The 112,991-nt window shown below is 42.0% G+C and overlaps 5 protein-coding genes across 17 annotated transcripts in view; 1 reads left to right on the forward strand and 4 right to left on the reverse strand.

Moving 5' to 3' along the window:
- Nucleotides 1–278: 278 nt before the first annotated feature.
- ankle2 (ankyrin repeat and LEM domain containing 2) lies at nt 279–14,304 on the reverse strand. 4 transcript variants are annotated; one of them, XM_087171621.1, is made up of 13 exons: nt 14,228–14,304; nt 11,458–11,964; nt 10,214–10,408; nt 9,808–9,992; nt 8,835–9,023; nt 8,617–8,739; nt 8,191–8,254; nt 7,321–7,500; nt 7,087–7,189; nt 3,133–3,323; nt 2,011–2,872; nt 1,562–1,693; nt 279–1,228 (listed from the first exon to the last, which is right to left on the reverse strand). In XM_087171621.1, the coding sequence occupies exons 2-13, from the start codon at nt 11,951–11,953 to the stop codon at nt 1,018–1,020; spliced, it is 2,931 nt and encodes a 976-aa protein (XP_087027747.1). In that variant the 5' UTR covers nt 11,954–11,964; nt 14,228–14,304; the 3' UTR covers nt 279–1,017. The 4 variants fall into 4 exon arrangements, with proteins under 4 accessions (XP_087027747.1, XP_087027749.1, XP_087027748.1 ...); XM_087171623.1 differs by lacking the exon at nt 14,228–14,304 and adding an exon at nt 14,115–14,130; XM_087171622.1 differs by lacking the exon at nt 14,228–14,304 and adding an exon at nt 13,930–14,070.
- A 102-nt stretch (nt 14,305–14,406) lies between these two features.
- Nucleotides 14,407–31,559, reverse strand: golga3 (golgin A3). 2 transcript variants are annotated; one of them, XM_023397718.2, is made up of 24 exons: nt 31,417–31,559; nt 29,901–30,201; nt 28,384–28,539; nt 27,139–27,251; nt 25,917–26,632; nt 25,612–25,720; nt 24,175–24,481; nt 23,877–24,079; nt 23,632–23,769; nt 23,234–23,395; nt 22,762–23,130; nt 22,511–22,588; nt 21,233–21,496; nt 21,009–21,103; nt 20,494–20,710; nt 19,385–19,528; nt 18,981–19,178; nt 18,725–18,841; nt 18,265–18,404; nt 17,979–18,111; nt 17,523–17,645; nt 17,080–17,244; nt 16,458–16,624; nt 14,407–16,329 (listed from the first exon to the last, which is right to left on the reverse strand). In XM_023397718.2, the coding sequence occupies exons 2-24, from the start codon at nt 30,070–30,072 to the stop codon at nt 16,137–16,139; spliced, it is 4,479 nt and encodes a 1,492-aa protein (XP_023253486.1). In that variant the 5' UTR covers nt 30,073–30,201; nt 31,417–31,559; the 3' UTR covers nt 14,407–16,136. The 2 variants fall into 2 exon arrangements, with proteins under 2 accessions (XP_023253486.1, XP_023253485.1); XM_023397717.2 differs by having other exon boundaries at nt 28,258–28,539.
- Nucleotides 31,560–33,697: 2,138 nt separating this feature from the next.
- LOC111647898 (uncharacterized) lies at nt 33,698–55,589 on the forward strand. 2 transcript variants are annotated; one of them, XM_023397588.2, is made up of 7 exons: nt 33,698–33,848; nt 42,396–43,372; nt 46,242–46,293; nt 48,584–48,707; nt 50,644–50,786; nt 53,523–53,765; nt 54,145–55,589. In XM_023397588.2, exons 1-7 carry the CDS (start codon nt 33,768–33,770, stop codon nt 54,850–54,852), a joined length of 2,328 nt encoding a protein of 775 aa, XP_023253356.1. In that variant the 5' UTR covers nt 33,698–33,767; the 3' UTR covers nt 54,853–55,589. The 2 variants fall into 2 exon arrangements, with proteins under 2 accessions (XP_023253356.1, XP_023253357.1); XM_023397589.2 differs by having other exon boundaries at nt 53,526–53,765.
- Nucleotides 55,590–55,940: 351 nt separating this feature from the next.
- On the reverse strand, nt 55,941–66,560 carry chfr (checkpoint with forkhead and ring finger domains, E3 ubiquitin protein ligase). The gene is made up of 18 exons (XM_023397770.2): nt 66,445–66,560; nt 65,357–65,477; nt 64,559–64,658; nt 64,180–64,289; nt 64,025–64,084; nt 63,727–63,915; nt 63,071–63,133; nt 62,714–62,888; nt 62,439–62,593; nt 62,023–62,185; nt 61,507–61,706; nt 61,168–61,284; nt 60,829–60,912; nt 60,616–60,686; nt 60,190–60,277; nt 59,985–60,092; nt 59,787–59,859; nt 55,941–59,010 (listed from the first exon to the last, which is right to left on the reverse strand). Exons 2-18 carry the CDS (start codon nt 65,460–65,462, stop codon nt 58,968–58,970), a joined length of 1,905 nt encoding a protein of 634 aa, XP_023253538.1. The 5' UTR covers nt 65,463–65,477; nt 66,445–66,560; the 3' UTR covers nt 55,941–58,967.
- A 15,497-nt stretch (nt 66,561–82,057) lies between these two features.
- fbrsl1 (fibrosin-like 1) overlaps nt 82,058–112,991 on the reverse strand; it is a 153,724-nt gene continuing 122,790 nt past the window's right edge. For 2 of the 8 annotated variants that reach the window (XM_023397607.1, XM_087171587.1), the window contains 13 exons: nt 99,098–99,518; nt 97,805–98,064; nt 95,574–95,824; nt 92,045–92,095; nt 91,748–91,843; nt 90,057–90,128; nt 89,782–89,811; nt 89,413–89,484; nt 88,509–88,641; nt 87,632–87,715; nt 86,276–86,359; nt 85,209–85,479; nt 82,058–84,552 (listed from right to left, as the gene is read on the reverse strand). In XM_023397607.1, the coding sequence (XP_023253375.1) occupies nt 83,253–84,552; nt 85,209–85,479; nt 86,276–86,359; nt 87,632–87,715; nt 88,509–88,641; nt 89,413–89,484; nt 89,782–89,811; nt 90,057–90,128; nt 91,748–91,843; nt 92,045–92,095; nt 95,574–95,824; nt 97,805–97,898 (2,538 nt within the window). In that variant the 5' untranslated portion in view covers nt 97,899–98,064; nt 99,098–99,518 and the 3' untranslated portion in view covers nt 82,058–83,252. Of the gene's footprint in view, nt 84,553–85,208; nt 85,480–86,275; nt 86,360–87,631; nt 87,716–88,508; nt 88,642–89,412; nt 89,485–89,781; nt 89,812–90,056; nt 90,129–91,747; nt 91,844–92,044; nt 92,096–95,573; nt 95,825–96,020; nt 96,182–97,804; nt 98,065–99,097; nt 99,519–112,991 lie in introns of all 8 variants that reach the window. The other 6 variants (XM_087171589.1, XM_087171588.1, XM_087171592.1 and 3 more) reach the window with 6 other exon arrangements.

The following is a 112,991-nucleotide window of genomic DNA, read 5'->3' on the forward strand; positions in this document are numbered from 1 at the left end:
TTTCTGTCTTTCTGTCCTGTAGTGGTTAAAAATCTCTTAATACAGCTTTAAGGTGGTCTCAGACTGAGCAATTTGAAGGTTTAGCCCAGACAAGACAAACTTGAAAATATGTTTTACTGATGGGTGTGTTTTGTCACTCATACTCACACTGTGCGAGATGTTTGTGATTGAAAGATATTAAAGAGAAAACATGAAAATAAAAATTGCACAGTCTAAGGCCGCCGTTAGTGGCTGAAAGGAAAAGTCAAGACATGTCCAGGAACCACCGAGAAAAGATAGAAAATGTATGCATTTATTGAAGAACAAAATAAAAACATGGAAGATCTCAGTCTTATCAGTTTTTCCCATGTTTGCCATAATCATCTGTGACCGATGAAAACTGACAGAGGACTAGTCCATCACTTCAGAAAATTAAGGCAATTCCTGAACTGAGGAAAAACATAGGAAATGGCAGTCGGTTTTAACACCATTAATAAAAACATTTAAATTTTGTGCTACTGACCAACATACAAAAAATAATTTTTAAAATATTGACATTTTACTTTTTTTTTTAAGAACATCTTCAGTGACAGAATCCTGTTGAGGATTCCACACTAAGGTTTTAGTGACCAACTAACTTTGGGGAGTGCGGCTTGAATTCACGATATTCAAAAAAGTTGACTACAGGTGCTTCACACTTGCCACAATTAACATTACCGTCAATTCAACATGGTCCACACCCATACAGTACATAAATTACCAAGGTTTCTTTTTTTTTCTTTTTTCTTTTTTTAAAGTCTTGAGTGTACATCACAACCCAACGTGATGAGAATTCCTGTATTACATAGGAGTAGTACCATACATCATTAATACAAATCTTCCAGACAATTGTGCATATTTCTGTTAGGTATGTGGTTTCTGAGCTCTGGTGTAGCCACCTTGGTGCAGCTGGGTTTGTGGTGGGGAGGGAAGGGCGGAGTTAGGGTTAGGGTTTGGAGAGGGTATGGCCGCAGTGGTAAGAGGCAGGGGGAGGGGCATTTAGACTGGTGGCTCGTTCAAGTGCTTGAGGCGAATGCGCTGGATGTAGCTAGCATTGGCAGGGCTGTAACGGCTGGGGCTGAAGTCTGGTGAGGCAGCGTGCCGGGCAGGACTGAAGCGGCCGGTGGGAGAGATCAGGCCGCTGACCGGGGAGCCGGGAGTCTGATGCTGCATCCTGAGTCGTGGTTTTACCACCGCAGGGCTGGGCCAGCTAGAAGACACACATCAACACCAGTCAGTGGTTACATTTACAATATTGTTGCTTTGCTATTAATACTGAAAGGTAAAGTCGTACAGATTTACAGTCTCGCAGCTGAAAGTCTTTTACTTATTCTCTGGAAAGAAAACACTTCTTCGTTCACTGGCATTTCACTTTACTACTAACCCATTGCATGAATGTAACTGCAAAACATTCTAGTAGCAAACCTCTGCACTAGACTTTTTTGTGTAATTTCTGCTTTAATTATCATCCTTACTCTTTTTTTGTGAAAATATGTGAAAACTCATCTACTTTATTACAGTATTTAGCTCATAATATACTAACCTCTGCATTTCTGATGCAGAGTATGACGTCATTGTGCTCTTCCACTTATGAATGCTGGGATACTTCTGGGAATCGACGTCTATGCCGTCTATTGCTGACAAGACCTGTCTGTCCAACTTGCTTGGTGAATCTCTGTGAAAACATGGAAAACTTATCACACATGCAGACATTGACTCATTGTCATCACAACTTTTAAGTTAAGGGGATCATGAAACCTTTTATAACTGGCTACTTGATAATCAATGATAGTTAAGAGTTAGCTGGTATTTCAGAGTAAATGCCTAGACTAGAATAAGAAACCATAATGACCCAGAAAAACAGACAGGGTTAGCTACAAAGTTCCAATATCAGTCTAAAGTTACATTATAACGGGCAATTCCTAAAACTGGTGGGGGTGTAACTTCCACCTGTATCTACTCTCCCATCATGCAGAAAAAACAGTGACTCACCCATCGATGAAAAATCCTCTTCTTATGTGCGGTGGAGTCCTCGGTAGGAACTCATGGGAGTTATCTAAGGACTTATAGGAAGAACCTGAGGATCCTGAGCTGCTCAGGTCTCTACCCCCATGGTCCCATGACTTGGACCTAGCACAGAAGTTGCGCCCCCCTGTTACTGACCCCCTAGTCCTGCCCAGTAACTCAAGGCTCTCCTCTGCGTCAAAGTACTCCTGTGAACTGCCGCTGCTGCGCCTCTCCTCTGTCTCCCCTCCCTCTGTTCTCCAGCTTGGACCTTCCAATGCCTCGCCGTCCTGACTGCTGTGGCCGAGAGACAGGCGGTTCAGCCCAGAACTCAGGTCTGTGGCGGAGGAGGAGCCGTAGGTGTCCCTGTGCCGACTCCCTCCACTGCTCCTTCTCTCCCTGCAGCTGGTGGGGCTGTCCAGCGGTTCTTGCAGTGACATGCGCTCAAACTCCACCATGAGGTTGGAGATGGGCGACAGCAGGCAGGAGGAGGACGGGGATGTGCGAGGGGACACCTTGTCTCCATTGTGAGTCCTATCTCTGGAGGAGGAACACACCCCATTTTTGCAGACGACGCCTGGTGACAGGAGGCCGTCATCGCAGCAGCACAGCAGGTCCTGCTCAGCGGCTGTCTCGATCAGGTCGGCCCCACGGTGGTGCAGCGCAATGGGCAGGATGTGGAATTCGCGGCCGCCCACTGCTCCCTTCAGGCCATCCTTGGATGCAGCAGAGGAGGTGATGCTGGTGAGTGCTGCGTTCTGACGGTTCTTCATTTCCTCAAGGCTGATGTCATCACCCTCGTCCAGGAAGGCACCAACAGAGATGGAGTTGCAGAACTTTTTGGGCTTGCCTGCAACCAGGGATGATGAATCACCAAAACAGAAACGGTGTAATTTTAGCTACAATTCTTCATGGCAGCAGATTAGCTGCTTTGCAAAATGCTTTGTCTCTTTCATACCTAACAAGAGGCTATAGTTGAGAACATACAGTTCAATGCCAATTAACACATTCAGTCACGGAGGATGATCTGAAATGTCCCATTTCTTATTTCAGTAATTCATACTTTTTTCAGACCTTGTAGCTTGCCTGACACAGAGCAGGTGAGTATACCTGGAGACGGGCTTTTGAACCTGTTGCTGGTCTCGTTTTCCCCAGCCTCCTCATGAGCCCGTGGGCTGAAATCCTTCTTGTTCAGGTAATCTTCCAGCTTTCTTAGCCCCTCAATCGATGACAGATCCACAAAACTGTCCAGGAAGTCCCAATACTCGGCCCAAGGGTGGCCCATCTCATGAGCCAGGTCTCTGTAAATAAAGGACCCAATTATTACACATACAAATAAGCCATATCTCTGTATTTATTAGTCACAAATAGTGGTGTTCTCGTAGTTGCTGGAGCATGAATCTAACTTTCACTGACCAACTCAAAACTACAAATAAGATTTAATTACTCTGCAATTATAGAAATTTATGTGTGCGAATAACTTGCTGTTACATTGGCAGTGGAGCATTTATCAGATTCTTTCAGATATCAGATTTAATATAGAATATTTGCTAATGCAACACATACCTCCCGACAACACAGGATGTTGTTTCTCTATGTTGTTTGTGTTTTCCAGATGTTGTACAGCACTTTGGCCAGCTGTTTGCTATATTTAAATGTGCCTTATAAAAAAATTTGATTTGATATCTGTAGCATACATACATACTGTTAATAATACTACAGACACACATCCAAACAAACTTATGTGCTTTTGAGTCATTTCCAGTACTAATTTGATGCTTTCAATTACTTTTTTTATTCATCAAATTAAATTTACTGTTCAGTTACATACAGTGAAAACGGAAAATAATTATGAGAAACTTAGTGGTGATGACATGGAACAAATGATGAACCAGATTTGAACCTAGGGTGTGTTACACATGGCCCAAATTGTTCATAATCCCCAAAGACACACTCACCGTGCTGTACATTCTTCACAATAATGGGCGTAGGTTTTGTCTGAACATTACTTTCAAATATTTCCCTGTAAGGTCTCTTACAGATCTCATACTGAAAAAAACGATTCCATTCTTCTTGCTTTTGAAAGTAAACCAATACTCACTAACGGTTTGTGTGAAATCACACCGATTTTGTAAGTCCGATTTTGTAAAACAAAATTTTTCTTTGCCTCTCTGTTTCCCAGCCCTCTACAAAGCCAGGCCATGGGGCATTTAAAATGATCGAAAGGCAACTGGTGTGTCTGGGACATGCATGTCTGCTCCAACACAGAGGAGCTTTGGTGGTTTCTGGAAACAAGATAACAGAATTCCCCTAATATCCACGGAAGTCACAATTTCCTCTGCCATTGCAAACAGCTTTTTGCATGGTCTCTCATCCTGTTTCATTTGGAGTGTGGCTCTTACAGTCTACTGCTGTTTATGTTCTCATGTCCTCATGCAATCCAGCTCTCCCCTTACGTCTGACCCAAGGAGAAGACCCAGCTTTTGTTCCTACACTAAACCTGTCCCAACATCCCATTTGCCTTGTTTTGATGTATCTGCTGTACCTAAGGCCATCTCCTCTGGACTGTGCAGCACAGAAGCATACTGGTCAGTGACTGAGTCAATGACCTTGTGCCTTGCCATCCTTGTTGGGCACAAAGGCTTGACAGTTTTGTATTGTGCACTTTTTGATGATTTTACATTGTTTTCAAACACTGTCTTGAATTTCCCTGACAAGGCGATGACCAGCAGGCAGCTTCAGTTGCCAAGTTAACACAATGTGCCCCACAGTGTACGTACAAAGCCAGTTACTGTTGCTTCTTGAGAAGTGCTTGTGCCCCCAAGTTCTTGCCTGCTATATATGCGGCCCCATCCTATGCCCTTCGTCTCAAACACGACACTGGCAAATTCATCCTTTTGAGTCCTCTAAATCAATGGCACAAATGTTTTCTCCAGTTGTTGATGTTGCTTGACACCAACAAATTCTTTACATGGGACCAAATCACGCTCTAATCTAATCCAACCTCCATCATTTATTAGAGAGAACCGCACTAATTGTTGAGTGTTAAAAGCTGCAATGTCTCTTTCAACTGTATTGCCAAGGAGTTTGTGGCTGTGCTTCTCAAGCCAATTACAGAGAATGGAGTGAGTTTCTAATCGATTCTTTAACATTTGGAGATTACCCTCTTCTTTCTTGTGTCCGCTGAAGGCTTATCTTCTGCCTAGCCAAGAGTTTAACTGCATCAACTACTTCATACAGACAGTGTCTGTCGTCCTCCTGTTGCTTTTGCAATGCACGCAAGAACTTTGTCTCTGTGGACTTCGCTTGATAGAGACTTACCAAGACTGAGTGGCATGGGCATGTGAAGATGCATGGCCTTTGGACTTTTCTATCACCTTCTTTTAGAAGTCCTACACTAACAAATGCAGGACCTTTGAATTAAAGTCTGCATTTTTGTCATTAAAGGTGTTCACACGATGGAAACACAAACCCCTCTAAGCACTGGAGCATAATGCAACCACAGAAAGTCCTTAAACCCCTTCTCATGAAATTTTAAGACTGTTGGACAGAGTTTATGGCTCCATCTCCCTCAGATTTGGCTGGTAAGGCTCCTTTGGATCTTCACTCAAGGTTCTTTCCCTGCCCGTGCACACTATCTTCTCAAACAAACAACAAAAAATTTAGCTTTAAAATAATTAAAATATCTATAAAATGTACCTACAGAGGGTGGAAAGAACATCGGAAACACCCCAAAAATGTCTTAAAAAATTAGAGCTACAAAAAGAAAATAATTCCTCTTAATTCTTATTAATTTAGTGCCAATTAAGAGCATGTTAAAAGAGGTCCAGCCTGCAGCCTATTCCATTGCTGTAGACCTAACTCACAAACTTTCCTTAATAACCTAAAAACATTTTCTAATCTCAGATTGCACCAAAATACGGGGATTCATCTCATGTTTCTAAAAAGCAATTGCTTCTGAAAATTACTTTTTTATCCTGAGTTAATCCAATATGAACATGTATGTCCTTTTCCATTTTCACTGTCCCCTGACCTGGAAAACACTTTTTAAAATGTCAAGCTGTCTATAATATATGACCTCTTATGTGTTTGTCTGTCTCTGCCTCCCTCTCTCGCCCTCTCTCTGTCTGAGTGAGTGGTGCTTCCAGCATGCAACTACCATTATTCATATGGTCATTATATCCAAGAGCAGTTTAACAAAACCTATGCAAAAATCAAATGAAAGAGACTTTCTGTTAATTGCTTCACACACTTCAACTGCACCTTCCCTGAAGGAAGGAATTAACAAAATAACTGCAATTAGGTGACTATTGTTTTGTCACTGCTTGTGGTCAGAGAGACTAGATGTCGATCCAACTCATGAACTTCCCCTAATAGCATCAAAATCTTGTTGAAAATATCTCACATTCATAATGAAAACATTTTTTATTTAAACTTTTGTTTGAATTTATAATATGTAAATACATTCCAATTGATAAAATTCACATTCAAATGTCCCAAACTGTCAACAAATCACATGCTGCAGTTTGTATGACTGTCTTTGGACAACTGCTGTGCTGGATTAGCTGGTTTGCTGCTATTTTAGCTAGCTAGCAAGCTTTTATGGGCAGGCAACAATAAGATAAGGTAAGTAATTCTGGCTCATCAACCTGCCAGCGTACACACAGCACCAAAAGAGAGGAGGAGAACCTGTGCCACTGCTGACTAAGATCACAACACTGTGTGTGTGTGTGTGTGTGTGTGTGTGTGTGTGTGTGTGTGTGTGTGTGTGTGTGTGTGTGTGTGGCATTGTTGCGTCTATGAGTAATGTTATAGGGGTTTTTCTAAATAAGTCATCTGCTCCTTCATGTTTCTGTTGGGGGGGACAAGTGCTTGTGTCCCAAACAGAGGGGGAAGTATCCCTTCTCTGAAATCTACACTGCAATCTGCAATGAACCCAGTAGCATCATCATATATTTGAAACCTCTCATGTTATTTCGTTTACCTCTCACTACCAGAGAGGCGGACGACAGACATAAACTCATAGATATCATAAAAGCAGTGAGGTTACTATGTGGGACTAACCTGCCCACTCTCTCTGCCCCACGGTCAGGATCAGACTTGAGGATGTTGTGGAAAAGGTCGGCTCGGTCTCTGGGTGGCGTCTTCCAGGACCGACGAAAGTCATCTGCCTACAAGAGAAGGATATATTTTCTAGGCAAGATATGTTTCAAATGATGAAAATTATTCTAGTTTTGGTCTCAAAACTTCCCGACTTCATGACATGAGAAGACAAACATAACGAGACAGGTAAAGAACTTGCTTTAGATGGGCTCAGGGGTCCAGCAAAGGCTGTGACGGTCATCAATGGATCCATGGGGCTTCTTGTGTGCCGCTGGATCAGCGAGAGACTTTCTGAGGACTCAGGTGACCACAGAGCACCTATGATGGGCTGAGAGGTGTTGTCGGTTGCCCTCAACAAAGGGATATAGCAGCGGTCTGAGAGACAACAGACAATTACAATTTTAAACACTGTTCGATGGACAAGACTTTTATTCACAGCACTTAACACAACAATGGCTACACCAGTGGGAACCAAAGCTCAAGCTGCCAGTCTACTTCACAACAAAATCTAATTTTGTGTGTTGTGAAATATCTGTTGCATATGGTGCTGTCAGTCTCTGCCCAGGACAGTGAGAGAGATACTGCGAGCAGAGCTTGATGCCAAGTGCCATGCTCACACATCAAATTTAGTACAGTTCTAGTCTTACACTGCAATTATCAGATTTACCCTTTTTTTCACACCCCAGACTGACTCTCTGAAGACTGAACAACATCACACAACTGCAGCTGTGAAGTGATTTGTAATACAAACTTGTCAGTAGCCCATTCACTAGTATTCACAGTCAGCCACAAGCCCAAAGCACCACAACCTGCTAATGATGTTTTCTGCCTATATCCTACTATCAGCCAACATTGTTACCACCATCACAAACTGAACAGATTAAAAAATAATAACGTTTAAAATAAAAAACAGAGCAGAATTCAAACTACATAACATGTTTTTTTCTTATTTAACAATGACATGTGCATGTACACTAAATGGCACTAGACTGTGTCCTTCAGGAAACAGAGAGATCATAGGGACAAAAACTGTTCATGTTTTAGGAAATATGAGTGTGTCCTTACCCTCCAAATAGTCACTTATCTTCTGCTTCACTTCTTGGGTTTTATTTTTTCTGCTACAAATAAGCTGTGGAAAAGAAAAAAAACATACAGCTGTTGTTGAATCAATTGAGGAAAGAATTTGCTCATCTAAGTTTAGCTTACAATGTTGCACTGAGTGACTGTTGCCAAACGATTTGAAAAGCAAGCTGAAAGGTCACAGCTTCAAAACCTGAGCGAGCATAACTGTATCTCCCTCAGCTACTGCCAGGTCTTCAGAGGTCAGCAGTACGGTGCAAGGCTGAGTAACTTCAAGACAGCTATTGTATGTATGTGCACACATTCATGAAAACTTTCTATGTATTAACCCCCAGTAATGACAGCCCAGGCTATGTCAAATAGGTGTGCATGTTATCTTAAAAATTTGTTAAGTTAAATAAACCTTCTTACATCACAAGGCTTCAGGCCATCCTTGTTCTTACAGTTCTTATCGATGTCAGGATGCGAACACAGAACATTGACCACATCCGGACACCCAAACTTACAGGCAAAGTGGAGCGGCGTTTCAAACCCCTGAAACACAGCAAAGTACAATGTGAACACAGCACATTTACTACCTTTGGAAAGAATCTAATCTAATCTAGTTTAGCTGGTATGAAAAAACTTACAGCCTTATCTGGGGTGTTGAGGTAAAGATCTACAATGTAGCGGATACGTTTCTGCAGCATGACTTCCTGGTCATCTGGGTACATGAGGCGCATGAACTCTGGGTTCTCCAAGGTGTCCAGCAGCAGCTGGGCAATTCCCGCCTGGTTCTCCTTGGCTGCCACGTGCATGACATTGTACCGACAGCCCTCCTAACCAGACAAAACAGTGGAACAACTATATGGATGAGGACATAATCCTCTTTAATCTCCTGTCAACAGGAAAGGATGTTTAATTCTGTCAAAAAGCAGCATCTGACCCTAACTTCACCTGCTGAAGTTGGGGATTTATCACTCATCATTATTTTATTTTTTAATGACTCGATCTTAAGAAACAGCGGTTAGTATTTATAATATAGCATAAAATCTGCAGATTTAAACTTCTAAAAACTGATTCAATATGTAAAATGCAATTTATTTTCAGTTAAATGTAGTTGAAACTATAAATTGACAGGATAAGAAAACTAATGAAAACCTCTGTTAATAGTCTTGAATCATCAGCCAGCAATACAGTCTTCTACCTTATCGGCATCGTTCTTCTTCACTCTTCTGCACATTAAATGTGTTTTTTTTATTTTTTATTACTTAGCTCCAAAAGTAGAGTTTGAATTGTACATTGTTGAGGAGTCTCAGCACTAAGTGACGAAAGAAGGTTCTTTTTTAAATGAACTCATTGGATACACATAGTTCTGTTTTCTGTCACATTAGCGACTTTAGTCTTCAGAAAAGAATTAGCTGGAAAGGTTGGCACCGATGTGGAAAATACATTTATGTATCAACAAATGACAATATTCAAGTCAGGATATGCATCTCTATAAACAGCAAAGAGTTTGAATACCCAGAACAGTAGGCTACTACTGCAACAAGCTCAAACAATGCTGCATCTTAATTTAACTACAAAATGTATTAATTCTTCAGGAAAACTGACAGCACACACCTGCACAATAGTGGGATTATCCCCTGAGCCAATGAGATAGCGCGGGTTGCTCAGGACCAGCTCGCTGAAGGCCAACTCGTCGCCCTTCTCCACAGCTTTCCGCAGTTTGGCGGTCAGGTCCTGGGTCCGTGGGCTCTTGAAACTGTTGGCCCGCTCCCGGTTGATGGTATCAACCTCCATGTTGTCTAGCATGAAGAGGGAGAAGAGAGTGAAGGATGAGCATGGCAGTTGAAAACTCCAATTATTGTTCAAGGCTGGTGTGCTCCATGGTCAAACTGTGACAGGGTTTATCTTTCAAAAGATTTCCAATAAAATACATAAACAGATCCACTGTTATATATTTTATTAGAAATTGGTTGGCTATGGCCATTTCTACAAATACGTCTCATACATCTTATCTGCTTACCTTTACTAATGACCAGGCCTGGTTTGACAGGAGATACACAGGGTGTTGATTTGTTGGGAGAGGGGAAATAGTCGCAGATCCCCTTGGCGAACTTCTCCGCATCCTCACGGTTGGGAAAAGCTTTGAAGCGGGCTCCCTTCATCATCTTTACAGCCTGAAGGGCATCCTTCTTATCTGTGTATACATGTGCTCTCTCTAAAAAAAACAAAACAAAAAAAGTAGCCATTTTATTCTCTTGTCAATTTTCCTTTGAATTGAAACTATATTTAGATGTATGTTTCCATAACTGCTGAAAATATATTGTTGTACTATGGCTATAGTTTTTGTTTACACTACATAAAAGCATTGCAGCATTCAGCACTATCAATAAATATGAGTGAAAGAAAAGTAAAAAATGGTGAAAACAAACATTTGAAACTTCTGTTTGAACAAACATGGAAATAATTTGTTACTGAGAGGAGAAAAATTTTACTAATTACAGCTGTTTCTCGCCTTAATCTCATTACAACATAATTGTTATGTAGCACTAAATTCAACATAAAAGGTTCTGGGTGTAGAACATTTATTTGTGCATGAAAAAAAATATCTTTCTTACCAACCTCACTGTTATTGATTATTTATATTTTTTAAGTTGTAAAATCTTTTTTTCATTTAAATTAGATTTTTAGTGACACAATTAGGTGATTAATCAATTAGTAGATCAAAAGGAAACTTTGTCAACAACTATTTTGCAAAAATGCAAAACATTTGATGGTTCCAGCTTCTGAAATGTGGGCATTTGATGCTTTCCTTTGTGTATAGTGAACTATATATAATATGGGTTAGAGTCTCATTGGGCTTTGTATAGTCATAATGGGCATAGACAAAAATGATTAATCAAGGAAAATAGTCTGCATATTATTCCATATTGAGATGAATAGTAAGTTGCAGCTATCATCTTTAACTGTATTTTTTTATATTGTAAATATACTTTGGTAGGAAATATTAATCACACTTCCATCCCCTTATCAAAGTCAAAGTCAGACTGGATGAAATGATGATGGACTCACAAATACATAAGAGATGTAGTTGTGTTTGGAAAGTATTTTTTCCCATACTTGCAGAGCCTTTTTACTGCAGTTCCCGAAAATTTAAGACAACACGGTAGGTAATGCTGAACACTGCTGCAACTTTTGTTAACTCTCTATATGTAACAATCACATCTGTATAACACCACATAAAGTAACAAGCTCAGCCTCTCTTACCATTTCTAGCCAAAACATCCTCCCACAGTGGACATACTCCATAAAAAAAGGTTGGGGACACTTGTGCAGGCTTTGAAGGGGTTTCTGTTTTTGACTGAAAGTTACTGCCTTCAGCAGAGCTGTTTGAGGTTGTCTTTACTGAGATCTCCTCTTCTTCTGGAGGGTTGAGACCCAGACCGTAGCCAAAGTCCAACTCTTCACTGGCAGCCTCAGATGGGCTCCTACTTGGTGCAGCATTGGTGGGAGCTGAGGTGGCACACAGCACAGGGTTGGCATGATCAGCAACAGAGGCTGCACTGACCAAATTTCCTGCTGAAGAGCTGTTGTCCGATTCAGTGGCACTGTTCTCTGGCCCGGCCAGGACTCGGGCTAATTTCCTCTCAAAGGTGGCTCGGGTGGTAGCTGTGATGGGACCGCACTTAAGGTCCGCTCGGGCAAACTCCTCGCGCAGTTCATCGGCACTTAGCCCCCTCAGCCTGCTCAGAACCGCCTCCATGCTTCAGCTCCCTGCAGCACATCACACAATACACGTCAGCAATCGTGACCAGCTGTTGTTATTAAACTGAACAACCACAAGAAATATGATAATTAGCACTAATCTCTTTAGTATTCCATACTTTTTTAAACTAAATATCAAGAATCTAACATAAATTTTGTTGACTCAATTAACACTGCACCACAGTTGCACATTTCAAATTCAGTCATATTTCTCCCGGATATTTGTGAATACCAATAAAGTAGAATATAGGAAGTGTCATTTAGGCAAGATGAGATTTTTTAGAGCTAAATGGATATTGTGACATCCCCTGATTTTCCTTTTTTATTTACAGATCTATTGCCAGCACTGCCAAATAATAACCATCCATTCAGAAACACATTTATTTGTATTGTCTGCCTTTTAACAGTCTGAACACAAAATTTATTTAGTTTTGTATAATTTAGTGTACACTATAACTTGGCCTTTACTCGTTAAGATCATATCTGTGTATTAACCAAAAACTTTGTGAAACAAAATTAAATCCAGAGTGAGTTTAGTAAGTTTTTACCTTCCTCTGTATTACTGTATTACCACAACAAGCAGTCACACGTTGAAAAATAGCATACACAGTGATTTTACCAACAAGTACTCTTCAGTTATAAGTATTTCCATGTAGACTACACAACTCCATTACATGTAGCTAATGTGTTTGCTCAACAGCTACACAGTCTTTTACAAATATTAGTACACGTAATGCAATAATAAAGCAGGCACTACTGAAGTTCTATATTCCTATAATATTAACCCAACATATTATATCTTTTCGGAACCAACCACACTAATGTGGGACTAGCATCTGCTAGCTAGCCCGCTAACTAACAAGTAAGCTTTAGCAGAGGGGGCTGTGCCTGGCATAGCTAGCACAAGGGAAACTGCTCAGATGAAAATCTTGACAGACAGAATAAAGTAGGTAATTTGGACTGGAGTGTTAACGATTACAAATATATAGAAAATTAGATAAATTATAACAATATTAGTCGGTTCATTCGCACACTGTCACGCCCAAGTATGTCATTCGAGGTGGGTTTTCGGGCTGCAACGTAACAAATTTGATACGTCTTCGTTGGTGATGATACCGATGAAAATCAAAGTGTACGTGATGACATCTAGTAACAAATGTGTCCCTATACTTACCAAGGAACATTTTTTATTTAATATGCGCAGAGATAAGGGAAACCGCTGTTAGTTTTGCACAGATAAACTGTAGGATAGACACAAAGCTGGAGACGGTCTGGAATAGTCTCATTGTTTACAACATGTTCTGCGCATGCTCAGTTGCAAGGGAGGGCGCACGCTGCATTCCAGACCTGTGGGAAAACTCAAACCTGAGCGACATACTGACAGGCGCCAAACAAAGTTAATTGCCACGTTTCTCTCTAAAGCACTGCACAACGATAAACAATATAATTTGAACGATACCTTACGCCGACTTGTGGCACTACACTTAAGAACGCCACTGCTTAACTCCCTCTATACTACACCATTTTTTATATCATGGCTACTTATTTTCGGCACTTACATCATCAAAAAACATAACTCAAGATGATTAGTTGGACACTGGTCCACTATCAAAACCACCTAATGCTGCTCAAAGCAGTATTTTGAGTACGTCTCTATCATGTACACACTTTCCCCAATGTGTGAATATAGCATCATGCTCTCCCATTGCAGACGTGACCAATCCAAGGAAACGGTAACCTAGCACCCTCGGTCTTTCTGGTTGACAACACGTATTACTATTTAAAATAGATGGCAACGACGAATGAGTGGAAATGTAATGTCATGTTGGTATAAACATCATACTCAAGAATATTCGTGTTGGCACAATCCCATGTATGCAGCCCAACTTGGTCAGGCATACATCAGGCAAGCCAAAAGCAAGACATGACGATTCTCAAGATACTTATACAAGTACTAAGGCAAACAGCAGTTACCTTTACAGATCACTGTCCATAAAAGGTGGATGCAAAGAAAATTCTAGTGACGTTAGCTACACGATCCATTTTAGGAGCTGAGCTGAGCTTCACAGGCATGCTAACAGTCATTAGCCGCTTAGCAAGGAAAGAAGCTAATCACTCAAGCCGCCGGTTAGCATAGCATGCGTTAGGTTCATACGTACGGTAAGAACAGTTCTTGTAACCTTACCATACACATAACCACAAACATGTACCACAGTTAAATGTAGTGAACCGCTAGTTGAAAATATTCTCGTTTTAATAGAACCATGCCCACCTCCTCCTCTCTCCCCGGCTACTGTTGCTAGGTGTCCGCGACGGTTTCAAAATGCAGAGGGCGAGGACCCGCTTCCGTCTAACATAGTGCCTGAACAAAAAAAACAGCTTAAACGTGGGGACACGATAGAACCTGGAAGTCACTGAAGAACACACACTGAATGAGCACAAACTGCGATGACAGATGAATAGTGCAATTTTATGATAAATACAATCACATCTCCCAACACAAATGTTAAAACCGGAATGAATCGATTCTAATCTTTGAAGAAAAAAAAAACAGCAGATACAGCAAGCTTTATGCATACAGCGCAGGTGCCCCAGCAAATGTTATTACATACCGCCAAACGTTACAGTGAAAGGTAGATACAGTCCAAAATGTTTTTTCAGAATACAATATACCAACATTTTTGTTATTATTTGTCTCAATAAGCATTCTCCTCAAAATATTTATTGTCCCTTTGGAAATTTATGAGCATACAGAGGTGCTTCAAAAAGTTCAAGTGTGGGAATGAGCACTGACAGCGGCTGCAGCACAGTTGCATGCAGAAAGCTATACCCTCCATGACCCCTCAACACTGAAATTTTAGTGCAGCTGTACCAAAATTATTATCAGCTTTGATTTATGGTTTGCATTTGATATCTTGTTTTTCATCTTTACACTATTAAACAATTGTGATGACTGTACAATCATACAAAAAAGGAAGTGTATTTATATATTAACCTCTGGAAACAATTAACTTATGCCCTATCCCATGAAACAGCCATAAAACAAGTATAACATCTGATTCAAGGATAGTCATTATTTGTAAATACAGTATGTACCAAATGTAACATCAGAAAAGGAACACATCTGATTGCACCTGCTGTTAGAAGTAACATTTCTGCTTCATTTTACAACTTTCTCTCTCACTCAGTTTAGTTTTAATTATCTAGTGTGCAATGTCAGTTGTGACCCACTTCCAATAAACCATTCTTCAGTAAGCATTTCCACACAAACAATAGAACATATAACATCTTGCACACACACCCTCAGCAGAAATACGTTTATCCAAACCGACTTAGACCTTTACATCGTATTAAAGATTGCTTAAGGCTTTTTTGCGTGCGAATTACTGCAGTCCATGCTTGACAAAACACCTCCATACATAACTGAGATTAATATTTTTAGAGTTTAAGAACTCAAGGTGATATGGTAACAACAAATTTAAGAGACACTGCATTTTAACAACATACCATACAAAAAACTGACCACAATTGTAAATGACTTTTAACTTCAAGAAAATGAGTGATGATGTTTCATCACAAGCTGCTTAGAAACCATGTGGAAGTGTAAGCATGTCAGTTAAATCATAGATGAGTGACTTCACTCATACACAGGCACAAAGAAATGGAAGAACAGTTTGTTGCCAGTCTGGTGGCAGACTCAGAGTTGTTTCTGTCACAAAAAACACTTTTTAAAATAATGTCAGCCATCATTAAGCAGCATCAAAGCTGCTGAATTAATATTATAAGGAGGATGATGACTAAATACCTTTCAGTGAGTAAAACTGCTGATTCAACAGGGGAAAACTGGCCCAACAGATCAGTTTAATAAGTAGTCCCTATTTTGTATCTAAGAAAACAAAACTGAAGATGAAGATCTGTCAAATAAAAATCTGTAATTCCTTAACTCTAAATAAATAAATGTGACAATAGCATAACAAAAATATAAACAACCATCAAATCAGAGGAAAGAATAAAGCTATGGTATATAAAGTATTACTCTGCGAAAGCACTTCTGTGCTGATGGGAGAATGCCAAATGTTGGCAGCAATTGTTAAGAAAAGAGAAAGGGATTATGGGGCTAAAAAGTGCCTTTGTGGATAAAACTCCACTCTCCCTCTATTGGCCTGAGAAAAGTTCTTCTGTTATGATTGCTGCTGTTCTGCTTCGTTGTTATTTTTTACCACCGTGTTGTTCAGCGGTGTCGATGATTTGGAGATGTTGTTTTGAAGCCCCAGTTGAGCCAGTCCCTCCTCTGTGTTTGTCCATGAGCTCACTGACTCATGTACTGTTACTGTGTGTTCCTCCATCTGCCTTTGGAGGCTATCCATCTCCTCTCTGAGAAAAAAAAAACATTACATGTATTCTGGCATTTGGATAACTTCTCAACAATACACAACAAAAGGCTTCAAGAAGGTATGTTGACAATGTTTAACCCAGTCATTCAGTCACAACAATAGGCTTACTTGAGCTGCCGTAGACAGTTGTGCAGGTTGTTGAGGGGCTCCTTATTGACAGAAGTTGATGGTTTCAGCAACTCATCCAGTAGTGAAGCAGGCACTGGGCAGTCTGGGATCTTAACTGGTGTCACTGGGCTGGATGGGTTCCCCTCAGTCTTTAGCTCCATCCGCTGCTGCTCCAACATCATTACAAGGGTGTATTTAGTCATTTATCAGTAGGCAATTCTTATTTGGCATTATACTTACAACATTGGCCTTTAAATCTCTCTAAAGAGAGGGCGCTGGCTTTGTAAAAGAATGACTCATACTGTGGAAATTAAGGGGTACACCCAGTTGGGTAACAGCACAACAGCAAGTGGTTACTGCTGTCCATGTGAATGATACTTTTAATTCAGTTGTAATGTCTGATGACAATGGACAATTTCCACTCATATTCAAAGTATCTGAAAGTCATCATGACAAGACAAGTAAAGAGCAACATAACACTAGAGATTTTCAAATGATGTCATGTTACTTTGTAGCTTATTAGTCAATCACTACAAAGGTTTAGTGGTTTGCCCCAAATCAAAAGGTGCCAATGAAAAGCACTAAAACTATCTTGGGACACAACAACAAAGACATGCATTACCTTCCTTAGGCGGCTCTGTTTGAGGTCCTGTTTGAGTTGCTGGTTCTGCAGTAGGACCGTCTTCATGCTGTTCCTCAGCTCACCCACTTTAGCCTGCAGCATAAACTTGTCCTTCCTGGTGCTGCTCAGCTCCTCCTGCACCGACTCCAGCTCCACCTTGATGTTCTGAGCCCGACACAAAATTTTCTCAGTTTTAAACCATTTTCAAAATAGGGTAGATGATGGTAATCATTAATGCTGTATAGAAGTAACTACAGTGCCTCACTCCATCCTTTGTTTCCCTTCAGACATTACCCGTTTACTGGGCTATCATTTACTATAGCAAATGTAATTCTGTGCATTCCTAAACACAACAATATTTAATTTCTTTTTAACATCTAGTTAAGTAGCAATCAATACTTGGCAACTTTGCACCCATATTTTACAATCAAGTGAATACTTGCCTGCAGAGCTGTCTGTAGGCTGTCCAGCTCCCTGTGATGGCACTGCTCCATCATCTCTACCTGCTGCTTCTGAGCTTCAATCTCCCTCTGCTTTTGCTCCACCTCCCACTTCAGGTCCTCAACCTGAACAAACAGTCAATGTTATATGTTATGTTATGTTATGTTATATGTATGTTCTAAGTTGTTATTCCATAACAACAAATGGTGGGTCAAACTAAGGCTGGAACAGATTTTAGAAATGCAGGATCCTAAAATGAATCACCAGGGCAATCATAAAATAGTGCATTGTCAAAATATTGTATTAGAATCACTTCAGGCTAATCAATATTAAACTATAAAAAAATACAATAATAAAACAAACTGCATTGTGTCAATCATATCATCATAATATTTAAACAATCATCATCATCATCATCAGCCAGATATTCCAGTCTGACTGTTGTTAAGAATCCCTACCTCTTGGTGAGTGAGGGGCTGCTTGGCCAGTTCATCGTCCAGTTGTTTCTGGAGGATCTGGAGCTGTGAGTGAGCCTCAGCCAGCTCCTCTTGGAACCTGGAAACCTCCTGAGTGTGCTGCTCATCCTGAGCCCTGCAGAGGATGATATGTTCACTGATAAACGACTTTTAAGATTTAAGATTTTGCAACACAATATTAAATTAAAAAAAGTTATCTTCCAAAAGTCACTGTATTCTTTCATCAAAAAAAAAAAAAAAAAAAAAAAAAAAAAAAAAATCCACATACTGTAGTTTCTGTGCTTCACTATGCAGAGCTTTGACCAGGTCCTCTTTGGCCTGCAGGTCCTTCTTGATCTCCGACAGCTCCAGCATGGCCGCCCTGTAGTGCCGTCTATTGTGGGCTGCTTCAGCCTTAGCTGCTGCCACCTAAAGGACACATCACATTATTACTACCCAAAAGACTGCAGTACAGCCAAATGCTCCAAACCTAAAACAATTAACAAAAAGTCAAAAGCTACAGACTTACTGTAGATGCATGTAACAATTCAGCTTCCTAATACTTGTATTTCCAAGAAGCTTCTTACTGTGCCATGTGTAAAGCAAATGCTCTCAACATAAAGATTCAAATATATTTAAATTATAGACTCCTTAGAATCATTTGAAAGGCAAAATAATCTGCAGTTGGCACTTTAACTCACAGAAAAGGAGAAAATACTACATCCTGATGTATGGCATAGAGCTCTTACCTGTTCCTTCAGGTCCTTGACTTTGGTTTTCTCTTTTTCCAAGGCAAGCTGTAGAGTTTGTACCACCTGCTTCATTTGCTGGTCCTCCTCCTCTTTACGCTTCAGGACAGCTTGAACCTGTGAAAAAGGATGAATGTGAAGACAATGTTCTGTTAAATAATTCAAAAGTGCGTAATTTCTCAAGCTAAATTTTCTCTTTTGTGGTAATTAAATAAGTATAACAGTATTACAAGATGCAAACATTGGAATTTTTCACCTGTAAGTTGAGTTGGACAAGATCTGCTTCTCTCTTAGCTAGGGCGGACTCCAAAATGTTGGTATGCTCCTTCAGTGTATTGTGGGACTGTGCCAATCCAACCAATTTCCCTTTTTCATGCTCCAGCTCAAGAGCTAGCTTCTTGTTGGCATCTTCCAACTTTCTGATCCGCTTCTTGAAGCATCGTGACTCTTGAAGCTGTGAAATCAATCAATTCATGTCATTATGACAGAATAACAGACATGAACTGAGTGCTTCCAGAAGTGTGAAAATACAGCTCATACAGGGGTGTCATCAGTATCATACAATAGGAAATTATATATTTACCCATTAGAACAGAGAGCAGTTTTGTGTTACAAAAACCTGAACAGATTACAACAACTGATAAAATAATCACAGTTCACCTCATCTTCAAGCTCCATGACTTTCTCCTGGTACTCCTCCAGCTCTGTGGAGGTGAGGGTGATCACTTCCTGCAGCTCCTTCTCTAGCATAGTCTTGCTGTTGGTCACAGCCTGCAGTTCAGCTTGCAGAGCTTTAATCTTCTCCTGGATGACAAATAAAACCACTGCACTTAAATATGTTTCTGATACTAAACAGGTGTATCCATTATTATTCACAATGAAATGACATATCTTTTTGATGAAGGAACATGAGTCGAGGACACGGGTAGACTGGAGTCCATTATTCTATTTATCAACGATTAAAGCAGTATTCTAGTATCTATGCAAAGTACGGTAACTAGAATTCCCCCCTTATGGTTGTATGCCTGACATTTGTGTCGTAATTTGTGTTTGAATTTGTGAGTTGTGGCCAAAAAGGTTATTTGTGAGATCACTGTGACCTTTGAACTTTCAGCACCAAATTCTAATCATTTCATCCTTGAGTCCAAGTGAACAGTAGGGAGCCAGGCACTGGGCAGTCTGGGATCTTAACTGGTGTCACTGAGTTGGATGGGTTCCCCTCAGTCTTTAGCTCCATCCGCTGCTGCTCCAACATCATTACAAGGGCGTATTTAGTCATTTATCAGTAGGCATTTCTTATTTGGCATTATACTTACAACATTGGCCTTTAAATCTCTCTAAAGAGAGGGCGCTGGCCTTGGAAAAGAATGACTCATACTGTGGAAATTAAGGGGTACACCCAGTTGGGTAACAACACAACAGCAAGTGGTTACTGCTGTCCATGTGAAATGATATACTTTTACTTCAGTCGTAATGTCTGATGACAATGGACAATTTTCGCTCATATTCAAAGTATCTGAAAGTCATTATGACAAGACAAGTAAATAGCAACTTAACACTAGAGAATATTTGTACCAAATTTGAAGAAAGTGCCTCAAGGTGTTACTAAGATATCATGTTCACGAGAATGAGACAGACAGACAAGGTGAAAACATTATGCGTCCGGCATAAAAACAAATGGCTACAATATACTACACTCTGTACCACACTTTTGTTGGAACTATAAATTTTTCAGGGAACTGCAAAAGTCTGGAAGGCTTATACAGTACCTGTAAGGCCGGGCTGTTCCCCTCATCTGACACTTGGGCCTTGAGTTTGACCAGCTCTGCCTCAGCCGCCTCCTTGTCGGTCAGGGCCTCTTGCAGCCTCCTGCTCAAGATGCCCACAGCATTCTCGTAGGCCTTGTGTTTGGCCTTCATCTCCTTCTGAGCACTAGTCAAATCTGTCCCCAGCCGCTTCATGCGCACCTTCTGCTCTGAGATGGCCCTATTTGATGAATATAAGAAATTAAGTTAAAGATAACCATAGAGATATCAGTAGGTATGAATACAGTGTAGCTTAAAAATCATATATTATTTACAAATATAGATAAAGGATGGATGGATCTACTTTTCAAACCACATGTACTGACTAATGTGTCCATGTGGAGATCAAGAATTGTATAATCAACATCCCATATTTGTGTTTATAAATAGCCCCTGACAACAGAGATATGAATCATGGTCCAAGTCATTACTGTAGGAACCATTCAAGCTCCACAAATCTGTATGAGCACATGACTCACTTTTTGGCTTCAGCCTCCATTTGCTCCACCTGTTTCCTAAGGCCTTCGTTCTCTTGTGTCACTGCTGCTAGCTGGCTCTGATCGAACTGTAGAGACTGAGGGAGGAAAACAAAAAAAAATAACATTACAATACAAACATGTCTGACACTTTTCCTTTTTCTTTAATTTTATTTTTCAAAATACTTTGCAAAGTTAATTAAGTAAGCAATATCAAATTACACTACCTGGATCTGGGTTTCTAGCTGATCCCTTTCTTTCTGAATGGTTTGCAGGTGAGCTTCCATGTTATTCATCTGCTCCTGGACTCTCACTACTTCCTTCTGCAGCCGGGCCTGCTCCAGCTCTGCCTTCTGTTTCTCCCCCTGAACGCCCAGCAGCTCCTGCTTCAGCTCCTTCACCTCCGCCAACAGACGCTTCTTGGTGGACTTGAGCTCGCTGATCAACTGGTCTTTGGAGCTGGCGTCCCGGCGATATGCTTCCACCATCACCTGTGAAGTCAACGACATTGTGTGTCAAACGAAAGGTTTACATAAAACAAAACACTAATGAAGTATTTTCTCCTTTCATGGAGTGTGGGTAGGCTCGCTCATATTTGTCTCAGCTGAGGCGGCAGGCAAAATGACATTTCACAGCACACGGAGATACACTGCAGGAGAAAGTGCTGCGACAGCATTTGAATCCCACACTGCATCATCTCTAGGGTTGAGATATGTTTCACTGAAGAAAGAGAGTCTGTACACATGTGCTTTTTTTCAGCCCAAATAAATAATATAATTGTGTTTGTTCCCAACAGGAACAAATATTATACACAGTTGGACATTTTACAATATATTACAGGTATCCACCAAAGTAAAGCTGAGATGCAGGTTGTGTGTCATACAAAATAGATAAAAGTGTGATTATGTCAAACATTGCAAGAAAAAAGGAGTGAATCTATCGATGTAGAAATATAAGAAAAGAAGAATTCTGCTATATTCATGTAATTACTTTAGATATGAAGTGACGTTACTTTGTTGATAACACAGACAGCTTTTTCTTCTTTGGCATCAGAGGTACAGCAATTTGCTTTTCATGGATTTCTGATAGCAGTGTGATTTTGCAATAAAAATTTTTTAAAATGAATGATAATGCATGAGTCTGGGGATTGTCTACAAAAACCTTGTAAAAACAAAATACAATTCACATTTCTGTCATTCTGTCAATTAACTGCACCCTCTTTATGACAGCCTGTCAATGCCAAATGAGCAGCATCCTCCACTGCTCAATCCACTGGGGCGTGTCAACTAGTACTTTGGGCATTCTTCAGAGATGACAGCCATCTGGTTCTACAATACATCCTCCCACGAAAGCATCGGCCTTAGCCAGCTGGGAGATTTCTGACAAGTGTTTTATAAATGCATACAACGTCGTCTACACAGTTTACTGTTCTTTCTGGCTTCTACTAACTTTACACAATAGCAGAGAACTATACACAATCTCACATAGCAATGGAAATGACTTACCTTCTGTTGCTGGAACTGCTCCTTAAATTTCTGAGCTTGTTTCTTTAGGGTACTATTTTCTTGTTGTAGAGTTTCAATCTGTAACAAAGAAAAAACCCTTTATTATTCACTACATGGTGGTAGGAAAACTAAATTACGGAATTTCAGTGGATACTGATGGGAGGAAAACACACATATTCGTTCATGCGCACAAAAAGAAGGCTTGTGAGAATTGCAAGTCAATTGCTGCTCACTTCCCATCTGTCTCATACCTGATTGGCTTTGACCTGGACTTCCTGTCTGAGCTGATCTAAAACATCTGAGGCCACCAGGACATCCTCTCCAAGCCGCTCAGCTCCCTCGTCAAGTTGACTTTTGTCGGCCCGAGCTGCTTGCAGCGCTACCTCCAGGACAATCTTCTCGTTCTGGAGGTACTGGATGTTGTCATCCTTGGCATTGCTCTCTGTTTGTAGCTCGGCCAGCTGGGCCTCTAGCTCCAAGTAGCGGGCCTCTAGCTGGTTGATGGACTGCTCTTTGGTGTGCAGGTTCTCCTGAGTGGTGGTCAGCTGCCGCATCAGTTCCAGATGTTCTTTCTGGAGTGACTGCAGCTGCACGTCTTTCTGGGAAAGGGTTAACTTCACCTAAGAGAGAGAGTTTGAAAGGCAGATTAGAGCAGAGTACAGCAAGAGTTTTACTAACCATACAAGATGGAAAACAAGTTGCTGTTACATTTGACATGACTACCTGCTCTAGTTCCCTTTCCAGGGTGCTGGCTGTGTTAGCCAGTTTCACTAAACGGTCTCGCTCTTCCTCATACTCCTCCAGCTTGTGCTGCAGGTCGTCTTCCACCATGGTTTTTGCATCCTGGATCTGCTTGTAAGCTGCTTCCTGGGTCAGCATGTCAGCCTACATCACAGACAGGAAAAAGTTTATTTCAAAAAATAAAATAATAAAATAATAACAGATCGACTTATACCAAATTTTATTTGCAGTGTTAAAACCACTCCTGTATATTTAAAAACGCCCGATTATATACAGCCCGTGCCTGAATAATGACCCTCATGTATGGGTTGTTTCCTAAGTGGATATATAGACAAACCAGATGATGGCATAAGGTCAGAAAGGGATGTTGGAGAATATACCTCAATGCTCTGCAGTTGAACAGCTATACGCTCTTTTTCTTTGATGGAGCGGTGTTGGGTCTCAGTGAGCTGGTGAGACAGTGTCACGTTCTCCAGCTTCAGATGTTCCACAACACCAATCTGAGTCATCTGTCCAGCCTGGGAAAGAAAAAAGCCCAAGACGAAACATGTCACTGATGGCTTGACTTTTACACGTGTAATGCAAGGCATGATGACAAAACTAACTGTATCATCGTCAACCTTACCTGCATGTTGGCCATTTCGCCCTGCAGTCGTACTCTCGCCTCCTGGGCCAGTGCCAACTGCTGCTGGTACCACTGACGGACCTGCTGGAGTGAGTCGATCTCAGCCTGCGAGGTCTTCAGTCGGCTCTGCAGGGTGCTGCGCTCCAGCTGAACCTGTTGAAGCTGGCTCTGAAGACCACCCATCTGCTGACGCAACTCCTGAACTGTAAAAGTATAAGACCAAAAACATAGACTTAAACAAAGAGGTGAAGGTATCAATATCTTCTTACGCTCAGCTCTCTGGGTCTCCATCACTCACCTATATTGTCTCTTGAAGTCACAGTGTTTTGCATCTCCTCCACCTTCCCCATCAGCCTGTTGTATTGATCTTCAGCCACTTTCAGGTCATTGCTTAGAGAAGCTAGACTGGCATTCTTGCTTTCCAGACTTCCCTGAAGCTCCACCATGGCCTTCTCTAGCTGGCTACAGTTCTGCCGCAGTGTGCCAACCTCCGTGGTGAGGGTGCTCTGTTTCTCCTGGCTAACCTGAGCCTCCTCCTTCTTAGCCTGCAGCTGAGCATTCACTGTAGCCAGCTGGGCCTGAAGCTCGGTCTTCTCCTTGAGAGCCTGGAGGACAGGAAAGTGTGGTCAGCACTTACACTCAATTATTCTCAGTGTTTCCAATATGGTGTTATTATCTGGGCAGCCTGCCCAGGTAAGTTAACAACCACCAAGCTAAATGTAATCTTTTTGGATGCTGTGATACATGACTTGGCATTCATTTATGATGGTGTTAAATGATTGTAATTAATTGAACGCAAGTTATTTATGGAATGATAGACAGCCCTATTGGCATACTAAAGTGTGAGACTCTGTGCATGAAAAAACAGTAAATGGACTTCCTGATAGCCAAATGGTAAGGACGCACACCACATGCCCTGAGTAGTCAGTCCCCGGACTCCCAGCCGGCCAGCCGGACCATTTGCTGCATATCGTTTCCCTATTCTCTCTCCCTGCATTTCCTGTCTATCGCCACTGACACTATCTAATAAAGGGCATGAAAATGCCCAAACAATAACAACAACAAAAAAATAGTTAAGTAGAAAAAATTCAAAAGCCATGCTACAGGTTCTGTGACGCTGTACTTAGGCATGAACACATTTCACCAAAAAACATCGTCAAATCATCACAATATATTGTCAAGGAACCATGAATGTCTGCACCAAATTTTGCACTCATGAATTGAGAAAATGCTGTGGTATTTCACAGGATAAGTTAAAACTTTGACCTGTAGATAGTGTTAAAAGAACAGGTAATCCATTTAATTATTGTTGACATAATTTAGTCTGAACCGACCAACCTTTCCATCCCCTGCCACTAGCATGGTTAAAATCTGTTAAGCATTAGCAACACTTTTTTTTTTATTACAGTTAGGCTGCAGTTTATAAAGATAATCCATTCAGGACAGTTCTACTTTAGTTAATAGCACGTAATCAAAATACAGGAAGCATCTATAATACAATATAATACAACCAATTTGTCAAGAAAACCATTTAAATTATATTACTTAATTTATTTGAGACTGTGTCGTTGATTTAACTCTGTGGTCAATTTTGAGGATGCAGTTTGTTAGAGATAAGAGATGTAACATATTTCAAGGTGTCCGTATTATGTTGCTCACTCCTGTACATAATGTACACGGATGGATGCTAGAAGAAACAGTAAATATGATTATAGAAATCAGTGTGTTATATTACCTGATTGGCTTCAGATGACAAGGATTCCAGCTGGCCCTCAAGTCTCATTTTCTCTTTCAGCACTTGGAGCATTTCATCATGGCCCATCACTGAACTCTCCAAAGAAACACTGAAACAAATGTAAATAAACATCAACTCTGAAATGATTTAGCAATCTATTAGTTGACAGAGAGTAAATTTGAACAATTTATATTATCAAAATAATTGCTTCAAGCAGGGATTGTAAGATTTCTTGTTTTTCATCAACCAAATAATGCCAGCAATTGGCAAAATTAATTCTGTCCTTATCCAACATTGACAAATACCTGCTGGAAAAACTGTCCCTGCGACTCCGAGGCTCCGCTGTCCCCTCTCTCTCCTGCTCCAGCTCCAGCAGGTGCTGCTCTTCGCTGGCTGCCTGCAGCACCTCCTGCAGGGAGGGGAAATGACCCATGGCCTCTGGGGCAATCTCCCTCCCCTCCACAGTGTAGGGCCCCTGCTGCCTTTCCACTGCTGTGGAGAGCATGGCGTATGTCCCCCTGGTAGACACACTGCTGTAAGACGAGCTGTCGCTGTCGTTGCCGTCGTTCCCCGGCCTCGTTCCTGATTCGCTGCCGTCAATTTCTGAGACATTGTCCCCGACCTGGAACGCCGCACCAGGCTGTGCCTCCGTCTCACAGGTGCTGCCCTCTGACATCACACTGACCTCAGACAGTGTGGACACCGAGCTAATGGTGGACTGGAAGGAGCTCATTGTGTTGTCTGCTGTTCTTACTCCACCTCCTCCTCCACCATCATTCTCAGGAGACTTGTAATCAGCCAAGGAGTGGATCTTGCTGGGCCGGGGTGACCTGGACTTCCTCTCCTTAGAAGGGGGAATTCCCAAGCTACCCAGTTTGGGACCACGTGGGACACTGGTCCTCAGGAAGGAATATTCCTTGGTCATGGCAACGGTGTTGGCCCGGGGCAGAGCCTCAGGGTGCAGCATGAGCTCTGGATCCAGGGTGCTGAAGGGCCTGTTCTTGCTGGTGGTGTGATGAGACTAAAAAACGGATAGAAAGAAAGAATTAATGGTGCTGTAGTGATGACAAAATCTGAATCAAGGATGCCAAGCTTGATACTGACAGTATAACTTTGCAAATTTGGCATTGACAGAAAATAAATAGCCCAATGCAAAATATTCCTCCAAACTGAAAAGCTGTGGTTAAACTGTAATTTTTCTGGGTCACATTTTCCAAGAAAATAACATGTTCAGCAAGAGACTTGACTTGAATGCCCACAAGCACCCAAGTCTTGTCAATCCTAGGTTCAAAACACCTGAAAAGCTAATAAACTGGGTCCCAACTCTGTCTACAAATTTCTTCCAACTCTGTTTATAACTTTTGGAAACAGACAGACAGATGGGTGGCAACAATGGCTGAAAGGATGACAAAGGTGACTGAGGAAACAAGGATTTTGAAAGCACGATGAAGGCTAACCTAGTTACATTTAAAGTTATGATAAAATTTGAGTGCAGTCTTCAACCTGACAGCAACTCCACTCACTCACCCTCTCCTTATGTCTTTGCACTCTGTACTGTTTGAGTTGTTCCTCTAGGCGCCGGCGAGCCTCCAGTCGGATCTTCTCCTCGTTTTCCATCTCCAGTGAGGGCTTCTGGTTGGCTAAAGGGAAAGTATGTTAGGCCAGAAAAAGAAATATTCATCACATCATCATACTGCACAAGTACACAACAGCGCTATATTTACACAGGACATGCTTTGCTATGACGGTAAAAAGGAAATCCTGGCAACGAGCCTTATGCTGTATCACTGGTCAGGCACAGCTTCAGTGTGAATGCTTGTATGATGTTGGCTGTATGTAGTGAAGAGTGAAGCTGCTTGGAACCCTGTCCTCAAATACAAGAATTAACATTCACACTTGAGTCCTGTTCATGTCTTGGCTGGAAATGCGTTTTTGCACAAGCCACAGTGACAAGTGAGTTACAAATTATACCTGTAACATTCACCGTTTTACCTGAGAGCTACAGGTATGGGTGTTACAGTACATGATTCTCCAATACACTGTATGTAAGGGTGCCCTACACTGTATAACTGTTTGTTTACTTGGTTTGTTTATGTACATATATAAAAACTTAACCTCAGTAATGACAGCAACAGCTCTGCAGCTAGTATTTCCAATATTGCAATGAGTTAAATGCTATTATCAGTCATGTTAATGTGCCATCATAAGAGATACTATAGGATTCTTTGTGTGGTGCTATATTTACATATATTATGTGTGAGTTATGATGTGAAACCAAAGAAAATCACCACAAGCCTAAAAATATTACACTTCACAGCAACGATGCCTTTAAAACGCCACCAAAAGGATAACATAACAGAGGGATTAGTTCCAAAATGCAGCCATTAGTCCAAACACTGTTCCAAATGAAGCGCCCACACCAAATTCTAATCAGGCAATTAAATGCCTCGGGAGTTGGAGAAAGGGGGCAGACTCAAACAACTAAAAGAAATTCCCACTGAATCCATCTGTTCAGATAATACACAGACAAGGGAGTTAAAAAGGATGTGTACATGACCCAAAAAAGCAAAACATCCCACAGCAAAATGAGGTTTAAATACAGGGGGAGATAGAGGGGGCATTCACGCCACATAAGTTTATGCTTACACAATTCAGTCTCCTGCATAGGCATACTGAGTCTGAGCGACTGCAATGCATCACCCGTGTGAATCGTGACCTCAGCACTAGCCCCCTCAGACTTCTCTAGCATCATGGGTGGATAAGCAGCCACACCTGGGGAGGGCTCTTGAGTCTGGGAGTTGACAGGGGAGCTCGTGCTCTGTGGAGGGGCTGTTGGTGGCAGGGACCCATTTATACAGGCATCCCCTGCAGCACTGAAGCCTTCTGCCAGTCCATCTCCATTTGGCATCAGATCTGAACTAAGAGGACCTGAAAGAGAAGGGGGAGAAGCCCTGAGGAATGTGACAATTAGTCATGATAACTTTTCATGAACTGGACTGAGTGGATCTAATTCTCTTGACAAACTGGCTGGACAACTTTGTCAAGCTACAGTTGCATTAGTGAAAGGGGTAGCAGGAAACATTCATGCAGCATGTGGCTACTGAAGCATATCTTGCTGCACCTACTCTTGTATCAAGGAGCACAATTACCAGACTCGTTTTGCAAGAAAACCACATTTAAAAAGGCATTGAAAACCTTTTTTAATTTTCATTATTGCTTATTTAATCATGAATAATTAATGTCATAGAGAATAATTATCATTGTACAATATTTGTCAAAAGTGCATTCATACAACTGGAAGTGACAGAACTGAAGATGAAGAGGGAAACATTATCATTATTACTTAGAAGGAAACATTATCGATTCACACATAAAAATCAAGATACTTAACATGTTGGAGCACTGATCAGCCTGTGAAAAACATTGCATGTCTTTGTGATCCTATTTGGAGTTTTGGCAAGTTTGTGGAAAAAAACCCCTATGACTGATGATCCATCTCTGATTTTGACCAATCGTTTTTCAATCTGTCTCTTGTGCATCACCCAACTTTACATAAGTATTTAAAGCTCAAAAATATATTTTCAGTAGACTGCAGTAAATTGCAATAGACTATAAACACTGTTGCCTTCTAATGGTGACTAATTAGAATTCAGTTCAGCTATTTAACACATTAGTTCAAAGAGTCGTCTAACACATAACAGTTGAAGGCCTCCAGCATTGTAGTAGCCAGCAAAACAGGTCATGCATGGTAGGATACAATTGTTAGATAAAATAGATACTAGTAATATGCCTAAAGGGGAAAGAACTTTGCAGATTGGAATTGGTATAGCACAGTGTAGTGAAGTGTAGTGGCGTGTACTAAGTCCAGATCAAAATGATTTCTAGGCTATGCACATGAAGTCCGTCTATGTGAAGGTCACCACAGTCACTTCACCATAAAAAACACTGCTTCAGTGCTATAAACATATATGTATAATGTATAATAAATGTAATAGAAATGAAACTAAAGAAATCCTTTTAACACAGTACCCAAACAAGCACATGTTGTGTTTTACTCAAACATGTAATGAAATCTAAATATTTCTTACAAACCTGTCCACAGATAACAAAATGTGCTTTGAAATGTGCTTCTTTTTGATGTTGGTAAGACAAATACTGCTTATCGGACAAAGCCTCAGCAGACCTACATGATTTGTATAGGGTAATACACACACACACACACACACACACACACACACACACACACACACACACACACACACACACACACACAGACACAGACGACTCACCATTACAAATATTCCCTTTTGTGTTTTGTGTGTTCGTCTGTCCTTGTTGTTTCAGTAGTGTGTCCCCTTCCATAGCATGGGCTTCAGTCTCTTTGGGTTTTATAACTTGGTCTCCTTGGTAAGCATTGGCCTCTGTTTGAGCTGCTTCTGGATGGTTAGTCTCCATTTCCATTAAGAAACTGGACAGTCACAGTACTGCTGGTGCTCCTTTGGAAAGAATGTCTCACAAAACCATTTTCTTAGGAGGCAGGCCAGCTGGGAGCGTGTCAAGGTCCAGGAGCACTTCTGAATACTGGGAGATCTACACAGAGAAAACATTTTGTTTATCATCTGTAGCAACATTGTAAAGATCAATATACATCACAGAAGAACATGAGACGCCTTACAAGTGATCTGATTTAGACAGTACTAATGTTATGTAACAGCATAACGGGTTTTAATTTAAACATAAGCTTGAGTCAAGGGCTAACAAGATGGCTAGGAACTTAAGCAGATTGTGTCGCGTTAAATATAGATTAACTAGTAACTATCGTTGCATCCCTTCACTTTTACACAGAGAAACGGATAGCGCATTTAAGGGCGTTAACACATATGACAGGCCAAAACTGAAAATAGGCTGAAGTTCAGTCTGAAAAAATGTAATTAAATCATTGTAGGAATCTGCTGATAGGTCAAACACACGCCTTAACAACCAGCAGTGAGATGAGTATTTACAATTAACCCTTTCAACCATCATAGTTTAGTTAAGATTGGGGGGAATGTCAGTTAGAGAGGAGCAGACGCTGCTTTTGATATGATGGTGTACGCTTTATGTATGAGATGTTAGCCGAATTTGCACAAACGATTCTACAATTTTGGTACATTTGTCGACAGGCAATGCTCGATTTGCACCATAGGTTTTTAAACTGTGGCACTGAGGGGGAGGTATGCAGCTGTCAGCTTCAACAAAATGCAGTGACTGCGGTATTATTCAAAATCCCTGCATATTTCAAGTTATATTGTTATCGTATGTCATTTGTCACTTTAGCTATTAATTATAACTTTTGACTTCAAGGCTGTATTGCTAAGTTCACGCTTGCTATCTGACAGTAGCTGGGTTACTTTGCTAGCCTCTATTCACCACTGTTTCGTATCATCTTGCTGGACGCACCGGTTCAGAAGAAATAAGAAAACGAGACAGTCACTGATGAACTAAAACCTTAAGGCAATTACATTGCCCTTATATGTTGACTGACTCTACCAGTTAACGACAAGGATGATAGACTAAATGGGGGTGAATAAATTAAGCTCACAGCGCTAGCGAGAAAACTAGCTAGATGTGTTTACGACGGGAACTGTCAAGCTAAATTTGCTAACTCGCTAGCTAGAATCGCCAGCGTAGATGCAGCAGTGATTTCTGAAATATTTTAAGTAATTCAACGAATTACCCTCTGTCACATAAGTGCGTTACAAACCCTATGTGTAAATTATAAAATGACAATTTGGATGAATGGTAAAAAAGACCTTAAATGCTCACCTTTTTTGCGAGCTTCGCCTTTTACTACGTGGCTGTTTGGTTTCCGTCCCTTTACCTGTCCGACTAGAAACAGATGGCGCAAAAAATATACTATCTGGAAGGACAAATTAAGCTTGTCAGAAAGCGGAGTGTCGCTTTGTATGCTCGCAACATTTGGGTTTTAAATACTAATCCTACTGTGTTAATTCTATGAGATAGTTATATTGCTCATGCTTATGGCAACGATTAACTGATTGCACGAAGTATTATATGGAACGGATATTAGTTCTTCTGGATCTGTCGGATGTGGTACAGTGCTTCACCCTTGTAGTCAAAGAGCTGCGCCCTACTTTTCCGCTGTTCCCCTCTGCAGCTAGTGCTAACCTGAACCTGTGGGTGTCACAGAGGTGAAATAACAGGCTGCAAGTGCCACTTTAGGAGCTTTACGCCATACTCGGAACACAATACATGGGTTGCATTAATATGCACATTATATCATGCCACTACTTAATATAATAAGATTAAACTGGATTCTACATAAAGGATTTAAGTTAAATTATATTTGCAGTGGTCCTCTAATTTTTTTAATCTCTGTTTAGTCTGGGCTAATCGTCACTCACCTGGTTGAATTTTGATTTTGTGTGTCCAGGAACGATTCAATACTACTACCGCTAATAGTAATAATATCATTAAATTCATTCTTATATCCTGTGTATAAAATTTGTGAAAATGAGTTATACAATAACACATAGCATAATCATCTTAAGAGATAATTGATAAGAAACAAGACCACCAGCACATATGATTAATTGCAAAATTATCAAATCAGTAAAATCAGTGGGCACGTTTTTAAAAATGGTGTGATGTTTGTTGTCTCCTATACTGTTGTGATACCAAGTACACCAAAAAATAAATGAATGAATAAATAAACACAAGCATTAGCCTATTATAGTACTCTAAAATGCAATGGTACAACTGATACAATAAGATACGTCCTAAGTGCTTATTGCCTATGTCCAAATCAATCTCTAATCTCACTGAAAAGGGTCTGCACATGAATAATACACTTGCTTGTACCATACATAATAACACTACTGATGCACGTTATGATGCAAATAAAAGTATAAAGCCCTGGTTAAAAGCAACATTTTATTGCATATGTTACATAAAAACAAGTCTTTTTTAAAGCCACTGTGTAAGATTTCAAACTGTCTAACTTTGGCGCCATCTAGTGGTAGTCTTAAGAATGAACACTGCGATGGACAGGAGACGAAATGAATGGACTGAAAATACCAAATATACCTGCCAGTTTTTCTTTCTACACATTGAAGTTTTCCTTTTATCCCTTTCCCTTATGTTCTGCCCATCTGAGATTCTGAGTGATGAGGGTTGAAGGAGTGGCACTTTGAGGCAAAATCAAACTATCTATGTACCATAAGGTTATCTTATTTAATGCTGTTAAGGTGTGGTAAAATCACATTTAGCAGTTAGATCTGGTTCCCTCTTAAATATATAGCCAAAAAATAAATGAGACAGATAAGAGGAATATGCAGCTTTTAATCTGACATGCATCCTCTAAAGGAGAGTAGTGGGTACAACATTGAACTGACATGATAGATCTTGATTCCTTGGTCTCAAGACATTCTACCTGTGACATACTGCAGAACATATTAGCTGTTTTTTCATCCAGATGTCTGGATAGGCTCTCACCATAAACCTTGCATACAAGTCTCTGCTGTAGCTATCTGTGCTGCTAGTTCTCATAATCTTTCCACATAAATGAAATGTAGCCCAACTTAACCTTTCCTAACCATCCTCAACACAAGATAGAAACGAATGTGCAACAAAAATAACATTTAATTTGTTAATATAAACATATAATTGATTCCACAATTATAGTAGTACACATTGCAGAATGCACAGAGTTCGCAGATATATGGCCAAAAACAGACAGACAGACAGACAAACAAACAAACAAACAAACAAACAAACAAACAAACAAACAAACAAACAAACAAACAAACGTGTATATTCAAAATTGGTCTAAGGAAGAAAATAGAAATAGAAATTTAAAAATGTCAGGTTATAGCTAGACCTAATCAGTTTATTGAACAAGCCAATGTCACATTCATACAATCTACAATGTGTTGTTGTTTTTTGTTGTTGTTTTTATAAAAAGATCAATTTCATGAGTAATGGTTAAGTTGCTGTGAAGTCGAGAACAGGGGAGTTTTTAGGGGTCTGGTCCTGTGTTCGAGTTCGCCCATGAACGATGGAAGCGCGCTCCCGACACTTCAGGTGAATGAGAGGGAAGCAGCGGAGCGGGACACGGTTCACTGTGAGTCGTATTAAAAAGGAACAATTAGAGGAAAATGAGTTGTGTTACGTCGCTTGGGGCACATGTGTTTATGACAACATATCTACTCTTCGTGATGGGATGCGTTGCACAGAAAGTAAGTTGTCATTTGTTTACTGCGAAAATAATTTACAAGCATTACCTCCAGCCCTGTTGAGTGCCGTGCTCACTTGTATGGAGAGAGCCAAGCCACGAACTCCGTTGGTAAATGTGTTTATTTAACGGTTGTTTACCTCTAGGCAAATATTATGACCCCAAGGAACTTGAAGGAAGTTACTGTAAGAAAAAATAGGTGCCACCGTCCACTTCGGCATATATCTAATTCACAAAAGAACACTTCTGTCAACTACATTTGAAATTTAAATCTAGTTCATCTCTTCTCTACATAATTGTGTACTCCCAAAATACAATGCATCGTTGTAGGCGGTAGCAAGAAGTGTTACGTAGTCCAGCCAATTTCTAAAGGTTGTGATTTAAATACTGTAAATGCTTTTTGTTAGATAACATGTGCGCCGACTTTTTTAGAACACCACTCTCCCTCGAAAAACTTCTAAGTTCACGTATTGCAGTGTAGGGGGGTTAGACAGTTGTTGGTGGCCTTTAAAATTTACTATTTTTACAATTGAGTGTTGCTTACGTTTTGTTGGATAACAGAATAGGACGTAACATAACCTTCACAAAAGCGCAGGCTTATGCTGCTTCTGAAATTCCGAAATTTGTGTAGGAAACAAACTGAACTGAATGAAAATGTTGTCAAAATGGTCTTGTAGTGTCTGTCCACAACATTTAGCCAACACATCCGCCTCATGCAGCCCACAAACTGCACAAATTGAAAGTTTTTTTTAAATTATTTTTGAAGTGCAGATTTCGTTTCAAAAGGGGAGGTTCAAGTTCAGTTTCATGATTTATTTTATTAAAATATTTCATGTGGTTATTTGACAATCAAAAACAGTAAAATCTAGAAAAAAAAAAAAACTGCAACATTAGCCATAGCCAGACTTTTTTAATCACGTTACGTCATGCTGACTGACTCTCCTGCACCCTTGCCATCCACAACAAAATTATGAAAGTTTTGGGCTTTATTTTAAAATTTCCAAACTTGGAATGTGGCACATTTTATGCTCTAGGGCTTTCAAATGGATGTTTTGATGGCACAGGCATGTTTTGATGTTATGCACTTCTCAGAGTTAGAGAATGGCATGCAGAGCCCAAACTCCTGAAATGAGAACCACATTGAGAGCATGTTAACCTTATGTCGCACTTCTCATACTCATTGAGTTGAATTCCCAGGCTTTGACTCTTGACATGGGAGGCGTTCATGAACAAAAGTTGGTCTCTGATGAACAGGAACGCAAACAGTCAGGGATTCGTGGATGTTTTCCATTCAGCCAGGCTGTCATTCATGTCTGACATGTTTTAGCTTCTCCTGTGGGAGAGACAAAGCTCCTGTGAGGTTAGTGAGGCTCACAGCTGTCTGTGGGTGCATCAGAGGTGATTGGTTGAGGTTTAAAAGTTGTTTTGATGCTATAACCTGAGTTGTCACTCTATAATTTGGTTTATGTGGATACCTGCACTAGATAAATAACTACATGTGACTAAGGATGACAGGGCTTGTTGATGCACAATGTCAGTAGCCTGGAACAGTCACGTTTCACAGACGGACCAGCCTCGGTATTTGCTCTTGAAGAAAGGAACTCTGATATCTTGCTGCTCAGAAAACATCGTATATACTGTGCAGTAATCTAAATGTTATTCCGGTGGTGTTGGCAAAGGACATAAGCAGCATTATCCTTAAACTGACAGGGATGTATGCTTCATATTTTATGTGCTTTCCTGACAGATTTTGCAGTAAAGTAATTGTAGACCCAAACTGTAAACAGCGCCACTCACTCAGTCTTCTGATCCCATATTCTATTTTTGATTCATGTGCTATGCAACATAATGTCCCCATGTGCGACAGTGGATAGTGTCAAAACACAAACAGACAACCCTGGGCACAGATCTCCTCCAGGACATCAAGACCGCATTGTCAGCCAGGAGAAGCTCTGTGGCTTCCACCTGTCAAGAGCCGTCCTCTTCCGCTGATGCGCTCAGCAGCACAGTTCTTGGAACTAGACAACAAAAGCCCTTGGTATATTGAATTTTCAGCGTCTCCAGCTTTAGTTCCTGTGTGCATAGGGTGCTCACTATCTTTGCAATTATCTGCCTGAGGGGGCACGGTAAATGATGGCTTTGTCCTCTGCTCCCCTTTTGTATTAAGTTGATTTTTGGAACAGCATAAACAAGCTTGGAATTTATTCTATCCCCATCAGAAAAAAATGGGAGGCGTCCAAGTCTGTTGGTCCACAATTCAGCGTTGTGGACGAGTGAATTTGATCCTTGTTTTGTTGCTCCTCTCGGTCTTTTGGAAGGTTTTATTTGGAAAGAGGGGACATTCATCTCTAATTGAAGTGAATTGTAGGACCTTATTGAACTGTGAATTCCCTTATCCCTCCCATGAGTTATCTGACAACAGATACACACAGTCTGTCAACACATAAACATATCACCACGTGACAGAGGAGTGGATGAGGATGAGTTAATGGCTGGTAAAAAACATTTTAGATTTCAAAATAAAAGCTCTAGTAGCTGCATTTGTTTTACTTCTCTCTTTAGGTGTGAGAGCACTGCACAGTAAAGGACTGCAAAGTGTAGAGAGTACAGTATGTGATGAACCTTGATGAATTGCTTGTCGACACAAATAATCACAATTTTGTCAGGTAGGATCTAAACTGCAGCAGAGGTAGATCCTTTTTTCTGTCAAGGTCGTGCTAGTGTTACGTACTACCATTACATTCAAGTCACTCTATCAGACCTTCAGAAAATAAATATGCACAGATATTTTGAACAACCCACAACCCACTATGGTGATTTTCAGAGTCCTCCCCTTTTGGCCTGAATCCCAAGTTGTAACTCTGTTTTCTAACCCAAACAAATATGGCAGTATGTGCGTGCTCAAGCTGTGCAACATGACACAAAAGCAAAGGATTTTACTATTACTTTTGCTTGTCTATATTGATTAAACGTTCTATTATTTTGTGCTTTCAAACAAAGCAACACATTCCTATTTACCCTGTGTTGTAAAAAAGAGAGAGGAAATTTTCATCATTTCCCGTTTCCTGGATAGGAAACAGGTTCAAAATCTTTTTCATTGTGCAGGTGACAGAATGTTTTTCATCCAGATGCTTAGAAGAGTCTTTGGGGATTCTTGAAATACCTTCAAGCAGCAGTAAGACTTGCTGAATAACCTTCTGTTTTTTTCTAAAGAATCCTCAGTATTTATTTATATATTGTCTTGATTAAAGAATTAAAAGTTAACGTAAGACCTAAAGTCACTGCATTTTGGAGTCAAGGGTCTACTACAGCAGAGGGCTTTAATGACTTGGACAATAATTGTGAAAGCATACTGTTGCTCAGGGGTTATCACTGTTGCTGGAGATTATATAAAAACAAAAAACTTATCAGACATCTTTGATGTGGTGGTAACACTAGAAAATGTTATTGTGTCCATTTAGAATCTGAGTGATTGCAGCAACTGCGTCAGTAGAGTGCAGCCCAGTCTACACGATTGGGCTTCTCACTAAGGTGCTGCCCAAAGACTAATTATCATGGATGCGTTCACTGGATCACATTCCAAAATCTGGAAATGATTTCACCAAATTGGTTGAAACCACCGTGAAGATAAGGTCATGATGCACCACAGGGTTTCACAGGCCTGCTTTAACAGCTACCACAGCAGCACAAGCTCTTTTCAATAGGTTTTACACCACAAACATGGAAGAGAGAGGCCTGCATCTGCCTGTCCTCTCGCCCACCCAGTAACAAATCTATGTGAGTTCGAGGACCACAGGGGAAATCATTTCCAGTGTTCCACATTTCCATGTAGGCAACACTAAAAGTCCCATGATGACTCTGTAAATAAAATGTTGATCAAACATAGTTTGGGCTCAGAGAGGCCTTTCATAAGTCACTCATGATGCACACGGTGGTGAAAATGTGCTGAGCCGGCGCTTCAGTGGCTAACGAGGGCGACCCTAGAAATGCCATCAGGCTGCCACACCAGTTGTTTGTAAACTCAGCCTGGCTTGAACGTGCAGCCACTGACATGAGCCCACCAGGAGAGACATTGACATCACAGGGGAGATATGTGATAAATCCTGGGCTCGAGTATCAGCGCCTTTTCACAGCTGTGCAGAATGACCTCAAGCTGCTTCTTTTCTATCTGTGCATTTGGAGGGAGCTGTACAAAACATAAAAACAGAAATGGGGCATCTTGCAGAGATTGAGTTGCAGCTGCTTTTGGTCAGTCCAAACAGGTCTAGTCTGCTTCTTTTTACCTGCATATCCCTCTCTATAATTCATATATTATATGAAAAATCTGTGTTTCTAACCAGATTCAACTCATCATTATACCTCATGAAGAGTTCAGTAGATCTGATATTTTCTGTATTCAGTGTAACCTGCAAGCACTGTACTTTTGTAGAGTATGTGAGGTGTTGTGTTTGTGTATACTGCATTACTTTGAAAGACATCTGTATCTTTACGCAGGAGTACTGACAACCTCTACGTTCGTTGCACTTTGAAATAAAAGTCCTTTTTATTCTAATTAAATTAGTGGCATTCCTAATCTTGTTAAATTCACATAGCTCCAGTTTTTATCTGATTTGTGGTATGTTTTGCCTCATCCCTGTCATTGATTTTACAGCATAAATTCTTACTTTTTCTATTTTAGTATTCCCTTTTATGTCTGTTCTAATCTGTAGCCAATGAAGTGATTGTGCAGCTGCATTTTTTTTCTTGACCTTATTTTTCTGAATATTGTTTTGTCCATAGGTCTGTATCACTGAGATCTCAAATCAAGTCAAACTTAAAAAGACTTAAGGGTTCTTAAATTAAGAAAAAGTACAAGTGAAAATGAACTCTGGCTACATGCTACTTGACCACAAAGCTTTACTGTATTGATATTGGTCCTGACCTGAGAAATTGAGTGTGATTGTAATGCATCCTGAGTGGACTGCTGCTGCCTGAGCGCTAGCCTGTGAAGCAGTGTCACTTTTCTCCTCCAGTAAACAGGGCTAGTGAGGATTCCTGCCCCCTTTTGAGGGGCCCGCCTGCCTGTTTATGAGCCAGTCCGGAGCTGTTTGTGCATGAGAGGCAGAGAGAGAGTGTGTGTGTGTGTGTGTGTGTGTTTGTGTGTGTGTGTTAACAGTACTTCAGCAGAAGCCAGCTCGTGTTGCAGAGTTTTCACTGTGGTGTCGTCAGCCTGGGTGGTTTAAAAAAAAAAAAAAAAAATCCATGTTACAGCGAACAGTCAGGTCAGACTGCAGGCTTCTGTTTTGTAACAGAGTCATACAATTTCTCATCTTTTTTCTGACCACATCACTTTATTTACATAGAATACAACCTCAACCAAAAAAATATTCTGCTTAAAAATGTTTGTATTAGTTTCAAATAATAGTTTTAATAATAAATATTCTTAAATTAAATTAAAAACAATATTCTACTATAACTGTATACATGATATAATGGTTCTAGGCCTATACAAACAAATCAGCTCTGCAACATCAGTCAGTGGATTTAAAGTTGCCTCTGCAGTAATTAGACAGACATTTGAACCCCATCATGGAATGTGATTGAAACACCTTTTTTAAAAAAAAAAGAAAAAAAAGAAAAAAGATGTACTGATGCAAAGTGAAAACAATAGAACAATACCATTTCTTAGGGGCCTCTTAGTAATGACAGCAGCTGGTCTGATGTTTCACTGAACAAGTCATTTCAGACAATTATGTGCTCAGTTGATCTACTTCTGTCCAGGAAAGCCCTTGTCAGTGGCATAACTGGGGCGCAATGACCAGCCGGCTCTTATGTAAACTTTCAGCTTGCCTTGGACTTATTAGCATCACTTCATTAAAATATTATCTGCCCTTCCCATTTATGGAGTAGCTCACCAATACGGCACTACGGCCCATTGTTTCGCCATGAGAAAAGGCATCCTTGAATAATTAGCGGCCTGCCTGTGAAGCGGCCTGTGATGTAACAGAACTGAGATGTTTGGCATTATAAGAATGTCCTATTTCCATTCGACACTGTGGCACTTTGGGGCCCTTTAATGTGTAGTCTAGCATGCACATCCCAGGGTGCTGGGGACCTCCCGACCGCCTCGTCCGGGTGGGACAGATGACACAGGCTCTGTCCATGGCACAGTTTCTTTTTATCAGATGCAGGATTTCACATTATACAAGAAACTATTATTAACTATTATTATTATTTTGACCTTTTAAATTTTAAATGATTTGTTTATTTTAGTGTGAAAAACAGCGTGAAATTAGTCTGTAATTGGAACAGCCAGCAAAGCAGCAATATGGCAAAGATAAATGAACAAAAATACGTTCTCTCTGGTCATTTTCTGCCTAAAAAGGGGACATGCTGTCCTCTGCTCCCCCTGTTATGCCCCCATATTGTGAGGTGGTTCCCCTCATTGTGCAACCTCGCTGCAAGCTCTGCAAACCCCAAATCAGCTTACTCTCTCTAACCTCAGCAGGAATGGCATTTGGCCCGTTCAAATGCCATCCGTGTAATTCTTTGCTGTAGCACATTAATTCCTAGTAAAGTGTGTGGGCAGTGCAAGTGCAGCATGTCATTCGCTAATTTAATTGTCTCCAAATGTCAGTCGGGGAGAAAAAAAACTAAATATAACTATCATAAAGGACGTAACATTATAATTGTGGAGATTTTAATATTAAGAAGAGTGAGCAAACATTTCATGAAATTTACAGCTCACATGCCACAAACAGTTTTGACAGCAAATATGATTAGGAAACTATGGCTTGTAGTAAGCTGGTTAATTTCTTTCACAAACAAGTGTTTTTGCTCAGCTACATAGCTTTACTTTGCTTTTCTTGGAAATGCAAAAGGGGACTTTAAGACATGTTATGCGTTGTCTTGGTTTTGGCATATGTTACTGTTCATTGAAACGTAGCCACATCTGTGACCTCAGCACTCTGTATGTTACTCTGTGATTTGTCCACATGCAATGCTGCTCTGTACATATTTAAGAGGCTTGTTGTACCTTCAAAGGTAAGTTTCCTGGCCACTTGCTGACTTGAGTAGTGGACTTACCATTCGTTCCAGTGTGGAGGAAGAACAGACATGATCAGCGTAGACCACAGAAAATATTGGATGTAAATGCTGGTTTTACCCCGGGAAAAATATTTAATCATTTCGGGCAGAAAGTAGACACCAGTGACATCACAAAATAACTCCAAAAGCTTTCTTTAGGGAAGGCGATGTGACCAAATCACACTTGAATCAGTCGTCATGTAAACATCATGTCATTTAAAGAAGTCGAAGTTCAGCTGGACCTGTTGCTTATTAGATTTTTACTGTATATCATGTTTGGGGGCAGGTGGTGATTTTTAATGATCTTCTTTCTGAATAAAATAAGTCTTAACATCTAACTAACACCCACCAGAACACACACATTTAGTTACATAGGTCACTCTGCCCGCCCTTCTTGCCCTCCCATGTGTCTGTAATATTGTCAGCTGTATCAACTATGGAGAAAGCTTTTGTTTTGATTTTGATGACCAGAGGGCAGTGAGTGCTCCTCTCTCTCAGTCATGATTGTAAATTACATGTAGATTTTGCTACTTAAAATATACTGACTGAGAAATGCCTCTGATAAATGCATTCAGATGGGGATAGATGGTCCATGGAGCAATCAGAGAGCCTGTCTGGCTCCATAGACTTTAAGTTTCCTGTTGCCCTTTTTCCCCTCCCGTCAGAACTGCATTCTCAAAGTGATCTCTTATACTTTCAGCCCAGTCCAGAGCACAAGTGTCGCCCGCGGGTGTTGGTTTGTTACCTTTCTGGTGTGGGGGTCTGCCAGTCTGGGTCATTCCCACAGCCCAGAACTGAGGCCAAGAGGAAAGCTCATAAACACGCAGGCCCCCTACAAAGGTCTGGTCGTCAGCTCCCTTGCCCAACCACACATCTGCCGCTGCTTAGGGCCTAAGTCCCGCTCACATCCCCACACACCTGGGAAGAATTACAGCCAGCATGTTTGAAGAAATACCCTCCCTAGGGTTACCCAAGCAGGCAATACAGACAAAACACAGGCTTTGATATAAAGGCAGAACAGCGTGGTTGAATAGTTCAGTTTCAAGCTGGTTTATGTCAGTGAGCAATCACACCGCAAGTCGAGTGTATTATTTGCTGATGGACACCGTGGTTGTTGGTACCTTTGTCATAGTGAACTCAATCACCTAGTGGCCATTATCTGAACACATGACTCACCTCAGAATTTAGACAGGGTGTAATATAATACTAGTCAACACTTTTAAACATAATACCAAAGGATAACATGAATGCTAGCATGGGTGGCACCGGTGTGAATCAAAACGCCTTCCCTTGGCAGCGCTTGTATTGTGCTCAACCTGTTGAGCGGTGTGAGTCATGTTAGTTGTGACTCTGAGTGAGGGTGTCGGGTGTCGTTAAATGCCTGAAATAAAAATGTAAGATTCTTAGATCAAGTGGGAATTATCTGCCTTTTTAAAAGCAGATTTAGATTTGTGACACAACTGACTTAATGTAATTCATATTGCAGGTTTACTTTGACTGTGGTGCCAAGGTGGATGTGGTGGATGTCCAAGGCCTCATTCTGTCCCCTGGCTTCCCCTACAACTACTCCTCTGGGACACACTGCGTTTGGCTGTTCATTGTGCCTGTTGATTACCAGCTTATTCTGGAGATATTTGACTTTGACGTGTTTGAAAGTCATGACTCTGCAGCTCAATACTCAGCTGCCTCTAATTTTGAAGAGGAAGAGGCAGATGAAGAGGTGACTTTCACCCCTGGCAGCTTAGTGGCAGATGAAACTTCATCGGCAGCTAAAGATCCTATGCTTCAGAGTGTAGGGGATGTCACAAAGACTCAGCAGTCCTCCCGAGAGGGTGAGGTCAAGCAAGTAGTGGTCCAGGAACAGTCCACAAAGATGGAAATTACCAAAGTCTCAAATTCTGCCAAAAGATCTGCAGATGCCTCCTCTGGCCTTTCGTTGCCGCCTCCTTCCTCTCTGCTCCTCCTACCTGAGGCTGTGCCTTCAAGAGACAAGGCTGTCAACTCCGCCTCGTCATCTCACCTCAGGGGAGACCTCAACCCAAGTTCAAACCCAAGTGCAGTTGTGGAGGAGACCACCATTGCCTCGCCGCACACCACTGACACCCCAGCTGTGAGCCCTGAAACCCAGCAGTCAGTGCTTGATGCCTGCCCCCACGATGTCCTCTACATCTCAGACCTTATCACCTTCTCGTCCAGGTTCTGTGGGTCCAACCGACCTCCCAGCAGCCAGCTGGTTTTCGGCTCCAGCCAGGAGATGGTGGAGGTCATCATGGAGCTCATCACCACCACACACTGGGGCCGCGGCTTTGCTCTTCTCTTCCACTATCATAACCTGACCGAGCCAGGGGGGGACCGCCGTGCCTCCGCTCCTATAGCCAGCAAAGTAGACTCTCTGCTGGCTGCTGTGAGTGGAGCTGCCTTCTTCGCTATGATACTTACAAGTGCGCTCTGCATCATTTTCAGGTAACAGAAACACAGTGACTTTATTTAGAAAAGCAAAGAAAATACAGAAATAGCACAGACAAACTAGATCAGGGACAATAGGAGCAGCCACGGGATAGTCATCTTAATCCAATACAGTTGGTTATTGACTTGCCACTAATGAACAGCAACAACACTGTTTCTGGATCAAATTATGGTTGCTACCTGGGCAAGTAGTTGTCATAAGTCATAGTCACATTTAGAGCCTTTTTGTGTTTATCATTTTAAGATTTTATTTACAAAAACATACAAGATGAAAAAAGTAGTTTCAAGAGTCAGAAATCAGCCACCAGGTGAAGCGTTTGTTGAATATTCATGAATATCAACCCCTCTAAGATATATTATGGTAATCTTTAATGAGAATAGTTGCACCTTTATACAATGTATACAATTGGCCACCTCAGCAGTGTGCCACCATTCATGGTCCCCAGAAGATAAATCCTAGTCACTTAGATGGTCTGACTTTTCCTCTACTGCCACCAGCAGGTTGATGTTGATGGTTTTGTATGTCTGGACAACTGTTAGATACATTACCATGAAAGTTGGTGCAGATATTCAAAGACCCCAGAGGATGAAACCTAATGAGTTTGGGTATTCCCTGATCTTTCACATATTCCCACCTGCAGGTCATTTTTCCATTCTCCAGTGAAATATTTCAGCATCTACTCAGTGGACTTGCATATCTTGGACATACAGTCATGTTCCCCATAGGATGTATCCTCGTGATTTTGCTGATCCCCTGACTTTCTATCTTTTTCCACCAGCAGGTTAACATTTTTGTTTCAGATTGAAACATCATAGCAACATTTAAATTGAGTGACTTGAACTTTAGTGCAGACATTCACTGTCTCCTTATCAGCCTCAGATATACTCTGTGTTCAGTGCTTATTAGCAAATGTAATCATGCTAACATGCTAAACTAAGATGGTGAACGTGGTAAATATTTTACCTGCTAAACATCAGCATGATAGTGTTGTTACTGTGAGCATGTTAAGCTGCTGATGTCTGCTCCTAGCTCAAAGCACCGCTGTGCCTTACAGAGCTGAGTTTTGTTAAAAAATGTACAGTGCCTGGTTATATCAGAAAAGACCTTAAGACTCTTGTTTTCTGCTTTGGTTTTGAGACATAAACCCTCAGTAAGTCTTCAGTAAATATGCTCCTCAAAATAATTCACAAGTCCTATCTTCTCATGAATGAAAAGGGGCTGGTCTGACAGTAAATGCACAAACACACTGATGCACACATTCGCACATACACATTCATCACTTTGTTATGTTGACTCAGCTGGAAGCCTTAGTCCCTGATGTGGTGACCGTTGGTGATTAGTTGGGTTTGGCTGCAACTGTGTGGCTTCCTTGATGTGGAGCATTCTCACCATATACAGCGGGGCATTCAAGGTACAGCACCTGGCATCAATTCCAGCACACAAAAACACAGAGGCTGCATGAAAGTGAATGGTTGGGGAAACAGGGAAAAGGGGACAACAAGGAGAAGTAAAACTTGATGTGAATTTGGTACTGATTGTCAGACAGTCAAAAGATGTATTTGACAAGCTGTTCCCTCTTCCATCCCATGGGAGGGACGTAAGACTATCTGTTCTGACAAGCTTTACCTTACAGGTCCAGATGTCCAGCATCCAGGAAGTTTTAGATTTGCATCTGCTTCAGTATTCAGCTTTCTGTGAGAAACACCCCAGTTTAATATGATTTGTGTTAATTACAAATGCAGCTCAGTGTCTCCAACTCATCCGTCAGGCACAATAACTCCACAGGGTCTCACTATTAATGACAGGGAAATTGGAAACACGTGTTCAATAAAATGAAAGTGTAATTAGCAAGAACAACAACACGAGTCATTCAGAAGCCAGGAAATGCATTACCATGAAACGTCAAGCTCAAGAGCAGCCGCAGTAGCTGTTTTTTGTTTTTTGTTTCTCATTCAGTTGTTCCCTATTAATTTAAATGAGTTCACAGAAATCATTCGAAAACAACTAGCCTGGCGAGCTCGGCGAGACCTTGCAAGTTTAAAGCAGCAGTGAGATTAACTCCCAAGGTCCCCGCTGGTCAGAAAACAACCAAAGGTGGATGAGAGTCACAGCAGGGGTTGCCTTCAGTTACTGGTAATGAACTCACTCAGCTGTAAGAGTAATTTTTAATAAGTGGGTACTCGCTAAAGTATTTCTGCATGCTTCATTGGTTCATATGGACTTAAGAATGGGGCAGGAAGCATGGATGAACAGGTAGAGATATTAGATGTTTAAGAAAATACTGTGATGAAACAGGTAAGTAGGTTTTAATCTCCTCAGTAAAATAATCTAATATCAATACTCTCCTGTGTCCCTGTGGAAGAACTGTATGTTTCAGTATTCCTTCCTTTAGCAGCTACAGTGTTTTATGTGAGATGCTTATGCGTATGTTTGAAATGAGTATCAGCAGACAGCGTTGCATCCCTACAGGAAAAAGCAATGCATAGCAATGACATCTCAGTAACAACCACTATGTGAACTGCTGGAGCTGTGGCATGTGTGTGAATGCAAAGTTGTGGTGTATCTTGCTCCATCATCCAACACCACAATAGAGCAACTATTGAGGGGGAAATAGCCACGGGTATGTTGGAGCTATTATATACTGAGTGAGGTGGTTACTATGTCAAAAAGATCTCATTTCAGTACAGTTGCATGAGACAGTGTTCATTTTTACATTTCTGGTCAAATTGTGAACACCAGAGGGATTTTTATTCTTGAGAAAACACTGCCAAAAGTGGGGAAAAAAATGAGGACATTCATAAAAGCTGGTTTTCAGATATGTCTGTAATTATAAACTGAATCGCTGTGGTGCTTCATGTTTTCCAGACCCAAGCTGTGTCCAAAGCGAGCCAGCTCCTGTGCATCCAGCAACTCTGAGGTACAGCCACGACTGTGCATCCTCTCATCCCATCCCTCTCACCTATTGTCATTTCTCCAAGTGGCTTTCTCCTCCCCTACCTGCCTCCTTCTCTCTATTGCCTTATTTGTCAGTCAGACATTCCTCTGAAAACAGAGCTTTGTCTGGGATCACTGGACATTTCTTTTAATATTCTTTGCCGCTCAAGCCAACACTGTCCGCTGCTGAGGTACCGCCCCTCCCCTCCCCACAGAGCCATACCACCTCAGGTTCACATCAGGTCGCGCAAGTGTAAAACAAAGGTAGATAAACAAAAGGATTACATAGGGGAACATTTGAAATATTTGTTAGCAATTTGCATCATGAAATTAATACTTGTAAGCTCCTATGATGCTCTCAGAATGAGGAGGAACATTTTTGCAGTTGACACAAAGTCTGTTACCACTCAGCGCTTTGTATTAATGATATTAAAGCCTGTTTACTCTCGTTATCCCTGTCACTTGGGTCTCAGTGACAATTACATCTTGCAGCACAGTACTTTTACAGCTACATTTTCTAATCAGCTGAAAATATGATCAAGCCTCTTTTGTAATGTCCTTCATAATGTGTTAGAGAGTGATTCAGCAAAAATACATTTTATTTAAAGGGGAACTAAATACATTTTACATATCAAAGTCTGTTTACAGGTCACAGAAGTACTACTGCATATTCTGAAAAATGTTATATGAAAAGCCTTTTGTGGCTCCAGAATGCTACAGATGTCACTTGAGTCAGCATCAGTTTGGTGTGAAGACAAATTTAAAAATGAAATAAATCTGGATGTGTGTAGTTAGAAAGAAGTGAAATTAGCAGACCTCTGTAGCCTTCTCCTCATCACTACTTGAGGATAGAGGCTCAACGCTGCTACAAGCATAACACATCTGAATCTCCAATCTGAACGGTTGGAGGGGAAGTTGCATTGTGGGTGATGTAGGCACCATGCTTTGACAAGAATGAAAAGTGTGATGAAAAAGACGATATCTCTATTGTGTAGACAGGAGTGTAATGCTAAATCAGTGGGGTACTCTTCACCCTATTCTAGAGCTACAACAATATGTTAATTGATTCGTCAACCAACAGAAAATTAATTTGCAACTATTGATAATTGAATAACTTTTCTTCACTGTCATCATTGTCATTCAGCAGAAATGCCAAACGTTATCTGGTTCCATCTTCTCTAATGTGACAATTTGATGCTTGTCACACATGATAGTAAACTGAATATCTTTACGACTGTTGGTCGGACAAAACAAGAACTTTAGCAATGAAGATAATCTGTCGTTGCAGCCCCAATCACAAAAATCTATTGTCTTACTTAGTGGTGCTGGTATTAAGACATGCAGATAGTTTTGATTTTATGTGCCAAGTGTAAGAGACATTCACCTCTGGAAACTGTAACCGTACTGTTTTGACGATAGATCATCACAGAGGGCCAGATTTCAGGAGCATTTCTAATTCACAGAGTGAGAAAGGTCAAAGCTAAAACAAAGAAAAGAAAAAAACTAATATACAATTATTGTTTTTTAGAGTTATCTAATTGATTTAGTCAAGATATATTTTTGATTTTGTGAGCATGAATTATAGAGATAGAGAAATAGATTGGATATGAGTGAAGGCGCCAACTTGATACTGTAGTTTTAGTACAAGGAGATACACGTTTGGCAGTTAAGATACACAGAGCTAAGACTACTACAGTCTAATACAGCAGGCCTGCATTGAATGCTACCATCGTGATGGTTGTAATGTTCAGATTTTGTTGAAATTGTTTTTAAGAGGCGTTGATTTAACTGTATGATGATTTTGGAGGATGTAGTTTGTGCAGCTGCTGAGCTGTATTGCATTATACAGAGAGGCATTTCTGTTATTGTTATTTAGCCTACCCTCATTGGTATAAAGCAGGTGAACAAATTAATAGAAACACCAGTCAGTTTAATGCCATACAGCTCAGCAGCACCACAAACTGTTGCCTCCAAAATGGCCATAAAGTTGATTCAACACCTCTTTAAAACAGTTTCAACAAAAACTGAACACTATAACAGTCATGAAGGTAGCATTTATTGCAGGACTGTTGGATTAGACTTAATTAGTTTTAGCTATGTGTTCCTAATAAACTGCCAACTGATTTTGCTTGAAATAAGATATCACAATACTGTGATTTGAAAACAACTAATACTGTAAGGTTTTCTTACATTCTAAGAAAAAGGATGTGAACTGATGTTGATGTCTTGGCTTGATGTCTGGAGAAGGTGAATGGCATTGTGCTTTGTTGCAGGTGCCAGAGGGCGTCCTGAACACTGGGGCTGAGGTCCGCGAGCTACAGCTGATGGCTGAGAATCAGGCCAACCTGGAGTCAACCACGGAGCAGGGCAACAACAACGACAGCCCGCCGCACACAGGTAGGGAGGACGCACACACACACACACACACACATACATACATACATACATACATACATACATACATACATACATACATACATACATACATACATACATACATACAATGAATAAACACTGATTTACTGGATTGCTGATGGATGGATGGATGGATAGATAGATAGATAGATAGATAGATAGATAGATAGATAGATAGATAGATCGATAGATCGATAGATGAAAGTTACTTTATTTATCCCCAAAGGGAAATTTATGGGCCAGTAGAACAGGTGAGGCTGTGTCAAACCTGTTGTAGAACAGGTTGAACTCATTGGCCTTGTCCACATCACCTGATGTTGCCTGGCTGTTCTTCTCTTTCTAGCCAGTGATGGTCCTCATCTCCTTCCTCTGGTGTTGTTGTGCTGCAGCTTCCTCTCTACTTTCCTTTCATAGTCCTTCTTCGCCTGCTTTAATCTCCAGGTGATGATGTACATCCTCGTTGAAAAAAAATGAAAAGCTAAAGCTGTTCATGCTCATTTATTTCCTACAATGTTTTCTAAATTTGTTAAATCTCTTTCAGACTTCTAAGATACAGTGCATGAAATCACTAAGAGGCACTGCATCGTGAATTGAGGATGTCATTTATTTTGATTTACATGTACACAACATGTTTAGACTCTTTACTAGAATAATCTCAGGAATGATAATAACACCTTCAGGAATATAAATCTGCCATTAATTCATTTCCTGTTGAAGCAATGATCTGATATAGTGCTAGTGCCGTCATTCAAAAGTTGAAGGCCAGGGATTTTAGGAATGTGCCTCAATTGCTGTGATAATTCTCTGGAGATGACTTGTCAATCAAACGGTGTGGAGTTGGATAGTCTTCTATTTTCTATCGAGTATCTCTAGGTGGTGCTCTTTCTTTCTGTGTTCATCTATGGTGTTTATCTCTGCTTATGCTAACCACCCAGTTCTTCCTCTATTTATTCCAAGCAAATTACCACTGCTGTTTCTGGAAATGGAAAACAGGAAATCTTTCTTGCCTTACAGGAGTTTTCCTAGGAAAGATTTACCTAACTCTGAGTGTAACAAGTTATCGTGAAGCGGTTTTAGGTTGAATCACTTTCCTGTAACAAATGTGTTGTAAGCTATTACTTTAAATTAAAAACAAGCAGTGTATGAGGAACCCTCTGTGGACCTGGGGTGTGTCAGTAGGGTTTTCAATGGATAGGAAAATTGCAAATTGCATTCGTTTTAGAGCAGCGCACAGGCTCGATCCAGGAACTCTCCCTCTCCCTCTCTCTCTCTCCCTCTCTCTCTCTCTCTTTCTCTCTCTCTCTCTCTCTCTCTCCCTCTCTCTCTCTCTCACTTTCTCTCTCTCTCTCCCTCTCTCTCTCTCTATCCCCCTCCCAGTGGGACTGAAAACAGGCTGAGAGATTTGTGGGTTGTGGCATTTAACCCACAAAGCAGCCTGGGAGTAGTTTGAACAACAGAGGAGTACAGTCCCCCTCTCTGTGTGCTCAAGTCACGGTGTTAGGAGTTTACACCATAACATACAATTTATAAACAGTGAAGGGGCTGAGATTAGCCCACTCTGCATGTTATTTCAATGAACCATTTAAGTTGCAGTGCAGCATCATAAGCTCCACTGCTTTTTCAGAGTAGTAAGCAGTCCTCACTTAAAGAAGTAGGTCACATGAAATCAATGTGGAGCATGGGAATAAATGAAATTTCAATGGTGAAAACTATTACAATGTACAGTTTGATTTTACTCGTTATTACACTGTTAATAGAGCATGACTGCACAAATGCCGCCGTATTGATTTCTTTCTCAAACTGCTCCAACTTATATGAACAAGCACTATTACATTTCAATAAAACAGTTAAAAATATCCTTGTCATTGATGATCTCATCATATCTTCTGTATAAATGTTTCTTTCTGTATTTCTTTAGTCAGTGCTTCCATTGACATTTCCCAGAATGCAGAGGTGGACCTTTCCTGCAGCGGTCTGACTGAACTTGACCTTGGTGCGGATGAGGTTTTCATTGTATCTTCAGCCCCTAGCCCAAGCAGGCTACCCTTCTCCCCTCACACGGTAAGAAGCAATTTCATGGCAATGCAGTTTGTCTGTGTGGTCTCCTACTTAAGACATTGCATGCCGCAAAACTCAGGACTCCTTGCACGGCAGTGTCAGTTGGTTGGTCGGTCCACACTAAAATATCTCAACAACTATTGGATGGATCACCGAAAAACTAACACTTTTGTACAAACATTCAGAATCCCCAGAGGATGAAGCCGAATGACCACCAGCAGGTCAACATTTTCACGTATCCTGTGAAATATCTCAACATCTGCTTGATGGATTAGCAAAAAATCTGGTACAGATGTTCATGGTTCTCAGATGATGTATCCTTTTGATTTTGGTAATTCCTGAATTTACAATGTGCACACAATTGAGCATGTTAACGCGCTAAACTAAGATGGTGAACATGCTAAACAATATTGCTCCTAAATCAGCATATTAGCATCAGCACTGTGAGCTTGTTAGCATGCTGATGTTGGCATTTGGCTCAAAGCACTGCTGTGCCTCACAGAGCTGCTCGTATGTCTGTTGACTCTTAGTCTTATCTCCTCACTCTCCAGGTGAGTGGGGAAAAAGTTTTATCTCGATGTTATACAGTGGACAGTGAAGTTGCCTATTTAATCTCAAGGCCCAACTCTCAATGGGTGATCTCCTCGCTCTGAGGAAATGATCCCTGAACATCAGAGGTGACAGGGCATTCAATGCTTTGAATTGACCCAGTGTTCCTAATAAGACTGACACCGTTTTATTGGCGTACGCGTGGTACAGTCTAAAGCTATGAAAACTATGAGGACATAAATGGGAAATGAGGATAATTAAAAGATGGGAGGAGCGTTGAGGAAGAAGCAACGGTTCAACCAAGCATTTTTTTCTTTGCTCTCTTTTGTATTCTCTTGGAATAAGCGTTGGCATAAAACAGCTCTGGCAGCTTTTTGAAGGACTGGCAAGCTTTTCTGCAGCCTAGGCTAATGGAGTATTATCTACAGAGCCAGATTCCCAGCTCCAATTGTGTATGTGTTTGTGTGTCGGTGTGTGCACGCTTTGGCACACAGTGTGTGGTCTGCCTGTGTGTGTCCTCAATGCAGACGTCCATATAAAAAATGTTTTAGAAATGTTGCATGGGCTAACAGCGGAAAAGGTCAGAAAATTGCCATCATGCTCTCATTGTATTTGCCAGGTGAGCTTCCAGGTTAGCATTTTATTTTCCTGCCATACACCCACAGATGTCGATGTGCATTAAGCCATGAACCCCCATTTGATAACATTTTGTTGCAAAGCACCCCTTCTAAGAAAGCAAAGAGAAGAAGCTGTTTTCTCATATGAGCTCCAGACAATGAGAAGGCAGGGTGATGAGATCAAGATAGGGAAGTCTTGAACAAAATGCTCTTGTACATGTACGTGTATGTCGAGCTTCTCCATGCACCTCAGAAGGGTCTCATAGCCAACCTTTGGAACCATGGTTTATAAGCGACTGTGTTGGGTAGCTGATTTTTTCACCTCATTTGTCAAACCTAAAAGTTGCCATTGTGTTTGTGGGGCTTTAGTGAGTGTGACCAAAGAACATTTTATTTAAACCCCTAGCTAATTCTTGTCTAGACAAAGCTAGCAGCTAGTGAGTGGGAAGGATTATCTGGACTCGTTCTATGTCTGATGGGTGCAAACCCCTAAAACCTTCATCCTCCCCTGATCAACAGCAGCTGACTGATCAGGAAGGATAAAGAAACATATCAATCACAACTAGCCTCTTCTGGCTGCTCAAGCAAGTATGATCTGTGCAAGTAAAGTGTCCTATCAAATAGTTACTTGTTTGTACCTGTAATGTACTTTTGTTGTCCATAAACAACATCACAAGTGACTGAAATGGCTCCAAAGCCCCTGCTATTCTCTTGACAGCTTTAATATACTTAAGAAATAATGAGTGAGATTGGTACGTGAGCCAGACACGCTCGGCTGGCTGGCTGTGTGATTGTGCGAGCCAAGCTAATCAGCACAGTTCCTTCTTGTTAATCCATTAATGTACTACACAAGACAATCTGTCAGGAGGAATTCAGGTGTGAGGTGGAAATGCCAGCAGACTGGCAGCCTGTCAGTTCCTAATACCCCTACTCTAAGGACTATGTTGTTGCATGTAGTGATACTTTTGTTAGAGTTGTGATTCTGACTGTCAGGAATCTAATTTAAGTGTTGAGCAATTACTGTTTGAAATGTAATTCTTTGGTGTAAAGAAGGGGTCGTCAGTTTCAGTCACTTTTCTCAGTGCTTGTCTCTTGATGTCTCCGTTCAATAATTATATTTACAGATCTGATAGCTTCCCCTTGCCTGATAGTATTGTCCATCTAAGGCAATTTACGTTAACATTTACAGTGAGCTAATGCTGTTACCATCTGAGTCCAGTTCTTCCATTGATGCTCAATACCTGAGCCTGAGCCAATGCCTGATTCAATAAGCAGCCTGCTGCTCGGTGCAGGTCATTGACCATTGTAGCTGCAGTTGAGTGCTTGAGCATAATGCTACCTCTGATACATGAGCTATTTATGTTGTGTGGTCGTCTTCGTTCCTAATTAGTTTGTTTATCCTCTTTAAGCCACTCTTATCTTTTCACATTTGCTCCTCTGGGGAAAGTTGGCTACATATGTATTTTTTCAGCATCTCCTTACTTGGTAAATGAACCCAACACCCCTCTTGTGGTGCCCACTTCATGCACGGTTCGATACTCATTTACATTTTCATGTATTCTGTGTCTCTCAGCAGCGGGAGAGGTTTCTCCGGCACAGTGACACTGGTCCCAGCCCTGCAAGTGACTGGCCCTCACCAGACTCCACCACTTCACCTACTAGTGCCAGGTCCACCAAGGACGGCAGCGGCGGCTGTGCCAGACCAAGAGCGTGGAGCGTACGCACCTTCCAGGACTTCCTCCCTCCACTGCCGCAGCTGCATAAGAAGTGGTGCAGCTGGAACTCCACCAGTCCCTTCACCAAGCTAGTGGACAGCGTCAGTACCAGAACCTTTGCTGTGTTTTCATATCCAGGCCCATTTGAGGTTGATAAGGGGTGACCACTGTTTGCGTGTCAGCAGTTGCTTGGGATAATTTCCAATATGAAAGAGCTAATCTCAGGGATTGTTGCTTGACCTACAGAATACCCCAAATGACATTATTATCTCCCTTACCTTTTGTGGTACATGGAGATAGTTCGTGGTTTAGCATAATCAACAAGTCAATCCAGGTATTGTGCATGTTGGCTTACTGAGACACTTAAATACAGTGGAGTTATCGTTAGTGTTGTCACACCTGTGCTTATCATACCATGACAATCAAAATGCCCATTGTTAAAAACTTGAGGGACACTCAACTGTCACTGTATCATTGCAGGCTCCATCCAGTTTGATGGCTGATGGCAGGGGAGGAGACAACAGGAAGGTCTTCTCTGAGGTTCACTTGGAGGCTAACGCAGACACCAGCGTCATCTCTGACTCAGCCATCAGCAATGCTTCCTACCCACTTACGCAGCCTGCCCAGAGGCAGCGGCGTCTCAATTCTACCAGTAACCTGCGCCGCTCACGCTTCACGGGGCCTTGCTTTGGCCTGCTTTCTGGAACAGCAGACCCAGTGAAGGCCTCTGGGGTTCCTCAACCCCAGGGAACCCCCCCAGAGCCCAGCAATGGCTCTTCTTCCTCCACCCAGTGTCAAATGGAGAGTGGCCAGGCCGGAAAGCGGCGTGATTTCCCAGGTGAGGGTGATCACGTCAGCGTGCCAGTGTTTGCCATCTCTGAGGAGGAGGACCGGCAGCCTTTGGTCTCAGCTGAGCACCTGGACCAGATGTCTGCCTCTGCTGTACTGAATGGACTGGTGAGGGGAACATATGAGGGGAAGAGGCCTGCAGTAGGAAGCACCAGCCACAGCCCCCAGAACCAGAGAGCCAGGCCAGAGTGGAGGCCATGGGGGAGCCAGGTGTCAGGAGGGGCTGGTCCACTCCCTTCCATCACACCCACCACCATGACCGAGTCAAACACAGTCAGTGACAGCCAGTTGTGTCTTGGGCAGTCAACAGCGCTGTGTAGTGTGACCAACCAGATGTGACCAGATGGTGAAAAAAGGAGGGACTCTGTTAGTGCTATTTTGTAAAATATATAACCTACTTCTTTCATTTCTGAAATCATCAATCTTTTACAAAATTACTACAAATTCGTTTCACTCTAGTTGATCTTTATTTTTTATAAAGTTGTGTTTGGACAAAGATGGAATAATATGCTGCTTACTATGCCCAGGCACTGACTGCTGTGGTGTTGTGTTTAAAGAAGATGACTGATTGCAAACATGAACACAAAAAGTATTTTCTCTGCAAGTACTTCATAACTCCCAACTCTTAGAAGCACTTTGCAAACAGATTTATTAACCAGTTTGATGCTATTCTGTGAGTTATAATACTCCAACCATTGCACTTTGCTTTCAATAGCTCATTCATTGTGGATTTTGTGCTGCCCTGTGCCAGCTCTCCACTTTTTCCTTAATGTGGTTCTTCACGTGGTTGTTTTTTTTTTTTTTTTTAGCACAGGCTAATGAATGCTTATACAATTATCCAAAAGTGTTCTGCAGAACATAGATCATACGTTAATATCAATGCTGCAACAGTGTATGCATACAGTATGTACTCCTAAGGCTGATATTGGATTATAAAAGGGAAATCAAAATAATGTAAAAGCATATACAAGCACTAATATACACTATTATCTAGTATAAAGAGAACTAGCAATCACAATAGTATTTAAAATGAGTTATGAATTAATGTAAAGTTTTAATAAAGGCTATGTCATTCACATGTTTTGTCCTTGATCTGATGGAAGTTGTTACTATCAGTAAGAACCTCAGACACCCTTGGGACAAAACTGGACTTATAAGTCAGGATCTTTTGTCTGACTTGTGAGTCTTTTGATCCAGGAACTGTTGACGGTTATTTATGAATGTGCATGATGAAGTTTGTCTTCAGTAAAACTGGAAAGTTTCAAGTTTCCACATCACACACTTACCTAGCTGTGATGTCACAAAATCATGATTTAAACTCAGATTTAAGGTGACTATAGAGAAATGTTTCCCATACAAACAGATGAATGTGAAAATGGCTTTTCTTTGCACTACAGTTAAGCACAAACACATTTCTAAGAAGCAAGCCAGTTTCTACAGACAGCTATATCAGTCTTTTAATTTTTGAAGGTAAACAAGCAAATCAGATCATACGCATTTCAAATACAGTTTTAGCATTGCTAATACAACATAAAGGGTAAAGAAGCATTTATCAAACTCTCAAACATATTTCTCAAACTTAAGTCCTCTCAACAATTTTTGCATGTGCCTAGTGCTACTCTATAGTGATTTAACTAGAAGTGGATTATAGTCTAGACTAATTGTTCAAATAGTGCATTGCATACAAAGTTTACAGGCATCTGTGAGGACGTCCAACCCTTTAACTGCGAGATGCATGTCCAGCTTTGAACTGACGTGACTCTGATGCCCGTTCAGTCTCCCATATTCCTGGAAGCTGTGATGAGGTAGAATGAAACCTGCCTCTTCCATACTGCTGAGCAGCTTGGTCCAGACTTTTGCACAAAAGGTGAGTAAATATTTGCCTTAATATACAACATACGCCTGCACATCCCACCCCAGGGAGAATGCAAAGCACTCCTCCAAAGCTTCTTTAATACCAATTCCTGATTGGAGCGGCTTGGGACTGTTGTTGGCTTAGGGTCCCCAGATCTCCTGTAGGGAATAATTAAAACTCAGCCACTCCGTCGGGGGGATCGACTAGGCTTGTGCTGAGGGCCTGAGCTGCTAAGGAATGCCAATGTGGACCCACCATGACTTAGGGGGCCAAAAAAAAAAAAAAAAAAAAACCATCTAAACCACCTTGCTAACGCCACAGATGAACTAAGGAGCTCAGGCGCAGGCCAGGAAAGTGCCCATTCACAAACCACCAAAACAAAATATGAAGAGCCGTATTCCAAAACAACACATACTGCTAATGCCATTGATAGTATATTCCAGAAACGCACAGAATTTTCTTCAATTCAGCACTTAAACTATCTTGGATAACCTTTACAAAAAATGTTTATTTTTCACATTTGCATTTTTCTTTTCGATGTATATCTTATTTTGGAATGAAACCCTTCATATGAATAAAAGTCAGATATTATGAGCTAGAGTATTGAGATCCCATATACTGGATACAGACACCTTTTATAGGATGTTGGCTTCATATCATGGGTTCACCTGGTAGGTCAGTAAAGAAACCTTTAAATATGTATGAAACAAATATGTGCAAATATCCTCATAATTGTACAATATAGACACAACTAGCAAACAATCTAAAAAAAACATTGAAAACAAGATTAACGTTTGTGTGAAATTATACAAAATGAACTAATGCAAGCCAGGCTCTGCTTTTAACATTTTCTACTCCCCCCTATTCTACACAAACAGCAACCCTACAAAAAACAAACAAGGGAATTCAAGACTATTATTTCATCCTTGTATTTGAATGTTAAAGGCCTCTTGAAACTACAGGATGTCCTTATTTCACTAAATAAGTAAAAAAAAGTCAAATTTTTACAGTTGACATCAATACTAGCTGTGCATGTTTGCATGATGGGGACATACTGACACTTGGGTAATGATAGTCATAAATGAGACATCAGATTCAACATGACTGTTCAGCGACAGCGTTTACATGTTGACGCAGATCTTGTCTAACCACCAAACATGGTTAACCTGCAATTAAAACAGCAAGACAGCAGCTTTGTGTACCTGAGGAACCAGAGAAAAACTATTTCACCTACATTTTGATCTAACCAAATCTGCTTCACACACTGATCAACTAATATCTCCAAAACCTTGACAGAATCTGAATTCAATGCTATCAAAATGCTAGCAAGGTAAATTGTAACACATATAATTAGAACCCAAATGACAGAACATACTGTTGTTTGTATTGGCACGATTCTCTTCACTATTGGCTCTGCAAGTTCATGCTGCAAAACTCTGCAAGCACTTTCAGCTTCAGCATATTTAACCGTTACTGGCTGCTGGTAATGCCGTCTATTTTTTCCTCTATGGAGTCTACATGGACTGTGCTTTTCCTCACAGCTTAGCCCTTACTACAAGGCTCTGAGAACGTGTCCCTTCTACACTACTTTAATCACCTTGGAGATGATTATCCAGAGCAAAGCATACAACAGAGGCCCCTGTACCCTCTGACAGCATTACAACACATTGATCCCCTTCCCACAGACATGAAATCCTATACAAATATCACATGGGATTATGAATCTACCCCAGTTCGTGCGTGGGGCTTTGACGTGGCTTTTTGCCCTTGCCTGGGAACACAGTAAAGCCTTGGCAAAACAGGAATAGACCCTCCGGGGTGAGACAGTCATGTATTCATTTTGTTTAAAGTTAACAGTTTGGATCTCAGAAGAGTATTACTATTACAGTACTTTTATTTATCACTTGACTTTTTCTGTAAAGGTAACAGATGTTTTCATCAACATCATATTATTTGAAGCCCTGGATTCTAAACTCAATATTTCATAAGACTGTTAAAAACGTATAACAAGTTAAAAAAAAAGAAAGAAAATATGCATCAGGTCCTTTAAGCCTCGATAACCAAGGTTGGAGGACATAATATAAAACATGCGCACCAACATTTGTAAGTACATACAGTACATAGCCTTAATCCATAAAGATTGCCTCAATCGCTCTTAATCTGAGAGGAAAAATAACATTTTTGTCAAACAGGCTGGAGGAAGCACCTTTAACTATTTCACCACCCAAACAAATACAATTTGTCAAAAGGCGGTTGGTTAGCAGGTAAATTAGACAATCACATGAGCCACAGACAATGTTAAAAATGGTGGCTGGTGTTAAATGCCCACCCCGGTTGTAACTCATAACAACTTCAAACTTTACTAAACTCTGAACTTTAATTTGAATGTGCATAGAATCATTTCACCGTGTCAAGACAGACACTGGCCACTATTGTAAATGGATAATGATTGTAATTTCTGCATTAAGTTATTGCATAATATTGAAGGCAGTTAGCTACAATGGACACAACAAAACTTAACAAGACCATGTCGCTCCAATGCATGAGATGCTCAGTTATCTCCATTTGACAGTGAAGACACACACACCGCTCTGCTCCTTCAGTTCTTGAACCGTGTCTGTTCACATATGTGGTTGAATTTCCTGAAATGAAAATAAAAGAACAAACCACATAAATTAAGCGCTGCATTTAAAAACCCAAAGAGATGACATGAACCACCTTGCACAGCTCTTCAAACAGCAGAATGAGCAACTATGGGACTGTGTTTATACAAGGACTCCTTCTAGTGGTAAAATAAGTGAACTACACGCAAAGGGCTTGTATTCAGTGTTAAAAAGAAATATTCTCAACAGATTCATAACCCCACAAGCTGTGGGCTCAGCAATAACATGGCACAAAAAACATCCAGCTGGCAACGAGCAAAGGCTCTAATGGGTTTTTCAAATAAGCATCTATAAATGCTCAAGAATCTAAATCCTAAATCTCATTAATAAATATGTTAAGTGCCAGTAAAAAAACTGTGGTTCAGAAAACATTTTATAACTGTGTCATTCCTTAAAATATGTCAATGTGATAGAACTGACATTTAATATGTTTATGCATGCAAGCGGATCCCTCTGCATTATGTATGGACAATCACAACTCAGTGGATGGATCTGTGCTTTTCATTGGTCAGCACAAAAAAACAGTGGCAAATGGAAAACTAATACAGTACAGTAGATAAGCATTTTAATATAATGCAACAATGTTGACCCTCAAAGTAGCAAGGACGCAAAGTGTTAGCGTTGCAGAGGGGATTCAGGTCACTGATAAAGCTTCACTGTTACCAAAAAGGACTGTTTCATCACCATACAACTACCGCGGGCAGACGCGCTATCTTAGTGAGTTTATGTGGTGTTTTGTGTCTAATAAGACTTACATTGCATGATGTGCCTTCACCTGCGTACGACAGTTGCGTCCCCAGTAACAGTCGGGACGAGATGTTACAGCAGCTGAGGAAAAAGAAAAAAAGAGCATTAAGCAAAGTTATTACATGGGTATGACATATATGTATTTTCCTTTGTTTGTCTAAGGTACCTAAAAAGTTGAACTTAAAAATAATCTTGGTTTGTCTGACCTGTCAGCTCAGTTACAGGGATGTTCTGTCTGTACTTGTAGGCCAGCTCCTTGAATGCTCGCAGGCCACAGCAGAAGCACAGGATGGTGTTTGCAGAGATGCGGCAATCTGACAGAATTAGAAAGGACAAAATCTTACCACTCTTTCTTTTTATATGTGGACTTGTATGTGCTACACTGCAGTGGGTTTTGATCTGAGGGCTCACCTGTCAGATAGTAGTTTCCATGCTGTAAACCCTCCAGAGCCTCCTGGAGAAGATCTCTCCATGACTTCCCTCTGGAGGACAGGTAGTTCTGGTGGGAGGATGGAAACACACACAGAAAAGCATCTTAACATCACACATGGCAGTATGTGCAGCCGTACAGTCTCAGCATGTAAGTGGACTCTACAGTTTGCAGGTAGAAGCTTTAGCTGGTACATTTTGTAATATTCAGAGCTTATTTTGCTTAGATTAGCAAAAGCAGTTTGGTGGACACACAGATCCAAAGTGTTTTAGAGTATCATGAATGTAGATATTTTTGCAGCAGTTGCTTCAGTTTGAATCAATCACTCAAGATCTAAACAGCATACTTTACACAACTGACTTAATCAAGTAATTCATTGTAATATATAAATACACAGTCCATCTTACCTGGAGGATCTCAGATTCATAGTTATTGTTGTTTAGCACTCCATCCAAGCATTTGTCTGTCAGATTGAGCTCTGAAAAAGAAATATAACAGTGGATTTAAAAAAAAAAACTACAAAGCGGGGCACCTCGGTGGCTCACCTGGTAGAGTGCGTTATAATAAGGCTAACAGTTGAGATCCCCCTGGGGCTGTTTTTTGCTGAAACAGATACATACCGCTGAATTGAGCCAGACAGCCTTGACAGCCAATCCTCTGGCAACCCCAGTACATATGACAGAAGGGTCGCTGGCACAGTACACCTGCCAACAGACAAGACGTCACGCATACAAGGTGTTTAATGGAGTTTATGAAACAATCTATCCACACATGTGAGTGGATGGCAAAGTTGTACTTTAACTATCAGGTGGTTTTACATGCACTGCATACCTCAAAGTATGTACATGAAATACATCTTTATACTGAAGAGCCTTACACAATTTAAGTTTTCTGATTGACAGTATATTGTTATCTATTAGATTTCTTCAGAGGGACTAACAAGTTCAGGGGCCACTCACATTGTTGAGCATTAACCTGCTGGCTGTTATGCTCAGCCCGTCTGTCTGGCATCGGCTGGAGACAGCAGGTGCAGATGAGATGGCAGCCCTGAGGGGGGCAGCGGTACTCCTGAGGAGCTGCGGACAGGATTGGGGGGGGGGGGGGGGGGTTTAGCCAGGAGAATCATTTGTGCTGCAGTGGAAATACATTTTCCAGTTACAGAGCAAACAGCAACTCTGGCAGACTGCTTTTGGTAGGCTATTAGGATTATAACAGCATACTGTATCCTGAAATTTACACTGAGTTCAAAGTCTAACTTTAGCTAGTCATCATCCCATCTGATCTACACTCGTAATCACCTGAGGGGACATCAGAGGATGTTGAAGGCTGCTCCCCTGTGGGCTTGGCAGACCCCTCCTCAGTTGCTGCTTTGGGTGGAGCAGGTACAGGCGGTGGAGCTGGCAGACCAGGGAACCAGTAATTTGAACCTGTAGCAAACAGCACCTGACTGACCTCCCTCCTGTAGCCAGGACACTGTCGGCACATCACTAGAGGCTGACTGGAGACAAAAACACATCAGGCAAATCATCACATGGAGAAATAGTTCACAACTAGGGCACTACAGTGTGGTTTGCATTGATGGCTTTTGCCTGTCCCATGTCATGATATTCTTATGACATTTATGGTTTCATGTGTTTTTCATGTGTTTTTTTCTTACTGCACATTTATGAGTTCTACTGTTTTTATCAATGTTTTCATCTGATATATTTTACATGCAGTGTTTTATATAAATTGTTAATCATTATCTATGCAACACACTGTTAGAAACATTTTATAATGCGTTTCCCACAAATGCAAACAGTCAGACCTTTTACCTGAAGTCTGAGGAATCACTGTCATTGTCAGAGAACTCAAAGAGGTAATCTGAACTGCCCTCTTCATCAGAGAAAGAACGCTCAACTTTTGGCTGCAACATGTCCTGAGTTATCTTGTTACGGCTGTCCATGCTCTTCAGATCTTCCTCGCTGCGACACTTTTCTGTGGGACAGAAAGGGCCACACAAAAAAATACACAATGTAATGTGATTTTTGGGTAATATGAATGGTATGAGTACACTACTTTGGAAATTATACAAGGTAAGTAGCTGAGTTGCTTACATGCTATTGCTTCACTCTTGTTCTATGTAAATATAATGTTAGCTTTGGTAGAGGAACCTGGCATTTTGAATAAAATTAAGTGCCAATGTATCAGCACTAAAGTGGCTATTAAACGGATCTTTATCTGTTCAAACCTGGGTGCTGGATGAGGTAGGCCTCAACCAGGTTGTTGAGGATGTGGTTTTTATGAATCCTCTCCACAGGGCAGCGACAGGTGGGGCAAAGCGAAGAACGCTCCATCCAGCCTGAGTAGCAAGCAGCACAGAAGACATGCATGCAAGGCTGCAAGCTAAAGCAAAAACAAGAGACTCAGAGTTATTCACATGCATGTGTTTGCAAAGTGCCTTACAAGATCACAAAATAGGGCTCAAGCATCTATCCTTGGATATCTCGGCCTTTGAGATCTTACCCAACACAGTCATGCAATAGGTCCTGGCAAATGACGCATGTCAGAGTCTCCTCCATTTTGTCTGTTTTAGTCCCTTCCACTGGAGGTTTAGACAAAAGACTCCCAAGACTTCCCTTAGCTGAACCAACGACCTCTGTACTGGATGTGTGTGGCAAGCTCGAATCAAAATCTTTATCTGTAAACACAAAGTGTATATTACATGCTACACAGAGGCATTCATGGGATTTGTCTGGTTTGGCTTACAAAAACCTTCCAAGCTGGACTTAAACTTGAAAAGAAGTTTTTGGAGTTTAAGATTTAAATCTGCTGTGAATAATCAAGGAAAACCAGCTTGATATGGAAGTAGAAAAAACTAACCATTGTCTTTTTTCCTCCGCTTGCTTTCTGGCTCCATGTTATCCATGTCTTCTTTAGCTTGGCCTGATAAAAATGGAGGAACAACAGACCTGGGTCAAATGTAGTGTTAATACTTAGTACGTAGTTGATGAGAGAGTTTAGTTGAAAAATTTTAGACTAGGGATGAATCATATAATAAACAGTGAATGGAGGAGTTGGATCCGCAAAATGAGCTACTTCTGTAGTATGGAAGTGGTCTGATAACAATAATCTGAAGATAAAAGAGCATTGGTGCTAATACATACAACAACAGCCATTCAGTCCATCATCTAGTCACTATTACTGACGACAAAGCAAATCATGTCAGGATCTGATTCAATTAAGTTGGATGTCATTGTATGTTCACGTTGTGGGCGTTTAGTCAGAGCAGCATAACCCCCCCCCCCCCCCCCCCCCCAAAAAAAAAAGGGAAATGGCTCAGTTAGTCACAATAAAGTTGGGATTTGTGAGGAAGAAGTTACTGCACAAAGTAGCGCTGCATCTGTCTGCTCCATTAACATCCTGCAATTATATATAATTATTACAAATCTAATACAATAAATATGCTGCAATATCATGATATTATTTAAGGCCCCACCAATGACCCTTCTTCAACAGTGTGTTAGCAGAGAACCTACCAGAGGCAGGAGAGGCTGTTGTTGCCATGGGACCAGAAGTGAGAGGGCTCTCAATACAGAAGTGGGAAGCAGAGGTGGAGGGCTGAGGTTCCTCCTGAGTTGGAGCCTTTGTGAGCATTACAGGCTCTACAGAGAGTGACATCTCTGAAGCTGGAACAGGAGCAGGACTGCAGGCTGGTTTGTCCATGTCTGAAGTTAAGATAGAGTGTAGGGGGGGGGGGGGGGGGGGGGGGTTTACTAATGAGCCACAATGTGGCTGTGGCATAAAAGTGGTTGAACTAAACACTACTTTACTTACCATAACTATGTTGTGAAACAGCCTGCTCCGTTTGGATTGAGTGGTAAACATAGGCGATGTCTACAGGGTGACAAGAGAGGAAGTTGTCTGTCTTTCCTTATTTTTAAATTCATATAAATACATTATTCTCATGGCTAACAAAATGAACAACTCACTCTGTTCAGGCTCACTTTTCCTGTATACAAAGTAGATGACATCACCATTCTGCAGCATGTGAGTTTGCTTTTTGACCAGTTTGGACGTGTTGATCACCGTGCCATTAGTGCTGCAGATTAAAAAACGTGCAATTACATTTCACTGTAAAGGTTTCTTGTGTTTGCTTTATGAAAGGACGAGTATCTAATCATACATAAGTAGACACCTGAACAGCTCTAAAAATACATTTAAATACTTTCAACAATTTCTTTAATGTAACTTCTAATCAATAGTGCCCCACAGAACTCATATCATTTAGGTTTAGCTCATTGGGAAGCTAACACATGATACATGCATCATTTCTGTGCTACAGTTGAGTTCAAATTCAGCATAGAGTACCTCATGTCTTCAAGCCACACCAGCCCTGAGCTTTCATCTTGCACAATCTTGCAGTGCTCCCCTGAGACCAGTTTGCTGGCCGGAAATGACAGGTAACATCCTAATAATAAATAGCAAAATACCAAATCACCATCATTAAAACACAGAATGGACAATACAGGTTACAGGAGTATAATGGGTAATATATTTATCTGTTAATGATCTTGACAACAAAACAAATTTGCAGCAATTTTGGCTGATATGTCGATACAGGTCTACAGCCTAACTTTTAAATATATAATATTTAAAAACAAATATATTGAAAATTCAACCGCATACCACTGTGATTCACCTGAAACTGTGTTGCCATGACATTTTTAGATCTATTAATGCTCAGACATAAGCTAACCAATTAAGGCTAGATGCTTTGCATTGCAAAGAAGTAGACCCCAAAAGCTCTCAACAAAGGAGACACTGGGGGAAATATAGGCCTAACCTTTTCTAAAGCAAAACCCATACAAAAAAAATCTACTTAATATTCCGCACACATGTTCTCAATGGATGCCTTTTGTTATCATCACAAGGGGCTGTCTAAGTTTGGTGCACTAAAGAAGGCTTTGTGTTTTCAAGGGGGAGGTTTTAAAGGCCTTAGACAGTGGCGGTAATGTCTACGCTATAGACAGTCTTTTATTAATAGGTATCCCACATTTTGAGCTTTTTAAAGCAAAATTTAGAAAAAAGTTAAAGTTTTCAGAAATAAGACATAAAGTGAAGAGAAATCTCTGCTGTTCGTTCCACGACATCCACAAACTAACTGACCTTTTTTTCTGCCAACTGTGCATTCCCTGTTGAAAAGCAGAACAGTTTCACTGGAGTCCACTTTGACAAGCTTCCCCCATGGTCGTCCTCTCCTACTACTGTCCATCTCCCGATGTCTTTTCTGTAGGGAATTAGAAAAAAGACGGGAAATGTTTAAACAAATACTCTTCTCAATGTAGGTATTTGGCGTCATTGTTGTTGTGCCATTATTTTACTATTATGAGCACGATAGTTGCATGGTAGCAAAGAGAAAGTGAAATTAACCATCAGTGTAGCGTTGTTGCCCATTAAATTGGGTCTGATGGCAGATGTCAAATTAGGTACAAAAAGAAAATCTGAATTTTAAAGAAACTCAGATTAGAAGAAGACAGCCTGATAAAACAAGATATATCCTCTTTTAAAAATGAATCCACACACCCCTTCTTACTTTCGGTATTCACTCGAAAGCAATCAGTATCACTTTGCATTGATTGACTTTGCAAGTAAGATTTAATCTTACGGAAATGTAAAGGTTAAATCCATTTCTTTTCAGTCAAAACATCACAAATCTTATTTACCTTAAGTAGTCAGTTATGAGTTTGAATATGATCTTAAATCCAATGCTGTTGGATATGTCATGTATTATGTATGCCGAATTCACAAGTGCACCTTAAGGGTTCATAAAAGACGATGAGCAAAGTTAAGATAGACATGCAGCCGGCTAAATACGCAAGACAACATTAAACTGGGGAGTTTCTCATGAAGTTTGGCAACGAATCTACTAGGACGAAATCTGCTAACGAGACCTAGCTAAACTTGGCTTTTCTGGGTTTACTAGCTATCCGGTGTTATTAGCCGACTTTGTCGTGTGACGTACTGGGAAAAACATCAAGTTGTTTCAATCGTCAACTAACAGTGTGGGAAAATGTTTCATTGGTGTTACAACAGTTGACGTGAACACACACAACTTCGTTCACACTAAGCTAACGCGATAGCTAACATTAGCATCCCACCATACCGTGTATCTAAGAGAAAATCTGGATTACACGTTAACCACCAGAAACCCCCTTAACGATGTGCTTATCTCATGTCTGAAACGGTTACTTTACCGTCAAAAGCTTAGTTTGTTGTCCCAGTAGCTCTGTGTAAAACAGCTTCTTGTCCTCATGTTCCAGCTATACGCACAAGACACTTCCTGCCAAGCTAAGGGTTGACAATGTGTATCAGCTGATGGAGGAGGGGCAGTTTGGGTTTGTGTTTGAAAGTTCACGTTTATACATGTGCTGCTGAGGCTGCCATCCACAGAGCTAAACCACACACTGTAAGCTGGTAGGGCTACTATAAGTGTCACATGCTAAATTTGACGAAAAACAAAAATGATATACCCGATGCATGCATTTGATGGCTCAAATGCAAGTAGGAATTGCCACTATTTTATTAGAGGAGAATGGACATATATAATAAATGTAATTTAAAAAAAATGGAAAATAAAGAAAGTGTATTTGGGACTAATATGCTTTTGTGACACAGCCAGCAGTGACTGCAACAATTAACACAGCATTTAGCCAGAACCTAGTGCACAAAATGCTCATTTGTGACACCTGGACACTTTTGAGAAGGACATGGACTTTCACTGCACATAACATTATGGATTATTTTCAATCCATACAATGTTACCTGTTATACCATGCTGTATATGTATGATATGTAACACCTCTCTATTTTTACTTTTTTCATGCTTCATATACATTCAGTAAATGCATTTAGGTTTTTTTGGTTACACTGATGTTAATTTCCCTCCATTCATTAACAGAATATAAAAGTGTGATTGACCAAAATTCTTTTTCCCAGCTTCTCATATTTTCTTTGCAGCTTTTTGGATTCAAAAGATATCAGTCTGACCTAGGTTAAGGCATTACTGACACTCCTTGTCTGCAGCTATTGGCTGCTGAAGCCAACATGGATTGTAGACTGGTCTACTTGAGGAATTAAGGAGGTGAAATTGTTGTGGGAACTCCTTTGAAAAACAGAAATGGTTGACTAATAAAAAACAATAATGAAAGGGCCATATTTAAGAACCAACAAGCAACAAGTAAGTACACCTTCATTAGTAAGAGTCCATTCTTTTCTTTTATTCTTGTGTGTCTGCATTTATTTTTTATGACCAATTCAAACTCGTTGGCAGCAAAGATACCAGCCGTGCAAAAATCTGCAGAGAGATGTTCTGCCATTCTTCACACATGATTTTTTCAGCTGCTCTCTGCTTGAAGGGTTTTGTTGCTCCATCTTCTGCTTTCTATTGGACTTACCTCCAGGAACATGGGCCAGGTTGTAGTTCTCTCTTTTTTCTTCTCTACAAACACATGTCTGATTTTTTGCAGTGTGTTTGGGATCATTGTCATTACCTACATCAGACTGGGAGTCATCTTGTCATAGAAAAACTTGCACTCACAGTGCCAGCCATGTCATCTCACCTACACCTTTTGCAGTCATGCAGCCCCATATCAACATGCTCCCCCTCCACGTGTCATGATCGGCCCTAGGTAGTCATAGTGATAGTCCTGGCCAGGTCTACATCAAACACGCCAGACCCCATCTGATCCAAACAAATTTATGTTGGTTTCATCTCACCAAAGAATGTGCTGCCAAGATTCATCAGACTTCTTTTTATGGTTTTCCAGCAAAGTTAAATCTTGCAGTTTTATGAGCAATGGTTTTCTTCTTCGACGCCGTCTGTAGAGCTTCATGGAATGTCTTTCACACTGTCTGATCAGTCACTGAAACACCAATTTCCACAGTTAATCCTTGATGCATTCACAAGGACTTACCCACTTGTTTTTCAATGCAAGGCTCTATAAGTAGCGAATTATGCGTGGCGTCCTGTTACAGGCAGTATGGCCTTTCTCACCTCATAACTGCTGCTGCAGCTTTGTTTTGGCTTATGTTCAGTAGCCTGCGGATGCTCTTGTACCCTCTGCCATCTTTATGAAATCTCACAATCTGGTGTCTTACTTGATCAGGCAAGTCCTTACCATGTGTGTCCATGTTGTATTAGACATAACCCGGACCAAAAGTGAGGAAGCAATTAGCTTTAATTGGAAACCACAGGTGTAGCCACCTTTATTGAATCATTTAACATAGTGATATTGCACAGGAGTGTCCTCAGTTTTGTTGTATACTGTATAGAAGAAGTGCCACCAGGACGCCAGGTGTGCCACAAAGTACAAGGGCCTTTATTAAACCCAACAGTTCTCTCTTGGGGCCTCCCTCTTCCATCATGGGGCTGCCTCACTGTACTCTGAAATCTGGAGGATTTCCTGCAGACCCTTTAGGGTGGCAGTGTCTGTGCTGCTTGAGAACTGATGCCCTCAAATATTGCATCCACAGCCTTTATCACAAATACTTATAGCAGGGAAGTGCTGATAGGATCCACCATGCGCTTCTCTGCCTACAGCACATCATCACTGAAACTTACAATTTCCTTAAATGCTGTCTCCATCTCCTCCTCAGTTATATGCTGTTCAGCAGGAGCACAGGAAATAGTGGGAAAATTGTTGTTCATGGGACGAACACTATCATCTTCCTCATTCTAAGAGCAGTCACGCTGAAATGTTGCTTCAGTGTCTTCAGGGTCTTTTGTCCACTATTGGCTTCAACTCTGGAGCACAGCTGCAGTCTTCTCTTTTTACTATGTTCAGAGGAGCAGGTTTCTCCACAGAGTCTGCAGGTTCAGACTCAAGGGAAGACTCCCCTACTGCTCCCTCTTTGCCAAGAACTCAGTGTTTCCTGCGGAGTTCCAGCAGCTCCTGCAGCATCCAGCTAATTCTGGATGAGGTCTTCCTCTTCTTGAAAATCTCATCCAGCTTGTGGAAATATCCATCAGCGCAATGCTTGGCTTTTACAAGGTCCAGCTGTTGGCCACTGATGTTGAAGAGATGAATCAGACACATGATTGATGCAGTCATGAATAATGACATTCTTTAGCAGCCGGATTTTAAACAGCCCCCCCAATGAATTTGACATTTGCAAACAAACTCTGGCAAGCCATTGTTTCATTTGGCTGCACCTGTACATGCTCGTCCCCCTGCAGACAGATACGAGTAAACATGAATATCTGACCGTACTCTGGGTCAGAAACAAGATAAATTATTGGATTGGTTTAATCAAAAAAGACAAAGCAAGCCTTATTAACTAAATAGAGCAGAAAGAGCCTGAAAGTGAAACTCACCCTAAACTTTATGTCCATAAATGTAACCGGACTCCATTTTCACTTATTTCCAGAAGATATTTCCAAAGGAAGACATAACACAAAATCTGAGATTAAAAATTCATTCCATTCAGTCCTTAAAGTTTTTAGAAAAAAATCTGCAATTTTGGACTCCTGTTGGGGAGGATTTTGTGATAAGCCTCAGAACAGCTTCATAGAGTACAGTGTGGTGAGACTGAAATATTCTGTACACAATGTACCTGTACGTTTATGTGTTATATCATTTAGTTTTGTTTGTAATGTAGAACCAAAGAAGTTGAATGCAGCACAATGAAAAGTGCATTCTGTAATAATATACATATACTTGTGTACCAAACTAAATGTGCATTAAAATAATCACCACAGTTTCTGCCTAATTATGTCTCTCAAACACTTTATCATAAATGTTATAGTCATTCATTATATCAGTATGTGATATCAAACAGATAGTGATACTATAATTTAAAAAAAAATCTGTGAATAAATAGACATACACTTTGTATGTCTATAGGAAGATCACTCCACAGTGTCGGAGGAGCCACAACTTCAGAAGCTTGATCACCTTTTGTTTTTGGGGATGGTGCAGGTCAGAGATGTACGCAGGTGCCTGACCATGCAGAGCTCTATATGTAAAAACAAGCACCTTAAAATGAATTCTAAGCTTGACTGTAAGCCAGTGTAAAAATGATAGGATGAGTGTGATTTGAGAAGTCCTGCTGGACCTGGTCAACAACTTGCAGCAAGTTTCTAAAATGGAAGAAACACGTATGGGTTAACGATTTGATATGTTGATTGAAATGCATAGCCTGATCAAATACCAAGATTTCTAAGACTGGACAGTACAGCTCAAGAAAGGGACTCAATAGCTTGAGCAATCTCAGAAGTTATGCTATCTGCAGCATTGATAAGCACCTCAGTCTTATCTGCATTTAGCTGTACAAATTTGTTTGCCATCATCATCATCAAAAAATTGTCAGCCACCCACTGCCTGAGCCTTTTAATCAGAATGCTGTGACCAACAGTATCAAAAGCTGCAGTAAGATCCACCAGTACCAATACAGAGCATTCACATCACATCAGAAGACATCATTATGTCCGTGGAGACTCTGATGAGCTGTTTCAGAGGAATGCTTCAGATTGGAATTCATCTAACATTCTGTGTGCAGTCAAAACAGCAGTGATCTGTTTAGACTGAACAACTGCATGTTTAAAATTGAGAAGGGACACAACCACATTCCAGGGAGCTATCTATGATACAGACCAGGCATGGACCCAAGTAAATATTTTTTCTTTTCATGCTTTTCAGCCGATTACTTACCAACACAAGCATGGTTCAAGTGATTTTTAAAACCAGTGAAATTAATATAAAGCTGCCTGGTAAGGAAGGAAAATATAATGTAATATAAAATACATAACAGCAAGCTTTGAAACATGGCTAAAGTAATAAATATTTAGTAATAGATTAGCTAAAGCTTTCAAAAACACACATATGGTATTTTAAATGTGCACACATACCCATAAAAATAGTTAGGAAAACACAGGTTATATAAACAGTGTCAATAACCAGTTTTATATTTTGCAAGCATACGCTCCCATTAACACCGTTGGGCATTGTGTTTGGTTGATTAGCTAGTTAACCAGCTCTGCAAACAAGCCAGGTATGGTGAGCGTGAGTGCTAACACCGATACCTGCTAATTAATGTTAACATATAAATGAAATAATACTAGAATTCAGTCACAGGAGTACAGACTTCCTCATGTTCTGTAAGTCAGTTATTTTTGTAGGATTCTAGTAGTATTTCATATATATATATATGCACTAATCAGCAGGTGTCTGAAATCACCATAACTGGTTTGTTAGCTTAGTTTCTTAACTAGCTAATTTGCCAGCAAATTAATTAGCCTTGGGCTAGCCGTTGAGCAACATGCCGTCAGCCCTGTGCTAACGACGTTAATGGGAGCGTATTCTAAACAAAGTCTCGGCTCCTCACACACCCCACCTCTTTGCCCATTTTTCGATTAGCTGGGGGTTACATGGATTCACTGCCAAGATGGCGATGGTGGAGCAGCAGACTCTTCAAAACAACTCTGTGAAACCTGAGTTAATGAGTGTTAATCTGTTTCCCTACTTGGTGTTTCATCACTGTCAAATTCCTCCTTCACTGTCCTCACAAGCTCTGTGTTACCTTTCTTCTGGGTTGCATGGATGTAGTTAGTTTCAGTATACAATGAGTGCTGAATTGACCAGTGTTAAAATGCTTGTCTTAAGGAAATCCTGAAATGACTTTAATGTGATATTCTGATTCGCCTTTATTGAGTTTGTTAGTTTTTTTTTTAAGTTAATGACCTCGAACACTGATATAAAGAAGCTTATCAGTAGTGAGATGGTAGAAACAGTCAAAGGGGGCTGGTTTTCTCTGTTCACGTGGGAGTAGCTTGGTGCTTTGATAAACACTTCTATGAGCACCCACTCAGGGCCGTCAACTACTGTCAACCTTTCACCCCAGACGTCTTTAGCAATAAATGTCACATTAGCCATGCACAGTGAGCCTACAGCTCCCAGGCTGCAACAACGACAGGTTTGAATCACACTTTTTCTGCTTTGATAACATTTGACAAAGACACATTCACAAATACTGATTTGGCAGTGAACAAAAACAGAAATATTAGACATCACTTGATATTAAGAGAGGGGGCTTCCATTATAAATTCTTCAAGGCTCATTTAGATGGCTTATAGAAGATTACTGGTGCAATTTATTGAGCTTCTATTTTTTAGACTGTGGTAGAAAGTAACTGAAGAACTGTACTTAAGTACAATTTTGAGGTACTTGTACTTCATGCAGCTTCATACTCCTCTTGTTGTACCTTTCACCCACTACATTTATCAAATATATTTAGTTACTAGCTATTTTTCAGAGAAGATTTTACATAAAATATATTTAACTTATAAATATGAAAAATTAAATCAGAGGTTTTCAACCATTTGTGATCTTTGATCCTTTTGTAAAAAGGCAGTGTCTAGTTGGGCCCTTGTCCCATTTCAGATGTTTATGAGTTGTCAGCAATTCCACCAAAGAAATATCGCCCATCTAAACCTAAATGATCTAAACAATGGTTTCATTTAAAATATTTGAGGCCAAAAAGGGGCAAATTATTCATTACTGCACAAAAAGCATATGTTACAGAAAAGCTCAATAAATGAATACAGAACGTTGTTTTTCTTCTTTCCTCTCCCATTAATCATCATCATCTCATGACCCCTCAGATTTATCTTATGACCTTTTGGAGGGGTCTGTTAATAAATTAGTTGAAAGTGGCTCCACCTCATCCAGCAGCTACAATAAGAAAATGCTACATCCACACTGTGGCATAAGTGTTAACAAACAGATCATTTCTCTGAGGAATGAAAAATACTTTGGATAGTTTCAAGTATGCCTGCTGATGATACTTCTGTTCTTTGACTTAAGTAAGATTTTGAATGCAGGATGTTTACTTGTAATGGATCTGAGTGCGTCTCCCTCCACTGCAGTCAGAGACACTTCCATCAAGGAAATGTCCATTTTCAGTAAATAGAATAGATTTTATGGAAAGGGCTCAGCAGAACAACAATGACAAAATGGCAGAACTGATTCCCCTTTAATAAACACATACTATAAACACTGCAGCAGTAAAACAGTGTTCGAATTAGTTACTTTGTCAGGTTATGATGGCCACACTATACACCTGCAGGAACATGATTGGGTGTTACTAGTCAGCTGATAGCTACACAGCAGATGAATGAGCCAGTGATTGTTATGCATGAATGAATCAAACGATGCCAGCAGGCTAATGCAAGTGCGGCATTAGAGCCCTGTCTATGCTCCAAATGTTTACACATCTTCATTTCGTAATTTATGCCACATGTCAATTTTTATATCCTAATGTCATTCATTTATAGACATACATTAATCTAAATGTTGTCCCAGTGTGATTTGAGCTGTTGCAATACTACAAAAACCCTGTCTTTTTCATATAATTCACATTCACTAATTCCACATAGAAAACCCCAGTGGAGTTCTGGCCACTGCTCACATTGAAAAGGAATTACACAGCTGGCTTTACTGGACCACTGACAATTTTGATATAGGATTTCACAGTCCAATTACAAGTGGGCTGATCTTTCTTGTTTTAGAAAGCCCAACATGTCTCTCTAATAGAAAAAGCAAACGAGTCCTTAATGCAGGACTAATCTCAGCACCAACCCCCATCTATTCCCTGGCAGTGCATTATTAATGGGCAGTGTGGAGCTGGTGAGTACAGGGGCCTCTCCTCGCTAATGCGTTCATTCCTCATTGTTAGATGTCTGGTGAGGAAAACGCACACACATTCCGCCTTCTCACAGACTCATACCTACAGGCGCTCATGCAGGCACATGCACGTGCATACACACATAGGTGAGCCATCTATGCAGAATATATTCTTAGGGGAAATTATTATATTTTTAGCTGGCATTCAGTGAATCCTCCACAGATCCTCTGATAAGGTCACAATGGCAAATTGAATGCAGCTTATTGAATCCCACACCCACACTGTCAATCAGCATTTCCTAATTGGATCAAAGATTACTTGTGGCAGCTGTATAAAACATCAAACGAGTAATTAAATGAAATAATGAGAAAATAAACCTTAATGTTGCCAAGTGGGAATGGAGGCGAGCTGAGGAACGTGATTCCGCTGTGCTCTCTGAAATTATCTCTCTCCGGCTCAGGCTAATTGCTGGAGGATGTCCTCTTAACTGAGTGTGAAAAGCTGTGTCTAATTACTGCAACATTAATCAGGCATTAGCATGTTATCACAAGGTTAACTTATCAGGAGGGGCCCATGAGCAGCTGGAGGTGCCATTTACCCGTGCTGCACTGGGCCAGTGGGGCCACAAGGGGTAGTGCTTGTTCTTCCTATGAATCATTACTCATTGAAGCCCAGAGCCGAAATCAAAGGCAACCATGTTGAATTGGACTGAGTGAGCGTCTCGGTTTTGAGAATCCTCAGTGTCGTATGGGAAAGACCAGAATCAATATCAGCTATTTCCTGCTCATTGTGGAGCTGAAATTGGTACATTTATCCTCAGGGGATTCAAATTTTTAGTCTGTAATTTGCTAACATCTTACTTTGCACAGCAGCACCAAAGGAGAGAGCTTCACCATACACTGAATGAAGAATTACGTGTACTGAGAGAATCTGCAAAATCAATGACAAGCAATTGTGTGCTTGGTGGAGCAGTTGAGTCCGATGTAATGAAGATTGACTGGATGGTGACTGCATCCTAAATTACCCCACTAGTCAAATATGAACACAGATACAATGTCAGCCACCGCTGCTGGTTGAGAGATGTAAAATGTAAAATATTTGCCAGGGCTGGAACAAGCAGCAAATTAGTTATTCAGTTATTATAGTTATTTTAAGTTGAAATGGCCTTCTAAAAATATGGCAAATACATCGCTTTAAGGATATGTGTGTTTTGGACTATTTTTGTCACATGTCACTGAAAAATGTATTAAATATAACAGCATGAAGGTATATGTGTGTGTGTGGAATTTGCAATCATTGCATGCCAAATGACCTGCATGTGTGTAGATTAAAGGTCATTTCTGGCAGCAGGTTGGTCCTGTGCCCTGACTTCATTACCAGCAGCTCCAGAGTAGTCTCATCAGGATTCCAGCAGGGCAGAGAAGCTGTACCTCCAGCAGCCCTGCCAAAGGCGCTCATTTGTCAGAGAGGCATGGAGATCACAGGCCGACAAATCTCCCACGTCTCCCAGACTGTCAAGCTCTTTGCCTGCATATCAAAGACAAAAGAACAGAGCTGGAGAGCAAGAGAGCAGAGCAGCCATTCTATTCAGAGATGGTCAGCCGTTTAAACCCCCCAAGCATGGCCTTTGAAAACGCTTATTAGCCTGGGTGAGAGAGATTACAAGCAAATAAAATTACATTCATTGTGATATTTGATTTCATAATACCCACAGAATTATAATTACACTGCACTCACACTTTTCATTTAAAAACCATTCGGCGACAACAAAGAATCAGAGATGGGAATGAGCAGGTTGTGCACCTAGTGAGTGAGTGCACATTATCAGGCCTGTTTCACTAGAAGTAACAATAAAGGGAAAAGAATGGAGGCACTAATAAGAATGTAATCAGCTGAGAGAGTAGGATTTAATGATATGGAACACAGGGCTTTATTTTCATCTGTCAGTCTTTTGGTGCAACAACAGGAGAGCATGTTGGGAAGAAAAATGCATTTTTTTCTGGTGTTATATTCCTCCCAGAGGCTGCAATATGGAAGCAAGTTTTATTTTTTTTTAAAGGCCTGCTTCTTACTACCCCTCCCCCGTCATATCTCAGCTGCAACCGGCCTGTCTGTCAGGGTTGCACCAAAAGCACAACGGTGTATTACAGGGGGAAGGTGGGCATATGCTGTCTGGCTTAAACCAACAAGCAGAAGGGAAAAGATAAGAGACATTCTTGGGCGGCATAGAAACGAGGCATGAGAAGGGCCAGCTTGATAGCAGTACTTGTTGTTCTGATGTGTTAAATAGCTGGCCTTCAACACCCCAATCAATCGTTGAGTGAGCCACTGTGTAGCCAAGGGTTCTGTGAGATAGCCAGATGGCTGAAGTCAATGGAGCTTTGCCTGGTCTCTTGTGTCACAAAGGGATGATCATGAATCTGGCCGCACAGACTGGACAAAATACATGATATATTGCTGGCTGAATGCTTTCTGAGGTTGATAAGCTCAAATAGATGTTGTTTCAAAATGTAGCCCTGATTAAGGCTCTGTGCTAATCAGCAACAGAATAATAACAAGTCATCCCCGAAACATTCAACAACATACTTGGCCTTGGGTGGCTGTCGAGGACATTTTTGTTTTGGCTTGCACGACGAGCTTGTCTGATGAGATAAGTATTACTGTAGATCTCGCTGTGTGTAATGATGCCTACCAACCATTGTGTGGTACTCCAGCCATTTGACACAGGAAAGCAGGAGGCAGCCAATACGCCAATGTGCACATACAAGAACGTCTGTGTGACAAGACAAGCATTTTGAATTCACTCCAAGACCTCCAGAGGCCTTTGTTGACTAATCTGCAAACAATCCGCTCTGCAAGCCCCATTGCAAGTGGAAGAACAAGCCCCTTAAGCTGTGACATTAACGAACACAGTGAGATAAGATAGGGTTTGTTATCTTAGTGCATGGAACTCCTGCCCAGATAGGAGATAAGAGCCATTCAAAGCATGTTTGCTGCCAGACAAATTTCCAAAGAAGCATGGGAGGCAGGCAAAGCCAGGCCTGGAATGCAGAGAAGCTCCACTGAAGCCAGTCTCATGAAGAATATGATCCTCTCGCCCTTTTCAGCCTTATTATAGCCTCTGTTGGTATTTTTGTGAGTGAGGGTTATAACTTGTTGATGACATAAATAGACTGAGACTGTGCTGAAAGAAGCAATAGGAATCCAATATGCACCAAGAGAGTGACCTCACACAAGGATGTTGCGCACCTGAATACAATCAAACTGTTTCATATATTATTCAAATGCTCAGAAGGAGTGAACTGCCTTTAACAATGTCTCCCGTGATAGTGATGCCACACAGACAGAATTATGCTCCAGATAAACATTGTATAAATGAGCATATGGCATTGTTTATTTGCCCACTCAGATTTATGATTTTTTGTCATGGATGTTATGTTAACTTGGCCATTTGTTGCTTGAACATTACTTTTGACCTGTCTTTCCATTTTCTCATAACACTGGGACAACATAGACTTTTCATCCAAAGGTTTCTAGGTATAAACGCATGTTTAATGAATAATTTATACAGATATTAATCAATTTGTTATTTAAAATAATTTGTTTTCTAAAACAAGAATTTGTCTACAAGTTGAATGAGATAAATTAACTTGTTTCCAGCTTCTCCGTCCATTATAATTGTCCCGTATCAGAACAACCTAGAGCTTCCAAAGCTGTAACACGTATAAGAATAACTTCAACACCTTTTTTATTACCTTCCCCAAGGAGGTTATGTTTTCATCCGTGTCTGTTTCTTTGTTTTCTTTGTTTGTCAGCAAGATTTTGCAGAAAGTGCTGAACCGATTTGCACCCAATTTGGTAAACAGATGGATTATGGGCCAGGGAAGAACCCATTCAATTTTGGTGCTGATCCAGTCCAAGGGGTGGATACAGTGATTTGTTTTTTTTATCACTTTTCTTAAGATTGTGTGGTTTTGGGGATTTTTCAACATTTTTGTCAGTTTCTCTGTAAATAATGTTTGGGTGTTGATGTTAAAAAATCAGACATATATGGTGTTGACATCGATGTGTTTGTACAGTTTGGTGCAGATCCAGGTAATAATCCGTATCTGACAGACATGTAGGATTGTTTGGCCTTGGTGGAGGTATCAGCTCTGCTGAGTGCCATTCTGGTGATTCAGGTTACAGTTCCATAGACTGCTTTAGTGAAATGAACAGAAAAAGTTAAGACTCATCATAAGCATCAGCGTTAGTATTTAGAAAACTCTTGAGGCCAATTATCAAATGCTAACTTTAAGACTTAGCTAACTTAAAACGTAGCTATAACTCACTTTAAAGTTAGGCATAAAAATTAAGAATTTGCTATAGAACCTTTCAATTTAAGCCAAGACATTTATTATTATTTATTGGTTATGGCTAACTTTAGCTACCTCTATATTCATTGAGTTAACTATTATAGCTAACTATCATTTGTTTGTATTTGTGAATTTTCCAATCTGGTCCAGGGAGTGAGGGGGAGGGAATTCCTGTTTCTGTTTACGCTTGTTGTGGTGAAATATGATTTGACTGCAGTAATTGTGTACCTGTGACATTAGCATCTGATCTGATCAAACCCTATTGCTCAACAAAGCTGAATACAGTTGCTGTGCTGCTGCTGGTGGTCTTATCCCAAGTCAAATCCTAGCTGGCTCTAAGGGAACACTGTCAGTTTAATATAAGCTCTGTGCTTTGAGCAGAGGGATAGCATGGTTTTACGTGGAAAGATAGGATGTTTTATTTTTAAATGTGTTATTAATTCATAGGCTGTAAAAACAACCTTTTTGTCAATTTCATAATGTCATATTGGAAAGGAAATCCTCACACATGGAAGCCAAGAACTAGGTGTTGCGTCTCTGCCAGCGTCAAACTGAATAAATGCTTATGAATATGCCCACACCACCAGAGGGGATGGACTAAATCGTAATTCTCATTCTGCGGCTTGGAAAAACTTCCGCCTTCCCCGGTGCCAAGCGGCTCTGAGGCGATCCCAGTGATGAGCCAGGGAACGCTCTGCTAACTGAGCTCTGGAGAAATACGGTCACGGCAAGATCCATATTCAAATAAACTTCACTCTTGGCCCGTGCACACAAGCCATGTTGTCACCAGCTGGCAGTGCCTCTCACCGCCTCTTCAAATACTGAGCCACTTTTGATTAACGTCTCTACGGCTAATCATGTGCATTAGCTGTGCCAAATTGGACGAGCCACGTATGGCCTCCATTTGCCTTGAAATCTCTCTTTTTTTTCTTTTTTTTTTAACTCATTCGAAGCATTTGAGAGCTTCCCTTTACACCACCCACCCCTCCCCTAAGTCTTCTCTTGTCTAGTGCCCATACATAGAACAGAGAGGGTGGTGTGGCGGCACCGTGCCATCCTGTGGGTCGCTGAATGAGAGGACTATCGCTGCCAGATGCACCCAGCTGCATAAATGTTATTCATTTTTTATGGCTTGTGTACATAATATGGCCAGTGTGGGAGATTGTGAGGTTCCACTAAAGGCTGGAAAAATCCTCAAAATTGAATCAAAGTGGAAAACTTATTTTGGCTGGTGGCTCTTCTGGACCTCCTCCTTTTCCATCTCCCTTAATTCTCTCCTACTCCTCCCTGTCTTATGTCGTGCTCTCTGAGGTTCCTCTGTGAGTGATTTACAGTATATTCTTTCTCCTAGGCTGCATTGGCTGGTCTCCTTGCTCAGCCATAGCGGTGGTGGTGTGAGACAGCCAGAATATTTGTCATAGATCCAGAGGTGCAAAGACATTAGACAGCACTTTGTCACCAGTGGCTGGAATTCACACCATTTGGCTGTTTCCAAGTCAGCTCCTTAACCGCTGACTGGCCTGGTTTGTGTCAGCTGCCGCTCTGTTGACATTGAAGGCTAAAAAAAGATGGCAACATGGAAGGATCTATGCTGTTAGCCTTTTTAGGTGGTCAAAACAACACGCAGTCTAAGAAGAGCGCTGTGACCGGGATCCACCGCCAAAGCCCTTGACTTGGAGCTCTCTCCCCCAGTTCACAGTTCAGATATAGTTTAGAGGTTTAGAATGGCTCTCGTCAGGGTTTGCTGCTCCCCGCAGAGAGATGGGCTTGAGCTCCGAGCAGAGCCACGGTCTCCCAAATCACCAGGCCCAGCGGAGGCCCCAGCAATCCAAATGTGATAGTGGCGGGGGCCTCCCGTCTCATTACCAATCTCCATTTCAAAACAGCCTTCAAATGGGAACTAATGCATTAGCTCTCGCTGGGGTAAAAGTCTAGGGAGCCACTACATAGCGGCTCAAAAACGCTTTCATACATGTTTTATCAGCGGGGGGAGAGCAAGCAAGAGAGAAAAGGAGCTTGGACTGAACCATTCATTTGTTGCCCATCTTATTAGCTTGGCACTGTGTTATTAGCGGCCATTGTGCTCAATAAAAGCCCCTTAGGTTTGTTCCACTGTTCGCTGAATCTGGGGTGAGCTCTGTGCCAGGCGCTTTTTGGAGGTATTTGAGAGCATGAAAATTCAATCCCAAACCCTCAGCATTGAGTTTTCTCACAGATAAATGAAGAGGATTAGTGGAACAATAAAACAATGTCTTACCTCAGATACCACCATATCCTATTAATTGGGATTATAGTGGAGAAATGTGTAAAAAAAATAAAATAAATAAATAAACCCCACAATCTTGTATCACAGTCGCTTCTTTGTGACAAGCTGATACATAAAGCCCTGTCATAGTAACAACGTTTCGTCAAATAGGAAATGTGTTCCAAATAATGAAGAAGTAAATATAGAAAAATCATAAACAATGCCAGCAAAAGAGAAAAAAAAAGCATGAACATGTGAAGAATAGCTGTGGAAAAGCTGACAATATTGCAGACGCTATAATAACCCACCTAGGGTTGGATATGCTAGGCAATGTGTCAATTGATTCCCATCTGATGATGGACTGTGTGTTGAAATAAATTGACCTTGCCAGACGATGAGTGAAATTGATGGAGCTTTTCATCTCCGGAGGGCCGTTCCACACTCAGCCGTAAAATGGATAGAGCACAGGACAGAGTGATTGAGTCGGGGGGAAATGTAAGGTGAGGATTTTTCTTCTACCAAAGCTTGCTTGGTAAATAATAGTTACAGAAAAAATCACTATGTAGTAACTATAGAGGTTAAGTACCTGTTGCTGACTAGATGATTAGGACTATAAGCACACAGCGCTAAAGTGAAGCTGGCCACTGACAGATGCTACCCATTGGAGGAATATGTGGCTCAATTACCGGGGGCCTAAATTGAAAGTGATAGTGATTTAAGTCTTCCCAATCCCCAGCCCTATTCTGGCAAGCAGTCTTTTCAAGGAGCCCTTTTAAAAAAAACCCCGCTGGAGTGTGTGAGACACAGGAGCGCCATTGATTTTCAGTAACATCCCCTAATGACCTGGCCACGGTTTGATCCACGCTGTTATTATGGGCTGATACCATGGGACAGGATTGGTGGGTCTCACGGCACACAGCAGCGAGATGAGTAGTCAGGGCATTATCAGGATGAATTGGCGGCAAGCACAGCCGAGGTCTTGTCAATAGCAGGACAGGGCGCCTCAGGGCTCCCTTCGCGGCCCACACCAGAGTGCCTTCCGGCCTCATTAGAAAAGCAGATGAGTGGTGTGCATGAGGAGAGGAGGCGTATGAGAGGGGAGAGGAGCCTCTCCTCCACCATCTGATAGCCTGCCTCCCAGGCATTGCTCCTCTTAATGAGTCCAGACCACGGGTCAATATGCCACTGGGCTGCCAGTCAATACCGGTTACCTGCAACACAAACACTCAAAACCTGCTTTCATACAAAATCAATGTCCTATTAGTCCCTCCCTGTATTGCCTTGGCCCAGTCTCATCGATCCCCTCTGAAGAGCTCTGCAGCCCATGTATGACAGATTATGGCCAAATGATCTGATGGCTTAGGCTACTCTGCCAGCCAAGTCTGTTGCCTTTATGATTTCAAAGTAATAGCTTGATATCAGATGAGCAAATACTCTAAATGCTGAAAACTGAGGCACAAGGGTTATTGGCAAACCTATCAAGCTAACATCAACATTCCTCTCAGCAGGTTTGGCTTACAGACAAATTCAGTCCTGGTGTCAGCACCGACAGCGAGCACCAGGATTAAAGACAGGCTTGCAAATGTATGACATTAGGTCCAAACTTTATTCCGTACATTTTAAACCATGAATGTTCATTTTCATTTTTTTGCAGGCCTAAAACTCTACTTGTTTTGTATACAAGAGTCTAAGAAAAACAACTGCACAACACCACAAGGTTGACAGAGAAAGTCCTTTTGCCACCCACTAAAAAGTGTCCTTCTTTTCTGTCTGGGGCTGGTCCAGTTTGTGACTTGGAAGTCTTTCAATAATTCATCATTATTTCATTGGTAAATATAAACATGTGTTAATCCAAGTTTCTCTCAGTATCACCAGTATCGTCTGCTCCCTCCAGGTGATCTCTTCATTAGGGTGATGTGTGCTGCTTTGCATAGATTGCAGATGATCCTTGGAGGCCCTCTTACAACACCCTCCTGTCACACTTCCCATCCATTGGCCAGGCTTGTCTGTTACCATGATATTTAACAGGGAAATGATTCCCCATGTTTCATTTAATTTTGTTTTTCTAGAAATGGTTAAAAAGCCTAATAAATTTACATGGTAATTTTGCAGCGAAGGAATATCAACAAGTTATTTACATCAGTTTTCTTTACAGAGACTGAACAAAGACCTCATAATATATATTTATCTGCATATCTCAAAGGCAAAACAAATGAACAAAACAAATCGGTAATGTAACAATTGTACATTGTCATCATTGAGGATATCCTGGTACCATGAGGTTAAATTACTGAAGGTTGAAACCAAAATCCAGTCTTTACAGTGGGTCATAATGGATATGTCTCACAATCAACTGGGATAAATATTGTAAAAGGTGTGACTAATGCACAAAATACATAAAATTCATAGAAATGATATCTATACATGGAACAAGGATAGGAAATGTACAAACTCATTTCAGGACCTCTCTTTTTGCACAAAGCTGAAAAAAGGTATTGGATTAATATATTAATAATTATCAAATATTTAAGTCGGATATAAACATACACACATTTGTGTTCTTTTTACCGACATTATTCAACCTCCAGTCCACTAAAAGTAAAGTCATGGCATGTGCTTAATCAGCCTTACACACCTGTACTTTGTACAATCATACCCTTTCCCTTAGGGAGTTTTGCTCTTCTCTGGTGAAGAGCAGTGCATTTTGTTCACAAGAGGATTTCAGATTGGGGGGGGGGCTTGTGAGTGCGTCTCGTGAGACTTGGTGCACTTTTTTCAGAAGCTACCGAGCCTCTACCTCTTTTGGGTTGCGAGATGGTGAGTAGTCCCGTGGGTCCTGTGTGGTGAGGGGGGTAGTCCTCCTGGGTGAGGCTGGCCTGGCACTGCCGGCTGGCACAAGGGGTGGGGGTGCACTGAGTGCTGCAGTAGGGGGTGTTCTGTTCAGAGGGCCGTTGTGTCCTGTGGAGGGGCTGAGTCTAGGGTACGGCATGCCGCCGAGGTGGGGCATAAAGGGGGGCATGTGGGGTAGATGGCCCTCCATGGGGGACTGGTGTAGCTGATGGAGGCGTGCTCTGTCCAGCTCCTCCCGCAGGTGGAGGCGCTCTCGCTCCTCCGCCTGCTGTCTCATCCTCTCGTGCTCCCTGCGCACCTCCAACAGGTGCTCGTGGTGAGAGTAGTCATGAGCCTCCCTCTCGCGGTAAGCTCGCTCCTGTTCGTACACACTGGGAAAACGATGTCCTTGCTCGGCCCTGAGCTGGAAGTCCATGCGCCGCTGCAGGTCCAGGCTGCGGTAGGCCTCTCTAAGTGGGTCCCAAGGGAAGGCCGGGTGAGGCAAGCGCTCTCTTCCTGCCAGAGGGCTCACTCCCATGAAGGGAGCCATACGAGCCCGGTCCAGCACATTGAGGCTGCCCATCTGGGGCATGGCACTCATGGAGAGGGGCAGAGAGTGTGCCATGGGGACACCATGCAGGCCAGGTCCGGGGATGTCACTGCCACGCGGTGAGGGAAGAGGGGGCTGCTGAGACAAAGGTGGGTGGTGATGGTGCGGGTTTCCAGGTTGACCGATGGGAGCAGGAAGAGCTTGGGCTTGTGGCTGGGGGGCGGGCTCTGAACTCACCACCATGACCTCCTGCTCCTCCTTCCTCTCCTCCTTAATCTTCATGTCATTTTTCACCTTGTGGAGGAGGTCTGCAGGTGGGGGCTCTTTCCTTTCGCTGTCCTTGAGTGTAGGTGGGGGCCCACCTGCCATCTTCATGCCCTGCTCATTGATCACTGCCTTGGAGTACGGAGAGGGAGAACGCTGAGTGGGTTTGATGGAGTCTTCTGAGGGTCTCCTCTCTAGCATCTCCTTGCCAGGCGAGCGGCTCTCCTTCACCTTCACATCAGCCAGTGTGGAAGACTCTCTGTGGCGCTCCAACAGCTCCTTCTCTGCCTCACGAACCCGGTCTACGCTGCCACTGTGATGCCGACCCGAATCACTGGAGTTCTGGCTGTTTGAGCGAATTAAGCTACTGATCTGGTAGCTGACTGGTGCGGAGGCAGGAGATGAACGGTTGGAGTGTCGGTTGCGATCCACAGAATCCCTGTAATGACACAGTAAAAAAGTTTAGTTAGAACCAGTTAAAACAAGCGTTGTGTAGGTGGGTTGTATTACATTTCTGAGTTTTAATTCTCTCAGAAAAAACACAAGTTACCAGGCTCTTCCTCCGCTAATGTTTACTGCCTTTAAATCTGAGATCCTTCCAATTAATATTTGACAGAGCTAACAAGCAGCCTGTTTGATTTGTGTGTGTTTCCTTATTGGATCCATGATCTCAGTTTATTTCAGTTTCCAAGGATACGAGTGTTTAACAGTACATCTTGATGATATATATGATATATATATATAGACACTGACACACACACACACACATATATGTGTGTGTACATATATGTGATGTTGTTGGAGGATAGATCATTATTGTGGCCAATTTGGTTAAGTTGTGATCATGTATTTGGGCACTTATGTGGATTGTTTTGTTATGCGTATGCATTGTGTGTACTGCATATATACTGTATAATACTTTGAAACAATAGGTGGTGAAAAAGGTAGAATCTCAAATGCCAAGATGTGCAAATCTTTTTAGTAACTGTCTTAAGAAATATTGTTTTTCACTGATTATTTTTCATTATCATAAATTGAAAGCTAATATCCTCTAAGTAATACTCTACAGGTGGATACAAAAGACCACAAACTCACCTGTCTTTATCCTTCTCTTCCTTCCCGATGGACGAGTCTCTTTTCTCTCTTTCCCTCTCCCTTTCTCTCTCTCTTTCCCGTTCCCTCTCTCGCTCTCTCTCGTGGCTGTTGGCTGAGCTGCTTCTCTCAGCGTCTGCGGTTTTGGGCCACTGTGGCGGGGTGGGGAAAGACGGTGGAGTGCGTCGAAGTCTGTTCCAGGTGTCGTGGTGGGGGCTGCCAAACGTGGGCAGTCCTCCTGGCCCCTCCTTGGTGCCAAACACACTGTTGGACCCTGGAGGGAAGAGGGAGACAGGCGTGGGACCCACTGTAAGTTAATTGGGCACAAAACCTTCTTGAGGACACATAAGATGAGAAAGACTCAACAACAAAAGCTGCTTTTGTCTTTGTCTCTGGAGGCTCTCTCACTGAAGCTGTTTGAAAGAGTTAGAGGTTAATGGCTCCCCCCACCAGTGGAAAAAAATACTCATTTGCTTTTGGACTAAAGGGCCCCCCCCCCCTCCCTTTTTGCACCGGATGAACAGGGGAGACTCACTTGCCCTCTGGAGTTGAGGGCTGTGAAAAGCCAAGGGAGACCTTAGCATTCCACGGCATGTCTATTCCAATCACATCCATTTTCACAACAGGTTTTGGCACACAAAAATAGGAGGGATGAAGAGAAAGAGAGAAAGCATAGAGAGAAGGATGCAGGGGGGAAAGAGAAAGCCCTCCATGGCGGTGCAGAAGGGGCTTGTCAAATAATTAATAGATGAATTGCCACCAAACAGCAGACCTGAGAGTGCCTGTTGGCAGCAGCACAGCCAGATTAAAGCCAGGCTGTTGGGGCCATGCTTGGTGGATGAAGTGGAGGCAGGGAGGAGGTTTGCTGTGGTGTGTTGTACTGCCTTGTTGGGCCTCGCTGGGCTAGGGCTGCTTTGACACAGAAACTAGAGCTAAGTGTCTTAATTTTTTTTTTCCTCCCCTCCTGGCTCTCCCTGTGGTCTAACTATGTCCTGCTCTGTTCTGTCACTGGCCACAGGGGCCAGATTGAAGGGGGGAGCGGTGGAGGAGGAGAGGGGGCCAGCGCTTACCAAGCGAGGGGTTGCCTAATCCTCCGAAGGCACTGCTTGAAAGGTTGCCGAGGCCGCCAAAGGAACTGGAGCGACTGAAAGGATCTGCAAAATGCCAAACAGGGATTAGCAAAAGGGGGGGTGCTGGCTAGCAGTGCTCACCCCAACACCAACCCGTTCCACTCGGCTTTTCTCTTACAAGCGAGCTGTGGTTTTTTTAGCGCTGCCACCTTAGCTCTCTGCCTGGTAATCCTGCAGTAGCCAGGTCGCCTGGATGCTGGATTCACTGCCACTAACTGGAGTGGAGTGTCACTGACCCTGCTGGGCCTAGCGGAACAACACTGCTTGATGGGGAAATTAGTTTTGAGTTGTTGGAGCTGAGCTGAAAATGTACTGTGGTAGGGCAGGGGAATTAGAAGCTGTAAAAATTTGTCTAGATGGACCATAATGCTGGAGAACCAGGGTCTGATGGGCTCAACTGATGCAAACTCTAGCCTCCAAATTTGCAGTAATAACACAAATATTTACCCTGAGAAGTCAGTGAACAGCATTCATCAACTGATAATTTGCAGTCCCATATTAATTCAGCAAAAATCCATCAGGAAATGCAGAAGTTATCAACAGATTAGGGTTTAAGGATTTTCAGCTCTGGGCCTTGTTAATATATCAGAAAAGACAACAATTGAGAAATCTCCTCTGCCTCATAGATGAATTCCCTGGACAAGAAAATTTTGTTCGCTAAGTCTTCCTCCTCTGTGAGCTGTGTGTATTCACAAGCACAAAATGGATTGACTCAAGGGCTTATTCCATGAAATCAACTTGCCACTCTGAATCCAAACACTGTCTCAAATAGAAGGGTGGAAAATACACGAATGAATAAAAATAATTACATGCACAAATAAATCCAGCACCATGAACTATCCTACTCCTACTGTGAATTACAAAATCAACTTTGCAAGCTTATAGAAAATAGTGTCATATATGCTGCTGCGCTGCGTTTAGTTTCTCCAAACAAACGAGGGATGACAAATAGGGCTGAAGAGTGAACACTAGGCTAGCTACGTCTTTTTAATAACCCCAGACAGAGTTATTTAAGGCGATGTTATGAATCATACTGTCCAATTACATTATGGCTACACTCTCCTACGAGTTTGCTCACGAAGTGCCGCAGCAGACTGACTACGCTGGCCAACTGGATTCCACATTAACCTTCAAACGAATCTGAGATCAAAACTAGAAATATCTCGGCTTCAAATTACACCCTGGTGGCTTGTAATGTGTTTAAAACATGAGTGCAAAAAAGAGAGAGTGGGTGAGAGAGAGACGAGCGAAAGAGGAGATAAATGTATAAAAAAATTTGAACGTGGGGTTACTTACACTTACCTGCCAAATGGCTAGGAGGCAGGAAGCCACTGGGGTGGGGGGCAGGGCCGTAAGGGGAGGGAGCTGGGTGGCTGGAGCCTATCAGAGGCAAGGAGGATAGAGGATTGTTATTACAATACAATCAGACAGTCATAAACTCTAACTGGCATGCAGAGAGAAACTGAAATTATTTCCCACCCACAACAATCACATTTCTGACCCCTGTGATTAGCCAGGACAAAAAATGTAAATGTGAGTAAATATGAACAAGTGTTTTTTTTCCTGCAGCAGCATAACAAACTTGTTGAATACGCCGTACATGGAAGCTGGAGGAGGTTAGAGACGGCTGAGTAATGCCATTGAGGAAATTAGCAACTGATAGTTTGGTTTTATTGCAGCTGTTTGTGTGCAAGTCTATAACTGCTTATTGAGGTCAGTTCCAGAGTGTGCAACAAGCTGGCCTCCCTCACAAAACACTGTTACCATCACCCATATTCCATGAATGGTTAATGAAAGAACCAATTACAGGAGTGCCTCTGACACACCACTGCATAATTACCAGTCAAAGGCCATTCGCCTCTCCGTTGCCCTCCAACGCAGGGCAAATCAGTCAATTACCTAACCGAGAGTCATCCATATTCATAGACGTATCTGACTCCCTTTACTGGCAAAACATTTGCTACAAAAGCACTATAATTAAGTGAACATTACATGAGAGGAGAGAAAAAAATGATACCATTTCTTTACAATGGTGGAGGAACAATTTTGACATGCAGCTATAAATGCTTATTTGCATAAAGACAAAACATGCCATTGAAAGGCTTTGAGAACGGGATAATTTGAGCGTTTTGAATGATTTGACATGGAAGGTGCACTGAGAGACCCCACTGACCTGTGGAAGAGAAAAGAGGTCGTGCCAGGTCATGAGGGTACGGGAACCCTGGGAAGACTCCTGGAGCTGGGGGTCGACTGAACAGGTCCAGCTTCCCATTCATGTCTAGTTTATGAGGATCCAGCTGCATTTGCTATAGTCAAGAGAGGCAGAGACAAGCAGAGGGAGACAGACAAAGAAAATTAGGTCGGTAGGCAACAGTACTAAACATTTCTAACAACGGAGTGAGAGGGATTTATCCTCAGCTACACACTGGGTGAGAGATCAGAGGAATACAGATACATCAACAATGGCTCTGTGTCTCCAATTCTGGCCGACTGTGTTATAACAAATATATGTAAGCTGATTAGGGACACTAAATCCTTGGTTACGGGGGTTCAGAGCCCAAGAAGGACTGACACCACTAGGCCAGTGGCCTTAGCAGAGGATCTCCATGGCGAGGCCACACCATCCTCAGTCAGTGAGAGGAGTAGTTCCACATAAGAATTTTTTTTGTCTGTGCTCACGTGTTGCATTTTGGTCAACACAACCACATCCCTTCAACTACCAATTCTGTCACTGCTGTACTGTTAATGGGAAGGGTTCTAATCTGCCCCAGCCATGCACAGAGCCTTGACTTAGCTTTAGGGAACACTTAACAAGAGGAGACACCATTTTTGTTGGATTTTGAATCATTATTACCTTTAACAGCTTTCTCTTCCTTTTTTGTCTTTTCCCACCCACATGGTCTTTCTGAACCCAGTAACACGATTATAGATTATTTCACTGGTAAAGATCCAACTATGACATGATCAGACCTACTGTGTATTCAATAAGTTTGTTATTTGGGTCATTATTCCATATACTGTATCTGGTTTACATGACAGCAAGACTCCTGCAAGACATCATTATCCATCTCACGCACCTTCATTTTCTGCTGGTGGTGGTAGATCTGCCATGCGATCTGGACATGCACTGCACACCACTTGCCAGGTTTCTAAAAATTTAGAGAGAAACTGAGGTTAGCCTGCTGGCTTTAATATGGGGAACTAAATATGGATTCTGGCATTGTGATTTTCTGGCCAAACTACAAAGTGGGAACTCGTCAGAATTTTCAACCAGGCAACGGATTAAGAAAATCTAACCCTGACTTTAACCCAATAGAGACCTCAAAGCAAACCGTAAATGCAGCCAAAAGCCTGCAGGAATTGTTGAAGAATTTGAAGTTTTAGACTTTGTGGCCTGGCCAGAGAGATGACACATTTAACAAGAGATGGACAAGGCAACCACTTACCCTGACAGATGTCCTGAATGGATCTGTTATCTGTATGGACAAACAGACGAGCATTATCATCAACAACAAAGATATGTGGCCAAAATGTGCAGGCACTTTGGATGAATGTCTGCATGGACAGGCATGAGGAGAAATGTTTTGTCTCACAAAGATGTTAATGCAGAGACATGCATTCACATCTCTCTGAGACGCATACTGTATGTACACGCGTGGCTTTCACCAGGAGGGACAGAGCAAGAAGAGACTGGTTGGGATGCTGTCAGCCTGACGCTTACCCGTGGGTCCTTCTGTAGGAGTGTGTGAGGTACTGCTCCAGGACGTGCTGCTACGTCAATGGGATTAGAAGCCTGACAGAGAGAGAGAGAGACAAAGGGAAAGAGAGACATGGTAACCAAACAGCTCTGCAGTAGTTAAAGCATTTATAGAATATAAAAAAAGAAATGAATTAAAAGAAATAAGCCAAACCTGTTGCATAGCTACTTTATGCAGGAGGTAAGTTAATTCTTAATTCAATAATTCTCAAATGGTGTCTGTGGCATCCTCATGAGTGTCCTCAGTAGAGGACTTTTCATTTTGGATTTTTTTCTGTCTATATAACAGAAGTACTATGAGACTAAATCTTCTGTCCATGTCCTGGCTGGATGTCTGTGGCATGGAAGCATGTCAGAACCTGATCTAAAACCACTCAAAGATCCTCCGGCTACAGATGCCAGTATCACTACAGCCTTATATCCTCCCTCAGTAGCACTATAGCTCTCTAATCCTCAACTACAGCTGCTATATGGCTGATGTCATAGATAAAAGTGCAATGATGCTGCAGGTGCTGAGCCACGCCAGTGTAGCACATCTCCTCTTTAAGTCGCTGAGGCACAAGTGCTGAGATCAGCCTTATTAATCCACCCCATACCAGGGACAGGAAGATCCTGCAGGGTGACCTGCGTCACCAGCCCCCACAAACAAACACACACCCCAAGCCCTGCCTCCCCAAGCTCCTCTCCAAGAATACTTAGCAGGGGTTTTAGACGCATAAGACTGTTCCTTGAACCATCTGGAGGGGCCTTTGACAAAAGGGCCCCTCCATGACAGAGTCTGCTGGGAATAGAGCCAGCGGATTTAGGGCAGCTTTGATTAGGGGCTTACACCAGGTCACAGCCGCTGGGCATCTGCCAGACAGACTCACACCCTCACACCCCTTCCCATCCCTCACATCCCTGCCGCCCCACATCTTCTCCTGTCCCCCTTATCACAGCTCGGGTCAGCATGCAGCTCTGACCCTGGTTCAGGTCCATTCCAGTCTGACAGAATGGAATAATGGATTTAAATGGGATGGGGCCGCAGTGTATTACAATCCTGTTTCACATCTTCAGCGATCTGAGCTCTGCTGCTTTTCTCATCTAATATCAAGTATCTAATGTACTGTAAGTGTAGGATGAAACCTTATTTCTGCTATGGATATACCCTTCAAGTATATTTCCTTTATGATACACATATAATGCATACTTGCATGTACAGTTTTTTCATCCCAACCAAAAACTACAGGACTGTCTTTCTGGTTATAGGTATCCTCATCAAGTTAGTTGCTTCAGAGTTTGATGAGAATGAAAACCTACAGAACACCTACAGGCGTACAGTATATTACACACCTGACTTTAAAACTTCCATGCAGAGTCTACTAATTATTCCTTTCATAATTTTCCTTCAGTGAGTGTGTGGAGCCATTTTGACCCATGCAAAGTCTTGACACTCTTTATATACAGCAGGGGCTTTAATAGTTTTTTACACTGACAGAAAGTGACTACTTGAGTGCATGTCATTTCATGAAAAAAAAAGTCAAATTGCATTTTAAAGTTGAAGAGTTTTAGTTTCAATTGTGTACAAGCTTGTGTGATTTCTTTTATGCCCATTCCTCCTTAAATTGTCTATCTGTTTGTAGATTGTGGGTTGAGGGTAGGGATCTGGGGCTGACCTTGGGCTGGAAGGCTCCTTGCAGCGAGCTGAAGGGTCCTGAGTGTGGGAGCAGCGGGGGCATGCCTGGCATGGTGGGGGGATAGGAGGGGAAGAACTGGGGAGAAAAGAGGAGGATGGGAGACACAAAAAGACACAAAACAAAATCAAACAGAGATACGTACAGGACTCAAGCATATGCACACACAAAAACCACAGCCACAATAAATGCTGTCATGGCAACATTCAAATATGTCAAATATTTGATTTGCCAAATGCAAATAACAAATTTAAATTTGTATGACAAAGAGAAACTCACGTTTGAATGTCGGATGAATGGATTGTCCAGTTTGGGGGTGTATTTGTCGAACTGGAAGAGATAAGAGAGAAAAGACTTAGAAAACCGTCCACAAAATGATTTACTTTACCAAAATCCTTCAAGCAAAAGCCTTTTTTAAAAATACCCTCTCATTATTTTTACATCATAAAAACATAACATGTGATCAACATCTGTAACTGGTAATAAGCAGGATTTTGATCCAGAATAATAAGCCCAGGAGTAAAGCAGCTGGCTTGCACTGGTCATGGGTTTACTTAAACTGCATGGTCAGATAGGCAGTTAAATTACTAACAATACAGCCGCTTTAGCAGACTGCCAAGATGAAGGCAGCCTGCATGATTTTCCAATTGAGCATACAGAGGTTGGGCGTGGAGGCCCAGTTTTGGGAATCATACCATTTTAAAACCAGACCAGTTGTTTCTATTCACTGGAAAATTTGTAGAAATGTGAATCTAATTGCTTTTGACTGCTACGGGCTTTTTTTTTTTTTTTTTAACAACAATCCCTGATGGTATAGACGGGAGGGGAGTACATGGAGACATATAGCTTGTTTTGGGTGTTAGACAACCAGACTTCAAAAGAGATTTTTAGTCAAGAAAAAAGTCAAATTCTCTGTGCATAAAATCATGGAAAGAATATATGGAACCTCTTGTGTGAGCAGTTTGTCTTTTATGACTGAAACTGAGTCGAGTAGATGACATTTGCAATGGTTAGGGGCTAATTCAGGACAGATCAGCATGAAACTGATATAACCTTGAAATGCTGAACTGATGAGAGGAAACCATTTCCGAGCTTATGCCTACCAGAATAATCTCAGTTAGAATTTGCCATATAAAAACCGTGTTGTTGGGTGAAAAAATGTTTCTGATCATATCCCGAACACATGGGAATCTAGTCAGTAAACTGAGAAGGAGAGCAGGGAAAGCGAGAACGGCGAATGCTGCCCCACGTATGAATGGGGGCTTTGTACGTCTGTTCACTGGCTCTCTATTTTGAAACAGGCTAATTACAAGTGACAGTAACTTATTCCTATTCCGCAAATACACAAACCATTTGCAGGTACTTTTTGCGAGTGTTTTCACAAAGCTCTCTTGGCAGGCGCAGACGTTTCGGGTTTTCATAAAACAAGAAAATGAGTGGGTATGAATCAGTGTTTCTGTGTGTGCGTGTGCTGCAGCACGGGTGGTTGTGGGGGTAGCGGGTGCAGGGTTGGCTGAGCGGCTGGTGGAGAGGCAGGGATTGGGTCAGGGGCCCTTTGGTGAACCAGGGCCATTCACATCTGCACACAAAATGGCAGCAGCAGCAGTGATGGTGTTGACGGCCCTGTTTGTGGGTGATAATGACCCCAAATCAAAGACAGATAGCCTATTGAGAGGAAACGCCGAGCCAGCTTCCGAGCTCTTTAAACAGCTCCTCTGCATTTCTGAAGGCGCGGCCTGTTTAATGTCTGACACTGGGAGAGGGATTTTGGCTGCTTTATGGCCTTGTAAAAAAAAAGAAAAAAAAAAAAGAAAAAAACAAAAAACAAAAAACTCTTGCCCTTGTAATTTATGGTGCCTGTCACAGTTTTATAGTAAACAGCTTTGGCTAATTAAAGCTTAATATTTCATCTTATAACAATTAAGGATATTCCTTGTCCAAAGACAAGGCTGGGGCAAGGGGGCGGGGTAGCAAAGACACTGCTGCCATTTGGCAGGCCAGCTGCTTGAGGGCGTAGAACAATAAACAAATATAGAGGCTTCATAATTTCATTAATTACAGCCATTAGCCAAGGGCTGTTACATAGTTGAAATGACATGGGGCATCTAGAGAGCAGGAGAAAATAAAAGAGAGAGAGAGAGAGAGAGAGAGAGAGACAGACAGAGAGAGAGAGAGAGAGGAAGCACAACTTGGCCATACGTGGTTTGCCTTTTCATGACAAAACAGTTAGACAACCACAACATCATCATTACTGCTGCCTCTTTAAGCAAGCACCAAAAAGAAGAAAAACAGCATTGTTACCGAGGAGAGGAGGGGAGGGGAGGGAAAAGACATAAGTTAAGTAACAACACAGTTTCAATTAAAAGGAAAAAAAACAGCAGAAGACATTAATGGCAGTCTCAAATCCCATCGTAATAACACAACAAGAGATGGGGGAGTATGTACATCACGGGCTACATAATGCCAGCATTAGTGAGATGGAGAAAATCGCCTCTTTCATCTTCAAAGAGAGGACTGTGTACTGTATATAATTCCTACCATGTCAGGAATGAACAGAAGACCAGATAGCGGCATGTGTGTCGGCTGAAAGACAGTCTAAACGGTCTCTACACTTATCTGAGACTGTGCCATAAATACCACAGCTTTGATTTCTAATGTACAGGATGGGGATAATCTTGGAACAGGGCCTTAATGGGACCACAGGCTCTCAATCAGAGGTCATGACATGATGGATTAGATCTATTAGACTAATGCCAAAAAGCTACAAATGGGGCCCCCGTCTGAATCGACTGTGAGAGATTGCTGTGCATTTGAAATGATGGATGAATAGTTATAACCTTTTTTCCTCTGCACTAATCTGAGAGCTGCCAGAGTTTGACCCCCCCTCCCAGACTTGATGGCAGTCAAAGCACGGAAGCAATTAGAAACATTATCAAAACAGTTTTGCAGTGATGTCATCCCACAGCCATCCACAAGTTATTTGACCGGCTTTGAATTTGTCATTGGCAAGTACGGTTGCTGTTGAGCTGTGCACGCGCGCATACACACACACACGCGTGGCAAGGAGCTTGCTCACAAATAGTCTGCAGAAATACACACACAGATCTGTTTGACTGCGCCTTTGTTGCTCTTTGTTAACAGGCAAATGAAAACATTCAAAACCATTTAAAACACATCCATATGCAAACAATTGAAAAGCCTGCCTTCAGGCAATTCTCCGTTTTTGATCCTCAGCAAACACTGAACAGCAAAATCTATGTCAAAGTTAAGAAGAAGATGAATAATTTAAATTAAATTTTGCAACGTTGGTTTGGTAGACATGCTATGAGTCAGATAAGGGCCTCTACGAAGTGATTCATGTTGTGTATGTACAGTTTAATACATGATTCCACTGTGGATGAAGAAGTTGAAGGTCATGAAAATAAATATGTGCTTGGTCAGGGTTGACCAACCTGAGCAGCAGCCTGCACGTATGTGGATGAACTAGTGGATGTATGTGATGTGTGTAATGGAAGGTGGCAGCCAGTGGGCCGTGTCTGCCCAGCATTTGGCCTTATTACAGTGGAACTGATGTGACGCTCCCAGCTTCTCGTCAGCTCTCAGACTTTAGCAGCAGAAATCAAAGAGCAAAACTCAAACTGAATCAGCTGCATATTTTTTGAAGGGAGGGGTTCCTACAGCTACGGGACATATTTGGTGAATTTTGGGGTAAAGAAAAAAAGGGAGGAACTGATTGAAGAGGGGAGATTGGGAGGGGTGACAGGTGGGTGGGAAGTTACTGGAACTTTTCTGTTTTACTTATCCTCACATTTCTGGCTTGGGTACGCACCATGGGGGGTGCGGTGGGCGGGGTGAGGATGGCGGCCGGGGGCAGACTGGCGGGGAAGGGCGTGAAGGTGTGCTGGTGGGTGTGTTGGTGCTGGTGCATGTGCTGGTGTTGGTGAAACTCGGCCCTCAGGAGCGACACGGGGGCCAGCGACGAGGCGGACGGCCCCCGGCCCCGCTCTGAACTCTGAACCAGGAAGCGGTTGTTCAGCTCCTGCCTCAGGAGGTCATGCTCTGCAAGAAAGGAGAGCGAGGAAAACCAAAAAAAAAAAAAAAAAAAAGAAAAAAAAAAGAAAGAAAAAAAGAAAATAAAAAAAGAAAAAGAAAAAAGGGGTAGGGAGAGGGAAAGGGGGGACACAAGAAAAAAAAAGGCACGGGCGCCCAGTCAGTCTTCACAACAAGGGTAGAAGAGAAGAAAGAAAATAGTCACCTGGCATTCTCTGTTTCTCCAGCTCATGCTGTGAGGGTTTTCTACGTGGGGACTCATTGGTGGTGGTAAGAGAGTTGCCTGTGACAATGTGCCAATCAGAATCCCCGAATGAGGCTGGCAATACATGATTGGTTGGTTGAATGATATCAACAGGCTGGTATCTAAAGACAAGAGAGAACCAAGAGTCATCCCAGCAGAAAACACACACACTCTTGCCCTCTATTAGAAAGTCAATGCACAACTGGCATATTTATCACATACTTTGGAGACACCCATCATCGCTGGAGACATTTCTTTCCTTCTATTGCTGAATGAAATTGTTTGTTCTGATTAAATACTTGAACATATTATTAAATTGTTAGAATTCACCTATCGTTTACAAGAGAAAACACAATTCCGGTTGTTGATGTATCAGATTGCATGACATTTTTCAACAGGGTAAATTGTTGTTTTCAATAGGCCTTTGCTCAAGACGTCTCCAGCTGTGATGACTGTCCACTTGTTAGCTGACATTTTCCAGTGATGCATCCAAGCCCTCATACTGTGACCTCACTACCCTTTCTATGCTGCTATAAATACAGACTATCTTAGAAAATGATGTATGATATTCTCCACCAGTGGAAATAAGACCTGACATTAAAGCATATGACTTGTAGGAGAAGCAGCACACTATTGCTTTTTACATTTAAATCAGATTTATTTCCACTCTGTGCTGCAAAAGGGTGATTTGCTAGTGAAGCTCTTTGGAAATTACTCAAATTATTGATTACTGGTAATTGGGTATTTGAAGCATCTGTAGCTGCTGCACTAAGTGGACGACATTACTTATATTTATGGCCAGAACATTAAAGGAACATGCTGACTTTTTAGGAAAGGGCTCTTTAACTGGCTTACTGTTTTACTACGGGCTTTAGTATCTCATGTGCGCCGTACACTGCTTTTGAGATAGATGCAAAATTATCATTTAATATTCACTATGCACAGGCGGTGACTGGGATCTGGGAGGAATACTAGAATCAATATTTTTATCATAAGAAAACGCCCTTATTTACCAAAATGTGTTTTCTTTAACAACGTCAGTGTAACAGCCTCTTCTGTTCCATATTTAAAATCAGTAAAGGAGGAAATAAACCTATAGACAAGTAGCAATGAAAAAACGGCCACATGCACGTTTAGAAATATAAAAAAAAATGTATGCCTGGATGAGCTGTTCTGTGCAGTATCAAAGGATAAATAAGTAAAAAAAATAAATAAATGAGCACTTACCAGATCAGGAAATCATATATGAACACTTGACTAGTTTCAACACCATATATCACATTTTATGACATTAACAGTTGAAAAATCCTCAACTAATTATTACGGTTGAAGACTAGTTCTCCAGTTAGTGAGTGTTGGTGCTGTAGCATGCATATGTAAATGTGTGACATAAAGGCAGTAGAGCTGTGCAGCCAAGTCTAGTACAACTTAAGAGATAAGATACTGTATGCTGGAATATAAAATGCCTACTTCACTATACGAACTGTTACAGAGCCTGTGTTCAGAGTATCTATATACACTATTGCAGTATTCAAAGATGCAGCTAAATGTGTTAAGAAAAAGCTTTTATAAAGAAAATGCTGGAGATTCGTTCAATAAGTACTTTTGCAGAACTTTGTTATTTTGTCAGAAGGTGTTGTTAAAATAACAAACCAAATCACAAAGGACCAACATGGAGAGCCAGTGTTGGACTTTGTGTCTGCACTGGCATGCTACCATCTAACATGTGAGGTGCGCGGCTTTACCTGGGTAGGGGGTGCCGGCGGGGTGCCCAGGCACCACTAAACTGTTGGTTGGTAAGGTTGGTGGTGGAGGCAGTGTGGCTGGGGTTGCAAACATGGCCGGATGGCGATGGGCCGGGCTCCGTAGGGAGGAATAATGCGAGGTAGAGAGATTGGCTATGGAGAGAGGCAAGGCGGGGGCCGAGGACGGGAGCCCGCTGAGGTGGTGGTGAGGGGATGGGGGCAAGTGTTGTTTGGGAAGAGCCACTGGACTGCTGCTGTGGCTGAAGAGTTAATGGTACACAGCAAAAAAATAAAAAATAAAAAATACAATTAAAAGAATTATAATTCATACTGCTAATCAATACTTCCTGTATTTTATTCATTCTTCAGTGTACAGTAAGAATGCAGTAGTTATGATGTAATTGGTGAAAACACTACCAACTTTTACAGCTTCCATTTATTGTATACATGAGTTCACTTGCTTTGTTGCCAGCTCAGTATTAGTTCAGCGTTACTGATACATTTGACACTTTGCTTTGACAACAGAAGAATGATTTTCCAATAAAGCTTCTTACATTGAACTAAAAAAAGAGGTGAGGGCAGAATCTGAGAAAATGAGATGAAATGGAAAACAGTTGAATGTGCTGGAGTGTTGCTCAATGAAATACAGTAAATCTGACAGCTAGTTATTGCAAGTTTGTGTGGCGGAAAATCAATATCTGCTTGAAAACTCGATATTGATATTGTGTAGAATATAAATCGCACAGTATCTTGTTGGACTACATTATATTAATTTTGAAATTGCTGCAGTTTATTTTATTGCTGTCTCCACTAGACTGGCAAGGACACATTAAAGAAAAGTAGAGGTTTCTGGCAAAACACACAACCTTCCTCCAAGGTTCATGGAGAAAATCTAAAGTGGTGAAAACGCATCAGTCTAACAATAAAGGACACATTAAAAGATACTGGCTACAGTGTGACACCCTGATCTTGTATAGAGGTGGATACGGTGATAAACTGAATACTGAATTTCTGCTACGTTATTGTTAGTCAGCAATACTGAAATCCCTAGTGGTCTTACACAGACATCACTCAGCTGGTCAAATGAGGTTGAAATGTTGCTGAATATGCCACTAATCTAACACCAGTGTGTTACAGTTACAGCCTGGGTATGTTACTGTAAGTAGTGTGTGTTTTTATTGGCTGTTTTTCACTGCTAATTCTTGGTAAGCAGCCATTTTTAATGAATCACAAATGCCTCCCCTCTTGTACGTCCCTGCCCCAGTTCCCAAACATGCCCATGTTACAACCCACCTGATGTCGTGGAGGCTGTTGTACTGCAGTGGGTGGTGCACTTGGTGGCTGATTACTGGCCGTGCGTGGTGCTGTGGAGGCGGAAGAACACGGGGCTCCTGGTGCGGGTGTGGGTGAGGAGGGTGGGGCTGGGGATGGGGTGGTGGCCTCAGCAGGGGAGGGGTAGGGACAGGGGGTGGAGGCGGCTGCTCCTTCTTGACACTGAGAGCAGGCGGGGTGGGGAGGCGTGTTCTAGGAGGCTCTGGAGGGGCCGCTGCTGCAGCAGGGGCAGGGGAGCCCGTGGGCGCCGAAGCCGGGGTGGGGCTAGGCACGGGAGGCGCGAAGGGCACCTCACTGTTGCTTTGCTCCTGGCTGCGCTGGAGCCCTGATACTTTGGCTGAGCTACAAGTCTTGGACTCGGGACTCTCATTCGTTGGCACACCTGAGGAGAAAAGAAACAGTAAAATGTAAAAAGAGAATTTGTAAACCTCTATCTGAAGTTCATCTGCGTTGCCCATCTCTGATGTCAAGTCATTTCCTGGTTTGTGTGTATTCAGAGGAGTATATATGATCAATGATAAGTAAAACATAGCTCCCTTTCCTCCTTTCTAATGTTCTCCACGTCTTCTGCCCAAGGTTCCTCCTGTTTCCCTCTCCCTAGGTTCCATTAAGTGTTTAATCAGGTCATTTTCATGCTTGACTATAATCAGATGATCCAATTTCTTCTCGCGATCCAGTCAGTATGAATAAATCACAGCTAATTAAAGTTAAATGTCGGCCCCTATTCAGGGCTTTGCTGAGCACACAATCTGGCATGAAATAATTATGTTTCAATTGTGCTGTGAAGAGAGATCACGGCCCCTTATCTTGGCCTCTCTGCCACTGTGCTTTTCTGTCCTCCCTTCCTGATCTTTCAGGGGATTTGGGAAACCGCAGCAAAGCACTCTGAACTTGGCCACTTTGTCTTTACCATTCATCAGGGGTCTTTTCAACAGACAAGAAGCTTTTATGATCAGCATTCCACTCAACAACGACTTTTCATACTTAGGCTGTTGCAATTTAATCACTGTAATTATGTGCCGTTGTAGCGGGAAAATTAAAGTGGCAGAAAACGCAGCATCTCAACACCTTTCACATACAAAGAATCTCAAAGCACTTATGAATCAATGCAAAAGAAAAGATATTTGGTGATATTCTACTTCTCTCAGAGTTAAAAGAAAAGCAAAATGGGCCACAAAGAAAGTGAGTTTGAGGAGATGTTAGTGCTACAACTACAATGGAGAAAACACACACTGAACTAATCAAAGCCGCAAGTGGTGGAATTTGTTTTAAGCGCAGAAACATCACATGCATAGAAAAATCTGAGAAAGAAAACGTTCACACACGGATGGAGACGGATAGAGACAGAGGAAGAGAGAAGACAGCCTGGTGCAGATGAGGCTCTCTAGGCGGCTCTAATCTACAGCTAAGACGCAGCAGTACTTCAGTCAGAAGGCTTACTAGTGCCGCAATTAAAAAAGCTCCACGGGCACTCTCAACGGTAACAAAAAATGAGAAGAGCCGAGAGCTGCTGTCAAGCCAGTGAGAACTCGATATGCAGCCTACTAATGGAATATCCAGTCCCTATTAACAGCCTGCTTAATCTTTCAAGGATCCTAACACCCATAAAAAGACCAATAAAAAGGCAGGGCAGAGCTTTTATTTTTTTATTTGTTGAGCTCCCCCTCCCTTGCTCCTTGCATTTTATGGGAGAACTGGGGCTGGCTAAGGTGTCACGATTTTCAAATGAATTCTGGGGTCTGGGTGTATATAGACCTCCAGATTTATAGGGGTCTGGGATTTGGATTAAACTGTCAGTCTCTCTTCCTGCAAGCGAAAGAGAAAGGGGAAGACTAAAGGCGAAGACAGAGAGACAGTCACCGACAGACAAACAGAGGCGAAGAAGCAAATATCCACAGTCGAAATGTCGCCGTTGGGTGATGTTGCCGTGGCAACCTGTTCTCCCAGACACAATGTGAGCCGAGTGATACGGAATGAAGTCTCACTACGACCACTAGGAGATAGAGAGGGGCTTCTAATACTAATGCTGGGAAGCCAGGGCCACAGCGAGCACCGGGTTATCTTAATGATGATTCTAATGGGCTCTAATGGAGGCAGGGAGGTATCAGCTCAGACCAACCCATCCCTCATTAAAATCCCTCTGCAAGCTAAGACACTCTCACACAAAACACACGCGCATCCACAAATGGATGCAACAGAAAATGGATGCAAAAAAAGTTTTTATTCTGGGCGCATTACACACACACAGACACATGCATGCACACACGCAAACACAAAGAGTCGCAACGTCTTCATTTTGGTGAAGGGCAGTGCACAGCGAGAGAAATCTGGTAGAGAAAAATCTGCTACAGAAAGGCTACATCATTCCAATAACAATAATAATTTCAAGCTAGGATGTGTAGTTGTTATGTAAATATACATTCAGAGTTAATGTGTGATAGCTACTTAAACTACAGGTGCTCCGGCTTCTTTAGCAGCATACTGCAAGTCAACAGTGGCGAACAACTGATGGCAGAAAACACTTTTACTGTGAATACCCTTACCTAACAGATGACTTTTTCACCATTTTTATGAGTGCAGCAGCCATTTTGAGTGTAAACGAACGCACAGTGATAACAAGATGACAGGAATGCCTCTCTGACACATGTCACCTACCGGCTATATGTAGCAAAATCACTGCTGTTTTTCAACAAACCTTCGCCGCAAAACCACACACAACTGTCAACTGCAGTTTCAAGCGTTTCAACAAACTGACAAATTTGGCATTGTTTTGTTCTTCTTCTCCTCAGGACATGGGAGACGCTTTCCCTGCAATCACATACTGAGGAAAACAGTAGGCAAGCCACAGGCAGTCATGTGAAACAAATGCCATACGAGTGTCTGTACAAAAAATGTGCTGTCCTGAAGCCCTGCCCCACAAACCTGAGCAGATGGTGTGAGTGAGTCAGGCAGGTTGGAGGGCAGCCCGGTGGTGGGGGGTGGCACCCCCCCTTCCACCTCTCCTGTTAGCTGGGTTAGTGCACCGGGGGGACAGGGACATTCCCTAGGGGGGTGTTGGCAGGTCTGCTCACCAGATGACATCTCATCCCACTATTGATCTTTTTATAGTTGTTCCTGCGGCCCTGCTTACTCAGGAGAATTGGGCCTTGCCCTGTGCGCACGTGCCTGCGTTTGCAGTGATATGGGGTTGGGGGATGGAGGGATGGAGAGAGGAGAGAGGAGGGACACGGGGACTAAGGTAACAGACGGACAACAGGCCGCTGGGATTCACTGGTGATGACTGATGTGTCCAGCGGGGAATCTGGGGTGAACACAGTGTCGCTACACAGCTGTTCCTGCCTCCGATATCCTTCACTTGTGACCCTGTTTGTCCCAGTGGAACATCTGGAGAGCTGGCACAGATCTGGTCCTCTGTGGCCTTTATGCAGCCAGATGGCCCAACTCTGAATGGCTTGGACCAGTCTGGAATGGCTTGGCCCTGAGTTGGACTAGGATGGGCTAACTGTCATTATCCAGGAGACCTCAATAAAGGATAAAATTGCTCCTTGCTGTGACCAGGATATCCCTCTAAAGCACAGTCTGTTGACACATGACACATCAAGAACACAATGCAGAAGCCCCAGAGGACAGCTCTGCACACTTTCAAATGCTTTGCAAATCTGTAGCCTTTAAAAAGCATTCACTTTGAAGCTTTTTTAACCACTTTATTTGAAACACACACCTAGTTACCTGCTAAATGGACCCAATGACCTCATCAATGAGACGAGGGCCCTAGAGAACATTCTCATCTGGCCTCCATCTAAAACCCTCAGCAAACGAATGCTGTTCATGCAAACCAGTATGTTACATAAATTACCTGCTCAATGCTGACACCGACGCCAGTGTATACAACTGCCATGGAAATAGAACCTGTATGCAAAAAGCCTTTTCAGATTAGATACGAGCGTATGCAAATTCTCCTGGTGATGGGTGGGGGTGGGGGTGTGGGGGGTGAAGAGAGGCTTAAGGCCACTGGGTGTTCTCATTTACTAGGCAAACACTGCGGTTCACTCGCCTTCATGGCTTTGCCAAAGCATAAACAGTCAGGGCACTGATAAAATAAGGACATGAGCAGATAGATATATAAATAAAACGGCATATCTGCTGAAAGACGTTGGAGGATGCAGAAGGTATGTGAGAATGCACGCTGCCTTGATCCGTCTCCTGCTGGCTCTGGTTGACAGAATATTCTGCTGCTCTTGACGGTTGAGCTCACAATGATTTGGTTTTTGTACGTCTCTAGACAAGCAATCTGCACACAGCCAAGGCTTAGCTCACGAGTGAGTGACTGTGGAAGATGGCTATAACAGATACCAGCAGAAGGCAGGAAACCGCAGTCTTGCCAATCAACACTTCATTGCCGTGAGGTATTCAGTCATAAAAAAAAAGGTGGGGTGATTTCAACAAAATGATTTGTATGAGAGGAACAGAAGGGCTGAGCAGTGTTGAATCATTGTGCTAATAATAAAATCATAGGAGAAATTTGCAATGGCTTGCTTTCCCTCACACTATTTAATCTGCCTCGAGCATCTCCAAGCTGGTAACGAGGGGAGCCAAGGCGACGTTTTTGCAAATCACTCAGAGATGTTAATGGGGGAGTGGACGAGCAGAAAGCTGGCCAAGATAGCTAAAGAGTGGGGACAGCTGGCACGTTTCAATTATTTCTCTCTGTCTCTTCGCCGCAGCTGACAAAAGGAGTGGATGGCAGCAGAATGGGGATGGGTGTTAAGCTGTAACACGTTTACAGTCAAAGCCCAGGCATAAATTGAGAACCTAATGTTCATTTCAGAGAGCTGGCAGCTCAAGCTGTGGGATGAATCAGTTTTTCCTGCGCATATCGGATCCCAATTCAAACTCCAGCCATATGGTACAGGACACATATGCCGTTCACCTCTCATGGCACATATACCAATGTTGTGGGTGGGAGGAAAATGGTGGCTGAGAGAGAGACAGAGGTCTAGATGTTGACTGTCCAAATCCTTTTATGTCATTTACGGTCCAGTGGTGCTCCAAAACACTGTTAAACCGTCATTAACCCCTGGCTATAATGTTCTGTAGAGAAGCAAGACGCCTCCATCATCCCCCCACCCCCCTGCAGAGCTGCTTCCAGCAGAGCTCATGTGTTCTGGGACAGCCATCAGTCTCAGCTTCTTATGAACACAGCCGGGTCGTCTAAGGTCAGCGCCACTGGGCTATCCTAAATAAAAGGGTGGACATCTTGGAACTTTCAACAGAAAAGCTCAAGTCTAATGGTTCCTCTGACATGGCCCACCCTGCCAGCCTGGAATTTGACCCCTTTCACTGTCACTGACCCGGGTGACCCCTCTTACCCTGAGGCCACTGAGGACAGACAGCCAACAGGCAGGGAAAGGGAGGGGCGACTTGAACTTTAAGGATGAATTTTGTGCTTAAAAGAAGGGGAGCCTTCAGGACTTACTTGTGCAATGCTGCGAGCACTAGCCTTATCATTTCATTAATTAGCCTGACACGCCCGCCTTATGGACTTGAACGCCGCAGTGGCAGCTGTCTCAATTGATTACGGCAGTGGACGTGTTGCTGCAATTATCGAGGTGACTGGAGACAACGCCTGCCACTTCTAATAAAGGACTTAACTCCTGCTTCCCACATCACAGCACAGCGGTGAGTGGACAGTAGCAGCCTCCCCGTGTCTCCCATACCTTTAAGGCCTTTTCAGAGTCTCTCCATGGGCTGCTGTGGGGCTCAGTGTGGGCTATAGTTCTCGAGCAGCGTGTCAGCTTTACTTAAGCTCGCATAACGCCTGAACAGTATCACTTTGGTGCCCCACAGGAAACCATCCTCTTTTAGCCCACCAGCTGGCTGACAATCCATAGAGAATGGAAGGAAAGGAGGTAGGAAATAAAGAGAGAGTGAGAAAGAAAGAGATATAAAAGACACAGACAGGGAGCTTTTGCCAGGAAGCTTCAAGTCCAAGCAGAAATGGAGGAGGTAAGTGCTCAGCAATGTAAACAGAGGCATTGCTTTCCAGCCTCATTTCATGTATGAACATGCATGAAGCCCACATGCCTCTAAGTGGATATAATATTATCTTTCAGTGCCGTACTGATTACTCCTCAATGGAATGGAAATGGCTGGGTGAAAATCCTTCAACAAATCCTAAGTGGCATGACAGTGGTCTGAAAGAGCCTGCATGTTTTTCTTTTCCTCCTCCTCCATCTCCATTTTCACTCCCCACTCTGAAAGCAAAGCAACAATTGGAAGCTGACAGCTCCTAACCATTCTCTATGCCTCATTCACTGTTTTGACATATGCAGCCTTTGCAATTTAGTGCCATGAAAGGGGAAGGACAAACATCTTTGCCGACATATCATATTTCCTAAAGTGTTTTGCAGATGCAGGGGTTTGTCGCCATGAGTATCACAAGCTGTGGTTTCGACTTAGATGTTGCTTGAGCTACTTCACCTGCTTCATGCAAATACAGCAGCCATATTTGTAATGTCATATAATACCCTCTGATAGCCAAGAATGCTGAGGCAGCAAGCGGTGCTATTCTATAGGTGGCAACAGCTAAAAACAAATATTTCTGTATCAACAGCTGCCAGAGAGCGAGATCATCAATCAGCCACCACTTTTTTTTCTTCTTGTCATGTTTACATGTTGAAGCATCCTGTTATTACAGGCCGAGGCCGCTGATCTCCACAATGCTGATCAAAGTTCAGGGCTACTTGTCTTGTCATTCAAGAGCCTGTCAGTGTGCCATCTCTCACACTGTACATTACAACATACCAGAGACATTTCACTGCACAGGGCAGAACAAATAAAAAACAACGAACCAATCAATGTTACCAACCGATCTGTAACCACAGCATCAGCTAACAGCTGCAGGAAAAATATTGTACCTAGTTTAACTTTCCAAAATGCAGATGATTCAGTCAATAAAAATGACATTCATGGAGCCCAAGATGACATCCTTCAAATTGCAATAATTTCTCTGAGCCACAGTCCAAAACCCAAAGACATTCAATTTACAAGGATATAAAACAGGAAATTCTCACATTTGAGAAGCTATAACCAGTGGAGGTTTAACTGGATAAATGACTTGAATGATTAACTGATTATCAATATCAATGTTAATTATATTCTTAATCATTTCAATAAATAGATTAATCAACCATCAGTATAAAATATAGTTAAATATTTACCACTTAAAATCTATTGAGAATTTTTTTATTTACTGTTTCATATAGTCTGCAGCAAACTGTAGAGCATCTCTCTACATGATCTACAGGGAGGGTGGATGTGATAGGGTCTATTTGTCTAAAGATAGCACCCCAGTGTGCATCAAAGTGCCTGGGGTTAAGTTTCACATATCTGTAGCCCCCAAGAGAAACACACTGTCCGGTATAGACCCACTGATGTAATCAATGCCTCTTCTATAGGAGGATCTTGCTGCTGAGCTGCTCCTGGGGTGCTGCTGGATAATTAGGCTTACAGATGGAAACCCAGCAGCTGTTGAAGACTAGACTAGAGCTGCCATTTTCCCCTTCTAATGGCTACATGCCAAAAGAGCTTCGTTCTTATGAGCTACAAGCCTTTTTTCTGCGGCAGCCGGAGCTTGTGATATCTGAAAGTAGACTTTTGAAAAAAAAAATCTTGTTTTCTTTTTTTTGGGCCGGCGATGAATTACATGTCAAGGCTGATGACACACTTGGAGGACCAAGGTGGAGATGTTTGAAATAGCTCTCATACAGAGCTTAGTTAGACAAACACACACAAAAGCCTCCTCAAAATCACCCCCCCCCCTCCTCTCCCAACTACCATGTTCTCACCCGCCACAGGAAAAGAATGACAATTGGAGGGTGTATCAGGTTCGCAAACATTCAATGTCCTTCCTTGCACCCCATTCATCATTCTTGATTAGAGAGACAGAGAGCATGACAGAGAAAGAAGGATAGAGTGACCCAGACTGGGGGAGAAAGAGGGAGAGAGAGGTTAGTTAATAAGGCAGAGGAGAGCAGAGTGCAAGGAGTTGTGTCAGGTAAACTAATGGAGACAAGGCCTGGATCCTGACCTGTGGGGGGCTGCTGCTAACCCAAACCTACCACTGTGTGCTCCCATCTCCTCTAAGCCCTAGCCACACATGCAGGCGGGCACCGACACGCACACTGAGATGTAGGAGAATCTGGGTTTGGCCTCCTCGAGTGGACAAGGAACATAAAAACAGCCTGGACATTTTCAGGGCTCTTATGAGCTGCCGCATTTCGCTGTGGTGTTCCAAGTGTGGCAAGTGCAGAACTGATTTGTTTGGAGTGTGAAGGCGGCGTGTCAGTTTGGGGAAATGTGTGAATGTGAGTATGTCTGTGAGGAAAGGGGGGCGCATGGTGAAACAGGAGCGAAATTGGACTCAGAAACGAGCCAAATCGCTTGCGAGATGAAACAGACTACACCAGGAGAAAAAAAAGAAAAAAAAAGAAAACAAAAAAACAACAACAACACAAGGCACCAGAAAAGTGTCGAGCAAGGCAGGCTGGCACAAAAGCAAAAACAGAAACAAAACAAAACAAACACCCTTTTCTTTCTGCTCGACATATTTCAGACTACAGATGACAAAAACAACACTGAAAGAGTTAGAGGAATCAAAATCAAACCGCCAAATGTGTCTGGCTGTTTCTTGAATCCGTGTCGAAGCGGAGGCTCCACACCACATCAAACCCTGTAAATTCTCCTGAAAGCCTCCTCTCTCCCTTTAGCAGCCAGCGCTTAGATTATTGTGTGCAGCTAAAAGGTAAGTGCTGGGGGTGTCACACTTGATGGCGTGTTTTAAGCACCATAAAGTATCAAGACCCAGATGGCTCATCCTCCCTGAAAAACATGTCCACTCTACCTCGGCTCCAGTAGCACCTGCTACCAGGATTAGGTCAGTGCTACGCCAACCCAGCACACTAATACAGTGTGCCACAGCTGATAAGGAGCACAGGGCACTTCAGCACTAGCCTGGCACTTAACAGCTGATGAGTCAATACCTGTATCATTAGTGATAGCAATAGCTGTATATTGATCTTTTCCAAAAACACATGCAGCCATGATTTTGATGCAATTTGTCACTGGTAGGCTACAACAGATGTGGTCTCTTTATGGTTGTTATCAGTGCTGATAGTTTTAGACTGAGCCTGAAGAGAACTTGTATTTGTTTATGCTGCAAAATATGTTTAGATGTTACATTTTGTGCCAATAAAGTCCAAGTTTTTAAAGCTTTGACACGTAGACTTGCCTCAATTTAGGTTATGGGATTTTTAAAAACAAAGACTACCGTACTGATCAGTGCTCCATTTTTTATGTCATCAATGAAACTGTAGTATAAAGACATGGGAAAAAAAATCTTCGAACAAAAGCAAGACCATATATCAGACTAACCCTGGTAGATACTGCTGCGGGAGCTCTGTACACAATTCTCCATGGGTCGTGTGGCTTTGGAGCAGTCTCTCTCGCTCCTTCCCAAAGCAAACAGCAGTGAAATCCCAGTCCTGCTGCTGCTCACCCCTCAACACACAGCAGCACTGACCCAACAGCCAGGGAGGCTGGAGCCCATGCTCTGCTGAATGGGGTATTACAGTCAGTCAGAGGCCATTAGGGGCCCCACCACCAGGGCCCAGTGCAGGGAATTCACCAGTAGCCAAAAACAACAGCCAAACAGATGACCGCTTGAATATTGGAGGAGACCACACTGTGCATGCTCTTTTTTTTTTCTTTTTTTAAACCACCCTGAAACAGCCAAATGCAGGCCCCTGTGTCTCAGCGAATTACCGCTTGTCTGTTAACAAACACTGGGACGATTAATGGCGCTCACACCCAGTGAAATACAGGAAAAAACACAAGCCCCTTCTCAGCAGTTCGTGTCTGGTTACTGCTTTCACCATGTGTTGAGTTCAAGGCTAATAACTAAGCTCTATAGCAAACCTCTCCAAACCCAGCCCTCTGTCAAACATACTGTACTAGTCCAAGCCTGTGGTAATGCTTCTAGACAGAGTGTCTCTGATAAGTTGCTGATAGAAACATGGATGCTAATATGCTACCCCTGGAAAGGTACAGGACTCAGAAATACTAAACAAACAGTAGAAGAGGACCACCCATCTAGAAATACTTGGAAAATACTTCATATGGCAGGATGATATTTGTGTTTGATCTGGGATCTTGTTTCCTGGGTTCATCTCCTTTCTCCCGAGAATCCTCTCTGGCACGTTCTTCTGATGCATGGATGTCCTTGTCCGTCATGGAATCTGAAGCATTTTACATCCGCTCTGTTCCTGGCGATGGTTTTTCCATCTTTATAAGCCTGTGTGAACTGCTTCCCAAAATGTCCAATCCATTACAAGCATGTTTGTAATATCCATCTCGGCTGACGACTGTCCCCCTGCCAGAGATTGTACATTATCCAAGCGTCGTGTTTGGCCACAATCGCCTACCATCTGGCTTTGTCAATGAGCGTTACAGCCTCATCTGCAAACAACATTGGCTCTGAACCGCTCAACACAGATGAGCTTAAAAGTGGGGAACTGGGATCTTCAAACAAATGCAGGGCGAGGGGAGGGGGGGCGGGAACCCAATCCTGCTGGCAGAATGGCTGGAGCTGGGAATAAAGGATTAAAAACAAGAAAACCTGCGAGTGATCACAGACGACACGCTTTACATTTCAGGCCTGACAGCAGTGATAAGACGCTGGTCATGTATTCTCACAAGTAAACAATGAAAATGCCTTCTACACTGCAGCTGGCTATGCCTTCATTGGAGGAGGAAGATTAAGATTAGACAGAAGATGTGATGAGAGCTATTGCTCTTGAGAGTCATCCTCTCTAAATTCTTTGCTTTATCTCCTCTAAAAAACAAACATTAAAAAAAGAAAAAAAAACAGAGGAAGCCTACATCCATTTTCAACAGTGGCTTTTGTTGAGACTGGAGTCAACTTATCTTTCACAGGTTGGTCAGCTAACTGACGGTGCTCCATCTCATCTGTCAAGTTAAGAAGCCTCTGGTTTCGTCACTCACTGGTGACTAATCAGCGTGAGACGCTTGTTTATAGTGAAGAAGTTAGTTAACTAGACCACAGTCAGACTGCTGCTAAGAGGGGTTAGGTTCAGCATGTAGCCTTGGTCTCATTTATGGAACTCTGCAATGCTTTTCAGCTCAGCCAAAAACTCATCAATCAAATAATATCTCAACCATTTGTCTCCATTACAGTAATCCTGTTTCCTGGTCTCAACATTCAAAATGTCTTCTCCCTGCTATGTGCTTGATACTGATAGCCCGTAAATAGAAATGTCAGCTGAGGTGTAAGTGTCACATCTGAGTTACAGCCACAGCAAAAATTCACATGTGCTTTTTTTTTTTCTTTTTTTCTAGTATGGTGTGCAACGCTGCTGATGGTGTGGTGGCTGAAGTGCAGTAGGTGAGGGGTATCATGCACATGGAAAGGGCAGGGTGGCAGTAAGCTGGCATTTCATCATTTAACCTGAGCTGAAGAGACAGCACTGAAAGGCCTCAGGGGAGCACGGGTCTCTGTTGTGTATAGGAGAGGACATTGAGGCTTCACAGTAACGCTCAGTATTGAAGTGATTCAATATATTCACTTTGACTTTATCTGATACACTGTGAAGCCGCCTCTGTATATGCCAACCTGTTCTCCACAGTCAGATGGGAAGCACAGTTCAGGGATGACACACCTGCTATTATAAACTGAAGATGTATACTGAAAGTTCAGCAGACAAAATGCCGGTCATGCCCCTGACAACTTATCCTAAAACTCCCTCATGGCCTTTAGTGATTTTGTAATTGCTCCCTCTCCGCAGCTGAAGCTGAATCCATATTCACTCAATGAACACAGAGGCACACAATGGAGCCTAATCACACAGCTTTCAATGTGACTCCCATTTTCTGTCACAATAGCTGATCACCACCCACGGGCTTGCTGAAACAGATGACAGGCACTGATAGGACTGACTGACAGGTGTCAAGCGTTCTGACATGTTACGGCCAACATAAGGGAGAGGAAGAAATACACTGACTATGTAACACAGTTTCTATTTTAAGATTGAAGCTCTACCGGTAGTGGCCCAATACTCTAAACGGTTAATATTTCATGCACGCTGGGCTCTTTGCACAGAGCAGACACTTTTCTAATGGACATAATAGTGCTCTAAAGGGGCCGCAGAGTGCACACGGGGATAGCATGACATATCAGCAATGACTTTACAAGCCGGCTAATTGCTGTGCATAGAAAATCAGTCTTTGAAAACAGGCAGCTTGTCAGAATTGGTGCAGTTTGAAATCACTTCCTGAATCATACAAACCAAACAATTCCCTCCCGTCAGCTTTTTGAGGTGCCAGGCCATAGAGAGGTTGTGGGTAATGTGGCCTGGTCCCTTTGACTGTCTGCCGCTCAACATTAATAGTACATGACGCTGTAATTGTAATTTAAAACGCTATAAATATTGAAGAAGAATTAAAATAATTTATGGAACACCGCAGTGTAACAGGACGTGTGTGTGTGGGTGTTTTGTCTCCTTTCACTCCACTCTTGCAGTGTACAGTGAAACGATGGGCAGCAGCGGTGCAAGCTGGGAATTCTGTAATTGCTTTTTCTGTCCCTGAAGCAGGCCTTCCTGCTTTAAATCAAAAAAGGCAATCTCTGTCAGTAATGGCTCAATTAATAATTAAACACATGTCTTATCTCCGCCAAGCTCCCCCTATTTATTTTCATCTCTCCGACAGGGATGGCTGCACAAAAAGCATTAACACTATCAATAAAGGGAGCATTATTATCAGCCCCTTTCTCCAAAAACAAATCACCCAGCTCATAAGCTGTCCCACGTCTGTGAACAGTAATAACAAAAAGATGAATAAAGAAACAAGCCATAGCCATAGCCAAGTGTTTTTTCTTCCTGAACTAAGAGTGCTAGCTAACCCCTCTGCCTACTGTATTCTGCAAAGAGTTTGTACCTTTTTAATATTAAAATGAAATCAGGAAAACAGATGAGCTGCCGTTCAAGCTCAGTAACAAGTGAGGCAGTCTTAGGAGCAAGAGGAATTTTATGCATCCTAAACTCCCAACCTCGAGCTCCGCTTTGCTCACAGCGTGACTGTCACCAAACCTCAACGCACCAGAGCTTGACCATAAGTGTTATGTCAATACAGGAACATTGTTCTTGTTGATAGAGAAAGTGTTTCCTGCACGCTTCCTGGACTTTGTCAAACAAATCACAGTAGGTACTGCAGGGGAGATTCACCAGGCTTAGATTCCACAGCAGTGATGGCTGCTTTCAATTCCAGCACTTGCTAATCTGGCCGTGTGAAGCCTCCAGAGCCCTTTTGTTTTTCCCAGCAACATGTCTGCCCTCCAGTCATATAGTCTGCTTACTGGCCAGCCAGCCACACTCTCCATCTACCTCCACTCTATCCTGATTCAACAGCGGTGAAAAGCTGATTAGTTGGTCAGAGGGTCAACCTCCATTCATTATTTAATGGGTGAGAGGCTGCAAACAGTCAGGCCGGCCGCCGAGGTTAGTGATACATTACACTGACCTGGCCAGAAGAGAGCTGCTTGGCCGAATACAAACATGCTCTCTCATCTACTTCACTATGCCTGAGCTGCCCTCAATCCCCCCTGCCCCTGACCTTGCCGCTCCCTCTCCAATCACCATCCTTCCTCCCTTCTCTGGCATTCAGAATCCGGCAGGTGAGACTGTGTTTCATTTCCCTGTAAGCTTGCACTGCAGGAGCAGGCCTGTAGCTATGGCTGCCCCAGGTAACGGAAGAGGAGGAAGAAGAGGAGGAGGAGGAGGAG

This window comes from Seriola lalandi, unplaced genomic scaffold (genome assembly GCF_002814215.2).
Source record: "Seriola lalandi dorsalis isolate HSWRI2012SDOR001 ecotype SW California unplaced genomic scaffold, Sedor1 jcf7180002054883, whole genome shotgun sequence".
In the NCBI taxonomy this organism is placed as follows: Eukaryota; Metazoa; Chordata; class Actinopteri; order Carangiformes; family Carangidae; genus Seriola; species Seriola lalandi.

Excerpts from the sequence above, each read along its gene's own strand:
- LOC111647898 (XM_023397588.2), top strand. The coding sequence starts at position 33,768 with ATGAGTTGTGTTACGTCGCTTGGGGCACATGTGTTTATGACAACATAT. Across the intron at positions 33,849-42,395 it reads TGGGATGCGTTGCACAGAAA|GTTTACTTTGACTGTGGTGC; the intron begins GTAAGTTGTCAT and ends TTCATATTGCAG. Across the intron at positions 46,294-48,583 it reads GTGCATCCAGCAACTCTGAG|GTGCCAGAGGGCGTCCTGAA; the intron begins GTACAGCCACGA and ends GCTTTGTTGCAG.
- ankle2 (XM_087171621.1), bottom strand. The coding sequence starts at position 11,953 with ATGGAGGCGGTTCTGAGCAGGCTGAGGGGGCTAAGTGCCGATGAACTG. Across the intron at positions 9,993-10,213 it reads AGGCCTGGTCATTAGTAAAG|ACAACATGGAGGTTGATACC; the intron begins GTAAGCAGATAA and ends TCTTCATGCTAG. Across the intron at positions 8,740-8,834 it reads TCAACACCCCAGATAAGGCT|GGGTTTGAAACGCCGCTCCA; the intron begins GTAAGTTTTTTC and ends GCTGTGTTTCAG.
- golga3 (XM_023397717.2), bottom strand. The coding sequence starts at position 30,072 with ATGGAAATGGAGACTAACCATCCAGAAGCAGCTCAAACAGAGGCCAAT. Across the intron at positions 25,721-25,916 it reads AGGGACAGTTTTTCCAGCAG|TGTTTCTTTGGAGAGTTCAG; the intron begins GTATTTGTCAAT and ends CATTTGTTTCAG. Across the intron at positions 19,529-20,493 it reads GGAACAGCCCGGCCTTACAG|GAGAAGATTAAAGCTCTGCA; the intron begins GTACTGTATAAG and ends TTTGTCATCCAG.
- chfr (XM_023397770.2), bottom strand. The coding sequence starts at position 65,462 with ATGGACAGTAGTAGGAGAGGACGACCATGGGGGAAGCTTGTCAAAGTG. Across the intron at positions 64,659-65,356 it reads CACAGTTGGCAGAAAAAAAG|GATGTTACCTGTCATTTCCG; the intron begins GTCAGTTAGTTT and ends ATTTATTATTAG. Across the intron at positions 62,186-62,438 it reads CTACCTCATCCAGCACCCAG|AAAAGTGTCGCAGCGAGGAA; the intron begins GTTTGAACAGAT and ends TCTGTCCCACAG.